Source organism: Tyto alba, unplaced genomic scaffold, assembly GCF_018691265.1.
Source record: "Tyto alba isolate M040663 unplaced genomic scaffold, T.alba_DEE_v4.0 Super-Scaffold_46, whole genome shotgun sequence".
NCBI classification, from domain to species: Eukaryota; Metazoa; Chordata; class Aves; order Strigiformes; family Tytonidae; genus Tyto; species Tyto alba.
This window is the reverse complement of record NW_024881322.1, coordinates 7,567,839-7,709,328: the sequence shown is the minus strand read 5'-3', so window position 1 is coordinate 7,709,328 and position 141,490 is coordinate 7,567,839. Positions and strand designations below refer to the sequence as shown.

At 44.7% G+C, this 141,490-nt stretch overlaps 5 protein-coding genes across 14 annotated transcripts; 2 read left to right on the top strand and 3 right to left on the bottom strand.

Moving 5' to 3' along the window:
• Positions 1-1,148: 1,148 nt before the first annotated feature.
• Positions 1,149-28,101, top strand: CDCP1 (CUB domain containing protein 1). The gene is made up of 9 exons (XM_042806547.1): positions 1,149-1,265; positions 14,600-14,803; positions 16,151-16,507; positions 17,835-18,203; positions 21,135-21,362; positions 22,105-22,485; positions 22,943-23,308; positions 24,028-24,109; positions 25,319-28,101. Exons 1-9 carry the CDS (start codon positions 1,190-1,192, stop codon positions 25,764-25,766), a joined length of 2,511 nt encoding a protein of 836 aa, XP_042662481.1. The 5' UTR covers positions 1,149-1,189; the 3' UTR covers positions 25,767-28,101.
• Positions 28,102-40,559: 12,458 nt separating this feature from the next.
• Positions 40,560-48,997, bottom strand: CLEC3B (C-type lectin domain family 3 member B). Of its 2 annotated transcripts, none has more exons than XM_032988190.2 (3): positions 48,703-48,997; positions 43,810-43,908; positions 40,560-42,556 (listed from the first exon to the last, which is right to left on the bottom strand). In XM_032988190.2, the coding sequence occupies exons 1-3, from the start codon at positions 48,806-48,808 to the stop codon at positions 42,156-42,158; spliced, it is 606 nt and encodes a 201-aa protein (XP_032844081.1). In that variant the 5' UTR covers positions 48,809-48,997; the 3' UTR covers positions 40,560-42,155. The 2 variants fall into 2 exon arrangements, with proteins under 2 accessions (XP_032844081.1, XP_032844072.1); XM_032988181.2 differs by having other exon boundaries at positions 43,810-43,911; positions 48,703-48,991.
• Positions 48,998-58,891: 9,894 nt separating this feature from the next.
• On the bottom strand, positions 58,892-80,199 carry EXOSC7 (exosome component 7). Its single transcript, XM_042806529.1, has 8 exons — positions 80,113-80,199; positions 79,045-79,146; positions 78,258-78,352; positions 72,228-72,393; positions 67,973-68,043; positions 63,266-63,389; positions 62,131-62,286; positions 58,892-59,027 (listed from the first exon to the last, which is right to left on the bottom strand). Exons 1-8 carry the CDS (start codon positions 80,167-80,169, stop codon positions 58,923-58,925), a joined length of 876 nt encoding a protein of 291 aa, XP_042662463.1. The 5' UTR covers positions 80,170-80,199; the 3' UTR covers positions 58,892-58,922.
• Positions 80,200-80,321: 122 nt separating this feature from the next.
• Positions 80,322-116,985, top strand: ZDHHC3 (zinc finger DHHC-type palmitoyltransferase 3). Of its 9 annotated transcripts, none has more exons than XM_032988078.2 (7): positions 80,322-80,508; positions 94,371-94,700; positions 97,373-97,497; positions 100,732-100,828; positions 102,692-102,773; positions 104,481-104,611; positions 113,475-116,985. In XM_032988078.2, the coding sequence occupies exons 2-7, from the start codon at positions 94,395-94,397 to the stop codon at positions 113,715-113,717; spliced, it is 984 nt and encodes a 327-aa protein (XP_032843969.1). In that variant the 5' UTR covers positions 80,322-80,508; positions 94,371-94,394; the 3' UTR covers positions 113,718-116,985. The 9 variants fall into 9 exon arrangements, with proteins under 9 accessions (XP_032843969.1, XP_032843978.1, XP_032843986.1 ...); XM_032988087.2 differs by lacking the exon at positions 80,322-80,508 and adding an exon at positions 81,965-81,985; XM_032988095.2 differs by lacking the exon at positions 80,322-80,508 and adding an exon at positions 82,045-82,065.
• A 1,384-nt stretch (positions 116,986-118,369) lies between these two features.
• TGM4 (transglutaminase 4) lies at positions 118,370-135,546 on the bottom strand. The gene is made up of 15 exons (XM_042806435.1): positions 135,420-135,546; positions 134,494-134,658; positions 128,381-128,560; positions 128,128-128,234; positions 127,664-127,793; positions 126,875-126,993; positions 125,315-125,422; positions 124,621-124,795; positions 123,970-124,108; positions 123,610-123,713; positions 122,493-122,744; positions 121,432-121,779; positions 119,858-120,027; positions 119,218-119,354; positions 118,370-118,704 (listed from the first exon to the last, which is right to left on the bottom strand). Exons 2-15 carry the CDS (start codon positions 134,507-134,509, stop codon positions 118,563-118,565), a joined length of 2,127 nt encoding a protein of 708 aa, XP_042662369.1. The 5' UTR covers positions 134,510-134,658; positions 135,420-135,546; the 3' UTR covers positions 118,370-118,562.
• Positions 135,547-141,490: the final 5,944 nt, after the last annotated feature.

The following is a 141,490-nucleotide window of genomic DNA, read 5'->3' as shown; positions in this document are numbered from 1 at the left end:
TTTTTGCTATACACATTTTCTTTTAATTGCATATTCTTCATTATGATGAGCAAAAAGCCATAATATGCAGAAGACCACTGAACAATAGATTTATTTATAAAAGAGGTGTAAAGATCTCCCAGGAGAGCTGAGCATCCTCGCTGCCAGCTGAAATCAGCAAGAGCAAAGGTTCTTCAGTCTTCTCTAAAGCTTGGTCTTGAATCTGTATAAGGTCTTGAACTTCTGACATATTTTTGGCTTTTCTCCTTCTTTGAATATGAATATTCCTGTGTCCATTTCTTTAATAGCCAGGTGCTGTTGTGGGCTAGCATAAATGTACTGGTTTTTTTGTAACGATACTGCCAAGGAAACAAATTCTCCAAAGCAACTGCATGGAATTACTAGAAGATGAGCTGTCAGACATTAGTCAAGTATTTACTCACTGGGCAAATATCTACTCCTGACTATGTCATGATGGTTTCTGCTCAGACTTTTTCATTGCAACGTCCCCAAACGTTTAACAAGCAGAATACAAGGAGAGAAGAGGAACCCACGTCTGTGTGAAACGTGGCACTTCCAAACATAGCACTGTAGAACGGTTTGGAGGTTGGAAGGGACCTTTAAAGGTCCCCTAATCCAACCCCCTTGCAATGAGGGGCTGCATCTTCCACTAGATCGGGTTGCTCAGAGCCCCAAGCAACCTGCCCTTGGATGTTTCCAGGGATGGGGCATCTACCACCGCTCCGGGCAACCTGTTCCGCTGTTTCACCACCCTTGGCTTAAAAAAATCTTCTTCCTTATATCTAGTCTGAGTCTACCGAATTTTTAGTTTAAAAGCATTCCCCCTTGCCCTGCCGCTACAGGCCCTGCTAAAAAGCCCGTCCCCCTCTTTCTTACAAGCCCCCTCCAAGGGCCGAAAGGCGGCAACGAAGCCTCCCCACCAGCTCTGCGCCGCGGGGGTGAGGCAGCACGGCTGCTCACAGGTGCTTCGGTGGGCACGGGGCGCGCGGCCCAGCGCGGGTAACGGGGCGGGCACCCAACGGGGGTGCGAGGGGGCCCCGCCGGGGCACCGGGGGCGGGAGGGGGCGGGGTTTCGCCGGCCCCGCCCCGCCCCGCCCCGCCCCTCCAGGTGCGCGGCGGAGCCGGAAGCGGCGTCGCCGGCGGGACCCGCGGCCGCCCCGGCGCCGGTGCCGCGCGGGGGGGGGATGAGATGGCGGCGGGCTGGGCGCTGGCCGCGCTGCTGGCCGCGCTGCTGGCCGCCTCGGCGCAGCTCCTCCAGCGGGAAGGTGAGGACGAGGGATGGGGCGAACCCCAGCCCCGCCGCCGGCTCGCCTGCCTGGCTGTGGAGTGCGGGGGGGAGCCCCGGGTTTGGGGGGGGGGGGAAGGGGGGGGCGGCCGCTCCTTCCCGCGGTGGAAGGCGGCGGCGGCGGCGGCGGCTGGGCCGGGCCCCTCGGCCCGGGGAGAGGGGCTGCAGTGCCGGGGGGCTCGGGCACGGCTTCCAGCGTCGCGCTGTAACGGGGGTATCCAGGTTCAGCACCCGCCGTCTGAGCCTTTCCTTCGCTTTCTTTGTGGCACAGATACGGGCGGGGTTAATGGTTTAAGCTTTAGGTCCTCGCTTGCTACTGTATTGATGATGCAAGTAACTTCACAAAGTCCTTTTCCCTGGGCGCCAGAGAGGCACCTGAATTATCCCTAAGGAGCAGGAGCTTGCAGGATCTGTGTCGGCCCATGCAGTCACATAAACTTTTAACCAAAGAGAATTACCTTATTTATATAAGGCAGTGGATGAACTGTGTTTGCAGGGAAGTGGGATGGCTTGTATGCCAGCCCGGGTCGGATAGTTTAATGGGAGGTTGCTGCTCATTGCCAACTCTGTGTCTCTTGAAATTCCAGGGTGCTTGATGCAATCCCACATATATAACCTGTGAATAATTTTCTTAAATCCTGTCTGCGACCCCAAAAGAATTCCAGTTATGAACACAGAGACAATGTGTGGGGTTTTCCTCAGTTTCCAGAGATGCTTGATTGCAAAAAATGCCCGTCCTTAAATCTAAACAGTCTGGTTTATAGCTATTAGTCCTGTTAAAGACTCTTGAAATATGAGTCCTTCTATACAGAATAAGTGATGAGTTATTTGCAGTGACTATGAATACCCTAAAAAAGTCTGATGTGAAATTCGTGCCTTTTTAATGTTTCCATAACTGCTGAAGTGTGGTTGTGCTACTGTTACTGTAAATAATATAATCTAAATGTTGACTGTGAAATTGGCCAGCACTGAGGTTTAAATTTTGAGCTGTGTCGTCTTTTCAATAAAATATTTGCATTTAATGTATTGCCTCTGAGTTGAGTGAATGACAGCTATTAGCTTCTCTAAGCCTCTTCAAGGAAAAAAGGAAGACTATTATGCTGTGGTTAATTATGTGTTGTTTTCAAAGGAAACTAACTTTTAAAATCTTAGATGGGTCAGTGCTAGAAGGAGAGGAACTAGACTTCCCAAAGATCTTATATTAGTGAAGTATCAAATGAAAAAATTCCAGTGGCATATTTTTTCATCCATAGGTCTAGACCTTCAATGGGAGATGCAGCAGCTTATTAATCATACATTCACACATTGCTCCTCTCCCTCTGGTCAAACTGCGTTATCAAAATCTTTTGTTCCTTTTATTCCCCCCCATAAATCTTCTCGAGGCCTCACATTAAACTTCACGGGCTTGCTTTTGAGGCACAGTACAGCTCTTTTTGAGCCAGAGTCTTTGATTTTTGCTTATTGTCATCATCTACTCCAGCTTTTCCCTTTCTCTCTTGTTTAAAACATCCAAACATTATGCGTTCGTGTTGACATTAAAAAAGGAAAACAGTTTTACACCTACTTTATGCAAGGTTGAGCCCACATCATTGGTTTGGTTGGGTGTAGAGCCCGGTGGTGGCAGCGGGTGCAGGCTGTGTCCCTGGAGAGCCGAGCAAGTCTCCTTTGCGCGTAACAGCTCTTGTTGGGGAGCTGGCAAAACCAAATGAGATGTGAAGGTGCAGGAAATGGAAGGAAGATGGGGAGTCTGACAAAGAATGTTTAGTCTGTCCTTATTGTGCAAACCTTTCTTACAAACAGGATTTCTGCGTGGGCTTTCTTAGCTTAATCTAGAGGAACCGGGGAGAGAGAGCTCCCCAACTGCTGACCTTGCCCTTGGGCTAACAGTGAAGTTGCCCTGCAAAGCAAAGTTAGCAACAGTGAAGTTGCACTGAACACCACTGGTAGACCCTGTGGTTTGCTGCAGCTGCTGGTGGTCCCTCTTCCGACCTTCTTCAGTCCCTTCCTTTCCAAACCGCGTGCTTCAGCCTGCTCGTCCCTCTCCTGCACAAGCCCCTGTGCCAGCTCCTCTGCCATCCTGTCAGACTTTAACTCGGTGCCTCCCTCTTCTCTGTGGACCCCCAGGCCCCCTCCACCTCCCGAAAGAGGTGTCTCAGTCTCGGCTGCATTAGTAGCAGGCTGAAGGTTGTGATGGTGAGAGGGGAACGGTGCCTTTGGTTGGGAGATCCCGTGTACCTGGTGTGTCCTTCATCCCAGTGGGAGTTGCTTTTGTTATTGCACAACCAAAACTGCAGTTGGAACATTTCCCTGAGCAAAGGTTTGTCCTGTGAGCCCAAGATAGTTCAGGTTAAGATTTTTCCCTCGCACCCCTATGTAGTTTGTAATTTTTAAGGAGTTGCCTGTGCCCTGGTGCTGACGTTGGTACTGGCTCCGCTGTTGCTGCGTTTTGGCTGCAAGTTGCAGCAATTTCCCTTTCAGTGAGGGCAGGCTTAGGCTGGGTGTGAGGCACGTGTGCCTCTTCAGGGGCCGGTGATGCTCTGGTGGGACGGCTGCAAATCGTGATGTGCCTATCTCTAAAGCCATCTCTTGTCATCCCTGGTGAAGTCCACCCTCTCGCCCTCCCTCCACCCTTTCCCAGCACGCACACTGTTATGGTGGTGTCCTTAGTGTCCCGTAGGAACATGTAGGTCAGGCATGGCTGGTCACATATTCTTCAGAAGAGCTTGTGGGTTTTCTTCAGGAGCAACTTTATGCATAATGTAAATTATCAAATGAAACATTTGTTAACTTACAGGTGGAAAACTACAGAAAGAAGTATTTGGTGTGATAGACGTGGGAGTGTGAATGAAATATTGTGTATCTGACCTTTGAAAATCTGTTTTCCAACGAAAAACGTGTTTCTTTGAAGCACTAATAATGAAGTTAATCAGACTTTTACGATGCCTATGAAACATAAACAAATATTTTAGATTTAAAGTGTCCTTATGTGATACAATCTGCATATGTATTTTGGGGTTTGTCTTTAAAATGTCATTGTTATAAGTGAATTTACAGATAATGCCATGTTGTTTCTTGCTCTACCCTCCAGTTAACTTTTTCTTGGCAACGGACTGGCTTGAGTCACACATCAGTTTTAACATTTAAAGCTGCTGCTTTTAATAAAATAAAACCCCAGGCTCTTAGCAGGGTCTTTCTGCTGTTCTGACAGAATCTAAATAATTAGCCTGTTTGCACTTCTCTGAAGACTGGTGGAAGCAGGATTATTTCCATACTGAATTGCCGTTTGCTCACTCAATCAAGACCTTTCCTTTTAAGACCAACTAATGTGCATGAGAATTTGGTTGTACCTTTTTTTTTTTGTTATTTTTTTGCTTGCCTCATGCCATAAACAGTCTAGAGTGCTTAGTTTTTACTATCTAGAAAATAAAGTGTGTATAGTAAATTACTTATTTATTGTGTATCTCAGTTCTAGTGCTACTACCTTACATTGTCCACCGGAAAATACACTTTATTTTTTTTTCTCAATTTCAAATTTTTTCACAGATTTGAAATGCTTGCTTTTCACAGGTGAGCCTTGTCTGTGTGTGATTTTCAATTGTTTGTCTTTACCTCTACATCCTTTCAGACTTAACGTGAAGGACCAAGTGGGAATGTGAGGTTGTGGGAACATGAAAATATTTGAAGATTAATACACTGAATTGAACGTGTTGCCCACAGCAGCACAAATGACCAACTGAGTACCCCCACCAGAGATCCTCAGTTAGGTTGTGGTCTCCGGAGTCATGTGTGAATGAAGTTTCTCCAACAGCCATACTCTTGGTCGTGGTCTTAGTTGTATGGAAAACTGAAACCACCAACTGATGGCAGCCAGTTGGCTAAGTGGCCCAGGAGAGAAGAACGGTGATGCAGTGGGCCAGCTTCTGAGCCTGGCTCCTTAGGTGGCTGGCAAGTCTTTTGTGCCTGGGGTTGTCATTTGATGAGCTGCGGTAGATCATCAGCCAAAACATGATTAAGGGGGAACAGGCTGAAAAGGATTCTTTTTTGGCACTGGCTCAAAGGACTGGCCAGGGGAGAAATGGGGTGGAAGGGTTGGAGACTGCTGAAGCTCATATCCAGAGTACCACCATCGACCTGTGGCATAGAGGAAATTACTTTTTAGCTAGAAGATTGCCCTCCTCATTTTTTTTATGGCTTGTGTGTGTTGCCTTGCTACACCATAGCAGGAGTTTCTAGGCAGCAATCATGGCTTGCTTTATGAAATAAGGGAAGAATTTTTCCCCTACCTAATAACAAGTATCCTTTGGGTCAGTTGTGTCCAGGCTTGTTAATCTTATCTATAAATAATATTGGAACAAAAAAGAAAGTAGGAGGAAGGTTACTGAAAAAATTAAGTTTTGACTTCTTGAAGTATGTAGCACCAGTATTTTCATAAATAAATATTGCTGGGGCTCAATTTATTGGTATACCTCCTATCACCCAGCTTAACTGATATTTATACATGTATAAAAGTTAGATAAAAAGCTTTAGAATCCACATGTGCCAAAACCTCAGTCTTAGGTGGAGGCTGAACAACTTTGCACTTGGTTCATTCTGGAAGTATTTCATATGAAGAGCCACCCTTTGCTGAGAATAAAGTCAGGACACTTTTGGCTTTACCTGCTTTTGCCGCTACAGCTGTGCGTGACAGGGATATGGTGTGTTTGCAAATTAGCGCAGATAACGCATGCACCAGTTTCTCTGTATTGATTTTCATTTGCTTTTTGTAGTTGCTGGTGGCAAAGCATGGCCTTTTTCAGGTTCCGGGCAGCGATAGACGAACACAACCCGAGAGCAGCGTGTGTGCGTGGAGTCCCACTCCTCCATGCTGTCGCCTGTATGGGGCTGCTGGTGGAGCTGGGCGATTACTGGGGCAGTGTGGGGGGAAGCTGGGTGCTACTCACCATTCTCATGAGTGGGCTGATCCACTCAACTGAGCTGACTGGTGATTTTCTTCTGCAGCAAGCCGCACCTGCTGCCTTCTGGGTGCTCCTTTGAGCTCTCCCTTTGGGTGCTTTCTGGCTTTGGTCTCCATGGAATTGTTCCTAGAAAGGCTCCGCTGCAGCAAAGTGTGTGCTAGGCTGGAGAATATGGGAAAAACAGGGCTTGGATGCCAATTTTGATTTTTTTGGGTAACCCTGTACCTTCTCCCCTTGCTTTTCTTAAGTCTCAGTTAAAATATTTTTACACTTTTACATCTTTAATATTTTTTATAATTTATAACCCTTTGCCCAACTGGGAGAAAGACTAGATATGTTACCTTAAGGAAGCACTTCCAGCAGTTTCTGGGACATTAGCCATCTCACTGATGCTGCTCAGGTATCCCTGTCAAACCTCAGCTCTGGAGCAGACAGCACACCTGCTGCAGCATGGGCTGATTTGTTGGATCCAAACCATTAACCAGTTCCTGTAGAGCACCTGGTCACTTTTGGTGGCTCTTAGCTGATAGAGCCTGGTCAGCATCCCTCAACTCAAACTTCTCTAACCTGATGGAGATGTGCCCATACAGATTCTTCTTGCTCAATATCTGCTTGTGCACCAAGGAGTGAAAGAAAGGACGTGGGTTGTGCTGTGGTGTGGTTAACTGCTGGCTGTTATGTCAGAGCAAAATCTTGTGTTTCTGTATTAGTTGGTGACAGAGGTGAGGATTTGCTGCCTCTAGCTCAACCTGCACAGTGTAGACATTATTGATGGGACCTCTTGGAAGACCTTCAGGAAGAGCCGGCTGAAGGATCATGCCATAACACCTGGTAGATGCGCATTTCATGTATGTTAGTAAGGTCTAGCCTGCTTCTGAGTGCCAAGGCTGCCAGTACTATGGGAAAGGAGATTTTTTTTTTTTTTTTGACCTACCTCCTATAATGGGGGGAAGAGTCTCACCTTCGCCTGTTTCACTGGACACCTTTTAACAAGCATCCTCAGGGGTGCCATGGGACAGCCCGCTCAAGGGAGTGTGGTTACTCGCTGTCAGAGCAAACTCTTGCTTTGAGAGGTACGATCATGCTGGCATCTTGAAGTTGGCTCTGGCTTTGCTGGGTCCACGGGTGGAGCTGAGAGATTAGCCTACGGAGACAGCAAACTGCGAGGGGTGAAAAGGTATGATCTGAAGTTCCTCAGAAGTGAGACAAAGAGCTGTCAGCAGGATGTTTGGCATGGGAGGGACCCCTGATTGTGAAACGTGCTTTTCCACCTTCCTTAACCAGAGCCAAGACTGAAGAGCTGCTCAGACATGCTCCAAGATGCTGTCTTCTCACTGACCTACATCAAGGTAGGCTTAAGCTGCAAGCAAACACCACTTTGATCAAGGGAGGCTCCTGCAGTGACTTGTGTGATGGCTTAGCGTTCCTCGTGCCAGTGCGACATTTCCTTGTCAAGTTGTGCAGACCCATGTCGTGCATTTTGTATGTTGTGTGCGAGTTCGCAGCCAGCTTACAGACAGCATTTATTGAGTTCTGCCTCTTCTACAGAAGCAACAAAACTTTGCATCTGTAAAATAATAATTAAGAAAAGGCAGCTCAGAGTCAACACTCTCCTTCCCATAATTACAGCTAAGCTTGCCAAATCCCAAAGTGTCTATTTTTGCCACTTTTGGTGAAAAGAACTCCTTTTAAAAATGTCTTTTACACAAATTATATGAGTGTTTTAATTATCTTCCAAAGGGATTCTAGAGAAAGTAGTAGAAGCACTGAAATTTATATATTTTTTAAAGTTATTTTAAATCAGAAGGTACTTTATTCCTGCTAGGCATTACAGATTAATGAATTAACAACTTTTGAGTGATCAATCTTGTTGACCTGAGGTACTGACAGACCTTCTCTGCTGAATTGTTCTTGGAGGTGACTTGTAACATCACTACCGTAGAAGTGTTGACCCTTCCTCCCTGATGAGGAGGAGAACAGGATATGTGACATCCTGCCAGCTTCCCATCCCCAGCCTGGCTCTCAGCTTAAACCATCAGTCAAGGTTAGGAGGCCGTACTGTGGTGCCCGAGGAATGGATATTCTTGCTGAGGTGCCTTGTCCTGAGGTGTGGGTGGTTACCCTGGCAGCATAGTCATTGGCAGCATCTATCTGTAAGGATTTACAAGCTTTGCGGTTTTTAAGCTTTCATTTTCTGTGTGAGTCCCTGAAAGCATTCCTTTGACGAAATATGGATCTCACATCCCAAGCAAGTGTGGTATTGGGAGATGGGTCCAAGCATAAGGAGATCATTGAGCAATATAAAGAGTAGTTAGTTTATGTTTCAAATGTAAACAGAAAATCTGTTTGCTTTATAAAGTCCAACAGGATTTCAGCAGCTTGCAGCAAGCAGGGTAAGCTATAATTTGTGATAGTGCTCGTGACCTCAGTTTGCTGCTCACAGCACTATTTAGTAGGTGAGAAGAGTATAAATGGTGTATGGGTCCCTGACTAATTTTGCTAAGGGCTTGAAAAATACGAAGGTGATTACCTGGATGGGCACTGTAAGTGGAATTGGAGGAGTGGGTGATGCTTGAGCAATCAGGTGCTGTAGTTAAACTGGAAAGTTGGTCTCAAATTGCTGAAGTAAAATGAGTACAAAACATTAGAGTCTGCACAGCAGGGAGACATTTGTTCTTTTAAATATTCTTTGACCTGTTGGCAAATTTGAGTCAACTGTACAGTGAATTATGTTGGAGGTGAAGGCGAAATGGGTGATCAGGTGCAGCTGTTGGCGTGTCTCTTAGCTGAGCCATTGGGGCGTTTTTTTGGGATGCGGGAGCTGGAGCCTGCAATGCCCATCACACAGGAGACAGCCTTGAGGTCCCCTGGCTAGGCGCGGGGTGTTCTGGATGGATTGCTCTGAACGTGTCCTGCTGATGCTGCTGTCTCCTGCACCGAGGCTGTCTGTTAGATCAGGGAGAGGAGTTTGAAACCAACATAATTCAGCATGTGGCCGGGTTACTGTGTTACTGCATTACTGCATGGTACCCCTTACTTCTCACCATCTTACCAGGACCCTTGCACTAGTCTGTGTAGTGGAACACCCTCAGCAGGCTATGAGCATGCCCATGGGCCAGCATCCCTGCAAGGGCTTAGAGAGGCAAGGAGCTTTTCGGGAGAGTGTAACTGAGCTGTAGAGGCAAGCAGTGCCGTGGTGCTGTCCCTGTCCCGGGGCAGTGGCACCAAGCGCTGCGGTGGACGAGCCCGTTCTCTGGAGAGGTGTGTTGGTTGTGTGGGTTCAGATCTCCCTCAGGCAGAACAGGGGTTTGGATCCAGGTATTTCATATCCGGAGCGAGTGTTGCCACTACTCGTCTGCTGCAGCAGCCCGTCTCCTCCAGCTGCTGCCAGCTCGTGAATGGTGTCTGAGTCAGCCCCATCTGACTGGTTTTTATTAAAAATGGCTGTAGTGGAACAAGCCCATGATTTAACCAGAATGAGCAAACCAAGAGTTTTTGTACATTATTTTGGGACAAATTAACGTCTGATTTTTTTTTTTTTTTTTTGGTGGTGAGTCTTGTGGGTTTCGGTTTCTTGGTCTGTCTGGGGTTTTTTCGGTTGTTTTAATACATCCAGTGAAGTCATGTGAAACAATCAATAGATTCTTATGGATAAATTGCTGCAATAAAGTGCAGCCCTCTAGCCAAAACTATTTGGACTCTGTTCTCACTCCTGCTTTGTTTAGCAAGGCACTGTACACAGCCATAAAAACTGCTGTCCTACCAAGTCCTTTCCTTGTACGTACATATGCACGCTCTCTGTGAGTGCCACTGGCTCTGCTACTCTCCAGCTGTTTTCTATGTTGCAACCCCCCTTGTACAGAAAAAAATGTCCTTTTGACATTTATATATACATATTAAAAAATACTAGGAGATTAGTGTCACATGCAACCACAGCAGATAAATTTAGGCTAAACTGTGTGGAGTAATCTGACTTGTTTTACACTATGCAATTTGTTTCTAAATCAAGTCGGAGAGCTCTGAGCAATAAAATTGATGAAAGTTTTGGAAAAGTCATACTGTTGAGAAAAAGCTGGCCAAGGTGCATTTGCACAGAGACGAGCATTACTTTAGTGATAAAGGGATACTGGTGGAGTCTTAAATGAGGACGAGCAGCAGTGAAATCCAGTTGTGCCAGGGAAGGTGCAGATAGAGATTAGGGCAGTTCAAGAAATAGCCAAGGGAGGCTGCAAAACTGTAATTGCTTAGAGGGAAAAAATTTTGGGTGAGATCAGATGTGTGTCTCAGCCTGTGAAGCAGCTCAAGGCTGGAAGCTTTACCTCTGACATCTTCTAGCCCAGCAATTTCATTGTTGTGTAGACAGAAACTAGATCCAGCTTGGAGATGCTTTTTCTTGTTGGTTTAGATATCCTGTGTGTCATCCCTGTGCAGCATTAACAAGGCATGGAAATTCCTTCTTTACAAGAAACGTGTACAGTTACTGGTAATCCTAATAAAAAGGCATGCAGTGGGAATCATAGACAAAGACAGATTAGTGTGAGTCACGAAGAGACTCACTCATGTTTACTGCAGAGCTTTTGTAAAGGTGCTTTTTGAGTAGTGTCTCTATTTTGCTGCCTGTGTGTGGCTATAGTTTGGGGGGTTTAGCCATTTAGTCATTTATTTTTAGTGATTTTGAGATCACTGGATATACTTCCTGCATGATTCTTTTCTTCTATTTTTCATATGAAAATTAGATTTGATAGTCTAATGTAGCTTAGCACATCATTAGCAGCTGGCTGCTGTTGACATTACAGCACAGTGCTCTCCTTTTTTGGCCAAAATTATTACCAGTGGAGTTTCATTTTAGCAGGTTGTTTGTTTATGCAATAATCTAGGTGTCTGTCCTTGTGCGGGCTTCTAGCAGACAGGTTTGCTGAGCCTAACTGAGTACAGATCTGCATCCTCATTGCCTCCTGGGATGCTGCTATATTGATTATTACAGCATTTCTCTGATTTTGGGCAAGTCCTGTTTTGGAAAGCTGAGGCATGGGCCATGTTCATGCTGGGAAGTGATACTGAGATGACAGGGATTTGATCATCTTGCAGGAAGACCAGATGAATTTCTACATGTTCATGAAGTCTGGAAAAGGGGTGAGGGACAAAAAAAAACAGAAAGCAGCTTTCAAGGGCTGGGAAAGATGATGCTTTGTTTTGACCTTTGTAGGAAGTCTTTGCTTATTTCAAAACACCATTCAAAATGTTGACAACTTCTGTTCATTGGTTTCAGCTCAGGGCATGTATTTTGTTTTATTTTAAAGCTAGTCACGTGCTTAAGGTTATGCTTAAACTTAATCCTCGTGACTAAAAATGGTCTTGGAACCATGTGTGAGCATTTGGTGCAGAAGTGCTGGCTGTTAGTGGCCCTCGTGCTTCTCTGTCCTGCCAGGTTGGCTGTGTGGCTGTGCTGTCCCAGGGATGGGAAAAGGAGGAGTGATAACTATTTGTCGAAAAAGTGAGGAACAGACTTTTCAGTAATACTTATAAACTGTAGACGAGTGTGACAATTACCGTATGCAAGAAAGAAGTCTCTTTTGTCCCTATTAACTGTTGGTATTATGCTATTAACACTTCATATCTGGATGACATAAACATCGGAAAAATGATGACCATCATGGTCAAAGCCTATTTTGTGCACTAAACATGATAAATAAAAAAACCCAAAAAGTGTCCAGAAGTATGAAAGACAAAACTCAGGACTAGACTGGAAGTAATTGTTTCAGTTTCTCTTCTGAAAACTGCTTCCTCCCAAAGAACGAGGAGGAGCAGCCCTAGTTTGGCTTTGCATTACTCTTATTTTCCACACCCTGTGGACATTGCCCCCGCAATTGTCCCTTGTGTGCTTGGAGGGTCATTGCACAAAGCAGTTCCTAGTCAGTCTGGTGGTTTCTTTTTTTTTTTTTTTTTCTTCTTGGGAAAACCCACATTGAAAACCTCTGTGAAAGCATTTCTAAGGCAGAAACACAGACATTGAGTAGTCAGCCATTGGAAGAAGCAAGGGATTTCAGTGTGGGCCCTCAGGTGAGAGGACTGTCCTGTCACTTAAGTTGTAGGAAAGTTACTCAGTGACCAGGTTCTCAATAATGGTAGTAGAGGGTCAGTAAACTCGTCATTATGAGTATATGCAGAAATTTTTCTAGCCTCGTGGTGTTTGAGGCTTTTATTTAAAGCCTTTGATCTTGGAGGCAAATAGGTAAGGCAGTTTCAAGGGCTTGCCAATTCTTTTGACTCCAAGATTGTGTAGAAAAGCTGGAAAGCCTGGAAAAAGGCTCAAGACCAACAAAAGCATGATGGGGTATCTCTGAATACTCTTTTCTGCCCTAGTCCCCCTAGCAGTGAGATTTTTGATGCCTGGTGTTTTCAAACCTGAAGCTGTGATGTTCCCGGTGGCAGGGAAGGACAGTAGCCCATGCTGACTGCTCAATCCCTTGGGCTTTTGCAAAACATGGCAATGAAAGTCAGGCGCTGCAAAACCATGAGACTGCTGTAAAAATCAGGAGATTTTTAAAAGGGAGGTTTAAAAATAGGACAAGTGGGTTTTGTGGGAAGCTGAGTCACTAATGCAATACGCTTCTGCCTGCAGCTGTGATGGCTAAAGTTTTGAGTTGGGTGGGGAGGTTGGTTGAGGGTCTGCGGTGTGCTCATCTGCGGTGCGAGGGCTCTGCTGAGCCAGGGTTCCCCTGGTTTGCTCAGCCCTGCTCCCCACAACCCTCACCAGGTGAGTCTCTGGGCTTTGGCCAGTGTTCCTACTGCCTCGGTGGGAAGAGCTGCTGGCAGGGGCCAGGCTGGATGCCCGGTGAGCAGTCGGGCAGAACCCTGGGGTGCCCTGCAGATGTGCATTTCCGAGCCAGCTGTTTTCCCGCGCCTTGCTGGCACCTGGCGATGGGAATGGCTGCAGGGGCTCTCCTGGGGTGGCTGCACTGCTGGGCTTACTAGGGTAAATCTCTCTTTATTGGGGTTAATGAGCAAGAGGATTCCCAACCTGACACATGAGCAGAGCTCTGTCATGCAGCCCTGCGTGATGTCCCACTCAAGGAACAGACCTTTTTGAACAGAACTTGCAGTACCCTTATTTCTAAATCTCCTTTTTTAATATATATATATACTTTTTTTTTCGTAAACACTAAAAGCACAAGTGCTGTAGATGCCGTGACTGCATGTTCTATACACTGAAATAAGAAAGGGAGAGCAGTGAAAACAAATAGCAGAAAACTTACCAAGTGACTTATCCTCAGATTTTCACCTGAGGTTGGGATGTGGTTGATCAATGCAAACTTTACTCACTTAAGCCAGGGCTGAGCCCAATCTTTGCTAAGCATCAAACTGATGTTAATAACCTTTCTAGTAATCTTGAAGGTCCAGTCAGTGCTTCTTGTTGTCTTATATTGCATGTATATTTTTAGAAGATGGTCAGGTTTGGTCCACTTGTTGGATAAACCGCTACCCATAAAGTAGAAGATTATTCAACAAGCAGTTTATTCTGTGGCTCCAGTATTTCCTGAGAGAGCTGCTCCTGCATTCAGTAGTGCTTGAGCATGGATTGAAATCTGTGAAGATTGCTGAGGCTTTTATGTATTCCCCAAAAGCCGTAAGTCTATGATGGCCACATCAGGGATGGAGAGGAGGTATCCAAGCACACATGGTCAGCCCTGGGCCACAGATGCCCCCTGTGCTGCTGAGGGGCATTGCATGGATGTCCTGTACCTTCAGGGAATGAGTTATAAAAGGTGGGGAGGGTGGGAGTGGGCCATGACCACATGTGTACATGTCTGTTGGTACGTGCTTTTGGTATTGCCGGAATACCTCATCTGATCTGCAGTAATTGTTGTGGGATACCCAGAGATTCAGCTGTTACCATCATTTGCAATTAAAGCTGAGGCTTGCTTTGTTGCTTGGTGATGAATAAACTTTCCAAATTGAGTTACAACTTCATGGGTGCCTTCAGAAATGAAGCAGGCTGTATGATGGGCATAACAGAACAAAACCCAAAATTGAGACAACAGGTATTTGAAAGGAATGGTTAAGCTACTTTTTAAACATGAAATAAATAAATAACACTGGTGAAGGTAACCTGGAGCAGAACTGGTCCTACACAGATTTCATGTATACTTCTCTGGGCACATGCAGCAAGCAGATTTCTGTGTTGTCTGCACTGGGCTGGAAGAGCAGAGGCATTTTCTGTTGGTCCAACACCAGAAACTTCTGAGAATGTGGATGCAAATATTCATTCTGACAATGTGACATCTCTGGGGATGTGTAGAGAGGCTGGTGGTACTCGTATGTGGTAGTAACAAAAAGTCTCTTTTTTTCTTTTTCTTAGGTTCCTTTACGATCTCACTTCGTGCAGTGGACAACGTCACGGTTATGATTAAACTGAGACCAGGTATTTTACCCAGATGTCAAATTCGTGTTAAAAATGTCATTAGGTCTGAACTCAAGATAAAGCCTGGGGACAACGTGACTTTTACCTTCACTTGTAGTACTCCAGAGAAGTATTTCTTCATGGAAATTCAGAAAAATATTGGTAAGATATGGGTTTTATAATTTTTCCCCCAATAGTAATCTCCCTCCAGTAAAACTACATATGTTTTTCTCCAGTTACTGTATTAAGGTATCCCCAGTAATTTGGGGTTGGAAGAAATCTTTGAACACTGATAAATAACTGTGAATTACTGAAACTATGCAAGTTACAAATCATCTGTATTATGGCTGGCAGAATTAATGTTAACTTGGCTGTTTTGGAAACAGTTAAATGATAGTTTGTTCCGTCAATTCCTTGCTGCCTTCCCTTTTCCCACAGTTTATAAACCCATCAAAGAATCTTTTTTTTCTTGTCAAAAGCCTCTGAGCAGTGGTAGTGATATATTACCCACATTATTTGTTTCAACAGCTTAATTGTGTCTATAAGGGCAGCAGAAACATTGAAGACATGTATGTGTTTCCTTATATTTAATGAACAATACTGAAATCAAGAAACTGGAAATTTGGAAGTGGTGTGATTAAAGCTTCATTTGGTTTGAGTGTTATCCCTGGTATATGTATGTTAATGTACTCTTGAATGGCATGAACACATGCAACTTCTCAATAAGATCCCAAATTTTATTGGGCATTCAGTCTTCAGTAAAGTCTTTTATTCTTGGGGTGGTGTTCAAGGATAGTTCTCTTCACATTTTGGAGTTTTATTCATATGATTCATGCAAATAGTAGTATTCACAATATTTCATTATATATTTGTAAGATGCACTTCTGATATTTCTTCTTTTAAGTGTGATCCTAAAGATAGATTAAATTATGCTTATTTTTAGTGTCCAGCTTGAAATACCAATAATATGGATTTTTCAGAGAAAAGTTTTCCAAGTTCTCCTCAGAATCCTGCAGTGGCAGTTGTTACTCATCTCTTCTGCAAAATCTGAGGCCCAGGTTGTTCATCAGGGCACCAAGGAAACAAAGATGCAGTTCATGGGAAGCAGTGGAAAACTGAAGGATGAATGATTTGCTAGGAATTCTCTGAGCAAGATGGAACAAAACTGGTTCTCTAGATCCATGATTTCCAGCTCTCCTCTCCCTTTTGCCCATTCAGTGCTCTACCCTATTCACTAAATACCTTCTAAATTCTTCAGCAAACAAGAAGGAATACCAGAGACAATGAATCCCTTCTGTTAGTCAGCCTGACTAAAGCAGGTTTATCCTGTCTGCTCCGTGAGCTAGGAGTCCAGCATGTCACCATGTTGTAGGAGTGTCTTTTAATGTATGTAGAAGGGAAGCGCAACCTAAATATTGTGAAAATAGCACTGAAGGGGAAAATGTCAAATTCCTTGTTTACTTGAATGCTTTCTAGAGTGTATCATGGCTGTTCTCTCTCTACATTTAGACTGTGTGTCAGGTCCGTGTCCCTTTGGAGATGTTCATCTTTACCCGCCGGGGCTACCTCGCCTTAACAGGACTTTCATCTGGGACGTGAAGGCGAGTACAAAGGCTGGACTTGAACTGAAATTTTCAACCCCATGGCTAAGACAGGTCGAACCAGGAGAGACATGCCCAGATTTCGTTAGCTACGACATCAACAGCTGTATCGATACGGCCACAGTCAACATTGGCACCTTCTGCAGGAATGGCTCGGTGTCTCGCATCAAGCTGCTGGGAGGAGTTGTCATGTCTCTGCACCTCCCGTGGGGCTCGCCTCTCACCACCTCGGGCTTCAGCATAGCTAACAGGGCTTCCATAAAACGTAAGTACAATCTATTGTTTCGTCACCTGTAATCGCCTCGTGCACATTGCAGCAGAATTATTTAAACCTCTCTTCTCAGGTAACCTAGTTTTGGTGCTACTATCCCTGACTCCCACTTCATCTTTTCTGAAAGTTATCGTTGTATGGTTTTTAGTTTGGTAGCTGGTGCTCTTCTGGGGTCAAAATACCTTAGTTTGATTATGAAAACTATTGTGTTGCTGCTTTTGGTGCACATTACTCACTTTCAGTCTCTTCAAACTTCCTAAAACTTAAACATACCTGCTCTGTTGTTTTTTGTGTTTTCAGCTAGGTGAGACTAGATAGCATAATTAGAATGAGCCAGAGTTATTTGCTGGTTGCAGTGTATAGTTGGGTTTGTTTATTTTCAAATACGGCTTCCTTACCTTCTGGAGCCTCAAACCAATGCCTGTGTTCGTGAGAGGAATGTGGGAAAAGGGGAACAGTGCCTGGAAGGCACATGAGCCTGCTCAAATACACCTATCTGTTTCAACCTGCTCAGGAACATAAAACATTGTGTAAGAATCTTAAAATACCTGGAATATTACACTGCAATCCGTGGCTTACTTTATGATCTCATGACAAACGCTCTTTGGGAGGTGTTCCTGCTCTGTACTTGAACTCTACAGTTGTTGCCATTAGTTGTAAAAGGAACCCGGTCCAGGTTTGAGCTTCTAGAGCACGAGTTTTTGTAACTCCTGGCACTCCTCACAGTTGCACATGGTCGATGGAGTCCTAGAGCAGGACCGTAATCTCTGTGTACCCAACTTCACTCTGCCAGGAGTCATCGAAGCATGAAGCGTCTTGCACCTCTGTGGTTCACATTTGTGTTTTATCATGTGTATTTGAGGCTCTTTGCTGGAGTGCTCTTCTTAGATCTGGGAGGTTTTTGGACAGATCACTCTGTGCTGGCATAAAAGCTCACATCCTTTTTTTCCCGAAACCCAGTGAAGCAGAAGCAGTTGTCAGGCTGCATGTTTTCTCTTGTAAAGCCAGGATCAGAAGTAGGAACTCTGATATTTCCTGTCCAAAAAAGAAATGCCTCTGCCCACATGCTTGAAAGGTGAGCCCACTAAACTGAAAATGCAGCATTAATATATCCCTTACCTTTTCTCTAATTGAAGACAAAAGCGTCAACCTGAGTATATGTTTTAGTCTGAGGGTTTTGTAATAACCTAACCTGTAGCTGAAGTGGATGATCTTGCTGTCAAAATAAAAATACTCTGTCGCTGGGGTGCTGGATGTGCCAGTGTGCCTTCATTAATTGCAACTTGTTTCATGTGGTTTCCCCCCCCTCTTCTTGTTTTAGGGTTATGCATTATTGAATCCATTCTGAATGGGGAGTCTTCAATCACCTTGATGTCCCCAAACTACCCGCTGGGCTTTCCAGAAGACGAACTCATGACGTGGCAGTTTGTGATCCCCTCCAACATGAGAGCAAGCGTGTTTTTCCACAACTACAGCCTCTCCAACTGCGAAAGGAAAGAGGAGAGGGTGGAGTACTACATCCCTGGCTCCCTCAGCAACCCAGAGGTGTTCAAGCTGAGTGACAGCCAGCCTGCCAATATAGCTGGCAGTTTCAACCTGTCCTTGCAGGGCTGCGATCAGGATGCCCAGAACCCGGGCATCCTCCGCTTGCTCTTCCAGGTTGTCGTTCAGCACCCTCAGGTTGATGAGAGTAAGTACCTACCTGCCCTTTCCATTGCTTTGGCTTACAGATAACTGGGCTGAGCACCACGAGGAATACTGGGAGTTTTGTGTTTTGTTTTTTTTTTTTTGTTTTTTCTTGGACCCTCCTTGTATTTAAAGAGGTGGGTTGCCAAGCAATGCCAAGGCCTGTTTTACCACCCTGGGTACCTCCAGCTGTTGTTACGGCAAGGCGGATGGCAGTGCTAAAATTTGTAATTTCCAATGGAGTGTAAAGCTCTATCGTAGATTTTAGCTTGTAGCTTGTAAATGGAGATTCCTTTCCTTTTCCAGAATCTGCATCATGCAATTGAAAAATGCCTTTAACGCCTGCAGTATCAAGTCTTCCACATTGTATAAACAAAGCTAAGCACAAGAGAGCCTTTCCTTGTGACCGTGTTCCCTCTGGGGCCCAATCCAGCAAGACAAGCCCAATCTGGCAAGGGCAGCAACTGCTTGATTGGAATTGTCTGGGCTCACATGTTGCCGCCTGTTTTCCAGTACAGAAATCAAGTTCAGGCTTATTCGGACAGTTCTGTTTTCATCTGTAGGATTCAACAATTTAAAGATAATTCTTAAATTGTGAGCCCAGGTTTCTGCTCTGAACGTAAGCAGTCGTGCTTATCCAGGTGAAACCTGCTGTCACGGCTGGTCAGGATCCCCAGAATGAACTGATGAAATTGGAGATGTAAAATTGTCTTCAAACTACTAACGGCATCAATATGCGCTTCTTTTCTTCCGTCCTTTCTTCCTTTCTCTGAGTTTTATTTTACTTTCTGGGGAAGCCTGAACATCTTCTAGTGTGAAGTTGTCACACTAGGCATGGAAGGTGTCAATGAGATACTCCAGTGATAATATCCCCTACACATTTGGACGTTCTTTAGGTTTCTTGCAGCTTGTTGCTACACTAAGAAAATTATTTTTTTTTTCTGTTTACTTGCCCTAAATTCAGACTGGCTTAACACAATGATTTGTAATACCAGAGCATTTATCTAAAAACAGAAATAAAAGGCCTGGCTAGGTAATAAGCTATGAAGTTAGTGAATTATCCTCTGGCTTCTTAGCTCTGACATCAGTTCATGGTGGAGGTTAATAATCAAGGTGCCCTCTCTGCAGAGGAGCAGGTGGAGGAAAGCTCATGTTCTGGAGGAAAGTTCACTGCAGGAGGGACTACTTAAAGACTTTCTAAGTAATTTTAGAGAGCATAAAGTTTGAATGGCCTGTACCTTGAAGTCATGTAACCAGAAAGGGTGTGTAGCATCTCACCACTGTAATTCTGAGTTCCTTGTCTGTCTAGCCTGGCTCCATTCATGAACAGCAAATTCTCCTGAAGTCATTGTTAACCAAATCCATGTTTACTTACATTTATTGTGTGTTGCATCTTGGAAGCTAGACTGAGTGAAAACATTGTATTCAGTTAATCAGCTTTATCTGCCTTCTACTTTGGAAAGCAAAGAAGAATTTTAATATATTTATGGCCCGTAGACAAGATGGTAATCACCTAAAAAATAAAAAACAGGTTGTCATTTATTGAATTAAATGTAAGTAATAAACCACTTGGATTTAAGAGACAACAGTGGTTTCTCTAGGGATTTTGTAGGATTTAATGAGTGATTTTGTACTTATATAAGTTCCATCAAAGATTCAAATTCAGCCCTCAGGACAGTATTGAAACTTTTTATTTAAAAAACCAAACGAACAAAACCCAAAACCAAAAAATGCTATCTGCAGTGTGCAAGTTAAACACGACTCTTATTAAAAATACATTGGTATCTGCATATGCTCAAAGCTTCCCAAACATTTGGGTATTTCACAGCTGTCTGAGGTGCTTGTCATTACATAAGAGGGAAATATAGCTCTTTCCAATTGAAATAACTTCTTGATCTAACCCTCTCTGTTTAGCTGCTGCTGCTGCAAAAAAAAAACATTCTGAAGAATGAGTAACCTTGCAGTAGAAACCCTCAGTTCTGTGCTTGGCTGTGCCAAGGACTTGGAGAATTCTGTCTGACAGGGACCTCTGGAGATCATCTAGTCCAACACCCCTGCTCCAGCAGGGTCAGCTAGAACAGGTTGCCTAGGACTGTGTCCAGTTGGGCTTTGAGTATCTGCAAAGACTTCACAACTTCTCTGGGTAGCCTGTTCCACTGTTTGAACAACCTTGCTTCATTTTGTTTTTTTGTTTTTTGTTTGTTTTTTTTTTTTTTAAGCATAATTTCCAGTATTTTGGTTGTGCCTCTTGCCTTGTCACTGGGCATCATTAAGAAGAGTCTGGCACTATGTCACATACACACACATGCACACATTCCCCCGAGCCACCTTCTTCAGGCTAAACAGTCCCAGCTCTCTCATTCTCCTATTAGAGATGCTTATATCCCTTAAACATCTTTGTGGCTCTTTGCTGGCCTTACTCCAATACATCCATGTCTCTCTTGTACTGGGGAGCACAGATTTTGACCCAGCACTTGCGGATGTTTCAACAGTGCTTTAGCAGAGGGGGAGAGAAACTTGACTTGCTCAGCCTGCTGTCAGTGCTTTTTCTGATCGACTGTTGTGTGATTGGTAGAACTGACTTTAAGAGAAATACAAGAAACCTCTGAAGGAAAACAAATCCAACATCTTTGAGCCCTTTACATTATAGCCTAACCCGTTTGAAAGGGTCTAGCATATGTGTTACCCTGTTATAGCTGGAAAGTGGTAGGGAAAATGGGGTTTGTGTGTGGAAAGGCTCAAACCTCTAATTTAGAGTGATATGATACTGCCTGAGTTTGTATTGCACTGATGGAAAGAAGTAAATATGTGTTCTTAGTTAACGCAGAAGTAGCTATGACAGCTGTTTGTCTAGTGGGGTGAGAAGAGATGGAGGAAGTTCTGCTTCACGCCACGCTTCTTGCCAGTAATTGCTCTGGGATGTTTTTCATTGCAGACGTCACCCATTTGGTCGACCTGAGCAAGGAGTGGAATATGACAGTAACGATACACTTTGAAGGGTGGCCCAGCCGCATCCCGCTCATGTCTGAACCCATGTGCCTGATCTGCAAGGATCCTCGCACCTGCGACCGCATCCTGACTTTAGTGTCTGGAGCTGTCTACAAGATCTCCTTTCTCTGCAAGGACTTGTCCCGTCTGAGGATCACAGCTGAAAAAGGCATAAGTATGACAAAAGTGGCTTAACGTTGTTTCCCAGGGGACGTTTTTGCATGCTTTTCCCCAGGGTCACCCAAACCTTTTCTCTCACTTGGGCTTTAAATTGAGTGTGGTTGGAAACCAGGTGTTGGCCAGTTGGGAGATGGGTACAATGAATCTGGAGGTGACCTTGTTGTTCACTACCTCATTCTACCTTTAAAAATAGAAACCGTGTAGCTATTCCTAGAAGGGAAAGAACAGAAGGCACCTAAGAATCTTTTTGCTGAAAAATGCAAAATATGGAAAGAGAGCAGGAGAGCCATAAATCTGCCCATGAAAATGCAGGACCAAGGTGGCCGTCTGGAATGCACCTCGTGCTGTTTGCATGTCCACTTAGCGTAGGATTTTCCTAAATGCTTTCAGCTACCGCTAGAGAAGGAGTTTTAAAGTATGTATCTGGGCCTTGACTAGTCTGCAACAGTCTCCCAGTCAGCAAGTGATATAGAAGTAGTATTTTGATTTGAGGGATTTTGAGTATATTTGTATCTGTTGGTTTCTTTGGTGTTTTCCACCTGTTTAAGGAAAGCTCTTAAAATACAACTGGTACATGTTTGAGTAAATTTTCTCAGGCAGATACTTCTCTGGGTCTGTAACACAAAACCGACAGTACTCTGTGTGTGCATGCTCTGGTACGCAGGAAAACTTGATTTTTCTAGATACTTCCTCTGCAAGAAAAATAAAACCCTTGGGACTTGTTTTTGTGATTGCAGGCTGTGTCGATCTTCGGTGGTGTCAGAGGAAGATCTATTCCCTTTCAGTGCCCAAGGCTATTACCCAATTGCCAATTCGACTGCATAAGTTTATTTGGAAGCTCTTGGCTCCCGACCTGATCAACATAGAAATTACGTCTCCATCCTTGAAGCTTCAGCAACACATCCCAGAGCAGAGGTGCAACACGAGCTACAGTTACAGCATTGTTAGTGCCACCCCTGAGACAGAGTTGAATGTTGGTGTATTCTGTCCTGGTGGATCCATTGAAAAGGTTCAGATGAGGAATAATATCACCATATCCTTAAAAACATTTGGTAAAGGATTCCTCAATGAGTCTAATTATCAGGATCTGAAAATGTCTTTTGTACCACATATTAAAGGTAAGTTAATGTTTTGTACTACTTTGTTGTACCATGTTGGAGCTCTGAATACGCCTATTAGAGAATATATAAATAGAAATAAGAGTTCAATTCTTTAGAGTCTAGTCCTGGATCCATTGCTAGGATCAGTTTTTATCTGTAGCAGTGAGGTAGCTTATTCCTGGAAGAAGGAAGGAACTTTGTACCCCACGTGGTGCATAGTTGGTTGTGGGAAATTCTGCAGGTATATCTGTGCTTATCGTGATAATTACTGATGTGGGAGGGGATGACAGGTGAGTTTTTTTGCTGGTACTGAGATGCAATTGATTATAAATTTGCGGGTCACAGGTATAAGTGATGCTTTTTTGTTATGGAGAAGAAAGACCAGACAATTTTACATGCTGAAAGAGAAAGCTTTAAAAAAAAGAAAGTATCAAAACTAAGTTTTCATTCCTTTTATTCTTTTCCTTTACTACAGATGAGTGCACTTTCACTGTGAGTCCAGATCCAAAAGCTAAAGTTTACTTGCAGACTCCCAACTGGCCTTATGGTCTACCTCCTTACGTCTCCATATCCTGGTACATTGTCGTGCCCAGCAAGCAAGTTGCCCACCTTGGGTTCTCCAAGGACCGCATGGGCATTGCTTGCGAGACGGGCCGTGCCTATGTCAACATAAAGGAAGAGACGTTGGGAGCAGAGGAAACCGTGCGCCGTGAGGATGAACCTCTGCCCGAGCCCCGGAATATGTATCACAACTTCTGGGTAAATGTCTCCAACTGTAAACCCGTGGATAAGATGCAGCTGACCTTGCAGTTCCGGGTGACTTTTGCTGACAAGCAGATAGGTGAGTCCTGTAAGGTTGTGGTGGTTTGCTTTCCATTTGTTTCCTTGCTTTTTAGGGTAGGTATTACTTAGGTAAATTTACTTCACATTTGCACTTCACCCGTGGGAGACTGCAGTCTGTGTAAGTATTGGCCACACAGGCTAGAACTGAGACAGTATCAAATTAATTTCTAACTTCTCCTCTTTTTTGTAATACATACTACTTTTAATACACATGTCATTTTTCTTTGCTTACGCATGGACTTTCCTCATCAATTTTAAGACTTCTAGAAAACCCCAGGTCAACACAACTTGTGTATTTCAGAGGAAAGGATGGTATTGAGGGGAGTTGGTGAAACGTCACTATTTCCTCTGTTATATCCTTCTCTGTCTCTCTCTGCATTCTTTTCTTCCCTGCCTGTTCAGCCAGAGGCATGTGAGAGGCAGCGGGTTAAGTTCAGCAGCATGTGAGCTGTATTGAACTCTTGGAAGTGGCGTGGGTTGGTTGGGTGTTTTGGCTGTGCTCCACTGCTAGCAGCAGGAGTTTGTCGTTGCTTGGCCTCCAGCCTCTTGGAAGTGGCTTGCATTGCCCCATGGTGAGCACAGCTCGGAAACTCCTGCTCTGCAGGCAGCTGGTATGCTTAGAAACTCTTGAGGAGGTTCAAACCCAGACAGCTTTTAGGAGAAAGCTGGATGTTGTCTCTCTCTTGCTCAGTGTCCTTGTACCTTGTCTGTTTGCAGACCTAGGAGTGATACTTGCTGTGGTGGCCGGGGCCGGAGTTCTTGCAGCGCTTGGACTGACTGTGTTCTGTGTTAAGAAGAAGTAAGTTAATAATTTGGCATGTGTAACTTAGCAGTTCAAGAAGGCATTTTTGGAGAGCTGCTGGGCCCTCTGTTTCACACATTGATATAGATCCCTTAAGCAAGGGTCTGAAGCATGAGGTAGGCAATGGTAGTGGAAGTAGTGTGACTCCAGGAATGCAGCTTTATTCTAAATTGCCTGACTTGAAGAGTAGAGCAGCATTCCTGGAGTCGCATTACTTCAACCCCCAGTGCCTTGCCTACCTTGGCCTTAGCGCAGGCTTCTGGCTGTACTGTAGGTAAGGTATTGGTTTGACCTCATCAGCAATTCCTGTGAAATGAAATTGCAATGAGTGTGGTGGCTGCACGTGTGACTCTAGATGAGACTTTGTTCAAACAAGCTGTAAGCTCACCCAGATACACTAGGAGCTATCATTCATCTACACAACCTCCAGCAGCAGCTTACCGTGTTTGCACATCAAGTGGGAGCAGTTTTCTGCGAGATGAGGCCTTGGGAAGAGAACTAGGTTGTACAAAGCAAACATGCACAGCATTACTCATGCAGGCAGAGTCTGAAGTCATCGATAGCTTGGGGTTCCTGATATGTGTATGCTTGGTGCTGGTGGGGTGACTGGGTTTTGAAGCTGTAGAGCTGGAATGAGTTTGTGCAATGTGATGACTAGAGCAGTCATGAGCTTACTTCTCTGCTACACGTGAAAGACTTGACAAATACAGGCTTGAAAACATTCAGTTCAGCCTTTGGTCTTTCCACTTTGGGGACAGTTGCTCCAGTAAGTGTAACTCAGAAAAGGTCATTCAACTTTCATAGAGGACCCGCTATCTTAATTGTCTTCAGTAATGCTTAGCCTTGTTTTGTGAGGATCTGATGGCCTCTAGGCCCTATTAATGTCTGTGGATGTTGAGAGACATGGTACATCGCACAGCTGGAACCCCCATGCTTCGGAGGCCATTGGAATTAATCTCACAAACTTCAGGATCAGCAGAGCAGCAGTAGGTAGCCAAATGGCATGCAGTTATTTTCTGCTCTGCTAAAAAAGCATGTCTAGACTCAAGAGTTATTTTTCCTAAGATTGCAAGTAGAGCCTTCAATCCAGGTGGACTGCCTGGTGCTGGGTGGCTGGGATGGGTAAACAGGAGCTGTTGATACTGAGTTCAAACGCATCTGCCATGTGTTGTTCCTGACCTGTTAACAATTTCAACTCTGGAACAGGAAGAAGAAAAGTCAGAATCCCATGGTGGGAGTGTACAATGATAACGTGAATACCCAAGTGCCTGGAAAACAAGGCTTATTCACGAAAGGGAGGAAAAACAATGAGTCTCATGTCTATGCAGTTATTGATGATGCTATGGTCTACGGGCACTTGCTGAAGGAATCAAATGGCTCAGTTGCTCCAGAAGTTGATGTGTACCGGCCTTTTGATGGACCCATTGGTAGCTTGCCACCTTCTCCACCTCCATTCTCCTTCAGAAAAGACATTAAATGCTCTTCTAACACCGAGGAACCTCTACCTCTGACAGACACAGACCATGACACTTACACATTTGCTCACCAGAAATCAGAGCAATCAGAGGACAATGGAGATAAAAATGAGAAGAATAATGGAGATACAAGCATGTCCTTGCTGGAAAATAAGGAACAGGATGGTTTAGTGGAGTAATTTTACACCAGCTATAGCAGTTTCCTGTGGAAATAGTTTTTTTTTCCTAGACCCCTGTCCTTACACCTGCAGAGGAGTGTTATTTTTAAATGTGTTTTGATGTTGTGGTGTGTGTGGTCTTGGTTGTTTTGTTTTTTTAAAAAAACTTCAACTGTTGGTAGCTTTCAGTTTTAGAGTGAACATCTAGCAAACTCAGTGCCATCGAGACACTCCAGGACTGCATGCACTTCTGGTTGTGAAACAGGTGACAAAGGTATGCTCCTGCTTTTTATTATAAAGCCCTCAGGAAAGTGAATTCCTAACTGCCAGTTTAAACTGTGGCAATTAAGAGTGGGGAGAGCGTTTTGTCCAGTATTTCCTCCTTTCACAATTCATTTGCTCCTGAGTGTTGGTTGGTGACTCTTGGAAGATGTAGGCTACATCACCATCTCAAGGCAGCTCTAGGTTGCACAGATGTCTAAGCAATATGCTTTCTGAGCAAAGGAGGGGATGCTGTTATTTCCACCACTTGCTGCTTGAAAATTCATCATATTCAGCATGCTGGTGGTTATGTAAATGTAGTGAAAGACCATGTATGCTGCCTGGAAGAGCTCCATGGATGTAAATTGGGGTGAATGCTTGAGCTTGGGCTCTTCTAGTTCAGAAGTGAAGTTATGGGTTTTCTCTGTTTTCCAACTGATGTTGTTATACTCAGATAGCACTGTGTGAGCTTGCACCAAAGACACTATTTTCTTTGCTTTTTTACAAAAAAGTTTCAAAAGTCTAAACCAGTTTGTGCTCTGTTCTGATGCCTGTAGCTTTCACATTTTATTAATATCTTGCGCTTTTAGTTCAAGTAAGAGTAAGGTTTCAATGGACAAGTAATGCTGTTGTCATCCATTTGCTAATGCTTTTCACTTAATCTATTAAAGATGCTTAGTTATTAAATAAAGGTTAAAAAAAAAAAAGGGTAAAGAAAATGGATTGTTTCCAGCAGGGAGTTTCCCTGAAATGCAAAGAATGAGAGTGAATCCATAAGGAAAGCCTAGATTTTTAAATTTTTTTTTTTAATCGGTCTAAATTCAACAACTATGTTGAAATGATGGTGGGGACAGCTCTTGATTCCTAGAGGGACTTATACTTCATTTGTCCAGCTGCCTTTGAAAGCACCTCTTGAAATCGGGTAAATAATAGGTCTTATTTTTAAGTGCCATCATTAGCATACCTCTCAGTTGCTGTGCCTTTTAAAACTTGAGGGTCAGATCTTTGTGCAGAAGACTACGGGTATCTGAATAAAGTTGTCTTTTATATACAAACATCTGGCTTGTCCAGGTGTGCAGTTACTGAGGATGTTTGCCATTTTGCATGCAGCACTAGACTTGATGACTTGAGAATTTCTCTCCAAATGTCTTATCATGACTGTTTCTTGCCTAGTGATACACAGAGGTGCTATAAAACTTTTATAGTGTTGCATGCAGTAACATTAAACATATAATAATACCTAAAATTAAAATATCTTTACTAGAAACCTTACTGTTTACATTTTTTAAAAAAATTTCTTCCTGTGTTAACTATGCTGGCATTGCAAATTGACTATTTATATGGTCAAGTATGTGTATTTAACAGTGTATACTATTATACTGCTTGGACCACTGTAAGATTCAGTATAATTTAATATCTGACTTGTCTTCTGTAGCATGTAGCAAAACATGTGTCAGCTAAGAGTGCCTTTTAATTGTTTCAGGTGTTTTTCTGCTTATGTTTATCACTTTTAATATAGAAATGTGTATTCCTAGATCTCTGGCTGGTTACTGGGATTTCAAGGTGTACCGAGTTATTTTAATGTCATTTGAGAACTTAAAAAAATTTCTGCAATACTGAAAACTATTTTCTCAGGTAACTGAATTGACACAATACATTTTTATCGAAGTAGTACATTTGTGCAGACACCTGGTTAACGTTTCTCACTTTTATTGAAAAGAAATGAGAAGTCTGTAAGAGAAATCCAAGGCTGTCTCATCCTTCTAGCTTGTTTCTGCAGTTGCTTAGATGAATTTTTTTAGTTCATCTTCTTTCTAACCAACTGAATAAAACATAATGGAGGTTGGGTTTTGTTCACAACCTCTTGATCTTTGAAGGAAGAATATGATGCTTCTTGACTGGTATTTTTATTTGTTCTATTTTAACTCAGCTTTTGGTATATAAACCTTAGTTTACAGTTGTTTCCAGTCTAAGGTTGACTTTCACTGTGCTTATGTTTAGAGTAAGAGTTCAGACACAAATTCCATCTTGCCCTTCATTAAGAGAAAGTTGTGACTTAATTTTTTTTAAAAAATAAAATATAATGATATTACCAGTTGGAGTAATTAGTGTATGTCTGTCTTGTGTGTGTGTGTGTAAGCTCAACCTTGAGTATTTTGATGTCTAACTGTGAATAGCTACGCCATTACCCTATATGATAGCAAATGGGTTTCTAGAGAATCTAGTTTGCTGGGATAATACACTGCTGACTCTGTGTGTCCTTTTTCCTGCATAGCCAGTGATGTGGTATTAACTGCTGTTTTTAAAGGCATGTGTTTAGACCACTGGAGAGAAGGGTTGTAAAATATTTGAAGCTTTCATATAAAAGTAAATGGTTCAGTGGCTTCTCGGTAGGGTCGTGATGTTTGTAATTTATTCATGTCCAACTGACACATACAATTGAATTCCAAATTAATTTATTTTCAGGGATAACAGCATAAAAGTACACTTTATGACTAGTCCTTCAGCCCAGAAGAGACCTTTATGAAAATGTGTGGAGCCCTTTTTTGTTCTAAATTAAAGTGCGTGGAATCAGTACATACTGACTGCTTTCGTGATTTACGCTTTTATTTATTTTGAGGCAAGTTTAATGCACATAAAAAATATTGTTTGAAATCCTCACTACTGAGGATCCTAGTAATTGATGGGAATGGATCCTAGGCTGAATTAGTCAGATCTACTCTTGGAAGGCGTAGGAAACTTGGACAGTCCCTAGGCCCTCTGCAAAATTGCCACTTAATATGAATGTAGATTAAAGTACTTGTTGTTTGGATTTTCACTGAGATTGTGCCATTCTGGATTAGTTCCCATGCAGTGGTCTTTATCTAAAAAGAAAAATTTCTAAGTCTGGTTAACCTTTAACTGAAAGGTGGGCATCCACAGGAGGACAGCAGTTCAGAAACTCCAGGCCCAAATGTAGTCTGCTTTTCGGAAGAGCAAACAGAAGTGGCCGGTTTTGTTGTCCAAAGCATCAAAGCTGAAAGGATACTTCTTGGGTTCGAATCTGTGAGGTTTGGGCAATCTCAGTCTATCAAAACATTCAGCAATTGTTTTATTTTTAAGCACATATGTGAATAGTCTAGTGCAATTTCCAGATAAATTAAGAGCTGAGTTACTGGTCTTTGGATTAGAGCAAAATTTGTAGTGTACCACTAAGAAATTAAAAAGTTGTTTTTATTGTTATTGACACCAGACTGATACTGAGACTTCAACTGCTTGACCCCAGGGGAAAAAAAAAATTGTTACTCTGAAGATACTAACCGGGGATACTTGTGAGTGTGACAGAGAATACATTTAAGTATGTGAATGGTGTTGGGAGGCAAGGAGGAAGCAAAATGCTGGATAACCCTCATCTGTGTCACCAGCCAGCATCTTAATTGTGGGGTGCAGTGTACACAAAGATGGGACCAAATCGGTTTCCCCCAAAACTTTGAAGCTAGTTGAATTACAGGATTAATTTCTTTAGTGTAGGTGTCTTTTTACATCCAACTTAGTGATTGGTTTATCTTTCATAACGTATAGCTTCCCAGCGATTAAGTAAGCATGGGTTACCTAATTTTCTTTGAAACCGAGGAATTCTGCTGTGGGAAACTGATCCCAGCCTGGAGGAAGGCACAGTCTTTTTACAGGGACTTAGAAATTTCTGGCATGTTGTTCCATCAACATAAATGAAGCATAGCAAATTGATTCAATTAGCAACATTCCTAACTCTAAAAAGGTTTCTTGTAGTGGTTTGGGCTGCGTCCATCTCTTGCATTAAAGAATTGCTACACTGGTGCACACAAGTCAGGCTTTATGCTTCTGGGCAAGATGAATCTTCAAAAACTGAAGGAACTGTTTTGTTTCATGCTAAATTTGTGTGTTGTGTGTATTTTGATGTATAGATTATGTGTATTTATCCTGGTACAACTGCTACAGTCACTCTTAGCTGTAGAAAGAGTGCTGTGATGCATCCTGTCAAAGATGCTGTAACAGAGCAACGCTCCGTCAGCTTACAACACCTTTTTAGAAATGAGGCTAGGAAAATGGCCTCACTTTCTGAAAGGTCTTTTCTCAGAAGCATATGAGAAGTTTTGGCAATGTCCTGTCATCTTTGCAGCAAAACTATTTTATTTTCTCCTAACTGGAAATTATTGGATTTCAGAAGGCATTATTTAGAAGAAAATAAATGTTTCATGTAAAGTAGGTACTACCCTTTTTACTTCTTTTTGATTTTTTTTATTTCGTTGTCAGCATAAAGCTGAACTTTGATAGTGCTCACCAAGGAGAATTTCTGTCCTACACACGTGGGTGTAAATCCTTGCTGAAGGGAATGGTGGTCTGCTGGAGGGATGGAGGGGAGTGCCATGTGCCTCTTCTCCTGTCAGGGGAGAGACACAGTGAAAAGGAGTGTGGGAGGGATCAAGTCTGCTATATGTGACTGATTTCAAGGGATTTGAGCCCTACTGAGCAAAAGGCATTTACAGGCATCCTCGATGTGTTTCTTCTGGAGGTTTTTTGTTCTGAGGCTTTTTTTTTTTCCTTTCTCCTTTTTTTTTTTTTAACTTTTGTCAAATGTGGGAGATGAGAGAAAGCTTGTGAAAGGTGTAGAAAGAGTTTCAGGGTACGTTGGTGTCCCTGCAACAACTTTGACCTACCTGCTGTTTTTCCCAGCAAGGGTTAAATACTCATTTTTTTACTGCACTACTTGCACAGTCACAGCCCCTCCATGAAAAAGAAGCAAGCTGTGCTTGGCTGAATTACACCTAGCTGCTTGACTTTGAAACCAGTTTCCCCCTGAGCCATGCTGGGCCTGGCATGTCTCCACCACCCAGCTAGGACATCGCCTCCCCTCTTGCGTTCAGAAATGTAGAAGTAACATTGCTTGAGGCCATCACTGGTCCCTGTTGAGGCCAGAAAGGCTGCATCCTCAATTGGGGTGGTTTGGGTAGATACTGGGAGAGGTGAGGGGATGCTTCCATTTCAGGGGCCACCTCCTCAGATGAAACAGGGACGGGTTTGGGTGTTCTTCTTTCTCGGGAGCCCTGGGCATGGTTCTGCTTGAAGGTGCTATTAGGATGCCCTGAACATTTGCCACTTGCCACTGTGGGGAAAACTATTCCTGCCTCTGATCTTTATTTTAAGGGCTAAACAATGACAGACAGAGCCCATACAGACAGCTTCCTCCCTGCATGAAATTAATCACAGCAACATGTCTATTATGTACATGTGTATAAGCATAGTTCTCTGCACAGAGGAACCTGGCCTTAAATGAGTTCTACCACTTGGTCTCGGGAGTATGAACTGCAGGCTCCTGAGCATAGTTGTTTCAGCATCTGCTTCAAATTCATCACCATCTCAAATGCTTTATATTTAAAAAGGTGTTGGTTTTTGGTTTTGTTTTTAATTAAAAGAGAGGCAAGTTAATGATGAGTTTTTCCTCTCAAAATGCTCCATTTATTTAGTTGCTGGATTCTGGAAAAAGTAACCTGAAAACAAATATGCACAGATACTGTTCTGTAACATACAGTTAACTACAAAGGCAAAAAATGACTGCTCTACAGTTTAAGCTGTTAAGTAGAGTTTTGTTTATGCTAAGGTCTACATTTGCACTTCGGGCATGATTGCATGAAGCTTTCAACTTTTAAGACCTGCACATCCACTGGTGCCTTCTCATGTGGTAGAAACTATCAGTAGAAAAGTAACGTGACTTCTGATGCCCTCATCTTAGATGCAAACCCAAAATCTTGAATCTGTATAGATTTCATATTTCCACAGTAAAACTGTTCTAGTTTCTGTCAAATCAAACTGTTTAGCTACTTGGTAATTACTTTCACAGCTTAATGCTTTACCCCTTCAAAGCTTGAAAAGGTTCATATGTTTTCTATTCATTTGTTTCCTTAGGTTAATGAGAGTTTATTAAGTGGTAAACCCTAAAAAATAAGCAAAGGCATAATGAAATCTTCTAGTATGATTGTTTGGCAAATGTTTTATGGCCTACTCTTTCAGAGCAATTACAAAAAAAAAGGCAGCAAGACATTAAATCTTCCTCTCCACTTTCTTTGGGTTAACATTTAGAAACTTGTTCTCTATTTTAAGCCAGACTAGCAAAGCATAGAGATTCATGTATATACATAATATCCCAGAAATAATTTAGTATTTTTCCTTGCTCGTCAAACATCTGAGGAAAACGGGCAATTTACTATATACTTGGGTATTCTGACATTTGATTTTTGGCTGATCAGTTCTGCAGATCAAACTCCTACAGGTTCTACTTATGTTGTTGTGACCACCCGTCTGGGTTAAAGGACAAGATACAGCTTCAGCTGAAAGGAGATGCTGAATTTTTATGACAACGCTTCCTGATACTACTTGTTGGGACATGAGTCTTAAGGAATCTGTGCCTGGGTTATAGTTGAGAAGGTAGCACTGCTGGTAGTGAGGCAACTCAACCTGGAGTGGTGGAACCGTGTGTCAGCGAAGTTTCTCCAAGCACCACCGAAAGGTGGATTTTTGTCATAACCCCCCTTTCTTTTCCTACTGCAGTATTTTTCTGTCTTGTCCTCCTTTCTCCCCACACTTGCAGCCAGCCAAATTCAAGACAGAAGTCTCCAGAAACCACTTTTTTAGAGAATGTTCACCATGAGATTTACACCCAGCAGCCAATGCTGGGGTGAAATACTTTTAACTTGTGTCTACAATTTTTTTTCTTGCTCCAGCCACACCTGATCCTGCTTGGATTACAGCAAAGCTGCTGGTTGAGGATTGCTACAGCACGATTCCCAGCTTTTGCTGCCACAAAGCTGCTTCAGCATTGAATGAAGTGGCAGTACTTGAAGTAGTGGTTTACATCTCAAATAGCTGGAGAAGTACTTGGGAAAATGTTAATATATGTAGGAAAGGATCAAATTATTCTGAAAGCTATTGCTCCTCTTGACATGAATGACCTCTTGTATGAGTAATACCTAATTAGATACCAAATTAGGTGGAAGTGTGTAGAACAATAAGCCAGGTCCACGAACAGTGCAACAAATCATGTTGCTAGCAGTAACCTCTTTCCAAGATATGCTTTACAAAGTCTGTAATTGTTTCACTAACATTTACCATAGTAAAAACGTCTCCACCATTTCACACTTTGCTTTAGGTGTCACAGTGGTGTTGACTCCATGGCTTTCTGTCACCAAGAAACAAAACAGAGGAGCTGTTCCCCTTCCTGATACTTTGAAGTAGAAAAATATTAAGAGAATAATGCATTCCTTTGCTCTTGAAGGCTCATATACCAATTTTAACTTTAATGTGAAACTTCTCATTTATTCTGAGGGTAGATATTTTTCTGTATGTTTCCTTTTGGGGTAATTTCACCTCGTTCTGGTATTTCTTATTAACAATAATGCATGCCAAACTGTGTTGTCTCACGTCACTGTGAGGATGTAGATGTAAATGGAGGATCCCATTTGCTGGGGCAGGAGCTGTGAATGAAGCTTTCTCCATTCCTGGAAAAATCACAACCCCCCTCTCTTTCCTGCCAAGGTCCCAGGTATGCAGTAGGTAGGCAGGCTGGGCTGGGCTTTTGGGGATGATGAGGACCGAGTGTGTAACCCTTGCACGTTCCCAGGCCAGTAGTTGCTTTTGGTGGTGGTAGCTGAAGTTAGCACACCTCTGACTATCAGGTCTCCACTCCTAGCCGTGATATTTAGTTAAATTGCTACTCTGCGCTAACTCTCACCAGCAGAATCTATTTAGATAACGTTATACAACAATAGAAACATGGGCTATTACCTTTGTCAACACTGATAGTGGGCCCTACCCCACCCTTTGGGTTTGACCAAGAAACTGCTCACATCTAGGTCACAGCCAGGGAGAGGGAGGGAAGGAGGGAGGAGGAGCTCTCCTGCACAGCGGGAGGGCACACTTCTGCCTGGGTGCTCAAGTTTCATCCTTTTCTGCAAAACTACTGCTGTAATAGCATTTGCTGTGGTTAGTGCTGCTGTTAGGCTTGCAGTAAATGTACTAACCTTGCTATGAAATTACTGGTACAGGTAACACATGATATAATGGAAAAAGGGTATCGAATCAAGGTTTCCAAGCAACCTTAATTTTCACATTTTCCTGATTTTTTTTTTTTTTTAAGGTCCAGAGCTTTGCAGCCTTAATATCTCTTAATTTGTGTGTGCGTGTTGTCTTTCATAATGCAGAATTGAAACCTGAAGTCTCGTAACTGCATTGTCTGTGATATGCAGACACCTCTGGGTGCCCAGGAGCCCTGCCTCGACCCAGCCTGTGCCCCAAACCAGTTCCCCACAGTAATGCTCCCACAGCCTCAGTCCCTTCCCCAGAGAATAAAACAGGATCATGTCTCTGGGATGTGACCATGGCAAAGGGCTGGAACGTAGATGGTGTGACCTGGTAGCCTTGTAAATTTTCTCTCTCCTTCGACAAAGCTGGATTTTCCCTGCAGCTAGCTGCTGCGGTCCCTGCCTGGTTTTAGCTGCCTGGAAAGGCTTGAATTTAACTGAGATCTGGGTTCCTGGACCTAGTATGGTTTAAGACTCCAAGCATTTGTAATTCCTCATGGCTCCTGTCAGCTGAAATCCCACTGCTGCGCTTGTGCACCTCAACACTACACTAAATATGCCAGCTTGCTCCATGCTGTGGGGATGCAGCTGAGGAAGGAATGGAATTACTGCAAAATACGTGTCCAGAGAAGCTCTGACGTGCTGTGGTTCCCGTGGATGGATAACTGATATGCAGACTGTCAGATTATGTGGTGGGTTTGTTTTAATAAGACAATTTTTATGCAACTTCGAGTCCCTGTGTCTGGAACAACCAATTTTACTGCTCCCGGAGTGTGAATTCGGGGCATTGGGAAAGGGGATCAGGAATGGAGTGGTGTCCTCGGTCCCACAGCTGTCAGACACTGCTTCTCGACAGGAGAAGGTGAGAGCACGTGTGATCACAAGGCAATATCTCGGCACCGTGAGCTCTGCCTCCCCTGATGCAGCCAGTTCCTGAGGCTCAAGACTGTGATTTTCTGTGGACCTCCAGGGTCATCTGGGTTCCCTGATAAGCATGTGAATCAAAGGCTGAATCTTTGCTTTTGGATGCATGCACTGCTCACTGCAGTTTGGCCTCTAAGGCTGTCTGCTCTCTTTTTAATGCACGCTTATCACCTGATAAAAGTCATAAGGTTGTTTTTATATCTGGCTGTGGACACCTCCTACATCTGCAGTTCCAGCAGGCTTAAAAATAGGCTACTTGTATAAGCCAGCATAATAATTCCTGTGAATGTTTAAAAGAAGGAAAAATTCTCTGTAAAAATTATTTTTGTTTTCAAGCTTTCCACCTTTTACGTGTAAGATGTTTTGTTTTGTTTTGTTTTTTTTCCCTAGTACCATGCTTTCAGGATTGCTTATCTTTCTCCAGCAATACGCTACAATTACCGCCACTGTTTGCATCCCTTTTTGGTGCATACATTTTAATTTAGGAATAAAAAATGCTGATTGTTGTTCTGCTTCATTTTTCAAAGCAAGTTCAGTTTCTAGGCTGTGTAGAAAACTGTCAGTCACTCACTGTAGGTACGAAGCACCCCACCCACACAGCTCCTTCCAAATCCTTGCTCTTCAATGGAGCCAATTGTTTAACGGTGTTTATAAACAGTACTATTTCTGGAGCGTTTCCTAAAAGTTGACTGGTTTAAGGTCTACCCACTTGAGGGTTTGGCTTTTTGCTCTGACATATTAAAGAACAAAGTGCAAGAGCCAACCTCGACGGGTGTGTGTCGCAGCAGCTCTGCGCTGGTGCACGGACAGAGGGGACCTGTGGCACTGCCCATCTCCCAGGGTTTGGATCCCCCATGTCAGTGTGGCTTGGTGCTCAGGGGGGTTGGGTTTGGATCCAAGCTTTCCCAGAAATGGAGCAATGTCCACATCGTACATGAGTCTAGATGAAATTCAAGCTGCCCATGGACCATCCTGCTCTAACGGTAAAGCAAATCTGTCACTGTGGTTCACAACTGCATCTACCCACTCATGAATTGTGTGTTTTGGCTGATCGTTTAATATAAAAATACATTTAATTTGCTTTTTGATGCTTTGGTGGAATTTTTTCAGTTTCCTTTCTGTTGAATAGCTATATGAAGTTTCAGCTCTTGTTTTCTGATCACATTTGGAAGAGCAGCAAGATCTAGTATCTAGAGGTCTGGCAACATTACAGTGTAGAAATCACATTCCAGGAGAGATTATTTTATGAGCTTTCTTGACAAACTTTCTCTGTAGGAAGGCTTTACATGACAGCTCTTCCATCAGGTGTCCCAGGTCATCATTCTCCCCCTGAAATGCCTGTTTTTCTCCTGTGAGTGTAGAATAGGAACCAGCTGTGTAGGTAGGATCCCTTGCTCAGGGCCTGTGTCTGCACAGACTAGCTGAGGTTGGCTGGGAAGTCTAGAGATCGTGTGGTTCCACCTCCTGCTCAGAGCAGGGTTGGCCAGGGCAGCCTCTTGTCAGGTTTTGAGTATCTCCAAGGGTGGAGACTCCATAGCCTCTCTGGGCAACCTGTGCCAGGGTCTGATGACCCTCACAGAGAAAAAGGGTTCTCTGCTGTTTAAGCAGAATTTCCTGTATTTCAGTTTGTGCCCATGGCTCTGTCTTCTCTACCCACTCCCATCAGGCATTTAAACACGTGGATAAGAGCCCCTGAGCCTTCTCTTCTCTAGGCTGAGCAGCCCTGGCTCTCACTCTCTCCTTACACAATATCTGCCCCAATCCCTTCATCATCTTTGTGTCCCTTCACTGCTCTTACTCCAGCAGGTCCGTGTTCCCACTGTTCTGGTGAGCCCAAAACTGGACCTGGAACTCCAGATGTGGCCCCACCAGTCCTGGGAAACACAGAAATGGGGTGCAATATTGAACGCCAGAGACCTTGCCTTTGGGATCCCTGTTGATGTGTGTGGCAGAAATAAGAAAGCATTCCTGTTACTGCAGTGGGAAACTAAACTGGCCCCGGGGCATTTCTGCAAAGCAGTAGGTGGTGTAGGTTTTATTTTCCTTCTTACATTTTCTTTTATAAGATGTAGTGCTTCCCAAACAGTGTTTTCTAAACATAGCTCCTTGAGACATGTTCTTCATTGCAGGCCTGCGAGGTTGGCAAGCGATTTGTGTGTTTTGTTCTTTTCAACTGGCTCGGGGTTAGCTTTCTAACAGGGTTGAAGCAAAAGCAAATATTTTCTGCGATTAGCATCTGGCCTCACCTCTTGGCAGCGCAGCCATCTGTGGGTTTTTGTTTCCTTCCTGGTGTGAGGCTGGACGTTGAGGGCAGGGGGCTGGCTAGCGAGCGCCCGGGCTGCAGGCACGGGGCACCGCACGGTCGCTGCCAGCACCGATGGCCCGAGCCTCCAGCACAAGCACGCGCGCGGGAGGTGGCAGGGAGGTGATGCACCACCGACCTGGTTGCACGGGGCAGGACAGAGCGGCGAGGCTGCTGGGTGTGAGTCACAGCGAAGGTGTTTGTGATTTTCACTGTATTTGCAACAGTTCCCAGCTGTTACCTTTGGATTCCCTCAGGGTACTTCTATACTGGAGATGAAGGGGATAAAGCACTATTTTTTCACTTTGTACACCATAATCTGATTTCATTTCATCCTTGCTTTATCTTCTACCCCCAAGGAGATCATTTTTTATACTCTCTATCAGTGTAGTGACCCCCAACTGTTTTATACTTATGTTCCCAGTGGTCGCTTGGCTTACCTTTGTTTGCTGATCCTCACATATCTGTGTTTCTTCCCTGCCTATGGTGGCTTATGATCTGGAGAAATGTAACTTTAATTTATTTTTTAAATTTTATTTGCAACAGGAGAGACTGAGAGGTCAGGTACTGAAGTGGGATTCAATGCTTACACGGGAGCATGACCAAACAGTAGAGCCTATAGGCATAACAAGGCTCAGTGGTGCAGGGGTGGAGGTGCTCCTTCCCTTTTGAGGTGCATCCTGCTGATGGAGTTATCCCACAGCCAGAGGTGGGAAGTGCCTTCCCCTTGTGGCAGAAAGGAGCAGAGGTATTTGGGGGTTGTTCCTTGCAAAAGATGATAAGGAGAGGGTACACCTGATGTGCTGAGACACTCAGGTCTGAGTAACCCTCAGGCGGAGCGGACAGGCTCAAGGAGCAGAGATGTGGGGTTGGGTTGCTTGCTCTGAGCATGAATCTTCTCCCTCTGTCTGCTTGGGGCCCTTTTCCCATGTCATCAAACTCTCTTGGTCTGAATCCACCCAGGACTGCTAAGGACTGAGGCCTGCAAAAGTGTTCAAGGCTCAGAGCAAGCTTTTGGCTTGTGACTCCCAAATTCTTACCCACCTTTGCCTACCTGGCCCTTTTACTGACCAAAGCCAAAAGCAACCTGGCTGCTGGCCAGGGCGCTGACATGTGTTAATAGTGTGTTGTCCTGGCTCTTGCTTGAAGGGATACTTCAGAAAGTTATTACCCGTTTTATGGTTAACCATGTCACTTTTAACCATTTGGCCCTTTGCCTGTGCTTCAGGACCTTGGTAAATTGGGGTCAGGACAGATTAGTGCAGCTCTATTGAAGTCAGCTGTGGATGGCGTAGTGCTGGGATAACGCTTTCTGTGGGCTCACCCGGTAATTTTCTTCTTTTGTTTATGTAAATATATACAGATTTCATATTTCCTCTTTCCTCTGCTGTGCTACAGAGCCACAGGCAGCTGAGCGGCGCTGTCAGCAGCATGAGACCTTACACAACAGCTGCTATTTTAATAACACGAGGTTCCTTTGAGATTGCAGGCGTTGCAATACATTGGTGCAGACATGATCATTCTCCACATTTCTTTTTGTTGGGGAAGAGCTGAGGTTTCTTTCCACTAATCTGCATGCCTTCGGTTGCGGCCGCACTTTGTGGACAGCAGCTGTTCCTCTCCGGCTTGAGTGCCAACAAGATTTAATGGAAGATCAAAAAAGTGATGCTTGTCCCTGCCCCCAGCAGATGGACCACATCTGCTCTGGGCAGTTCCCATTGGGTCCCTCTGGGGTGGAGGCAGCCGGTGTCCCCCGTTCAGCCCCTCCATCCTGGCATTCACTGTGAGCACAAAACGTGGGGTTGGCCACAAACAAAACAAACAAAAGAATGTGCTGATGTAAGCAAGGATGAGGAATCTTCTAGAGTTTCTTTTTCTTTGGCTTTTAAAAGAAAATTTGTACTTCATAACGTACAGTGAGAAGAAGCTTGTAGAATAGTATTAAACTCACAAAGACAACGCTGAAACTGCAAGGTCAGTTTTCGTCTCATGGGCCCAACAACTACAGGAGCAAAGCCACCCTTCCCTGTGCTCCTCCCAGCTTCAGAAGAGCAAAACATCTATGAAGGATAGTGCTGGCATGAGTGTAGCTATGTGAAAATAGAGCGCAAGAGAGATATGAGCAAGAAATCTGCTGAGAGCAACTTGTTATTCTTCAGATTTTGACAGATTGACTCTTTAGTGTCCTCTCTGGGAATATCCTTTGGCATCCACCTCCATGGCTGTTTCTCAGATTCACACTCCACACAGAGATGGGTCCAGCTACAGCACCCACATCTTCCCTGAAGCTCAGCATCGCCAGGGCCCATGGCTTTCACATCGCCCCTCTTTTGTTTCTGGGCTCCCATAAAAGCCCTCTGTTTATTTCTCTGACCACACATTTGTGTTTTAAGACCGTGTGGTTTATGACCAGTCAGGATCAAAGCCAGCAACGCTTCCAGCTTTGCTGCTTTGCGTTCATGTGTAGCTAAAAACATGGAGGGATCATCTGCCAAGGGATCTGCAGGGTTTATATTGAGACAGGCTGGCTTGTAGGGTGTAACCATGACCTACAGCAAAGAGCCTTGGAAACCTTCAGGATCAGGGGCCAGAATAGAGCTCAGTGAAGGTCTGGCCTCTTGTGCAAGAGACCTAATTTCACATGCAGCTATGCAGCAGTTGAAACATCCCAGACTGGTGTGGAGCACTGTCTTCTCATGTATGATCTTCTCTCCTTCTCAGGATGTTGAGGAGGAGGAGGAGGAGGAGGAGGGAGAAGTCGTCACCACCTCAGTGAGGGGAAGGAGAAGGATGCTCAGTGCCGCTGCAGCTCTGCTCATTGCGGAGGAGGTGGGAGGCAGCCTGGGAAGAGCTGGCTCCACGCTGGGACCCGAGGTGCCACCTCCCCCAGCACCGCTACCGCTGCCAAAGGAGGGTGAGGGAAGGACCTTTCCTCTGGGTTGGTTCGTATTTTGGAGTGAAATTTCCCAGCACCAAGGGGAGGGGAGGAAGGAAATGTTATTTTCCTATAAAAGGATCCCCTGTCTGTATCCTGCGTATGGCATGTGACTGGGATGATAATGGGGTGGGAGGGGGGAATCCGATAAACCACATCACAGGGCAAGAGGCTCTCGCTTTCTGCTTTTCCCCTCTGCCTTTGATATCTCCAACCTTCTGACAGATGTCTGGAGCTGCTTTTAAAGAGAAATGCAAGGAGAAGAAAGCCCTCCAATCACATTGACGCAACTCCGTTTCTTCAGCAAGCTATATATATATATTTTATTTTATAGTCATTTGAACAGCGGAGAGTTTGGCAATAGTGACAGCCTCGGAAGTGTGCACCCTGCGTTTGTGTGTGTGTGTGTGTGTGTGTGTGTGTGTGTTTCAATCCCTCCAGCTTGGCTCCCACTCGAAGTCTTGGAATACCCACCATCGTGCTGTTTTTGAACAAAGCGGCAAATTAATGTACCTCTCCCATGGGCTCCCCAAGCACATCATGTCTTGACACCTCCAACCTGGCAGCATGGGGGACGTGACCCAAACTGGAGGGGTTATTACCAAGCACCAGACTGCAAAGAACTGCTAATACCACTCAGCCAACAGCCAGCAAAGCTTCGTTAAGTTGTTGGGGTGGCCTGCACTTCTTTCCCATCATTGCTCTTTATTTCAAGTTATTTTTTTTCTTTAACCTTTTTCTCAGCAAAGTATTACTGAGGCCAGACCTTCAGCTGGGCATGACTTTATAGGCACAAACAGTACTCAGCAGATTTATGTTTGCTGAGGACTGTGCCTGGATCAACAAAGACTGGACTATTTCAACTGGGTTTCCATCAGATGATTCCTAAAGCTGCTGAAGTGAGTTGTCCTCGGGTTCATTTTCAATACACAGTTGTTTTTCATAAGGCAGCATATTCCCTCATAGCATTACTTCCTGTTATTTACGTCATACTTTAATCTTGTATTTCCAAGAATATATTTGACTGACTGCTGCAAGTCATCCTTGCTTCCCCTGTGATGCTGGAGCATAAATAAAGCTTCTGATGGGATTTTTGTAAAAAATCCGGCAGTGGGTCTTGCTGTCTCACTGAAATCAGTGAAACTGGCTTCTGGCTGATGAGAAAAGGACCAACGAAGTGGGGAATGCTTCTGGAAAGGACACCCGCCTTCTGAGTAAGTCAACCCATGCCTGTTAACTTGCTAATTCATTCATGCACATAACCGGACTAGTCGGACAACCCACTGAGCAGCTGGTACTCAGCCAATAATCCCAATTGTATCTCTCAATGCAAAACAGGAGTAACTCCCTCTGCTCGTCAAGACAGGACCTTGATCCCCAAGAGCCTGAATTGGGGCACTGTGAGGAACAAGGAGCTCCTACGGATCACTGCCAGGGCTTGTGGGGGAGAAAAACAGGAGAAGAAAGCAGAAACTGGCTGTGCTGGTTTCCCAACAAAGCTCAGCAAGATGGGAAATGACATTGCAGAGCGATAGCCCCAGGCAGCCGAGGTGGCTGTTTGCCAGGCTGGACTGCTGCACTGGTTCTTTGCCAAAACAACCAAGCCATCCCAATAAATTCCCTGTGTAAAAAAATATATCTATAAATCGTGCCTTAGTAAGAACGATGCAGCTGCTAACGGGGCTGGATATGGCCAAATGAAATGCTCTAACACTCTCTAATCCGACACCGAGCCGTGACGGCTCTCTTTGCAAAGAGTGACTCTACTTGAACACGTGCGCGCGTGCGTGCATACGTACATGTACACGTACACATACCTATAGCTTTATAATCCTGCTGCCAAGGGGGAAGACCCGGGTTGCGGGCGGGCGGGGGGGGGGGGGGAGCCCTCGCCGCTACACGATCATGAACTGGCAGACGTAAGGCAGCTGGTCTTTGCACCTCTTGTCGAACCACTTGCCGACGGCGGCCCCCGACAAAGCTGCACAGTTTTCCAGCTTGCCGCCGTCGGGCTGGGTGGTGATTTCAGTCTCCCAGTTCTTGTAGCGGACGGGGCCGCCCGTCATGTCGACCCACTTGCCCTCCGCTGCCATGTCGTTGAGGCCCAGCCAGATCTCCGCCTCGGAGCCGATGCTCTTGCGCATGTAGTCATAGAGAGCATCGTTCTCCTCCCCACTCTGGGGGGTGCTGAGCGTGCCGCCCTGCGAGATGCAGTTTTCGCTTGCCTCGTGGTACGTCTTGGTCTCCGAGAACGCCAGGAAGCATTTTAGGTGAATTTTGGTGCCTTTCAGGCAAACTGAAAGATTACCACACGGACAGAACAAAAAGACAGAAAGGGAATCGGGTTTAAAAACAGCACCCCGGAGGAGGCGGCAGCCGCAGCCGCGGCGGCCGAACTCCAGGTTTCATTTCTTCGGCTGCGCAGCAACCCCCAGCAGCATGGGGAGCCCTCTCCCTCCCACGCAGGGCACGGCTGCGGGGAAATGCCCTCCCCACCTGCAAACTGTCGGGGAAAACGGACCTCGGGGTGCCCCTGTCACCCTCCTGGGCTCTGCTGCGGCCGGAGCAGAGATCACAGCGTGGTCCTCCCGCCCCTTCCCCGGGCCTTGCTCTTCCCCAGCTGCTGCTACAGTTTCTCCGATGGGTTTTTTAAAGGCAAGGTTGGTTGTGGGCGCTGCTGTGGTGTTGGAGTGTTTTGGAAAAAAGTCTGCAATTTCAGTTCAGTCATCTTAATTATGCAAGCATGAGAAAAATGTCTTTTTTAATAGGCTTTGATCAGAAGTGTTGTGCTTGCACAGCTTGAGGTCTTTGGAGGAAATTTCTACTTGCCTTTAATTTTATTGTTAAGAATAGCAATTTATTTTATTTTTTTTAAGCTCTAAACCCTGAGACTGCAGGGTACGCTAGCCAAACAATAACTAATCAGCACCACACATTAATATTCAAACCAATGAATGTAAGCTTGGATCTAAAGCCTTGATTTTGCTTGTGTTCCATTTCTTCTAAGGAGAAAATTTTCCTTAACTTGCATTTTCATCTCATTTCTGTTTCGTGTTCTGCAAATCCTTCTCCTACCAATGTTGGTGAGGTTTGCATAGAATAACCGTGGAATAGTGCTGGAAGATGGACATTCTGGGACTGTCCTCTGTATGTGTTCAATGAAGCACGGTGGGACTGACCTCCATGAGGTTCCCTGGGCAATATCATGGTATGTATAAGAGACCAGGTCACCATTTCACTGGTTCAGACAAAACTGTAAGCTTCATTTGACTTTACCCATTTTTTATCCATTACCCATCCCTCTAACTCATAAAGGAAAATTAACATCTGGCTTAGTGTCATAGAAATATCCATAGCTTTACAAATGGGAAGCTCTAGCACGTAAAGCCACATTTTGCTTTGACCTTCCCAACCTCCCTCCTTGTGACAGACTCCCTGTCACGGGGTGCTCAGACATCTCTTGTCAAAATGTGTGGAGCAATTGTAGCTGCCCTATAACCAGCTCCTCTCTCAAAGCAAAAGCCATGCCTTCTTCAGTGAGTTCTTTACCTGTCTGGAGCGCTTGCTTTTCCTTCAGTAGAGCAACCTCCTGAGAGATGTTGTCAATCATGGCCTTCAGGTCTTCAATCATTTTGAGGCTCACCCCATCTGCTGGAAAAAACAGGGGAGGAGCATAAACATCAGCCATGTCCTCCAGGGAGGCAGATGAAGCTGTTCCTATCATCAAAACTCCCTGTTTCTCTACCCTCAAAGACAAACAAACGGGATCTGCAAAGTCAATGCCTGTCTCCTTCCACATCCATCAGAGCGAGTGTTTGCTTGCTAGACTGCTTCCACCATCAACATAGTTTTCCCATTTTGAGTTTTGGGGTTTTACACCCTATGGGGCTTTGTGGGGTGGGGGTCTCCCCTTGGGCTGCCACTGCAGTGCTGGGGTGGGGGTCGCACCCATGAGCACTGCAAGGTGCAGGCTGTTCTCTGGAGCCCCCGTGTAAGGCACTTGCCTGGGGTAGTGCTGCACTGGGGTCAAGTTCTCAAAATACAGGGGGGCACCATCTGATGCTGCCCCTCTTGAGCAGTTCTGCCACATATGATCACTTGTGGGGACCTTAAGGCTGCTGCTGAATAGGATTTTTTTTTTTTTTTAATGCCTCAAGGTCATGCCCTCCCTCTCTATTCACAGCACACCCTCCTGACTGCCCTTGAACACCCTAACACATGATTTTCTCTGTATGCACTCCTTGCTGTGCCCACACATTAGTCTGCTCTTACGGGTGCATTGGCAAGAAAGCACTTTGCTCACCAGGCTGATGCTCAACAGGAAGGGCTGCAGTACTTCCACTGGATCTGCTCCTGCACCACCAGCCACCCCATTCCTCAGGCCATCACAGCTGCCTCTGCCCTGCTTCTGCCTTCAGCATTCTTAGTGCAGGTGCCCAAAAATTGGCCAGAGCTGCTCTCTTGCCGCGAGAAGACACCTCCTTGGCCAGGGAGTTGGTTGCAACTTGCTACTAAAGCCTATGGCCTGCTAGGTGTGTTGGTTCCACAATGGCTTCAACCAGCTATTACTTGGTACTTGGATTTCTCCTGTCTAGGAGCAAAAGGACCGTTACGCCTTGGAGGTGGTGGGAGATTGAACATTGAGGCATTTGTATTCATTACGCGGTCTCTGCTGCTCCTCTTGCGTTACCTCGCCTGGTGTAAGCATCTATTAGTCCTCACTGAGTGAAAGGAAAGGGGACAATTTGCCCAGGAATGCAGTAGGACGGGCTTCCTCGAGGGTTGAGGAGATGGGGAGCCGAGGCACCAAGCCAGGTGAGTGGGGAAGCAGCTTGGATGAGGACCAAAACCACCAGCCCAAAGATTACATGGTGTCATGAATATGAAAAGCCAGATACGTCAGGAGGAGGGGATTAAGCTGATTTACTCATTGCTCAATTAACTTTAATGGGTTCACTTAATGCTGAGGCACTAGTTATTATTTTGTTGCCTTTGATAAAAACACTTTGTGGGAAACAGCTAATTAATGCCATTTTTTTTTTTCCATGCTAGCCCGTCTTGCAGCAGGACAAATGTTACTTAGATTTAAGTAACATCCAAGGGCCGTGGCAGGACACTACCAATGAGTCCTGCTGGGGCAGATCCTTACATTGTTCCGGCTGGGTTTACTGGTGGGTTCCCATCTAGAGGGTCCCTGCCACGCAAGGTCACACGTCTCCTTGATAACTACCTACATGCCCTGTCCCTTTTCACCACCTTCTTTCCAAATCCTGGCCCACAAGATGTTATGGCAGCAGCAGATTCACCAGGATGTCACGGTGAGAACCGGGAGTGGTTAATTTGCACTTCAGCTACAAAGCGAGTACGGCGGCTACATCAACATCAACATCAAGTTTTCTGTTATTACCAAAGGTTTTTGTCTCTGCACTGTCGTTTCCTCGAGGCTCACCTCCCGAAGCCCGTGGTCAAGGCTTTTACAGCTTGGGTTTGCTGTGACTGAAGCCAGCGTGGGGGCTGCCAGAGCTGCCCGTGGGAGCTGGAGTGGGTCCTTGTGCAGCTAACCATGAGCAGCAGGATTAAGCGCGGGCAGAGGCGAGATGAAAAGGAGACTCACAGGAGGATGTGTGTCACAATAGTCCATTGGTTTGAAAGCCTGGGCAGTAATGTATTTGATGCTGCAAAGGGGAGCTCTTGCCCAGTTTCCCTTGTTCTAATTATATGCTGAATAACAAACAAATCCCTCTGTACTTAATTTTCATTACTTAATTATCCCTATATGAAATTTGGATCTATGTCTTGGTTGCTTAGCTTTGCCTGGGCAGGCATCATCTGCTCTGTTCCTATCCAAACAGGTTTCTGTCCCCCAGAGGGGCGAGCACTGTTCTGGTTCTCAGTGTCTGTTGTTATCAAACCTGCCTGGCCATCAGTATTTCTTCTGACACCAAGCACTTCCATGAATGTCCCACCTGGAAAAATCATGTTCCGTATTGCAGTCTGTTCCCCGGATCAGAGGAGGGGACTGAACACACCTGTACTGGGTTTGTATCAGTGTAAATGTTCACAGGCATGACAGGGAAGAGCACCCAGACTATAAGACTACACTGAAATTTTGGGCAGCATGAGGGGTGAAGCCCAAATCAGTCCTTATCCACTGATTTAAGCACCTGGGCTCCAATTTCCTTAAAATTACATGACAGCTACGCAAAGATGCTTCTTCCTCCTATGCCCCCAGCACTCTGCTGTAGCTGTGACCAAGGGGAGCCCCCCAACCACGGCCAGTGGTTCCCCAGATTGCACCCCCAAGCCGGGGGGTGTCATCTCCCCACGGGCAGGGGTGCCATCGCCTGCTTCCCCTCGGCACCCTTCTCGGCCAGACACCCGGGGCCGCTGGAGGAGGGCAAATCCTGCCTGCCCCGCAAGACATCGAGGTTCACGGAGAGTTTGCTGAACCGCTGTGGAGAAATTTGAGGGGGAAAAAAACCCCGACAGTAGGCAAAGTGAATGTGCTGTCTCAGCATTTTCTAAATGCTATGGTTTGGCTTTTTCATGTTGAAACAGTACCGGTTTTGCTCTGAAGCAGATCCAAATGTAAGCAATAATTACAAAAAAAAAAAAAAAAAAAAGAAAAAAGAAAACAAAAGGAAAGACAAAATAAAAGTAAAAAAAGAGAAAAAGCTTGGCTCAAATCATCATTTTCTTTTCAAACATTTGTGGTTTGGCTGCACAGACTTAAAAAAACATAAATGCAGACCAACACTCCAACCATCCAGCGGCTTCACCCTGCCCGACCCTCTCAGGCGAAGGGCAGGGGGTGAGGTGGGGCAGGGGTGCTGGGGGCCTGGGATGGGGATGGGGATGGAATGGGGCCATCCTGCCCTCGCTCAGGACAGGGGTGGCTGAGCCCCAGCCCCGGCAGTGGGTGGGCAGGCAGGCTTGGACGTGACAAGGGTCTGGGGACAAAGAGGAGCCTCACGGGGGATTTTTAGCACTTTCCTCCCTCTTTCCCCACCCCCTGTCATTGGTGAAAATCAGAAAAAGTTTAACCAAGAAATGCTGGAAGTTTCCAGTAAAGGCAGGGCAGTTGACCCACCATGGGGTTGGAAGTGGCTGGCCAAAAAATGCCAAGTTGTTGGGTTTTTTCCTTTTCCCCACATAAAACTTGACCTCTCCTTTGAAAAGAAACTCCCCAGCTCTCAGTAAAAATTGCCACCAGCTGTTCCAGATGGCTTGATTTTCAGGACACCTCCCTCAAATTCTTTTAAATGAGAGGCCAATTTTTCTGCCAAAAAGGTGATTTTTCTCCCACCTTCTTGTCACCAGTTGGTTACAAACAGCAGTTGCAGTGATATATAGAGAAAAATATTCCCCTAAGAAACATATCTCTCTCTCCTCATACCTCCAGTGAGTGAAATGCACGTATGTACCCTGTATGAGCCCAAGCGGGTATTTTTTGCTCTAGAGAACAGCCACAGACTAGGGATGTGGAATAAGCAGCTATGCCGTGATTTCATAGAAGGATCTAATGGGAGAAAAAGGAAAAATTTCTCAAGGGTGGGATCTGATGAAAACAGCCACCGGGTGAGCATAGAGAGCAGCCTGGCCAAGTGAATTCCTGGGATGCTTCTTCTTCGCTCCCCGCTTCGTTCCAAGCAGGCAAGCGCCCGCCAGAAGCGATCCAAGCCCACACGGCTGCAGCCGGACACATCAGGCAGCCTCACACACCGCCGGGCTGCAGGGCGAGCTGCTTCCTTACCTGCCTTCTCCTGTAATTAATGTGCATTGAGGTGGAGGGAGAAAGGATGGGACAGTAGCAAAAAAAAAGGAAAAAAAAAAAACCAAAAACAAACCAAAAAACAAACACTAGGGAAAAGAAACCTTAGGCATCTTTTTATATGCATTGCCCTCTGGTATGCCTGAGTAGTCAGAGCTCATGCACCGCTTGATATACACCCAGGGCAAGTTTCTTAAAATGAAGATCTATGTTAATATTGAATGGATTATATATTATCTGCCTACACATGTCTCCAAATCTACAACAGCATTCTGTCATCTGCCGCTTACTTTCTTCTGGAAAATGAACGAGGAGGGGTAGGGGTCATAGAAATGGAGATTTTAGTAGAGGAAAAGTTTGGAGAGAACCTTAGAGATAACATAGAAAATGCATTGCCCTCTGAAATTCAGACCAAGCTGTCCCATCAAATTTATACAAGGTAGGAGCCCACCAAAAACATTTCAGTATCCTCACTATTTTACAAAAGGGCTACACAATCATTCCCACAGGGGGAAAAAAAAAAAAAAAAAAAAAAGACACTTTATCAGGTTTTTAGATGCTTTTCAAAAAGTTTCATTAAAGCACTGTTAAATGCCCAAACGACACGGCTAATTTCATGCCTCCCAAGCCCCGCAAGGCTCCCTTGCAGGGAAGGTGCCACCACTCCTTACCTTTCTTGGAGGCCACCGGTTTTTGCCGGGCTTTGGCGTTTGGCTGGCCGGAGACCTGGGCGAGGGAGAGGAGGCAGAGGAGGAGGCAGGCTCCCCGGAGCGCCATGCCGCTGCCGTCCGGTGCCGAGCGGAGGTGGAGTGGCTCTGCTCTGCCCTCAGACAGCCGGCTGAACACCGGCTGGAATCAGAAATGACTGTCCCAGAAAGCCGCCCGCTGAGCCCCGGCCAGAGGCAGCCTCCCGGCCCCGGGGGGGGCTCAGGCAGCTCTGGCCAAGGCTGAAAACATCCCAGCGGGTTTGCGTTTCTTAGCAGGCTGCTTGTTTTTGTTTTTTAAAAAAAAAAAAAAAAAGGGAATGAATGTACTGAAAATCTGCTAAGCTAAACACAAGGAAAGGCTGTGAGTGTTGCTGGAGCGATTTCCTACGGCTTTTAGCGAAATGCCACGAGTTTGATCTCGTGTTTCAGTGATGGCAACGGGCAGCGTGAGGTGTGAAATGGCGTTGGGGTGGCGGAGGGAATAGAGAGGGGCCAGGCAGCCCCTCGGCAGGGCTGCGGGCACCAACAGAGGCGGAGGGACCCCGTGGGGACACCGAGCACCCCAGGCCCTGCCATGGCATGATGCAAGGCCCTGCGTGGAGGTTTCTGATTTATCCCCATTTCAAGGGGCTGCTGTGATCCCCCCCCAGCCTGAGCGCAGCCGCGGAGGGGGGCAAAGGAGGAGAATAGGTGTGGATTTTTTTTTTTTTTTTTTCTAGAGTAGTCCTTGCTCAAAGTGTAGGACAGCTCTTACACCTCAAAAAACCAGTTCCACTGTGGCCTTGGCGGGGTTGTCCTGCCATTGCTGCTTCTCCATGAGAGGTGAGACGGGTGCCTAGTGCCCACCTCTTCCCAGCTCCGCCCAGGGTCCCCTCTGGAGGGTGACCCTTGCTGCAGGGATGCCCCTTTCCCTGCTCCCTGCAGGGATGAGGGGCAGGTGCTGTGGGCAGAGCCATCCCACACAAGCTGGACGCTTCCTCCCCTCTGCCCGAGCAGTGACATCTTGTTTGCCCTTAGACAGCTAAAGTTTGAGGGCAGTTTCCAAATGCGTTGACTTGGACCTCTATTTTTGGGACTCCCCCTCTTCAAAAGGAGGGTGCTGTGCACAGCAGCTCTGCAGTGCATGTGGCTGTGCCTTTGCTCTTGTCCAGCTCCCAAATTTACACTGCAGGGTAAGACTTTGGTCTGTGCCAGTGCAGGGTGGCTTGGTGGCACCCCCCTTAGCTGTAGGACCTGCCTGGGATTGAGGGGCAGCAGGGGCCGAGAGCGGGGGATGGAGGGTGACTCTCAAGCCCTGGGCTCAAATTATTGGTTCTGGGGCATTTCCAGCATAAATCACTCTCCTCATGGCGGTTCCCATCCTCAGGGGTGAGGACAGCTGCGTTGGTCATACTGTCCCTTACGCCTCTGGTGATTTTGGAAGGACAGGAATGGTCAGTGCCGTGGGGCTGCCCGGCAGGTCACACCGAGACCTCGGAGGCTCCTGGGTGGCACCACCCCAGGGTGCAAAACTCCGTTGGTGGCAAACGCGTCCCCCACCACCAGGCTACCCGGTGGCGTCATGTGCTTTTCATTTTCCAAAACAACTTTCAGGTCTATAGGATAGGACACCCAACAACAGCTCCAGAGGTTTTAACCAAACCAGAGTGCTGTTTGTTGTGTTGTTCTTTAACCCTTTCCATTGCCCTGTCTGGGAACTGGAGAGGTTTCGGCTCTGCCTCACCCCACTGGGCAGCGGGGAGATCTCAGCCTCTACACCTTTGTCCTGAAAGTGATCTGAAAAGGGACTGTGTTTCGGCAGGCCTGGGCAAAAGCATGGATGAAGAAAGCTGGGGAGATGTTTGACATGCTACTGCAGATGTCCTATTAAGAGGAAGGCTGCTCCATCTCCATACCAAGGGCATTGCATCTGCCCGGAGCTGGACTGCTTCCCTTCCTCCTCTGGCAGTACTCACACATTTGAGACTCAAAATCTACAGGTGCACCTTGCACTTAGGAAACCTGGCACATGCCAGGGCAAATAATCCAAAGTATCTCGTGGCCAGGTCTGTCAAAGCACTGAGCCACTTCACAAGGCACGGTGGCTCTGAAAAGCTGGTTGATGCCTCACACCCACAACCCTGGATTCAGGCTGAGTATATGGGGGGGGTCTTCCCTGGGGCCACCCGAGGGGTTAGGTGACCAAAAATACTTAGAAACTTGTGTCTTCACTCAGTTTTTGGGAACACTCAGGCTTCTAAATACAACAGACTGTGCTGTAACAGATGACCCGGATGAGTTGGATGTGGAATGGGGGGGAAAACATATTTCACAAAAAGCTGTTCTTCCTGAGACCCCCCTGCAGGGTCCCAGCCTGGCTTCTTGGAGCAGTTGGACTGTGCTGAGCAGCCCTGCAGCCTAAACCAAGACCACTGCCTGATTTTTTGGGTGCTGAGGTCATCCAGCAGCTGCAGCACAAGCGGAGGACGGCACAAGCAACGTTCTGAGCAAGTGGAGAAAATTCATGTAGAGAGAGGAGGGATGGGCATTTTGGAGAACAAATTGCTCTGGACATTGGCCATTAAGCTTAAATCTTTTCTGAGAAATGAAGGCAAGGTGCCACCCAGCACAATGTGAACCACTGGCGTCGCAGGAGCATGAAAGGTCCGAGATAAACAGGGGTGTGGCTGGAAAAAGAGTTGCCCTTGATTTAGTTTGGCCACAACTGTGTTACCCTGCCTCACACTTCTGCTGAATAAGGAAAACCCTGCCCTTATAACCTACCTGATCAGAGCTCCCTTGTAGTCCAAGCTTTTGAAGTAAAGGAGGAACGGGTTTGATTTTCAGTCTCCTTTAGCACACACACCCAATCCCACTCAAATTTAAGCCAGAGAATATGTATTTTGGGGATTTACCGTTCTCCTGCCTGGGCTATCCCAAAATGGCATGGAGCCCAAGAGATTCCAGACACCTGCACACACATACATGTTCCCTTCTCTTGACACTTGAGTAGCATTTACCTATCCAAAGTGCTTTTGGTAACTCAGTACTTCCCAGTTTTCCTTGGCCCCAGATTTGCTCGCCTGGCTTTGCTCTGATTCATGTCCCGGCACACTGGGGAAAAAACCCAAATGCTCTTTGCTGTGCGTGAAACAGATGGCTCTGGTGTGAGTCTGACAGTGATCCCTAACCACGGGTCGGGTTTCTGGGTGGCTGGGACCCGCTGGAGCGTTGCATCTCTCCGATTCCCCAGCTGAAAAAAGGAGAAGGGCAGGGTGGCTTTCCACTGGTCCCTGAAGAGCAGGTCTGCAACCAAGGGGGCCCCTCCCTGCGCCGGTCAGCAGGTTCTGTGCTGGATGCCACCATCATTTTTCTTGAAAAACAGAAAAATGAGAAGAAGTGGACCCAAAACACTTGTCTCTGGCTGTAACACATATTCACAGGGGGCTTTGCCCCAGTTCTGGCCTGTGTAGACTGAAAAAAATAAATCTTTGACATTATAAGAGCTCATAAATCCCCATGAACCCACCTGACAGGAACAAGTGTTGCTGCAACGGGTCCAGAACAGGGCTGCTGTGTGGAACGGCCACCTAAAAGCTGGAGAGCCCTTGCCCATCCCCAGCCCATCCCCTGTCCGGGCTCCGTCTGAAGCCGGCGGCTGGGGTTCCAGTTAAATAATGGGGCTATCAATGCTCCTTTATAAGTTGGCTCTTTGGGCAGGCATCATGCTTTTGAGATCCCGATGATTCACGCTTCTTATGTAAGGGCAGCGTGGGAGGTGGGTAGAGGTAATCCTTTTTATTAGATGAACTAATAGAACTGGAAGACGACAGCGAGGCTTTGGCCACATGAGCCCTTTCCCTTCGGGACTGAAAGAGAAGCAGCAAACTTCAGAGCTGAGGAGAAACAGCTGGGAGGCTCGTTAGGCACACACAGCCCATCTGAGAGAAAGGGAGCAGGCACCGGGGGAAAGAGCACAACAGGTATTTCATGAAAGGGTTAATGAGAAATAGAAAGACTATAATTATGCCGAGAAACCAGGTTTCTGTCCATGATTTTTTAAAATCTGTGCAATTACGGGTTTTACTTCCCAGTAAAAGCATTTTACTCCCTGGCTTCAAGCCTGGTCTCCTGGTCAAAGAGGGAATAGCTCCTGTTAGCTGTAAGGAAACTGGTTTGAGATGAAAAAATAAAAGAGTGCAGAAGAACCTATGCTTATGGAAACTGTCCCAGGGCCGCAGGGAAGCAGTCAGAAAAGTTTACGTGGCTTTGGGAAACCCAGTTAAGTAGGTTGCAATGATGAATTTGGAAGGCTTTCAGTTAGCAAAACAGTGGCTGGGATAAGCCCACGAAAGGAAGCTGGATGCTCCTGGCAGTGGTGCAGACCTGTGATTTTGTGCCCAGCTAGGCAAGGAAATGGGCAGCGAGATCAGAGGCTATTTTGATTCAGCTCCTAGGAAATGAGCAGGTATCGCCAAGCCAAGAAGTGAGGCAGCACCGCCGCACAATGGCTGGAAAGTGGAAGGGTGCACTAGATAACAGTATTCACACGGTTATTATCAAGATCAGCAATTACCAGACTTGGCTTTTAAAGGCTAAGTTACCGGTTCAAAGGCAGGCCACCGCAATGCCGAACGATGCTCGCCCCTTGCCTGCAGCCCCCCACCTCTGGGAGGCTCCTGCCCCCCCCGCCGGTGCAGACAGCGGGAGAGCAAAGGGGAGACCCCAAAGCATCTTCACGCGTGGGGCCGTGCAGCTCGGTGGCTTGGGCAGCACACTGGGCTTCGTACCTCTGCTGCCTTGGCCAAATCCGCTCTGCATGGGGAGGGTCCGTGCCTCAGTGACACCACAGTAACCGCTGAGAGGAATAGGAGAGAAACAGTGGTGGAAAGCAAGAAAAAAAAATGCTGCAAGGAAGCGAGGCTAACAGAAAAAAAATCTCTGATATTAATTAGCCACTGCCCAAACTCTTGCTGGCATCGTTCCCGATTTCCACCAGCATAAACAACATCAGAACAGGTTAAAGAGCCGAATCTATGGATCATTGTTTTTGAGACCAACCGAGAAGAAATGCGATAATAGTTCAGGAAAGGGTGGTTTTTATAAGGACAATGATGGGGAAAGCCAAGAAGTCAGCGCTTTGCCAAAATGTTATCCCCAGCACCAACTTTAGGAAATTGGCTCTGAGCCTCAGAAGTGAACCTTCCCATCACATCCCATGGCAAGAATGGCTCACGTCCCTACTCTGCGTTCACCCAGGGTCACAGGACAGAAGGACCTGGGCTAAAGGAGATCCTCAGGCCTTAAACTGGACCCAAATGTGGAAAGCTTGACTTCAAGCGCTATCAGCTGCTCAAAATCCTCCTGCCCTAAAGTAGCTGCACTGAAGGACTTGCCCTCCCTTCCGTTTGCAGCGTACATCTCCTGTGGGCTAGGGGTAAATCTGGATGTCTTCACTGCTTTACTTTTCTGCCCATCATGTCCCCAAGTCCAATGAGCCACAGGAAAAAATGTAGTCAATTGTCTAAATCTAACACCAAAGCTCTGGAGAAGTTCCTAATTGTATAGGTTTGCTGAGAAGGCTGCACAAAACTGCATGTCTCAGCAACAGCTCAAGTGAAGTCACAGTTGAAATTAAAGTCAGTATTTTAGGACTGGCAAGCAGACGGTGGTTCTGCCAGCTTATGATCTTGTTGCATGCCATTCTCACCTCTGAGCGATTGGTTTGCTTTCATATGGCTGTGGATGCTGAATTAGGGATTGTAAGAGAATTTCAACGTCAGCCTCATTAATTCCTTAACTTTTTGAATTTAGAGAAAAGTTTGCGTGATCAGGCAGCAGGAAGAAAGCAATCTGTGCCCTTGAAATGCCTCATGAGATTAAAGTTGGTCTCTCTCTGGGGGGAAAGAAGAGAGGTAGGACTTAAATCACAACTTTTCAACCCATACATTTCCAACCCTGGAAATAATAAGACTTACCCTTTGCCAAAACACAGTGAGAACACGTGGTGAGAGCGCTCCTCTGGAAGGGAGGGTCTGCACGCTCGTGGCTCCGAGTACCTCCAGTGCCCGAGCACAACTGGCTTGGCTGCGGTCCCCGCCCTGCCAAGGGGGTGGAGGAGGGCCGCTGTACATTACAAAGCAGCTGAGATTTCATTTCCTTTTTCCCCTCTGAAGGTATTAGCTAAAGGGCTGGAGTAACTATGACCTTCTCAGTCTGAATCAGGGACATCAAATCTGATCTACAAATGGCGTGATGTGAGAACTCAGGCGTGCCTGTGCTGCTGATCTTACCCTATTCTTGAAAACAGAATAGCAACAGAGATGTTCATAGAGCCTGCAAGATAACCACAGCCTTATTAAAAAGTGTTCCAGTTGATGAAATCGAGGCTGAAACTATCACCAGGCAGTGATTAACAGGAGCACAGTTGAGATCCTAACGTCGTTTTGCAGGAACAGCAAGAAGGTCTTTGTTACTGGATAGCTAGAAATGCAGCTGATCCAAGGAAAAAACAAGGCACCACAGTCTCTCTGTGGGGAGAGAGGTACCGAAGTGCCCTGCTGTGGCCGAGCACTGTCCCTGGCAGTCTGGGACTTCACCAAAGCCAAAGCAGCGAGGGACCAGGCATTTAAAGCACCAGCCCCTGGCAGCTGCCTCCCTGACAGCAGACACCTGCCTCTGTGGGGCACAGCTAACAGCAGCATCCACGTTTTGCCCAAGAAGGAATAGCTGCCTCACGCCGGCGGGGAGTGGACTGAGAGACAAGGGGTTGGGGAGCAGGAACAGCACGGGGACTGACGGCTGAAGCTCTGGCTCGCAATAACTCGTCCTTACAACGGGCTGTGCTTGAAGCAAGTTTTCACAACGCCTGGCTGCGGGTGCCAGAGCCCCTCTCCTCCCCCCTGCCTCCACCCCCAGGGCAGAACAAGCTCCCCTCTCCTCCCCAAACTACACGGTTGCCAGGTTGAACCGCGATCGTAGTTGCGATACGTTGGCTGATGGGATTCCTGGGCTTGGTGAATCTGCTGCGCATCGCCCCAAAGAGTAAACACAGAACTTGAGGAACATGAGAAGCAAAGGAGCCAGGTCCACTGACCTACAGCCTCATCCCCTCCTGCTTCAAGGGGGCTGTCCCTGTCAAACAGAACTTTAAGATGGGATATTTGGGGGGGGAGGAAGCAAGGGGAAAAAAAAAAGAAAAAAAAAAAAAGGGTAAATTGCAGCTGGGTGCTTTTTAGGTTTAGACAACACAAGTAGAAGCCTAGCAGGAGTTGCTAGACTCCTCATCTCTCGCACACAGCTTTCAGCCTCTCGACACTCCCAGAAGAAGCAATTAATTTCTGGGACAAACAGAGAGCTATCCCGCTCCACAGATGTTTCCTCTTAGTTCTACTGGACTCAAGTCAATGAAAACGTGGCAATATCTGCACAGCAACACATGGAACTTTCCACCAGCCCAGATGGGAACAGAAGCAGTCTCAGTTGAAGTCTCTATTAGAAAAAAATCTAAACTGCTATTTTAGAAAAAAATCTAAACTTCTGTTTTTGTTTGAGATGGAAGGGAGGGGTTAAAGAACGCTAAGAAAATAGAAATGGGCAGCATAGAGCTTAGTATGCCTGAGAACCACAATCTCAAAGATTTCTTGGCAGATGCTGTATCAGCTGGGAGAGCTGTCGGCCCTTTACCCCTGTCAGAGCTTTGTTTATCCATCTGGGACATGAACTGGTAGCAGCAAACCTCCAGAGCCAGCGGACACCAACTAGCAGCCGTGTAGTACTTTTGGCTGGGCCCGTTATTTGTATCTCAGGGGTAGAAGCAGCCCCAGTCTGAACTGGGGTCACACTCTACCCCACTGCTTTTCCATGCCAGCAGATGTGAGGTAGCAAGTGTGGAAGGAATGGGACCCCCCTTGAAGACCCCGAATTCATTCTGTGCCTGCTTACACAGCTACAGCAGATCTGGGGGGAAGACACGCATGGTTAGAGGTGGCACTGCAGATACTTGCACCATGTTAATTCACAGTGACGCTCTCAGGAAGTGCTTGGTACCAAGTATTTTGGGAGTCAGGTAGCCATTTTTGTATACACAGCTGCTCCACAGGTTCCCCTGTGCTGGCAGCAGACACAGATGCCCAGGTACCGAGAATTTGCTTTTTAGGCATCTTGAGCACATAGCCTAGATCTCAGATGGGCTAAATATTTGCCATCCTTAGTAAGAAGTGGAAAAGGAAAGCACGTATATTCACCTTCACAGAGGTGTCAGTTGACACACTTGAAAACACAGTGAGGTTTCTCAACCCTTCCAACAATCAATTAAAAATTAAGAGCATCTGGAGAGGGGACAAGAAGCATTTTAAATGATGTAACTTGCAAAATGCTTGGAAATCCTTCAGTTGGAAGGCTATGCAGACATACACTATTATTACCATGTTACAAAATTCACCCTGGAAGTAACTCTGGGCAGCCTTTTGGTATCCAACCACAAATCTGTAATAAAACAGGCAACAGATATTCAGAGAATGGCTGTGGTTTAAGACTTGCAATCCTCATTTAGATTAACCATTTTCTGAAACCTTAAACAATACATGACCAAACAAAAACTGCCAGTGGCAAGTATAAGGTACTGTAAATGTTTTTTTCTCCCTTCAGTTTTCTTTCTTTCTACATTCCTACAAGTAGCTTCGTGTGGCAAGGAATGGATCACAGCTACTGTAAACCCGATGTCAAGTTAGTCTTTGCCTCACTGGAACTCTACTGGAGTGATTAAAGATGATATGTATAATCACTGTCACTTCTTGGCTGTGTTACTATGTAGCACTATCCCAATCTACTTAACTCACTAAAGGTAATGAAAAAAATACCACCTCTTCAAAATAGATATCTTAGTCAAATTTTGTTGGACAATTTATTTTTTTATTTTCTTTTTTTTTAAACCAGCTTGCTCATTATAGTAGTGGCTACACATACCTGAAATACACAGTGGTATGTGGTCACCTTGAATGATTATGTGAGTGAGCTCTAGGAAAAAGGCTGAAGAGATTTGGGGACCTTAAGTACACCATATATTTTAATATGATCATGATTATTAATTTGAGCCGCAATATGTTTTGTCCTACAACTACAGGTCTCCTTCGGCAAAAGCCTTCCCCTTTTCCCCACCAGACATGTTCCAATCAAGAGAACATTCTTAATCTGATATTAGGAAATTAAAACAGGAAATTCAGAAAACGCTACTTGAGTAAGAGCTAAATTATTCCTGGATTATTGTAGTAACTTTTGCCATAATGTTTGATCAAAACAATCCTTCTAACACTTGCAGCTGAAATACCAACTTCTTGAAAATCAGCTTTTTCCTTTGACTTCTTTCAGCCGCTGTCTCTTCCTATCCTGCCAAGTAAACAGCTCTTACTCTTTGCAGGGTCAGCCAATTGATGCAGGGAGGGAATCGACTGCTTTGAAGACCTGGTGATACAACCTGATTGCAGACCTTACCTGCCATCTTCTGTCTTTCCCCGTAAAGAATCATTACTGACAGCCACCATGCTTTTCCACCAGCTGAATTATCAAAATCTTAAAAATTAACTTATTTTCCCTTCTACCTTAGTCACCGTGAGAGGTTTTAGCTGGGTTACTATTGTACCTGTTGGCAAAATGGATAGGCAGAGCTCTAGTGAGCAAAGAAATCTTGGCTTAAAATAAGAATTGGAAACTTGGGACCATGTTGTATTTATAGTAAATCTAACCACATTTTATTCAAGTAAGATAATTTGAAGTACTACTACCACCAAGTGTTATTCTCATCTGGCTGGTGAACAAAAAAAAAAAATAATTTTCAAGAGGCCCAAACCCTGGCTTGTACTGTACCAAGGACAGCCCCATATAAATTCTAGAACATAGCAGCTGCTCTGTAGAAATGGAACACATGCAAACAGAATTAAGTGGAACCTACACTTAAGACTTCCCAAGCAATTGCATCAATTGGTGCTGGTGTACTTCCTAGGTGCAGTCAGTTACTGATACGGAAAGCATCTCAAATCTGCTTATTTGCATTTAACTGTAGCTTTCTTTATGCTTAGTAACATTTTACAAGCCTCTTAGACAAAAGGATAATGGGGCTGGAACAAAAAAATATCTTCTTTTCTCCATATACAAACTCACAAGATCGCACAATCAGTTAAAAACAGTTTTGAACATTTAATAAAAACTTATCCTAGAAATCCAACTTTCTGCCGTGAGGTCCCCAAACTCTCTTCTTCATCCAAAATCTTCTGAAGGGCTATGTGCAATGACTTGCCTATTCTTTTTCCCGTCTGTAATACAAAGAAAGCAAAACAAATCTGAGACATATGCTTATTAACAGGAAGACAGCTCTCACGGAACACTTTCTTTTGACAAATTTTTTCCCTTTAATGATTCATATATACCAGCTGGTATAACAAAAATATGCTTTTAATTAAGAAAAATAATGGTGGTAGAAGTTTCATTTCAATTTGATTAAGTTTTGGAAAAATGTACACATAAAGACAATGCTCCCATTCATCAGAGAAGCATTCCGTGATCATTAATACCAGACCTGTGCACCACTGGATCACCCAGGAATACAAATTAAATACACATCAGGCATAAGCACACATTCAAATTACCCAGCACACGCAATATGAAGCAATATGCTAGCTGCCAGAGGACAAGAGATACCTGACCATCAAAGCAGTCTACTAATGCAAAGTTCAGTAAACTATTCTGAATGTGTTCAAAATCAGCAAAGTGATTTTAGACCAGCTCAATACCCTGTCCCGTGGTCAGAGAAGCCCAAAATGCACACTGGCTGCACCACCAAGTCAGTCTGTGGGCAGATCCTTCATTATGATTTGCAATTCTGTACTTAAAGGAGTTAGCAGAAGGTTTTCTCTCTTTATAGAAATAAATTCCAGCAGTGGAAAACCACCAGGATTAGCTCTGATACCAGCCTCTACGCTTCCCACACGTACAATTGTACTGTGGAAGCTACAGGACAGGGAAACATTAGGCAATGCTGAAATAAACATTTCAAGGCAGTGGTGCTTATTAGTGCTTTCCCAGAGTTTCTCTAAATGACCTGAAATACTGATTCCATACAGAGGTGAAGAGAGCCCACCTGTCCCTAAAGAGCCAAAGACAGATTATATTAAACTGAGTTCATTAGCTCCTCATCTCTGCAACCAAGTCTATGCCTGCCATACAGCTGACCACAAAGCGTGCTCTCACCTGTTGGTGACAACTGCTGAGATCATGGGTGCATAAACCTTAAAATAAGGTACATTTCTAATCGAAGAACCAGGTGACAGAATATGGCCCATAGTACCAAAGGAAATTTGGGAAGAGCTTTGATGCAGCGGAGTAGCTGTCAATTCTAGACACTGAGTCATGGTAAATAAAGAGGGGCACACACAAGAATTGTTACAGCTCTGCACTGGGACAAAGACCACAGCAGCAGTCTGGAGTCCTGAGTCCTGATATACTTTGCACATTCTTCTCCTCAAACGTAGGTCAACACCACTCACACCAGGCCAAAGTGATCAGGAACTGTGCAGAACTTTGGTATTGATACAACACTGTTGCCATCTTATTCCTGCTTGCCCCTCATATGGATCGGATCATAAACTCTGTTAAAAAAAGCCTGATGCTGGCAGCTTCCCAGAACTTTCCCATGAAGCTGCCTTCCTAAGAGATATGTGCTAGAACATCTGTTCTCTACCAGGCAAGGAAAGCTGAACACCCCCTGACCTGCAGGCAAATCATTAGTGGATGGAGGTGTCAAGCAAGGGTTACACAGCTCCTCCACTGGACGTTCCCAGGCCTTTGTTTTTCTTGGTATCCTAACCAGGCTGCTGAGTTTGAGGCAGGGCCAAACAGATAATCTCTAACTAACGTCCCAGAAAACATCTTGGTTTCTTCTGATCAGCTTTATCCCTCATACTTCCAAACTGCTCACCACCCAGGAGGGGAGACTTCTTCCAAAGCAAGTGTGACACAGTACAACTCACTGGGTGATCAGTTTAAGCTTTTAACTCCTTGCATCAACAAGTAGGGACAAGTTCACTAAAGGTCTTAAGAAGAGTAGGACAGTTTGAAGATTACCCATGGTTACTTTCCATACGCATCTCTGATTAGCATTCAGATGAGCACTACATAATCCTGAGCACAGCCCTCGGGGGTAGGCTATACAATGGAACTACAGAAGTTCATTTTCCGTTTAGGGCTCAATGTAGAACAAAACTGATGATCAAAATAGAGGCTCCTATCAAAGCTTTGAGCAGATAATTTGCATGGAGGCCAGCTTCTACTATGAACCCCTACCTGACTTAAGCACCCCTCTCTTTGTAACAGCCCAAGACCCAAACCCTCAAGTCTTCTATGACATTTTGTTAGAATTGGACTAAAAATCCATCAAGGAAGACACATCGGATGTCCACAGGAAGTTCAGTTTCTTTAGGATGCCAGATTAGCAAACACCCCTCTGCCCAGATAAGGGAGGTAAGTGACATCTCTGAATGCAAACAAAAAGCCCACTGTACCACCAAGATTAGCACTCTGGACTGACATCAAGAAACAGTGAAGTGCCACATATACTCAGCACGTAATTTCCACTTGAGACCAACTGTTTTCAAACTTGGCTCTAACTTCTGCATTCCGCACTACAGCCATGCTGAAATTAGTTCTGGATCTCTAAGGAAACAGAGCCAGTTTAAAGTATTTAATTTTCATTCTGACTCCAAGTTCAAAACCCATTTCTGTCTCATGCTCAAGGCCAAGCTCAGTCATGAGAATTTATACTGGAGGACAGATTTAAGAAGAGCCTGAAGGAAGGCTTAAAGTGGAATTCTTATGTGGATGTGAACAGTATCCAGACACTAGTATTTTAATGGAGTAGTGGCAGATCAGAAACCCAATAAAGGAGCAAATAAAAACAACAGTAAAATGAGAACAGTAAGCTTAGCACAAAACAGAAGAGTTGTGCTAGAAGAGAACACCATGCACTATCAATTCAAAGTATCATTTCTACTTCTGTAGGGACTTTACCATGTTAAAAGTTTTGCTCTTTCAGTCTTTAAAGGAAACAATGAGAGAAGGAACACATTCTTTAAAAATACTCTGAAAGTTTATCAACTTAAGCTTTACAGTCTTACAGCTATGAAGTACCTGACTGGACAAATGTGAGTAGCATACATTTCGGGCATCTAAAAGTTTCAGGTAACATCCGTTCATACTAGTTTGTATTTCAAAGGAATTGTCTGTGACCTTCAGCAAGTCCCTTTTGCACCTAATAAGAGCACCAAGATCTCCATTCTTGAAGTCCTTACTGCAGCTTTTCATATACTGAAGTTCCAATTCATCCAGTATCATCTAAGACAGTAGCTGCTCAACATTCCTTACCTCCATCATTTCAAAAATACTCTCAGGATCCAGGCTACCTTTCCCCACTTTCTTCATAGAAGTGAGGGCACCTTTACTGGTCACAGAAATAAGCAGGCTGGCCAAAGAACAGGCTTCTTCCTGAAGGGTAGCATCTACCACGTGCCTATATCCAATCTGTAAATTAGTGACAAAACAACATATTAGTTTGTGGTTGTCTAAGCTCTTTATTAAGAAGTTAAACTGTGAGTGGTAGCTCTGTTAATTATCTACAGCCTCCCATCCTAATATCACATGGTCTTTGGTAGTGGTCAGAGACTGACTTGACAGCACAGTATTTAAACAGCCTCCATCCCCAAATTGTGTGCACATACATAAGACAGATGAGAAAAGCAGGTCACTGTTTCATACTGTTTACCTCTCTGACCAACCTTTCATCTATATGAAAGTCCATATTCCCCTTTCCCCCCAACACCAAGCATGGACTTTCCTCCCCGCTAAGTGAAAATTACACATCCTAAAACTCAAGCGAACCCCCACTTCAGTGATGGCCTTTCTACTATTTATGCAACTTGCTTAAAAGAAACATCAGACAAACTTTCAGGTAACTAAGCAAATCACTAACTCTTGCAATGGAAAATGCAGTCCAGTGAATCAACTGGGTTAGCTATGAGCTATATGTAGAAATGGAAAACAAAAACCTGTTTGAAAGGAAAGGACAGTATTGCACCCATGAAAACAGAGTTCTGTCTCCAACAACAAATATTTGTTGTGTAAATCCAGGCAGACCACATAACCTCTGTGCCTCATAACAACGACCATTTGTTTTAACATACTGAAGTATCTGCTGCTGTGGATGTTGAGCAAGGACTAGATGAAAAATAAACAACTCTTCTGCATGCAAGGAGATGCATTTTAAGAATGCATCAAGTAGAAACCTGCAAGTCAGAAGTGGGGGAAAAAAAAAAACAACCCAAAACCTTATTTAGTAGAAGTTCTTCTTAATTAGGAAGCCAAAGATAAACAAATACATATACACAGTGGACACTCACCATTTCTGTAACAAGTTTTATATCAAGAGAAAAAAATAAATGACAGGTGATGTTAACAGAAACTGAAGTCTCTAGGTAAAAAGTCAGAAATTTGTCAGGCTTACTTTGCTAAGAGTGACGATGCAGGGCACATCCTCCACATTAAGTCGAATACAGTCGTAAGGGTCATCAGACAGCTCAATCTCTTTAGAGCCTTCTTCATCCTCCAGAACACGCACTTTGGGTATTCTGTAGAAACAAAATGTGCAAAATCATTGCCAGAACAGGTAATGAATACAGTTGTCATACAGTCTCAACTGCAGGAAGTACTCTTTCCTCTACATGAGGCTAAATGTTTGGAGAAAAAAATCCAGAATGTTATCAAAGTATTAACAACTCACTCAATGAGACTAGGAAGAAAACATTGTAAGTGGGAATATATTTAGGCTAAGATCATCATATTTACATCATTCAAAATTGTTAGAATTTGAACTGTTTTTTACACTAATACATGGGGAGAGATTCTTTTGGAATTTGTACAAATCAATTTTGCACAACTCTCTGTACGTCTGCCTGGGTGTACAGGAGAGAAATTACCAAGACTGAATTCTTTTGTACTGTGGTTCCCAACCTTGCAGACAACAGTAAAATTGTCAGAATTACAGCAACTGCATTGCTTGATAAAGCTGTGACATCAGCAGCAAATACAAGTAGTAAAGCTGTTCAGGAAAGAATGACACTAAGGAGACTTGGGGTAAAGGTAAAAGATTACATTAGTAAAATCCTTTTTCTTTAGCAAGATAGGGAGATTGGCAAGATATTCTAATTTCTTTAAGATGACAGCAGACTCTACTGTCCTAAAGAGAGATATACAAATGCAACAACCAGGGATAAAAACCCAGGCAGAAATCCAAGAAATGCTTTCTTCTCAATTGTGACTGACAAGCTCTCTCACAAATGAGCTAGACAGGCTCCTTTATCAGTGGTACATATATTGTATTTGTGATAGACATTTAATGGGAGTTTTGCAGGATGATTTAATGCAGTTTTCTTAGCATAATGAATAAAGTAATTTAAAACAATTTAGTAGAAGATGGTATCTCAAGCCGCCAAGAACATCAGCATCTGATATATCCTCATTTATTCAGGTGCCTACTTGGATGCAGTACTGACTGAGAGACTTTGCTTTACCAGCCAGTAAAACCCCCCACACAGCAAAACCATGCTACTCTCACTTTTACACATTTGCACTTAAAAACATAAAATATTTCAAGATGTCCCTAGAAAGCTAAGTTCAGTAACCACATGGAATGTAACCTCAATCTGTTTTTATATTAGTACTTTTACAGTAGCGTTGTGTTTTATAACTAGACTCTGGAGGTTACATTCTTTTATGCATTCTGTACTAAATCTCTTTTGAAAGAGGAGATAGGGACTGATTTACTGAATGTTTCCCCCACCAATGCAAAGTGATTTTTGTTGTTCCCTGGAAGAGTATTTCAGTTATTTGTGGCTAAGAGTCCTGGAGGCGAGTACTTCACAACAGCTAACTAACCCTGCTTCAGTGAGAACAAATTCCCTACAAGAGCATTGGCCTGAGCCAAGCTAAAACGGAAACTTTCAGTAAGCAGAACAACTGCTATGTGTACTGTTTCCTGAAATGAAACTCAAAATGCTTCGCAACTCATTGGAAATGCATCAAAGTCTATTTTCAAGTTAAAAACAACCCGTTAAAAACTGATAGAATAAAGTCACAAGGTGACTAACCCTCAAGCTACATAGGACAATGGACAACATTGGACAACAGGCTAGACTAGAAGTGTATGTGCCAGAGCAATGTTTAAAAAAGAAAATTTGTGAAATTAAGCAATTTTTAACACCATCCTAAAATAGCTATGAAACCAGACCAATGTTTGGTCTGCAAGAAAAAGTTGCCAGAATTAATACCTGAAAAATGCCTGCAAGGAGCTGTTTTGGCCAAGAAGAGATGAGAGAGGTACAGATTAGAACTACTACAGAAGTAAAAAGATAGTTCATCAGACACAAGCATCACAGTTGCATAAAAAGGGGGTATATACACACAAAAACTAGGCAAAGAGAGTACAGCAGAAAGCACTTCCAGAAACCTGGAGATTTCCTCTCACAGTTTGTGAAGATTTACCTTATGAACTAGCTGTACATGTTTACTTTGCACCTTTTTAGTTTTCTATTTTGCTTCCTGCAACTAACCAGAGCAGAAGTCTGTCCAGCGGGACCTAATTACATCATGAACAATGCTCTCTTCTGTGTGCTGCAGACCCAGGTTTCCCAACTGCAAAACCAGCTCTCCCCTTGCAAGCAGGCATCAGTCCTGCCTCTACCATGCTGCTCAGCTAAAAACCACAACATCTGCAAGGCTATTGCGTTATAAACTCTGCAGCTTTTGTAACTTCCCTAGTTTCTGTTGCCTCAGTTGCAGGTAGGCACATTCCACAGGATCAAGTTTAATGTTAAGTCCTGACACAGTAGCTACCTGCACATTTTGCAATACCTACTTCCATCGTGGATAAAACCAGCCTTAAGCACCCTGTAGACTCAGTTAATAAGGAAGTTTGATATCTGCTATCGTTCACACATGATGTTGGATACAGTTTTTAGAACACAGTGAACAATACAAACCCCTGAGGAATAAATGTTCCCCCTAAAACAGTCATATTGTCATTGTTCCATGCCTGAAGGGGATACGATGAGTCAGGTCAAACATACAAAGGATTTAAATCCCGTAATTCTTGTGCAAAATTTCTTAAATTAGGATTTTGGATTTACTTAGCCCTAGAGAAAAATGTGTCCATAGCTATTATAAAAATAGTTAGACCAAGATTTTAGGGATGAAGCTGAAGTTTTCAAATGCCTATCCAAATTTCTAAACATTTGTAGCTTCAAAAAAAACAAACCAGCAGCTTGAAGTCCCTGCTCTTTGTTCCAAGGCTGCAGTCAAGGCTGACAAAGATCTGAAAACACTTATAACAAAAACCTGATTGTAAACAGATTATGAAAGGCAAGTAAGACTCAAAGAGGACACACATGTCAAGCGAAGTTCAGAACACTTAATCTGAAGTGATCTTCAAACTGACATCTTGCTTGGACAATAATATTTTATGGAAAGCAGGCAGCTACGTTAAGCAACCTTGTGTCAGGCCAGAGAAAACTTAATAGGTACCAAGGGAAAGGGAGAGGAACAGTGAATGAGGACAATAAGTTTTCAGTCAGAATTTCACCTCTTGAATTTGAGCTCATATGAGATTAGATGTACTAGCATTCCCTGCTCAAATCAATAGACAGGGTTTTCACAGGTAAAAAAAAAAATCAGACTGCATTATGTCACATTGTACCACATTTTGATTTGATAACAGACTTCCACAAAACTGTGGATGCTTGCCCACAGATTAAAGACTACATGAACGATACAGTTGTCAGAAGAATAAAGCAAAATCATTAAAACAATTACACCCTCCATGTTGCCCAAGATCACAAAGCAAAAGATTTTCTTTTATTTATTTCTTTAAATTACTTTTAATAAGATCTTCTCTCGTTATTCAGAACTGGGATTCTGGCTGAAATACGAAAAAAGACATAGTTATCTTGTAAATAAAGTATGTGCCTTGGATCTGCAAAACAACTCGTGGTAACAACTGTTTTAACTACATAACTTTTGCATCCTGGCAGCTCACACACCGAGACATGGGCATTTCTTCCCTTTAGTGTACTGTCAACTCTTTTGCGAGCCATTATGTTTGTGAGAGTATTTCTTAATGCTACAAAAACAATCTACTATTAAAAGTTACTGCTGCGAACTTGATTAACATGGGAAATTTCTCAGCAATATATACAAGCTGTAGTCTCAGATGGATTCTCTCCTTAACTCCTTTTAAAGTGTTTATAACTTGATATACTGCCTGTCTTCAGAAGCATACTTTCCTCTTTTCCTTGCACGTACTTTCCCAGCTCTAGTACTGTGCACTGAATCCCTGATAAGCCAGAATTATACCAGTGACTTTAGTAGATCTCTTAGATCCATTTTTAAACTCCACTTTTAAAACATTTACGCCTGTAAGAATCTAATTTTTGCACCTCCTTCAGCTACTTTTGCTACGTAAGTTTTTTAGCAAAGCCGTTCACTTAGTTTCTTTCTCAAAGGTGCAACAAAACTCTGTATTCCCTTTCACCTATAGATAAAGATGATAAAAACACTAGAAAAAATATTATCGAATGTTATCATTAAAACACATACAGAGCACTTGCATCATTCATTCTACTAGATTTTGTTGAATTAAAATGCATGGGGCAAAGTTCTTTTAAGGACACATCATTTCCCCCTCCCAAAATCTCTCACCACTATTTTTTCCTTAGTTTAAAAAAACCCTACCCTCTAGACTAACAGTTAATGAGAAAGAACATCAGAAGTGGGAAATCAGGGCTAGTTACAAATTAGGAGTCACACTGACAGAGGGCTTCTTATTCAGGAGCATCACGTATTTTAAACCCACAAAGCATCAACACAAAGGCCTCCAGCTACTTGCAATAAAACCACACGGTCAAGACAATTTTATTCTGGATCTGGCTACAGAACAGAAGTTATATTTTGAGCCTAACTGTGCATACAATACAATATGACACTTGATTACTAATATGGCATTAAAATCATTAGTTCATGTTACTTGTATGCAAATGGACTGCCTTGTATCTGAATGCAAGTTACTGTGGGTATTTATTTAAATAATTAAGCATTAAAAACGTTTAGCTCCCAGAGAATACTTCTCTTCCACTCACATGAAACGAGATCTGTGCTTTACCTTGTGTTAAAGAGAGCTGCCTTCACTGCGATAGAGATTGCATCAAAGAGGTTCCCATCACATTCCAATAACTGGAGAGGAAAAAAAAGAATCTCTTTAAAAGAAAATCAGGCCAGTGACTTTACACCAAGCCTTTATTTTGCTTAAAACTACTTGAAAAGGCACAAAATTAAGAATCAGCACAGGTTTTTAAAAAACAAAGTTGCCTTTAAGCCTGTGTATGAAAAGAAAGAACAGATAGGAAATTAAGCTTTCAGGATAATAAATGCAAAATGGAAGTTAACTCACTTCATAATAAAATTAATGATAAAATTTAACAATATAAGCTGAAATGAAACAATGGCTGTTCTTATTCTTCTTACGCTAAGGCTCTGAAATAGACTATGACCAGAATACTTTTTATAAACTCACCACATTCATTCTTTAATGTTAAATCAAACCAATCCATTTACTTTATTTTATTTCAAAGGAGTCTTTTTTAAATATCAACTGGACAAACCCAATTAGTAGAACTGTTTTCAAAGAAGCAATGCAAATTGTCACCAGGAACATGGTATGAAAAGCTAGTTATAGAAGGTATAGTTATGAAGGCACATCGTGATTTATTCTCTATTCTTTATGGAAAAGGAGTCATCAGCAGGTTTGTCTTGTAGCTGAAAAAGATCTAAGGAAATCCAGATGTCAAAATCTATTTGTTGATAACACTATCATTTGAATTAAAGTGCGTGGAAGGAGCCTAGCTTAGCTTTTTCCCATGAAGATCAGCACAATGGTCAAAGAGAAGAGCAGCACTGCACACTAGCTAAAAAGGCAGGGCTCCCACAACCACTAATGCCTTCTGGAGGCTGACAGACAACTCAGAGGTATTTGGCCATGCTAGCTCTCCAAAAAGCTTCGCTCTCAGCTGCCAGTACTATTCTACAAACACACACATCCCCTGCAAGCATGTGAAACTACTTCAGCGAGAACATATGGAGGCTTCTCCATTACGTTAATCTATACTGTACGACGAGAGCAAAACCAGTTTTGCAACACTGATTGCATCGATTGTTCTTCAAAATCTATTTAAGAACGAGACAAACTCCTGCAATGGGAACAAATCATAAATCAGGTATTCTGGAAAGACAGTTTATTCTTATGAAGACAGACTGAATTGTGTAAAAAGAATGACAAAAAGTTGGAATAGAAAGCTAGATACAAAGCTGATCAGATTATTTCTTTGCAAACAGCTGCTGGATACAGAGAGGTTAACTTGCCACTTTCAGTCATTATTGGATTTTACTGGATAACACAGTAAGCCCCACAATATCTTCATTACTAAAACACAATGATGGGATGTGCCTGTACTGTTGCTAGGCTTATGTTCAGGCTACTGTTCTAAAGCCTTATCTGTGTTACAGTGGCGCCTACAGGCTAGGAACTGCCTGTTAGCAAACATGGTACAACAAAGAAATGAACAGTCTTTTCTCAGCTGAAGCACTTTGTGCTGAGATCCCCCCCACCTTTTTTTTTTTTTTTTCTATTATTAAGGACTAAGAAAGACTGCACAACTGTGAGTTGTGGGAAGTAAAGGAATCTTTAGAAAGGACTGCTTTTAATTTACTGATAGACAAATGAAAAAGTTATTGGGGGTAGGAAATAAGAGAAAATATTGTATACCTTGCCTTATTCAAAGATGTTTTTCCTCAGAAAGGACAGATTTCTGACTTTTTTTTTTTCCAAACGGGGGGGGGGGGGGGGCGGAATAGAAAAGATGAGGAAATCCTCAGAGGGATGCTCAGTAGCAAATTGCTAAAATTTCAACAGAACTGAATGCACCCCCCCAACACACAAGGTACTGTGATTAGGTAGGGAAAAGAGATTGCACACTTTGATTCTCCTTGCTCAGCACAGCAGACTTCTGGGGCCAATTATGTGAAGAAGGCTGTACATTTATCAAAACCACCCTCAAAAATGCCTGAAAACTTATTTCTGACATGACTTAAGGGGAAGGAAATTCAGGGAAAGAGAGAGAGGGTGAGAATAGGCTTATAATTTTGCAGTACTGTGTATCACCACACTCATGAGCTACTCTTTGGAAGTGGAAGCCTTCTATACATTCTTGACCTTTGACACCTATCTGCCTGTATGTCTGAATCTTTGTCGTGTGTATAGTTGAAGATTTTCATTCCAGTCAGACTGTACACAATTATAGCACCTCCCAAGTACACTGACCACTAGAGAATATTTAAGAGATATTTTTAATGCAAAATGTATTATCTTCTCTTTTGAGGTGGCATATCTCCAATTTTGTTTACAGGTAGGAGCAGAACATAGATGCTTCAACCAAAGTGAGCACAGCTAAATTACATAGCAATGGAGTATCTCCAGATTTGTAACACTCTTTCTGGGTTTTTGTCTTTCGGAATGAGAGGCTTGAGAACAAGTACCTTCTCACTTGACCACAAGGTACCAGTATTTTCAGGCTTATGACGGATTTAAGGCTTATTTCCCCTCCAACTTAACTATGCAGTACAAACACCACTGTGAACAATTTCCAGGAATTCTGAAGGAAAACATCATCCAAAGGACTCTCGGTAAGCATTGTTATTATATTTAGAATCTGCCTCACCGAAATGATGAATAATATGACTTGTATCTTATATTAGCACAAGTGTGTGTCTTCTACCATGTACTATTAAAACAGAATTCTATAGGAACAATTCAGCAAGAACAGCTTCAGGAAAATCTGTAGGTGTCAAGCACCTACATCAAGTATAGCCTATCACACGTGATATACATGTCTTCTATTTAGAAAAGGAAATAGTATGAATAGCTCAAAAATGTGAAAATACAGAGGTCTAGGGTGGAAAAAAAGAGGCAGGGGAATACAGTAAGAGACAAATGTTAACAATATCTTGTTCTAACTGTACCAGCAGCTCTTCAGTGGCTGGCACACACAATCCCTGCAGAACATGACATTAAAAAGCATAAAAATACCAAGGCTGTTTTCCTCTGTAGCTGTGGACAATCAAAAAATTTGTCCAGGAAGAATCAAATAACGACCAGTTATACCTCATACAAAAGATATACAGAACTACTTCTGCAGCAGTCAGCTTTATGAAAAGTCTTTGCTTATGCAGTGTTTATGCAATGCTAAGCAGTACATTGCTTAAATAACCACAGCATTTAATACTCTGTACCTCTGCTTGTAATTACCTAGTAACTAAAGGCCCCAGTGTGATTTCTCAGAACTGACACTTCATTCTCTATCAAACTATGCCAAGCTCCAATAAGCCAGTGAGTAGGACTGTTAAAGCACTCAGCAGAGGTAAATACTTGATCATTCTGTATGCAGACTACGTAACAGTATGTACCATATCTACTATAATTAGTCTAATGCTACTGCTTTTAAAATACCTAACGGACTACTTTTCACATTTATTTAGGTCTTAGTCTAAATGTTCCTGTTTTATTTAACAAACCCCTTTATTTTTTTGGCAATACAACTTAACATTTTGCAAATTATTTCATAGACATTAATGGATTCCTGTGAATAAGATCTCAAAATATTTTCAGTTACAAATTTGACAAGTAGAAGCTCAACTCTGCACCAATAAGAATTGGAAATAATGCTCAAGAGAGTCTGACTTGAAGACTTCTATTAAATTCCCATGACAGAGTGCATTAAATAACACACAATTCAGAAATTGAGCTGCTGCATGCATAAGATTTATATGCATAATATTCAGTTACCATTTTTTAATAGGAACAAATATTCAGTTTCTCTTCTACATTCAATCTATGTATACAACTTTCATCAAAAAGTGCCTATGCCAAACATTTCCTTACTGAATCAATACCGGTAACAGTGCAAAGAGGTAGACAGGGTGAACAGTTATGTTAGGGCTAACGTACACCCATGCTAACTTATATTCACTAAAACAACACATTTGCCATTATATCTAGCTTGGAAAAAAGTTTAGCCTTCTTTAGTGGCAATTTCCTTGATCACTGATTTTTATCTGAGCCAGATTTGGAGTCTTCAGTTTTATTAGCTCTGCAGTGGAGCAGTGACGTCAAGAAGAGTAGGAAAAAAAGCAAGCTGGAACAAATGATTATTATAGATAGATTCACAAGAAAACGGCCATCCATGCTGTGAAGCACTATATCACATTATGAGAAGCTTTTTTAACATGAAAATACACATGGTTATGCTAAGTTAGTCAGCACCTGGAAAAACCTCCTTGGATCTTAGTTTCATTTCCTTACTTACCAATACATCAACATAGAGAACCCAGCAGTGCTCTCTGGGATTAATACAAAGAGATTTCAAGTCTACACAGCTCTCGCTGCTAAATACTCTGTAGAGTGTACTTGCTATATCCGTGCCAAACTCTTCTCCTCCCCGGCCTTCAAATTCAGGAGTAGCACTTGCAGAACTAGATAAAGAAAAAAAACAAACAAACAAACAACTTTCACTTCTGAAGCAGTCAATACCCAAAGAACATTTCTTAAATATTAAGCATTAGAATTACCTATGGACTTATTTGTATAAGCATCCTATTTGTAAAGAAATTACTTCAGTTTTGCATAAGAAAATGTCTTGATGCAGATAATATATACCTACATTTTGCTACAAACTCAGGTACTAATTAAATTCCACTCCTATCTTCAGTTCCTAAGTTACAGTATTAAAGTTGGTGAATTTCTCATGGATTATTTCTTAAGCACTCTCATCTTCTATCACCACAACCCTTTCAAAAATAAAAAAAGAGGGAGAAATCTGTACCAAATTCAGAACAGCTAACAAGACAGCCTGTTAGAGTTGAATGTTAAATTAAGAGAGTTTAAGATGAGAAAGATGTGACAATATGACAAGTACAATATGCCATATGCCTTTTTTTTTTTTAAAGTGACATGTGTCTCTGACCTTAATTGGTAATTTCTTTACTGAGTGTACTCCCTGCTATCTAGTCACTTACAGACAGCAGCTCATTATTTTCAGCAGCTGCAACTTACAGAGAGCAGCAACTAAAGAACATTTTTTTTCAGAAGGGATCTGACAAAAATGTGTGGTCTTCACTTCCCTGATTCCAACATAACAGACTTTGTTTATGAGCAGTCATGCAAGAAAGACCTTGGGTGCTTGGGCCTTGTACACAGCTAAGAACAAAATTCTAACAAAGAAAAGAGGCCTACCAAAAAAAAAAAAAAAAAAAAAACAAAAAAACCCACCACCACCCCCCACAAAAACCCCAAACACAAAACCCCCCAACCATATAAACCCCCACCTCCAAGTCACAATGAAATAGAGCAGAAGTGTCCAGAGATGCATATACAGCAAAACAACGAACAAATATTCTGAACCCAACCTCTGGTGTCTAAAGAGGGCAAGAGCATTCTCAAGCAGTGGGCTTGCAGCACACATGGCAGATCTTGATTTTAAATAGTCAGACCTCCCTCAAATTAATTTTTCATTACAGAACATAGGAACAGAGGTGATTCCACAGAAGTGATTTTGATATGTTCAAAAATCTTTAATAGCAAAGCCTTGTATTCTCCTGGCTGGGCACCTTCCAGTGCCAATTTCTCATGTATGTTTTGTGTTTATACGGTGACACAAACTCAGCTCTTCCAACAGGCACACCTCAGGAATACAGACATAGAGCAGAAAACAAAGTCTTGGAATATAATCCCTTCAACTTTAAAACAAAACGATCCACAGTATCTAGGTATGACCTAAACCATCAAGTGAGCTGTATCAACAAGACTGCAGAGCCTGTAAGTGTACATATAATTACCTATTATTATCCTTGCCTATAAAAAAATACCTCACAGTGATTCTCCCAACTTGCTCTTTTGCAGAATTGATGAAAACTCAGAATGCCAGAAAGAGCTACTGGATTTTACAGAAGTTATTTGCTGCTTCTATAAACAGATACCACTATACATGCTTTAAAAAAAAAAAAAGAAATATTACTGCCAATCAAGCACTGACCTATGCTTCCTGACTACATTTGCCAGACGAATAAGCACTGCAAGTGTGACACGGAATATTCACAGTTGTGTTAAAATCAGACACCAATTTTATAAGACAGGACTATATGAAAGTATAACTTAATTATGGAAATATGCTGAGTCAAATCTTCAGGTTGATATTAAACAAGCCCTTATCCATGGAAGCAGCTTTTATGCAAATTAACTAGATCATTCTGTTTAAAGTATGGTTATGCAAGCATTATGATTCGTATGATAAACTGAAAAGAATTATACAAACCTCAATCTATACCTCATTATTATTTCTAAACATAAAGTTTTAACAAATATTATAATTTTTAATTATAACTGGCTGCTTTCTTTGACAGCAAGTAGGAAGCACATAAGACTCAATTGGAATATTATTGCAAGTTCCACTACATCTTAATTTCATTACTATTTTAACACTTCAGTTACTTGCAGTCAAAGTGCAATAAAGAAGTTAGCAGGGTACTATTATAGTGACTATATGGTAAATACTGCCACCTAACGCTTACCGACTATTGCAGTAATTTACACTGGGTAAAATTGTAAAAGGGGTTCTCTAGCACACTAGTAAGAGAAAATGCCAAAAAAACTTCTTTTATGGAGCACAGAAAGAACTTAGCCAGGTGGAGCACAGAATTTCTACTCCCAAACAGAATGTCATTTTAAAGACTTTCAAAACCATTTCAGTGTCACACTGCATGACAATCGAGACTCCTCCTAAAGCCTAATGATGCTTCTACCACAGATCTCTACTGAATTTCAAAACCCTTGCTGTTATTAGACAAAACCTTTCTCTCACAGTAGTTAAGTACTTCCCATCTGTTGCTCAGGCCATTAATATACTATAATCTACGATGTAAGTAACTATGACAGAGATAAAACAGTTAATTAAAGCTTATAGCTATTTTCCTGGTATACATGGGCTTCATTACACAGAGGATATTCTTCGCTCAAAGTCGTATTTACTTCAAGCAACCAACACCGGATTTCTGTTCTTGCACCAAAAGAAACATACAATCATTTAAAACAAGAAGGCAGACTCACTGTTTTAGAATCAGCAGTAAGTTAACCACTTCACTAATATTCCACCCTTCCAGAAGGCAGCCATAAGACATGATGTTTATGACACACCTGGACTGCCAAGGCAGTCCCAGAAACAGATAAACCCGAATTCAGGTCCAGATGCTGGCTAACGGTGTTAATATGATTACAATGATATTCAGGCTCATGACACTACAAAGAACTGGGCTAACAAGGGTTTGGATTTAGTCGAGTCAAACTGGTAACACTACCGACACGGATTTTACTGATTCAGGTTGTTGCCTGGTCAGGCACTGTCACCACACTTTCCATCCAAAAGCACACCTGCTTATAGAGTTTGAAACAGTTTTACTCAAGCATCAAATGGTGCTACTCTCTGAAAACTGAGCTCAATCCCATGCAGTACAGACAATGTATCTTTAATGGAGGAAGTGCCCTAAAAAAACCCATAAAGACATTTCATTCTTTCAAAACTCATTAGTTTGCCTCTTGCCTCTACAAAGAACAGTTGCCATGATAAAAGGTTTATGGTTGGGGAGAGAGGGGAAGAAGAGGCTCCTTTCCTGCAGCCACAATTCAAGTGATACCTTCAGTGACTGCACTGAAATTTGTTTTAAGTTAAGATTTCCCCACAAAACTCAAAGGAACAATATCTAAGGATCATCTAAGAGCATGCTGATGTGGCTGCTCTGCAGTACTGTCACCTCTTATGATTTGGAGAACTATTTTCCATCTATAATATTTAGGATCCTAGCTGATCCAGACTCCCATGCAAGCATAACAAATTGGCTCACCCTTCCAGCTGGAACAAAAGCATGTCTGGCCTTTAAAGTGGAGAAACAGATGGCCAGACTTGGACGAATATACTCCTTGCTTCCCTAATTCCACAAACAAAAATCTAATGCATTCAGGAATTCAGATGTCTGAATTTTATTTTTTTTATTTCTTGCACTTTGAAAATGATAAATCTTTGCTTCAGTCAAAAAAACAAAACCAACAAAATCCTTAACAAGTCAGTATTAGAACAGCCCCAAAACTCAAATATGAGAAAAGCCAAGACAGCAGTCTTTCAACATCAATGGCCAGGATGACTGTCTTTTCCAGTGCTGATGGGTAGTAGGGACATCACATAGAACACAGATTTGTTCTACGATAATTAATTTCTAGTATCACATATCAGTGCCCCAAAAATTATCTCTTCCAGTGACTCACATTAAAGTCCATCTCAAAATGGGACTACAGGTGCTTCTCAGATTTTAGGTTAAGGACTCAGAATAGATTGAACATAGAAGAAATTTTGGGGCAAAGAATTATATACGTGATCCAGCAAGTTATTATTTTCAGCAGTATAAGAAACCATGAAAGTTTTGTGAAATAAGCATTTTAAGGTATCAAACACTGCTGAGTTTTTCTTTTTAGTTTCAACAATATAAAGGTCAAGTAGAACATACAGGAACTTCACCAGGAGGTGCAATGTATCAGTGCTGTTAGTACCACCAAGTGGCAGCCTAGAAAAGCACCAGAGTACAGACAGCATCTCACTCCCCTTTACAAAGAACAAGCTGCCTTCACTTCACATTTTGTCTTATCGATATTTCTGGAGGCTAGAGGTCAATTTTCCATGGTGGCACAAGCATGCAAGAAGTGACTACCTTTCTCCAAAATTTAGGCTTTCGGTCCATGTTGTCACAAAAAGTAAGGATTAGCTATTTCTAGAACTGACAAGATCCAGCTTGCACAATATTGCTGCACATCTCCCATCCTCTGACGAAGCAGATATTAACAGTTAGAAAATACAACCTAATATTAATCTAATGAGCTAAAGTTTTTCTAACATTTATTTACATATGAAGAAGTGTCACAGACTGGCAAGACCCCCACAGACTACTTGTTTTATAGTAAGGAAATGTTCCTGCTGTCAGTGAACTTTCTTCATATAGAAACTACCAGAACAGAGTGGGTACTATTTAGGATATTTCATACATGAGTGTTATAAAGCAGTCAAGCTGAGATGCCCTCTAATGGCAGGACCGCGTCTGAGAAGATCATCTTCCTGTCTGGTATTTTTTGAACAGTAATCATAGACAAACCATTATTTGATAGGTGACTCCTTCCCTCTACAAACCGTAAGTTTCCACAGTTAACTAGTACATCGTGACATCTAGAGGCAGTCTTAGATCAGGCTGCATAATCTGAGAGATACACAAACGTTAAGGCAGATATATCCAGTTAGGTCAGAAAGATTATGAGATTTATACACTTAGCTCTCATATCTCACCTTTACTAATGGTATACTGGGTTAACATCAGAGTAGCAACATTTTTTGGTTTTAGTAAAAATAAAAAGAAATGTCACATGCAAAACATCTAACTTGAGAGTGCCAAGGCTTTTATGAGAAGTTCCCAAAGCCCATTATTTCATAAAGAAGCTTTAAGAAGTCTGCAAGACATGGATACTGTAGTTTCAGACAGCAGACAGTCTGTAATAACATTGAGATGTCACTATGCTATCTCAGAGTAACTTGAAAACAAGAGCTCTCAGTTTTCTTCTAGCTTCATATAATTCAAGCACTATGAAGACTGTAAGGCTAAACAATAGTCCATTTGTAGCACACAGCCAGGAATATGATATAAAACAAGTACTATTTTAGTTAATGAAATACTGATTCACCGATAAATATAACTCAATTTTCTAATTAAATTTTCCATCTGAAGTTTACAGCAAGAATTTTTCTTTTTTTAAAACAAATGGATTTGTAGAAAACACACTTTCCACTGCTTTCACAGACAAAATAAGCTAACCTTTAAGTTCAGCTAATGTACAGTCTGTATCAGTCAATTCTTTTCTTCCTGAATGCTTAATTTTTTAAAGAGAATTTCTCTATTCTATCATTGTAAAAAGACAACTGTCACTGTAATCATGAAGTCATGTTAACTGCATGTGTAACCAAGCCATTGCTCTCTTCCAGCTGCAGTGCTGCTATGCAATTTGGGATTGTTTTATTTAACCTGTTTTCACTCTTTAACTCCTATTGCTTTACTTATTTTGGGTCTGTAGAACCAGCAGAAAGTTTCTGAACATTCACCACTACTGAAACAGTAAAATAGCTTATTTCTATTACTTGGACCCTTTCCCAAGGTTAGTGGAATGAAGGTACGAGTTTCAGAAGAATGGTAAAATCTGATTAGTCATTTATTCCAACTATTAGATCTATTTTATTCTCTTCTAGTATACTAACCAGTCAACACAGAATTCCAGGTAACCTTCATCTGGTTTCTCTAACTTTGGTGTCCCCATTTCAGCTTTTACACCCACCAAGATATCAGTGTGTCCCTGTTAAAAGAAAAACATATCACACAACTGGAATTAGTCACAGAACTACTCATTTAATTTAAATGCCTATGGTAAGCTGACATTTCTACCTTTCAGTTACCTGCGCTGATCATTCTATCAGAGTGAACTTAACATAACATTAGGGTTTTTTTAAAAAAGAAAGGCTTTAGAAGGACAACGTTAAGCCTAAGAAGATTCTTCAAATAATTACCATACATATTAGCTTTCTCTACATTAGAACGACACTCTTCATATCCATGACTACATTTATAATTTTGGTTCTGGAAATAGCTATTTCTGCAGAACCTTTATAATATTGCACAGTATATTTATCTTTTTCCAGTCAACACGTCAGAAGTAGTTTTGCTTCACACTAAATGAATAGAATTATTTTTTCCAGTGATTAGGCACAACAGTAATTTACATTTTTAAGATTAAATGTTAGATTAGTTCAGACTGAAGAACATCCAAGTATTTCACGGTGTATCTAGCTCAAGCAGGTTAAGCCAGCCTGAATGAATTACGTATTCTGTCATTATTTCCTTATCCCATAGTTTCAGTTATACACATACAGAGTTACTACACGCACACACACAAACCCATCTACAAATATCCCCAGCTTCTCTCAAAACTAGTTACATAAACCAGACGTTTCATCAGCAAGGTACACAATCCCTAAGAAGTTTACCTACCAGCTTTACTCTTGCAGATCCACTTGTGTTTGATACAACATCTGTTTCTACTTCTGCACACCTGTAGTCCTCACAACCACGACCATCTACACGAAGGTCCTCCTAAGTATGACAATCAATATACTGTGCTTAAGGGAATCAGTAATAAAAAGTAAAAAAAAACAAAAACAAAAAAACCTGTGATTTTAAAGTTTCCTTTTCCTATACCAAACACAGCAATAAAAAGAATGTAGAAGCAACAGCTCATAGTTAAGAGTACAACAGAACCAGCTGTAGTTTTCCATTTACCTCTCATTCATCTAGAACTTGCAACAAGCTCTCTACAGATAGATGTGGACTCCAGCACTAAGTCTTCCAACTCCAAAAGAAAGCTTCAGACTACAAAATTGTAAAGGTCTTGACTTTAAAAGGTATTTTACTTAACATGTTTTTTTCTTGGGACACACAAGTTCTGTACTTTTATGTATGTAATTAGGACTCAGCAGACAAAAATAACCCATCAGTCTTCCAAATGCTTTCATCTGTATTTCAAAACAGACGTTACGCACCCTCAGGCATTACACTGCTCATCCCCACAAAAGTAGTTTTCTCTGCAGTAAAACACAGTTTCTGTACTTGGCAAGAAGTACAGAAGTACAGTCCTCTCATCTTTAGCACTTCTCCCCACATCTCCTTCACTCTTACTCCTTGGTCCACTCACTGTTCCTCAGCTTAGCAACAAGCTAAAACTCTACACAACGGCAGAAACTCGATAAAGATGAAAGGAAGAGGGGGGAGAGAGGACAAGAAATGAAAAAAAAAAAAAAAAAAACCAACAAACAAATCCACGCCCTATTCCTAGCCCGCTTTCTGTTCCGATACCCCGGACGACCACTAACTGCCCCAGAGACTTCCCGCCTGGACACCAGCTCACGGAAAGCTCGCTCCCTCCTCCCCCGCCCACCCTGAAACTTATCCCCGCCCCACGCCCACTCACAGGGAGCGAGCCCGGGGCGGGGGCCCTGCCCCACGCCCCACAGGGCAGCCCCACGGCCGGGCCGCTCCCAGCGACTCGCCGCCGCCCGTTACCTGGACGCCGTGCACGATGTAAAGCTTCTCCGCCTCACTCAGCACCACGTACGCCATGCTGACCACCGACACCGGGCTTCCGCTTCCGGCGCCCGCGCGCCGCCTCACTCGGTGGGGAGGGCGGGCGCGGGAAGGCGCGCGCCGCTCCCGCGCCGGCGCGCCGCCCCGCTCCCGAGGCGGGAAAGCGGCGGGGCCGCCATCGCTGTCGTGCTGCCGGAGTTGGGGGGGCCGGCTCGGGTCTCCACCTCTCTGTGTGGGTAGGAGCGGGGGTGTGCGGCCCTTAAGCTCCCCCCAGAAGGGCTTTCACGGGGAGGGGGCGCAGCGCTCTGGACGTGGTGCCCGCTGAGCGCCCCGCGTCCCGGGAAATGCCCCCTTCCCGAGAAGCTGACGGCCATGGTAAGCCGAAAGGGCAGCGACACCGCTCTCAGTCGGCGCGGTGCCAAGGTAAAAAGCTTCTGGAGGGGGCTGTGGAAATACCCCAGGGCTCGCGTAGTGATAAACCCCGCAAGAAAAACGAGGAAACGCAGAGGTTTTTACCTCAGGGAAAGGTCCGAGTGCGCTGTGGAGTACGGGCCAGGTTGGTGCGGAGGCAGGGAAGAGATGAAATGCTCTCATTAGGAGAGTGCTGTTGGTCCTGTGCCAGTTATCCGTGGGAAAGTAGTATGGGAAATGTAATTAAAACCGCATACTATATAATAAAACAATAATTAAGGGTGTTGTGTTTTTTTTTTTTTTCCACAGCCTTAATTGAAAGTTTCATGAGTGGTTAATGTAAGTTTCACACTTCTTTGCACAGCTCTTTCGTGTAATTTTCAAGCTATTTTAAAAGCTGCTGTCTGACTTCAGGCTGACAGTTGAGTGAGAAGGACCCATGTGTTATAAGGATTACACAGCATGCTGCTGGAGTTTATCCAGGTGCTTCTAGTTCTGTAAGGCTCCTTACCTCATTAAATGTACAGAGCATTCCTGGCTGTGCCTACTTCAGCAGGCGGCACAAGGTGGTGGGAGCAAACCTGATGAGTGAGTGATGTTTTGGAGGTTTTGCTTTGGGCTAGCACCGGTCTGGTCCCGTTAGCAGGTTGCACATCCATTAGGAGTCGAAGCAGAAAGCAGGTGTGTTTCTGGGATGCACCCCAGGGCTTCCTGGCATCCAAAAGGAGTTAAGTTTCCGCACGCCAGGATTGTTATGTGAGGATCGTGTACTGCTTCTTGGTGGGGAGAGCCAGTGGTGGAGCCTGACTGAGCTGGGAGATGGAGCTCAGGCACCGTGGGGTGAGCAGGGCCAAGGGAACACCTGGCAAAGGCAGTGCCCATGCAAAAGGCAGCCCGGTTTCTCTGTTCTCCCTAAATAGCATCAGCCCGTGCTGCCATCCCACACAGACGGACCCTTCATCTGGCCCTGCAGTGCCTATTGTGTCCCCACGTTCCGCAGTGTGATCCAATTACAGTAAAGAGAAATTAGAAACTCTCGTAAAAATTAGTTCCTGATCTGAGACAAAGCGTTAATGCAGGTGCACCTTGTGATTCCCCCCGAAGAGCACGGGGAGGTGATACTCTGGCTCCCAGTCCTGCTGGTCTCATGGCTTAGCCCAGAGCAGGTAACAGTTCCGGTTGCAAGGAAGGAGTGATTTTATTTTTCTTTCCTCCCTCTGCCATCCGAGCCTGGAGTCTACCTAATGCGAGTCAAATTCTTGCATAATCCGGCAGCCCAGCCAGCAAATCCTGTTTACGTGCAGACAGCGGTTTTCCAAAGGCTGAGGAAGCCCAGGTCTGGCTCGTTTTTCCTCGGGGATGGCAGAAGGCATCCCCTCGCTCTGAAGAGTGCATCCTCATGCGTTCACATTCCCTTCTCCAACGCAAGGCAACAGTGAAGGTTACCAGACAAAAAAGATGCCGCTTGTTTGTTATTTTTAACGAGGGCAAAGCGATGTCTTTTCTTCTGACCTCAATATGGTAAATGGATGGCATGCTCTGGCTGAAGTAAAGCCAGCCTGAGGGAGACACCCGGGGTGTGAAAACTCGCGTGACGAGCGCCCGGCGAGGCTGCGAGGGCCGGTCGCGATGCCTCGGGGTGTGTGTGTGGGGGGGGGGGGGGGGCGGGGTGTTGGTGCTGTGGAACGAGCGTCGCGACAACTTCGCCGCGTCTCGGTCTGCGGGCGCCGCACCTGCAGCGCAGCGCTGCCCGATCCGAAACACGGCGGCTCCGAGGGGCGCCCTGGAGCCCACCCGTGCCCTACGTGAGGAAACGACTTAAAAAAACGCGTTATTTTTTCCTCACAAAACCCGCGATTTCCATCCCCCCCCCCCCCCCCCTCCCCCGGCCCTTCCCCGCACGCCCAGGACGTAAACGCGCAGCAGGCGCGGCCGCGCGGGGCCCCGCAGCACCCAGGGCGGCTGAGGCCAGCGCCCACCCGTGAGCCGGGGAGCCCCCCACGCCGCGCTGCGGCGGGACGGGAAAGGGACGGGACGGGCAAAGGGGAGGGGGGGTGTGTGTGTGTGCGCTGCCTCCCGCCGCCGCCGCCGCTCACTTCCTGGTTCCTCCCGGCGGCCGCCCCACCTCCTCGCCGAGCCAGCGTAAGGGGCGGCGGGGCTGAGGTGGGCGGGAGGTGTGTGTGTGTGTGGGGGGGGGGTGCGTGTGGAAGCAGCGCCGCGCCGCCGCCGCCGCTGCTGCGCGGGCTCCGTGGGGCGGATGGGGCACGGCGCTGCGTGGCGGCGTGGGCGGCGTGTGCGCTCGCGCGCGCGGCGTGGGGGCGGCGGGGCGCGCGCCGGACCGGCGGCGGCCTGTGGGGTAGGTGGTGCGACTGACGGGGGCGGCGGGAGGTTGGGGGGGGGGGGGGGGGGGGAGCGGCCGGTTCGCTGTGGGCAGCGGGAGCGGCGCGGCCATCCCGCCGCCGGGGCTGGCTGAGGCGGGGGCCGCGCCCAACAGCCTCCCCTCCACCACCACCACCCCCACCCCCCCCCGGCTTCTCCGTCCCCGGTGCGGCCGGCGCCCACTCCCCGCGCAGCCCCTCGCCCGTGTGGGAGCTCTGAGGGCGGGGGGTGGGTGTCGCGGCCGAGGGCCGCTCGGCGCCCCGCTGCTCCTGGCCGTGCTGCGCGGCGGGTCGCGTCCCGCAGCGGCGTCTCCCGGGTCTGTTGGTGTCGGTGGGGAGGCGGGAGGTGGGGTCCCGCTCGCCCCTCGCCGGCTTCCAGCGCCGCGCTCCCAATGCCGTGAGGCTAAACGCGTTAAATAATACCGGGCTACAATACGCGATTTAGGTCTGCGCCGGGGGGGGGGGGGGGGGGGTGCGTTCAGAGTAGCGTAACGGCCCCTCGGCAGGAAATTTAAAACTCGGAGCCTCCAGCGATTCCGTCGGGGTCCTGTGATCTGTTACGGGGATGCGTTGGTGAGCTCTGTGCCTGCAGCGGTGGAATGCGCCCGCCGGCGGGCGGAGCAGACCCTCCGGCTTCGGCCGCGGGTCTCCGGTGGGACCGTGGGGCCGCTGCGGCTTCGGCATCGGGAGTAAATCAGTGTTCAAACCACGGCGCTGTACGGCGGCGGGCTTGGTTGAAATGGATGGCGGGTTGTATGTTAATAGGAAGTAATCCGGAGTGATTTTAAACGGCAACTTCAAAGCATTGCTGGAGGACTTCTGAAAAGTAATTTTTTAGGAAGAAGCAAGATCTCATGATGTCTCGTTAGAAAACAGTCTTCAAGAAACATACGCTCGGGGTAGGAGGCGGCAGCAGTTTGGTCTCCGGCGTGCCAGTGAGGAGTGCCGGGTGGACACCAGAGCTCCTTTAGTTTTATTTCCCTTGATCTCGATTCAGAAAAGATAAGCTACATTTTTCAGCATGAAAGAGAGAGATTGCGTGCCAGACTCCTGACACAGCAAAGGTGCACAGCATCAGATCTGTAGGAAGGGAGCCCACGTTCGGATGGTTGTTCTGATACAGTGGAATCGCAGAGGAAGGGGCTGACGAGGTGCAGTGGGTTGGCTGCCTCTGATGCCTGGTGGTGTAGATAGCAAGGCTTTAATGAGTACCATGTTTTTCTTCACTTAGTGAAAGCAACAAATAAGTCTTTTGTATAGCGTTACAGGTGTTTTGGTGATAAGAGCCATTATAAGGGGAGCCACATGTTGATTCATATTTCTTTAAAAATGCTGCCCCACGTGTGATAAAGATCCGGTCCTTCAAATACTACAACTCTGTCAGCGTAGCTCTTAGTGCTGTCTCACTCATGCAATAGTTTTTGACATACCAGTGGGAGCTGCTTGTGGTAGTAAGTTATGTCTGTCTGGATACTCATGGAGATTTAGAAGGCGTGACCCAGAAGCTCTGTGCGGTCATAGGTTTATAAAAGGATAAATGTAGAGTCTGCCAAAAAGCTAAAATATTTGTTGCGACATTTAACACTTATTGGGTATTTTTGTGTATGTTTCTGCTTCCTTTTTAGTTTTCATTTTAGGTGGTGTAGTTAAAGACAGAGTGTCCATTTCGATTTGAAATTGCTTCCTAGGCAGTAGAGGAAAATATAAAAATATAATTTAATCCAACTATTGGGAGCAGGCTGCAAGAAGATGAATGCTTAATTCCTCAGCAGATGCAGGTCTGCTGTGCTCAAGCAGTTGTGTGTCTTTTCTGGCGACTTTCCTTTGCATCAGCAAAGGGGAGCAACTCCTAGTCTTCAGGAGTACATGTGTAGCCTGGGCAATGGTAACTCACCTTTTGGTGAATCTCTCTTTCTTACTTAATATGAATTTACTTTTCTTGATGGGTGGGTTGCTGTGCATCTCCAACAGAACATGAGCTAGTAGTGTCACATAGTTGATGCAGTTTAAACCCGGGTGTTGCATTATTTCAGGGAAACTTGCTTGTGCAGACAATTCCCATGCATCTATAATTGGATATCTCTCCTATAGAAGAGACTTCAGGGTAAGGTGATGGGCACCCACAGTGGTGGTAGTCTGAAAATAGCTTGGCTGTAGCTCAGCCAGGCTCTGCAGTTGGTAACTGACTGAGCTGATGGCTTTCTCTGGTCCCTCTGTGGTGTATACATAACCTTTTTCTTAAGATGATATTCTGGAATAGTTTTTCTGCTTTCCTGAGAGAAGACAGCAGGTAATGTAAAATGTGGCAAGATAGAAAAGCTTGTTGTCAGTTTTTATTTTCCCTGTCCCGTGCTTACCTGGTTGAAGCAAACAATATGTGAACGATGATACCTGGAACATCATAATTGACTTGTGCATGTAACTAATCTGAAATTTACAGTTACATTAGAGAAAATGAGAAGGTAAAGCTTTCCTACTTAGAGCTGTGTATTTCCTGGGTTGTGCAGACAATAAGAAAAAAGATAGCCTGTAACTTGACTGGAACTGCAGTGCAGCAAGTCTGCCAGTAACACTTTACACATTGTCCTTTTGAAAGGGAGTCCAAAAGAGTGAGCCAGCTTGCCTCTGCAGGCTCTGGGTGCCAGAGACCTCCTCACATAGCAGTGGTTCCCAGCTGGTGACGTGCAAGGTGTTACAGGTAAGGTGCAGCTAGCTACCAGCTCCTACTCTACAGGAGCACTGGCACGTTAGCTCCTTTTGCCTGCTTCTGGCTGTGCCCACAGCATGGGGGGTGCTTGGGAGTGCTTTTGGAGACCGGAGAGAGATTTATCTAGGCTTATAGCCCCATATCTCTTCACCCCACCAGCTTACAAGGTGACTATACAGAACTGGTGCTCTTATGGGAGAAGGAGTAGGAGTGCAAGGATTTAAAAAAAAAAAAAAAAAAAACAAACAGAGGATGGACATGGGAAAGTAAGGAAATGAGAAGGAAGGCTACGGCAGCAGAGTTCAGCAAGATAAATGTTGGGAATTGGTGTTCCAGGAGCTGTAATAGCAAGTAAAATAAGAACATGGAAGACTTGGTGTTAATACCCTTGGACAAGAGAGGAATGTTGAATGGGAGGAAATGCAAGGCCCTTGTTGATGTTTTTGCTGCTAGACTGGTGGTGGATGGTGTGTTTGTGTTCAGCTGTGAGTTTTGCAATAATGCAGAACTGATAGGGGTGACCAATCTTGACCATGGCGCAGCATGCAGAGTTAAAACAAACGGGCTGAAGTTGAACCAGAGAGAGTGAAGTACTATGCTATTTAAAAAAGGAAAGAAAAGGACAATGAAACATACACAGTCCTAGTGGCAGGCAGTAGTACCATACCATAGATACAGAGAGGGCTATAGCAGGTGATAAAGGGAGGTAGTAATGTGATATACATCTTTGTCCTTTGCAACGACTACTTGAATTACTGATGTCCAATATAGCATAGCACAGATAAGCAGTATACTATGTATTGCAGTTAGTCTGGTCTCCAACTCTCAGTATTCTGAAGGATAACAAAACTAATGTTTACACATAGAAATTGTATATTTTATGGACACAGGGATCCCTTGTGCTTGCTAATGCAACAGTGAGCAAGGCAAGAAATACTTAGTTTGCCAGCTCAGGAGTTCTTCACTACATTTCAAAAGCTTTAACATACAGCAGATTCGAACCTGCAGGTTTTTCCAGTTCTCTGAAGTAGCAACATAGGTTTCTTCTAGGCTTACTCTTAATATCACAAAGGTGGATCATGACAGCCGTGAGTTTAACTTCAGGCCTTTTCAGAATAGAGGTGATAATTTTTCAGTCCTTATTTTGTTAATGCACTATTTTAATGTATGCCATGTGTATTTTCTGTGTTTGGTTTCGGTACATGGTTAGGTATAGTATTTAGATCTGAAATCTGAATGCCTTACAGCCTTCATACCTGTATCTTCCCTACCCCTGTATGGTAGGAAAGAAGCGTGGACTACAAATGGGGGAATAAAATACAGAGAGACTGAGTGACTTGTTCATGCTTGTGAAGGGGGGGGGGAGGCATAGAAGAAACAGGTGAGAGCCAAATCATGGGTTAGACTGTCTGAGTGAAAAGGTATGTCTGAAAGTTAAAGTGCTCTTTCTGCCTTGAAAGATAATCTGAGTATTTTTTTGAGACTGGGATGGTTCTGCCAGCTTCTTACTATGATTAAAACTTTAAAGTTGCAACACTTCCCAGCTTCTCTGGAAAATACACTCCTTATGCTATGAAATCAGTGTGGTTTTTAACATAGATGCTAAAAATAATGCCTGTTGTATAGACAAACCTTTCCCCTTTAATTTTTGTCTTTCCTTTTTTTAACAAAAAAGAGTTGATACAGGGCAAATTGAGAATTTAAATTCCCTTAATCCACTGGCTTGCTGTTTTAAGTCCTGAGTCAGCATCAAAATTGCAAAGCTGTCTGGAAGACCAGGACAGCTTCTCCTGTTTTGTCTCCCATAAGGCTGTCTATTCAGGATAACTGCAATGCTATGGGAAAGCATGACACCCCCATTTGTTGTTTTCTGTTTCCCAGCGCAGTCCCTTCTGCAAGATTGCTCTTTCTTTCCAATACTTACTCCAGATAGGTGGCAATGCCACAAAGATGGGTTGTATTCATGTGTTCAGGATTAATATTTCTCTTTTTACATAGGTTAAGTAGCTCGTGTGTGTTTAGTCTATTGGGAAACTGTAAAATTGAAGTGACAGAATTTCTCTGTTGCCCTTGCAGCTCTGATAGCTAAAAAATTAGCCTAAATTATTTTGTAATGGTTCATACTTAATGACAGTTCTATAAAGTACCTTCCATTTCTGGTCAAAAGCTTATTAAGATCACTGACTTTGTGATCAGACCAAGTCAGATCCAAGTCCAACCTTAGTCTCTGTTGCCCTTGTGCCTCGTGTCCTGTTCCTAGATGTTGCCCTGATTCTGTCACTCATCCCTAGTGCTCCAGTGTTTCTGTCCCGTGGACAGAAACTACACCGTCTTTGTCTCCTCTCCTGTGCTCAGGCAAGCAGCTGACAGGCCTTGTAGGTGGGGGTGCAATCACTTGCCAGATAACTCAGACTCTTAGGTCAGTCTTCATTGCACTGTAATTTATTTATACAATATGTAAACAGAAATGATATAGACATTAACTAGGAAGCTGTTACCATCTGTCCTGAGAGACTGAGTACCACAAACCTTAGGATAGGAAAACTCCATGGTTTTAATTGAGAAAACATGGCCTTATTTTATTTACAGTTCTACTAATGGAATTCCTCTGGCAGTGTTGTTGCTTCTTGTTTACACTGATGTAAACGAGAGGAGAACTGTGTGAGGTTTGTGCCTTATGTGGCTGTGTCTCTTTTGAGCCTGTCACTCTCATCCCGATCCAGGCCCTCAGGATGGAGTTTCTAGATCTGACAGATGCCTTTGAAGTAATCTCCACCTCCTCTTGTTGTCCTTAGGGAGAAGTTCCCTCTACGTATTCATATTCCTGTTCAGATGTATTCTTCAGAAATGCATGACTTCAATTAAATCTTCCTCTCTAATAAAATGCTTCTAATAAAAATAATAAAAGTATGATTTTAACCTGATCCATTTTTACTAAGGTCTTGTTCATGCATGGCCTCTTCAAAATAACAATTAAAAAAAAAATTAATTTATTATAATTAATCAAAATAGTTAATGAGGTAAGCAGTTTTCTAAACTGTGACTATAAAGCAGCATTGTAATATAGCCATTTATTCCCTTCATGTATAGAAAAATGTTGTAACTGGGTAACCATCCAGTTTTGTGTGTTCTCCTTTCCCCTTTCCAAGGCAGGTAATCCAAGCCTGTGCATTTAGCCTGAGAAAGCACAAATTTGTTTTCAGCTTTTACATTTTTAAATACTGTTTTTAATGGATTTAATATAATTCATATTTGTATTTCTCTATGCCATTTTTCTTCAGTCTGGGAACTGAAACTGTTGAAATTGCATGACTTCAGTAGCCAAAGGTTGCAGTGGAATCTGAGTTGTTTGTGAGCCTCTTGCTAAAAGCAAATGCGTAGCCGGTAATGTAGTACTTAAGCTGAAACTGTTCTCTGCAATGTGGCCTGAATTTTCATAAGAAAAAATGAAAAATTACCTGCACTAGGCATAATTCTGTTACCTGCTCCCGGAGTGGCTAGAGTAGGGCTAGCAGTACTGACTTTGTCCTGTGACATTTTGATCTGAGTCATCGGGTCTCCCGTGAGTGCAGTGTTAAGCTCCATGCCTGATCCTTCCCTATTGCTTTTGCCATTTTAACCCAAGAAGAGTAGTTTTTGACCTATTTGGGATTCTGGATTGGGGTTGGATTTGGTTTTTTTAACCGTGTGTGGAGTCCTGAAAATATTCCAATGGAAGTACAGCTCTCTATAGAAAATTTAAACCTGCTAATAATAGGCTTGCTTTTTTTAGCTGCCTTTCACAGACTTGTTAGAAATGTCCCGTTGACCCTTCAGGGTTTTATAAACTAAGGGTTGGAAACTGCCCTGCTGATGGATGAATCTGCAGGAGACTGCCAAAAATTCTCAGCATAGCTGGGCTGTTTTGTTCCACTCCTGCTGATCAGATAAAGCTTTTTAGGCCTTGCAGGAGTCATTAGGAAAAAAAAAATATATGAATACTGATATTTCCTTATTATTCCTGCTAAAACTTGCTTTGTCAAATTTTGACAGGCTTGTTGTTAGATTTGGGCTGTGTGGAAGCATGGCAGGAGAAGCATAGGTAAATATCCTGTAAGTTAGAAAACACACTTTTTTCTGTTTCAAAGGAAGATTAAATATGCAGTGCTTTAATCAATGCAGTTTTATGTACAGAAAAATGAAAAAAACTTTAAACTGACCTCTCGCAGTTTCTATCTGTCTGGAGTTTGTTGGTTTTCTTTAAAGGGATAGCCTGTCCTGTGGATCTAGATTGCCTACTTTAGCTATCATGAGCATAACATGACTGGTTTATGTATGTTTGCTTCCTTTTGATGATGATAAAAAGTTAACTTGAGTGTTGTTTGTCAGCTCTCAAAATACTGTCAGTGAACTAACTCTCACACACACTCTGTGTGTGTCATAAAAGCTGTTCTGAAGTATCTGTTTGAAGAATGTAAAAACTGACAGCCTCCAAAAATGCCCATGATCTGCCCTGGTCTCATTCACTTCCCTCCCCTCCCTCCAAATTGTTTTCATGTAGTTGGCAGAACTTGAAATTCACTTAGTTCGTATGACAAAATGTAACCTCTTCCCAAAGTTTAATATTAATGGACTTCTAATAGAGGAAATGCAATATATGTAGTAATATGTAGTTATGCGAGCACCCATGCGCCTGACTTCACTGGCATGAGTAATTACATGAAAATCAGCAGGGTGGTGATGATGATGGCATTAAGCTTGGTGTAAGTTCTGTAACATCAAAACCTCAGGTAGCTTTCAGGTCCCCACAGGGTGAAGGCCCACATCGTTCGTTAGTTCATTCTTAACGTGTTCTGTGGCAGTCACAGGCCATTAAAAATACAATTTTGACGTGGCTTATGGCAGGTCAAAAGACAGTTACTTAATTTATATAGGGTGTAATAGCATATTTTGAGTGTTTATTATAGCAGGAAGTATGTATTAATTTATTTACATTTCTAATGTGTATATTACATGGGTTTTTGATTACTCCTGTGATGCCAAATGCCTTCCAGATAAAAAAGAAGTAAAGGTCTTTGCTGTGACATGTTGTTAAGCTAAATTGATGTGTGTGTTGTCATTGTATGTCACACTTACCTAGTGTCCTCTCTGGTAGCCTGACATTGTGATTAAGTCCTTAAGCCCTTTGCCTTCATTGTTTATGTATTGTTTGCTCCAGAGTGGGAGGGATTGACATGTTCCTTCTGTGTGTTATAAATTAAGTTCATATGCAGCATGATTGAAAGGCAAACCAGTTAGTGCAAGTTACTGCTTTACCCCTTACATTTTTTTTTTTTCTGTATTGTTTATGTGAAAATACCGGGTTGGACAACATAAACAAAACCAGTTTTTTGTCTATGTTTAGAACAAGGAATTAAAAAACCCCAACTAACCAGGTTGTGTAGAAGAGAAGCTGAGACTCTTAAGCTTCTGTAACTTGACCCTTAAGGTAATGTGTGCTAAAACACACATGTATTTCTCGAATAATTAATGATGTTTATGTACTGATTAATGATTTTTCATTTTGTTGCCTGATGATGCCTCTACAGCAAGCATTAAATAACAATTCTGTCCTCCGGCCAGAAGTCAGAATTGGAGTCCTGTGCTCTCTTAACCACTTCCTTACTGCAGTGTAGAAGAGTCCCCAGACTTTCAGACTGAGATGCCTCAAGGCTCCTTCCAGTTTCTTTCTCCTTAAACAGATACACAGCAATAGCTTGCTTTTTTTTTTTTTTTTTTTCTTTTCAATTTATCTCAATCATTTTTTTCTGAGAGAGAACTGTAGAACTCTTACTGGAGTGAAACTACTTCCTGAATTTGCAAGAGAGATCACTTTTTATTTGACTGCTGAAATGTGCTTTTCAGGACTAAACCCACAGTTTTAATCACAGGTATTTGTCTAGCTTTCAGTCAGTCTCTACTAATAGTGACCTTAAGGTGACTTGTCAAACTAATTCCTATGTTAAATAGGAGTTTGCTTTTCCTGTGACAGTTTCATTCCTTTGCTTTGGGAAACAAAAACTTGAGGGGGGGAGGGGAGGAGAAGGCTATGCAAGGTCTATGCAAAAAATCCTGAAAGTCTGTGTTCAGGACTATCCCAGTTTGTTACTGCACGTGATGTGTCAAGTCTGAGATTTTCATTTGAAAATCAACACGTAAATTACTGTTTTCTTTCTTATTTTTTAATGCAATACGATGTTACTGTCACTTAAACATTGTTGTCAGGCGTGAGTCTTTAATTCTGTCAGCTTTATTTTGAGCTGGCAAACCAGCATAACAATTTTAATAAGATTATTAAATAATGCAGTGGTGGTTAACTTGTTTCCTTGGAGGAGGGGAGGTCTTGAGTCTTTAAAATACTTGTGTGAATGTATGAATACATAAGCATCCTTACAGAAATTGTGAAAAACTGGGGAAAAGGTATGGATTTACTAGTAGGTATAGATACATCTGAACTTAGACCACCAGATTGTTTGGGTAATCACTGTTTCTGAAAATTATATAGCTTGTCTCTCTAAGTATCAGGAGTCATGAGGCTAAATTATAGCTGTGGTTAAAATACAAAGTAATTACAATGTGGTACTGTGAATGAGGAGGAGAGGGTTTTTGTGGTTTGGTTTCGTTTTTTTTTTTCTTGCCAAAGTAAATGAGATCTACACATGCAAGTTTTTATCTTGTTTTTTTCTGTTCTGTGTGATGTATGTATAAATACAAGACTGATATGCTTTACCATTAACCCATACAACTTTCTTCAGATTCATAAAACATTAAACTCTCTCACTTGGCAACATCCTAAATGCTAGAAGCAGAAATATAAGAAAATACCAAAATCTCCTAGTTTGTTTATACCAGTTATGTTAGAAAACAAATACTGCAAATGGTCTGCTTCATCCACTGCTGTGCAGCTGGGAACTTTGTGTTCCCGGCTTTTGCCTCTCACTGTGGCAATAGCAGTTCCTGTCAGCTCTCTTCCATGTCACCCGCACTAACGTGCACAAGCTCATCACTTCTGTGCTTGGATTTAATTAATCATCCCGCTCATTAATAACCTTCATCTTTGGCTTTGAGAGACTAATTGTCCTCTTACGAATTTGGTCCTCTTGAAATAACTGGAAAGCAAACTATCATCTTCCCTGTCTAGGTAGGGGCAATAGCATTGCAATTTAGGTTGGCATTATGCAGAATAGAGCTTTCTCCTTGTACCTGACAGGACTTAGCTGTAAAAGTTTGGACAGAAGTTTAAGGTCCTAGGTACTTTTGTGATCTTCTCACTGTTTTCTGTAAAATTTACCCATTTCCTATAGGCAACAGTGGGACTTTTTAAACAATTAAATGCAAAAATAACTTCAGTATAAACTCTTTTGGCAGAAAACATAATTAATGGTGAACGTTGTCTCCCTTTCTCTGAATTAAAATGGAAAAATGCACTTTTTCTTGGCAAAGAAATAGGAATAATCTTTGCATGTTGAAGTAGGAGGCTGAACCCTTCTGTTCAGGTATATGCAATTCCGTGTATTTGGTAGCAAAATTATTGTATCCGTTTTTGTAGAAGGTCTTTATGTAGAGATTGTATTGGTTTTGAGAGTTAAGAGCATTGTGCAAGTACCCTGTTAAGAAGTGTCTTTGGGAGAAGTTGCTGGGTGTATAAAGAGCCGCTTTCAAGGTGTAGCATTGCGGGTGTGCTCTAATGTTGAGTGCCCTACGTTCACAGTGCAGATTGATTGATCCCCTGCCAAAGTCTTCTGGGCACCTTTTTTGTTTTCTCAAATGCCTATGTTTGGTGGGAGTGACACTGAAACTGCAGTAAGGGCTGTGCATACCTGGAGTAAAGTTTCTGGCTCCAGGTCGGACCTTACTCTCTTGGTAGACAAGTTGCCTGCAGAGACAGGGAGGACAGGGCGGTGGCAGCAGATGTCATGTTAGTACCCTTATTAGAGTGGAGTGGAGTTAGATGGAAGTGCTAAAGGGGAAGTAAAACAAATACCATTGAGGGATGGAGCAGAGGTGGTGGGAGAAGCGTGGCAAAACAGAAAACTTACAAGGGATGTAAGGCCAAAGAAGAACACGAGAATGGGTGACAGCTGTTTTTTGGGAAGAGCATCCTCCAGCCAAGACTATAAATTCTTGTCAAGATCTTTGCCTGGGTTGCTTTTTCAGCAGTTCCTGCCACTATAACTCTGCCATGGTTTGTTTTTGCACTTTTCCTCCAAAGCTGTGAGTCAATGGTTAAGGAGAAGGGAAACCTCTTCCACTTACTAAGCTTCCCACTACCTGTAGGAGAGACCCTTCCTTTCCTCAGTCTGAGGGAGCAAAAAGGGACCCTGCCAGCTGTGCCAGGTCTTATGTTTTTTCCTCTCCTGACAACGTCCAGTTCTTGATTCAGTTCCTGCTGTGGTGGCTACTGTTGGTGACCTACCTGATCGCTTTCTCTTAATTACAGTGCTTGTTGCTTTTCCTCGGGGTGGGGAGTGGAAGTGGTACACCTGTGGATTTAATGTGTATTTAAGCAGGTCTTAAAAGCACTTAGAGAGTCTTCAGAGTAAGAAGTGTTCTGATAAGTGCAAGAGTCTGGTTTCCAAATCCATTGTTTTGTGTTTATTTATTTTGCTTTTTCAACTCACTCTCTGCAGTTTGGAGGTTCCCGCATGATCCCCATGCCTTTATAGGAACGGAGGCCTATGTGTCTTGCAAGGCAGTGAACACTGTTTCTGACTCTCTTTCAGATGCAAGTATGGACATAATAGCCTATGATGATTACTCCAGTCCACCGCTTCAGAGATATTGAAAGGAAACCTGAATACCTCCAGCCAGAAAAGTGTGTTCCACCTCCTAGCCGTGCTTCCCTGGGAACAATGTGGTTTATTCGAGATGGCTGTGGTATTGCATGTGCTGTCGTTACCTGGATGCTGGTGTTCTATGCCGACTTTGTAGTCCTTCTTGTCATGCTAGTTCCATCAAGAGATTATGTTTATAGTGTCATCAATGGCACACTGTTCAACACCTTGGCTTTCCTCGCTTTGGCTTCACATTTTCGTGCTATGCTGACAGATCCAGTAAGTATATCTCTCTCTGTATGTCTCGGAAAGAAACAGGCGGTGTTTTCTTGTCTGCTAGATGTTGGGTAACTCAGTTGCAGAGTGAGTGGCAGATTTAAATAACTTTTGTGTGTCAGCCTGCTGAGTGAGGCTGCTGATGTGTTATGCTAATTTCTCATCCCACTCAAGTCAGATGCAAAGTCAGGGACCCAGCTTTAGATTCCCATTGTGTGAGCAGCTCCTCTTCTTGCGCTGGGAAGGAGAGTGTTTCTCTCTGATGCTGTTTTCTCCCCAGTGGCAGATCTCATGTTTGTGGCTTGTCCTGTCTTGACAAACAGGAAAGCTGGAAAAGCTGGTTTTGGTTGTCTGCCTTGGCAAGTATTGCTTCAGCAGAACAGAGCAGAACATGTGGTGTTTTGAAAAGCCATGTTACCATCTCTCATAGTAGTGATTTAGTTGAGTGTATTGGACCATGCTGAAATAAATGTTATGTGAGCACGCTAAGAGGTGACAGTTCTTAGGCAAGTGGGAAGCATCAGAGTTGTAAGACCCCCTTGCATGTCTCTGTAGGACATTGCTTTGCAAGAGATCTGGTTTGCTGCTTTCTCGTCTTTCAGCTGGTGAGACAGTACAGTTTAGTACCATGATGCTTATTCTGAGCGGCCTGTGGTGGTTTATTTTGCTTAATTACCTCCGGACAGTAGATTCAGTTCAAAACTCCATCTCCACTAGTCAGTGGAAGGAAAAACAAACTTAGATTCCTCCTGGTCCCTTCCTCCTGAGTGTTCTTGTTGCTGTTGAGAGTGACAGTGTGCTTCTGATACTCTAATTATTCCTGCCAAATGTCATTTCCTACTTGAAACCTTTTTGGGTGCCATTAAAACTTCAATGTAATCTTTGTTTCTTAGTTTCCAGTTCTACTAGAAGCCACAGCGCTGCAGAAATGGCTTGATTTGGGGTAATTTCACAGTTTATGGTAAAGACTGATGAATTGCATGCTGCTGCTGCTGCTGGGCAGAACTGTAAGCAGTAGGTGAGGATATGAAACTTCTGATCATTAGACTGGGGAATAGAGGTTGCAGCAATTTGTTACATAGTTTGTATCCTAGGGGTTTGTGGTAGTGATGTTGTTAATTATTGTGTGTTGTGTGGCTTTAATGCCTAGGGACCTTCAGGTCACAGGAATTATTTTGCAGAGTTAGCAGGAACTCTTCTGAAACAAAAGCTGTATTCTGAAGCAGGCTGGGCAAGCAATGTTGGAGAAGCAGATACAATCTCTGTGCAGAGCAATTGGGAAAAGATATGTTAATTCCTAGTGTGAGGTGGGATTTATGTGTGTGGATGGTAAGAGCCAGTGGGATTTTGTTTTCTTTTTTTATGAGGAAACCAGCTAAACAAAATGGAGAAGGGAAGATAAAATGAGGGGATGCAGCAATATCTGACAGTGTGAGTCAGGGATGAAGGAAGTTGCTGGGATGTGGGAAACCAGGGGCACGTCTAGGATCAGAATGAAACGGAAGGCACTGCTGAGGCAAACAAATAGAGTATTTATTATAAATAAACGAACATCTGAATTCTTCAGAATTGGTAGCATGTATCATGCTTTTCAGGAACTGCGTCCTGTGGGTTCTTGCTAAAAACATGCCTAAGGTTTTGAGCTTTGCTGTGTACTAAAGAGAAAGAATATTGGTCTTGGTAATTTTTAAATTGGTCAGACTTGGTGAGTTTTGTAGAAAAACTCAAAGATTGCTCAAGAAAGCATTACAGTATTGGCTTAATGTGCAGTTCTCTCACTGATGTGTATTATTCCTGTTTATTGCTGTTAGGAGGTTGTATAGATGTGTTAAAAAGAGACTGTTCCATCGGCAATCTGTTAAAATATTACATCCATGTTTTTATTTCAGTATAAAAACCTCACCTCCACAGAGGTGCATTTCTACCAGTGTACCAGCACTGATTTCATACAGCACATTGTATGACTCTTTTTGGTTTTGCTGTTTTGGGGGGTTTTTTGAGCAAATTTATGGCCCTAGAAGGGCTGAAAACTCCTGAACGCAGGTTCCTGCAGCAGCAATACATTACCTGTTTAAAGACACATATTTTAGGCTGAAATTACACAGCTAAGAATGTTCTACCTAGTCTTATTCAGGTGGGAGGATTCTTAGTGGTCACTGTTTGAATGTTAAACCCTAATTTAAGTAACAAATACACAATGGAAGCATAGCTATAAATACGTGAGGCATTTACCAGCAACTCTTAGTATACTTCAGAAGTAGCTGCTTCTACTGGAATACATCATCTGCAGTTTCCAGTTTGTGATATGAAACACTGGCTTGATAAATTTGTTGATAGATGTGAAGGAAGGGATGAGGATTCTCAAATATTTTAAGGTTAGTATAGAATTACAAAAGACTAATTGCTTAAGTGAGGATTTACTTGTTTAAAGAAAAAACAAACAAACAAACCAACCACCAAAATGATATTTAAGTATGTGGTTCCATACATTATGACCTCATTTTAATTTCTTTCCTGAATCTTCTTGCTCTTCCTGAAACTCTCTTGGTCTTAGGGAAGATTTTATTTCTTTCCCTCCCCTCCCATAGTTTTAAGTAATCCTATTGTTCTTAGCACTTTTAGTATCCACAGGTTAATCTTCTGGTTGGTTTTTTTTTTTTTTTTTCTTCCTGCAGGGTGCTGTACCCAAAGGTAATGCCACAAAAGAGTTCATCGAGAGTTTACAGCTAAAGCCAGGGCAGGTGGTTTACAAGTGCCCAAAGTGTTGTAGCATCAAACCTGACAGAGCACATCACTGCAGGTAAAGTTTTTTTCTGAGGATTGCTCTTTTATCAAAACCTCAACAACAGTGCACCTTGATCTAAATTGTTACTGTAGTCTGAGACTGGAGTGGTTAAACTGAGAGTCTGGCATCTGAATTCTGTTGCCAATAGTGCCAGACATGTTTGAGCTTCTCTGAAAAAAATCTGAGGCCTTTTCTGACAAGTTTTCATCTACAGCAGTCTGGGGCGAATTCTTGCAAACGGAGAAATACTTAAAATGAATGCTACCTTGACTCCAGACCTGTAATTGACATTCCATAAATTTTCATGTAAATGTGACTTAAAAAGAGACATTATATACCAGAATGCATAGAAATCCATATAATGTAATAGCTCTCAAAAGGTCAGTGTCCTTTCTATTTTTGTTTTTATTCACAAACCCATTTGTCTAACTGTAGATTCTATTTAGAAGTGGTATTTAAGTTAAAACTAAAGTTCAGGTAACTATGTATTTTTTTAAGAGTTTAGACATCCACATTTTCACTTAGTACTGTGGCTTTGCTTTGTGTTTTGTGATAGATCAGTATGCCTACTGATCTGTCATGTCCTTTCTTTCTCTGGTAGGATCCCTGAAGAGAGTAACTGGTAGTGAGCTTTTTAGTACTAAAGGCAGTGAGCAAAAAAAAATAAACTACTTCCTAAAATTCTCTTCCACTTTTAAAGCAAGCGAACCTGCTTTCCAGTAAGTAGTTAATGAGTTTGCACTGGTGTCCCTTCCTTACCTAGTCAAAAACCAACATATAACTGAGAGAGCTTGTGTCAGGGTTATGGCTAATTCATGCAGGGGTCTTGTGGGAAGGGGAATAGTTAGCACTGAGCTGAGCAAACTTGTTCTGCTGTTTGCATTTCTCATATTTATTTGCAGAGCTTCAATTTGCAAATGTTTTTCTTTTTTCGTTGTTTGTTTTTTTATTTTAATCAAAATCAAGAGCTGGTTATTCAGCAGGAGCAATGTGATCGTGCCTATCACTTATTAATGCTACTGTAAAATCCCCTCTGACACTTCTTCAATTATGAATGAAACTTCGCATCTAAAATGCTGTCTTTCTGATGACTCAGAGCATAGGTAAATGAAAAAGGCTCTGGCTAAACTCAAAACCTCATCTCCATGGTCCTTTTTCTATTCTTTAAGATTACTTTTTAGACATTAAGATTTGGGAAACTGATCCACTGAGCACTGATGCTGTTGATAATCTTCAAACATTTTTTTTTTTGGTGGGGTCAGGGTATTTACTGGACTTTCACGCATCAAGGTTGTGCATATGCATCAGCAGGCAGTACTGCTAGCTGGGTGCCTGAGGGACCAGAGTGCTTTTTGATTCGTATGCTATTTTGTGAGTCCCCCATGCCCAACAAAGTATGCATGCCAGCATTTGGAAGCTGGGTGGTTGAGCGGTGGGAGAGTGTCTGAGGATGGGTAATCCCTGCTGTCTATCGTTTCCAGTCTTAGTTTCTGTGTCTCCTTTTCCACCAGCTAGTTTCATGTTCTGCCTGTCATCCAACTGGTTTTGGTATGTATGCATGGAATAAAACCTCTCTTCTCAGCCTTAGCTACCTCTTTCACAGAGGTCTTCTTTGCCTTGGCTGCTTCAGGTTGTTGCCCTGGGGAGCTGGGCCCCAGGAGCAAACGAAGGGGTTGCTTGGGTATTGCCTGTTTCAGAGCCCAAGGGATGTGTGTGCGCGTCTGCACGCAATAAATTAGACCACAGGGAGGCATCCTCCTGCTTTACACCACCTGCCCTGCCTTCCCCCTTCCCCCTCCCTCTTTTTTTTTTTTTTTAAACCAGTATGAGGTATGACATTTTCTGGCAGATAAATTGTTTTTACTGTGCCAGCTGATTTTAGTCCCCATGTAGCTCAAAAATCATTTCTAGCTGCTTATTCTAGCAAAACGAGGCTTTTCCTGTTGCCCACTGCACCTGGGGCGGGCAGGGAACGGGGTACCCGGGCCTGCCTGAGGAGAAGCTGCTCCTGGTCTGGCCCTGTGCTGGGAGGCTGGGGCCTGCCTGACCAACCTTTCATTTTTAGGATCAGGGCTATAGCAGCTCATTTGTTTTTCAGGCATGGCACGTATCCTTGGGGATTACACCCTCCCACCACGTAGAGTGAGCGCAAGGCTGTTCTGAAGGAGGGGTTTTCTATTATTTATTCATATGTGCTCATAGGAATGTGTTTATGGTTTTGTTTGAGTTTCCCTTAAGCATTTGGGTGTTGAAGTTTGTTTATGTTAAGGTCAACATATTTTTTGTTATAAGAAAAATAAAATTAGCAGAGCCCTCGATCCTTTCTGTTTCAGTGTTGCCAGAATTGTTCTGGAATGGCTGTTTCCTTTCTTGGGCTATTGTTCGTCTGTTTTGGGGTTTTGTGTTTTTTTCATATTTGATTTCTGTGCTTGTTTGTGCAATGTGGTATCAGGAGACTGCCTTTTGTCTCCTATCATGAGAAAGCAGCAGAGAAAAAGACTTCCTTTATTATGTGAGTTGAAGCAGTTACTGACTAAGCAAGAGACTGATGTTCAGACAAAGTAATAATCTTTTAATTATTTGACTTCGAGCCACAGTGTGCGTGCTGGCAAGAATTTGAATTTTGATTTTATTAGTCTGTTTTTGTGAAGTGCTCTAATTTTACCTTGAATGTATATTGTGATACTGTCTTCCTGACTGACTGCCACAGCTCTTTTATGCTAGTATGTGGCTTACCTTGATGTCAAGAGCCTTTTGTAATGCATTATTTAATTTTGTTTTTTGCAAGTTCCTGCAACCAGTTAATGTCTGTAAATAAACCTTAGTCTGTTATTAGCAACGCTGAAAAAATCTTCATTCATTGCTGTTTTTCATATCTTTCTGATTTTCGTTTGGTTTTAATCTGTGGATATTTTCACAGACCAACTAAGTTAAAACTAAAATAAATCACAGATTTTTTTCCATTTGAGTGAACGTATTGTTCAGATAGTATTTTGGCAAAACCACTGATGTGAATATTATGCTAAGGTGTCTTACTTGGCATTAATTTTTTACAGTGGTGATCTGGTATTGTATGGTCCGTGTTGAACAGACATACTTAAGTGACCAAACCACAAATACAAATGTGGTGACAAGTAAATTTGTTTCGGTTCAAATTTCACCTCTGATTCTTTCCTTTAATTTCTGTGTCCCCCAAGCCCCTGTGAAATCTTGTGTTCCCGGAATGAAATGTGACCTGTATTCTTTCAGTGTTTGCAAGAGGTGTATTCGGAAAATGGACCATCACTGCCCGTGGGTCAATAACTGTGTAGGAGAGAATAACCAGAAGTACTTTGTACTGTTTACAGTAAGTATTTTGGAGGTGATGTTTGAGGGTGTGCGGTGGGCAGCGCTGAAATGCTGCGTGTGTAGTCTGTGAAGCAGCTCGGGAGGCTGGCTTTCTCTTGTTTCCTCTTTTAGAACTTTACAAGGAACTGTAGCAGACTTCTGTTTCACTAATTAGGGAACACACACACACACGACACAACAACGGGAAAAAGGCATCGCAGGAAGTGTTTGCCAGGGTTTTGTGAGGTGGTTGTGTTGTGGTGACAGCACCTATTTCATAATGTGAGGCGTTTATTGTGGCGTTGAGCTCTGTGAGGCGTGGGCCATCCTTTTACATCGTACTGTGGCTGGTAGGATCCCAGGCCATATGTAGGGTTTCTAAATGTTGTAGTTGTATGAGTACCTGTGTGGGATCATATAATAAGAGCTGTTGCCACATCTTAAGCGAGGAGTGGGAAGTCTGCATCCCCTTTGGCAAGAATTATCCACCTTTTACTTGCAAGTGGTTTATTTTTGTACTTGAAAACCAAGGAGGTGTTTGACTTTTTGTACTATATCTGTGGCATCGTGAGTAAGAAAACGGGAGTGCAAACTTGAATACTACGTATTTCTGAAAGGGTTGAAATCTGTTTCATCAAAGTGATCTGCAAATATTCCGTGGGAGTAGCGTGAACATTACAAGGCTGAGTTTCAGTGATGCTCTGTTTTATTAATAAATCTTTTGAGACATCTGTAGGTTCAAGGAAGAACGTTCTCATATTACCAAGTAACAAGGGGGAGATTTTCAGTTAAATGGAAAGGCTTACTGTTCTTTGGTGTGGTTTGTTAGGATGTGGATTACAGAACAAAATGAATCCTGTTGTTTTGTTTTTTTTTTTTTCCCTCGAGCAAGGTTTTTTTTTCACCATAAGTTGAGAGCTAGACGTTTTAAACCTAAGGAAAGGATTTCTTTTTCTGTTAAAACTGACATCTACTTTGAAGCAGGCATTATTAAACACTTAATGTGGTTGAGATAAACAAAATAAGGGTTGCTGGTTTTCTTCATTATTCTTTTTGAGACCTGAGGAGGTGAAAAAATGGCAGCATGCTCAACTTGCAAGGAAAAACAAAATAGTCTCCTATCATCTTTTACTGCTTCCGCAGAGGTTTCTTGTAACAAAATCTCTCTCACATCTAATATCTGCCGGTCTTTATCAGAGTCTGTAGGTTCAGGAGAATCATCTTTTTAGCCCTGTCTTGGTAAATTGTAGTGTATGTGTAGCATTTTGTTACAAATCTAAGACCTAATTTAAAACAAAAAGGATTAAGTACAAAGTATTAAAGCTTGAGAGGAACTTTCCATGCCACTGTCTGCCTCAGGAAAAAATAGTTATTAAAAAAAAAAAAAAAAATTACCATTTTTCTGAAACTCATGCTGGAAAATAAAGAGCATTTTGCAGTTAAAACGAATTAGCTGTTGTTTCGCTGGGAATCCATAGTGCTCTCAAGAGCAAGTGTGTGAGCTTTGACACGATGGTACCTCGATGCCAGAGTGCCGCTGTGCTCGGCGCAGCTGAGGACAGGCCGCCGTGTGAGGGCCGCGCCGGGGGCTGGCGTTTATGTCCAGCTGGCTTGGAATTGAGGAGTCTCCTGCCAGTTCACTCAGAGCTGTTGGTAGGGCCGGAATGAGTCCATGTAGTCTTGGCGTTTGCCAGCTTCGGGGTGCTTGTTTAGGAGGGATGGGAGGGCTTGACTTTTAGGGTGGTTTGTGTTTTGCAGGTTGGTTTGTTTTTGTTTTTTTTTTTTAAGTCTTAACGCTTTGCTTTATTTAAAGCACTTGGAAGATGTAGCATTTTGGTCTTTAAACTCACCCGATACTTATATTACATCCTTTATTTTTCAGATGTATATAGCACTGATTTCCCTGCATGCTCTAATCATGGTGGGATTTCACTTCTTGTATTGCTTTGAAGAAGACTGGACAAGTGAGTACTAACAAAATACCTCATTAAAATACTGGGTTAGCCTATGAATAAGACCTTATAATGTAGTTTGGTTGTAAGGCAACCCTTTTTCATGCTGCTATCAGGGCTCTGCTGTGCTATCTATTTTTTTTAATGATCAATCCTGCAACTTCATAATTCTTTCTCACCTGCTGGGATCTCTGTCCTGAAAAGTCCTGTTTCAACTTAAGCCTGGTACTACCTAGGAAGAAGCAGAGGTGTAAAGACACCTAGATAGTATGTGTGAAATAATTTGCTGTTGACATGAACACAGCACTGATTTCCTGAATGACAATACAAGATAACAAGAATGTGCATGTTTTTCTTTTAAAGGGTAATGTGAATCATTCTTGCAAGACAGCCAGGAAAACATGCTAACTCAGATCCAAAATCCACCCTCACAAGAACAAACAATTCCTTTCCACTAAAAAAACCCCAAAACAACCCCTAACAAACAAACAAAAGAAAAACCAGCCCTCACTCTGGAGCAGCCAGTGAGTAAATTTTCACAAAGGCAGTTGAGATGTGTTTTTTAGAAACACAAATGGAAATAGGAAATCCTCTAGGCAATACTGAGTCAAACAGCAAGCTGTCAAAGAGTATGTGTGCAGATGTATATGCTGCTTGTGGATTTTTTGGAAGCACATTAGCTTAGTTTTCCTTCTTCCTTAGTTTATAATACTGCAGAGGATGGGTACGTTTACACATGTAAACTGAATTTGACAACAGGATTTTGTAAAACAGCTGTCACTGAGAACGTCTGGATTTGACTACAGTGGCCAGGGCCATACGGGAAGGATACATCAGAAGATAGAGTTTCCTTTGCCCCCTTTCTCAGAACTTGTGTCGGTGGGGGAAGCACTTTCCCGCCTGTCACAGGTTTAGGTGGCAGAACAGAGCTGTTATGAGATGGATCTGTTGTTCCAGCTGCCTTGGATTTGTGCTGATTGTCTTAGCCCTTGATTACGGTGCACCTGTTAAAGCTTAACTTCTCATGAGAAAAATAGTTTTGTTGGTGATACTCATTCCTGAATTTCAGAAAAATCTGAATGTTCTGACATATACAACATTCAACTCAACACTATGATTTTTGTCCTAGAATATTTTCCTTCCTCTTCCTTTCTTCCGTTCCTCTTTTATAGTTACCTTCTCAGATTTTTTTCAGCGCTTGCTTGAGTTTGCACTATAGAGTATGAGGAAAAGTAAGAGTTTGGCTTAATCTGCTCTTCTTTAGGTTGTGATTTAGAACAGTTACGAAAGGAAGCATACTCAGGTTTTATGTTGGTGCTACAGAAATAATTACCATTGTGTCCTGACCACCAGCTAGAGATTTCTGATGCGCTTTATCACTGTGGAAAATCTGTTAAGATTAAGGTTGAAGAGAGAAGCTACAGGTGGAGTGGAGTCCTAGCCAGTGTGCTGGGGAAACACCAAAGTGGAAAGTTGCATTCTTGAAGTGCTGCAGGGGTTTTTTTATTTTTGCATTTTTTATAAGCCTGCAGGAGTGATAATTTCATTGTTGAATATCCTTGAGAATGCCAGAGTTTCCCGGTGCACCTTTATGAGAATGTTGATAATATGATTTATTTTGACAGTTTGAGTGTGGAAAACTTGTGGCTTAGCAGGTGTTTTTCAGCTGCTGCACTACCTGATCTCTCCCCTTCCAACTCCATTGTTTTGTCTTCACAGAATGCAGTTCCTTCTCTCCACCAACTACAGTGATTCTTCTCATCCTCTTGTGTTTTGAGGCTCTCCTGTTTCTCATCTTCACCTCGGTTATGTTTGGGACCCAAGTACACTCCATCTGCACTGATGAAACGGTGGGTGTCTCACGCACTCTCTCCTTTACCCCGTCTCCCACCATTTGTAGAAACAGTGGAAGGCTACAGGGTTTTACCTCATTGCCCGGGGAGTTCATGTGTGTGTGCCCTTTGAGGAAAGATCCAATGTAATAAAGCGAGCTAGCGCAGGGCTGGATTGTGCTCTTTGAAGGTTACTGTGAGAAGCAGGGTACGCCTGTATGTAGTGGCTGGAATGCTGTGTTGACAGTACCACTGGCAAGGTAGGCATTGGTAATGGGGATTACTCTGTAGAGAGTATTTGTCCCTGTGGATTTGAGAATCTTTTTCCTTTAATGAAGTGCTTTTACATTGGTATTGTCTGAAATTCAGCTGTGTGTCCCCTGGTGTCACTATTTACAGCTTTATGTGCTGGAAAGCCAAGATGAGTAGGTGAGGGAGGGATACACACACACACACACACACGCACGCATATTGTTTAGTTTAGAAGATTTCCAGTTTTAACTGCTTGTTAAACAGTTCAAAAACTCTTGCCAAAGGGAAAAAAGGAAAGGGAGTAGAGTAGGCTCATGGAAACCTGCTGGGTGCAATCTGCTGCAAAGTCACCATGTCGTTCCCAATTTAAAGATGGTGTAGTAGAGGTTACACAGTAGTGTTGCAGACCGTCGTATATCCCTCCCTGCATTTGCCCACTTCTGTAAAGATGGAGCTGGTGACTCCTGGGGATGGATGTTCCCACACTTGTGAGTACTGCCGGCCTTCACCAAGCATGCTCAGATATCTGAATTTAACTGGAGTGGTTGAAGAGAAGTGATAGTCTTAAAAGAGTGCCAACTCTTATTTCCTCCCCTGCCTCCTTTAGTTTTATTTCCCCTTCCCTTGGTTGCCCATGGCCAACTGAAACTAAAATAGGTATTTTTGCTGCCACTGGAGAGCTGTGACTGGCATTATAGGCTGTAAGAGCCCATTGCTCCTGAGTCTTTTTTGCAGTACTTTTTTAATGCTTCGCTTCTGCAAGAAGCTGATGTTCATGCTGTGGCTCTTCTGTGTTCAGAAGAAGCTGTTCTTTCTGCTGGGGAGAGCCCCAGGGGGAAGTACAGCAACACAGAACAACCCTGCGGAGCTTGAGTTTATCAGTAAATAAATTAACAATGCTGCCTGTGAATTCATCATCTGAATTGCTCAGCCTTTGAAACCTATCAACAGTTTTTAGAAGCTGCTTCCTTACAGCTGGGCACCCAGATAAGTCCCCTGATTTTTCCCTTCCCCTCAAGTTCTGGGAACTCATAGATGTTAAAGGAACAATGCCACAATTTAAAAAAAAAAAAAAAAAGAAATATGGTCTCCCCTGTTGGATTGTGGGTTTTCATTTTTTTTTTTTCTTTTTCAATATGTACCAATAAGGGTTTTGCTCTGTGGAAGGCCTCATTGATTTGCTAGCATTGAGGTAGCTGTGTCTGGCAAGCAATCTGTTTTGAGCAGAGAAGTATTTCCAGGTGAAATTCTTCCTGGTGTAGTCTCTTGCAGTGTTTTACTCCACATTTTAGAGACAGGGCTGTGTCTTGCCCTTTTTCACCTTCCTCTTCCAGTCACTGGGAGACCTCATTTCCCATCTTGTGTACGCTGTCCCACCGGGATGGTTCCTTTCTGCCCGAAGGGACCCGGGACCCTCATATTTTGCTGTTGGCTCTAGAGATGACATTTGCCAGGGATCAGCACGGCTCTTGCAGTTGACGCATGTTGTGTTCTGCAGAGCTCCCAGAATCAGTAATTTGAGACACAGAGATGTATTACAGTGCATTAATCTGTAGCATGGGAGAGACGCGTAGGTCAAGAGAAACTTACCTTGCAAAAGATCCAAAGTTAAAGAACAGAGTGATCTGCCTGCTGCTGCTACCTGTGGAAGAGTAATGCTCTCCAGTGACTGCACTTGGCTGCCACAGAAGCAAAACGACCAGGCATAGCTTTCCTGAAAGACCAAATTCACTTTGTGGGCTTTAGAAACAATACAGATAATTTTTTTTTATTATTTTTAATGATTGAATAGTGAATGTTTCAGCTGATTGCTTGATGGCTTTGTTTTGTTCTCCCTCTAACCTTTACTAAACAATGCCGATGATTTCTCTCAAATCGGTATCTTATTTAACCCTTTCTCCCTGCTGTCAGCCCATGCATGTTTTAGCAGTGATTCTAATGAAACATGAAGAGGCACCAGGTAGAATCAGCTACACTGAGCCACGGGCACTTCCTGAACTTGCTTGGTGAATCTGGAAGCATTATAGAGATTATCTTTGGGTTTGTGTTTGGTTTTCAGTTGTTTGGGTTTTTTTTTTTTTTTTTTTTTTTTTTTTTTTCTTCAAGCTTATAAATGGCTTCCTCTAAAACTTTTCCATCTGGTTAGCACGTAATGCCTTCAGCCATTAAAGTACGTACTTTTTTTGTTTGGTTCTAGGTGGTGGGGTTTTTTTAATTGACATCAGAGGCAATTGGATGGCAGGTCTTAAAAGGTTTATGAAATATCTAGGCCTGAACAAAATGAAAATAATTACGTTTCCAAGGAATACTCCTATGCTTAACATTTTTTTAGTATAAAACGGTGAGAAGAAAAGGAAAGGCAGTCTAGATGCATTTTTATTTTCTTACTCCATCCTTTGGATAAGGGGTAACTGAGAGTAGGCCTTTCCCCAAATCCAGAACTACAAAATCTGAGTGTTTTTACTGAAAATGTGATATTTCTGTTTTCAGGGAATAGAACAGTTGAAAAAGGAAGAGAGAAGATGGGCTAAAAAAACAAAATGGATGAACATGAAAGCAGTATTTGGCCATCCGTTCTCTATAGCATGGCTTAGCCCATTCGCAACACCAGACCAAGGAAAAGCAGACCCGTACCAGTATGTGGTCTGAGGAATTCTTGACCAGCATTTCCACTAAAATAGAAACATAATACAGCACTACTGTTACAAATTTTCCATGAATGTTTAAAAAACAAAAAGCAAAACAAACTTTTTTATGTCTATTAAATGGCTGATAATTGCAGAGAAAAAAAAGCCCTGTATTCCACAGGTTTAGATAATTCTATATCTCTGGCTGAAACTGCTGCTGCTTTTTTTTTTTTTCCCCTTGGTTTTCTTTTTTTTTTTTTTTTTTTTAATCTTGTTAACTTTACTGGCCTTTGTTTCCCTCTGCTTTCTGTATGGCGTAACTAATGTGAAGGGGATCCTCTTTCTCTGTTGTGACCCGCCTCTTCTGAGTAGATTCTCATGCTGTCTCCTGACTGTGATGAGCTCTGTGGAAGACATATGAGTGCCAACAGCCCTACACAGACACCTTTGGACTTCCTGAAGGAGCACATTGCTCTTTCATAAGTGAACTTGAACGGGGAAGCAGACACGTCACTTACCAAAAGGTGCAAGATGAGAACGCAGCACAGCAAAAGAGCCAGTTGACCTGGTGATCGCGTACAGTTAAAGTATTTAAAGCAAACGTTGCCAACACCAATTCCCACCCCACCCGCCTTTTTCCTTCCAGCCACAGAACTGATTCCATCTTTCTGGCATTATTTTGTCTGTTCCCTCCCTTGCGCACAGGAAATTGTTGCCCTCTTAGGATAACTGTGACAGATTTAGAAGAGTCTGGATTATTAAATGCCTTACACTTGCAGGAAAGAAAGAAATCGAATTTTCAAGTGTTTAGGATAGCAGAATCATCTTGTTTGTGTGTGTTTGTCTTGGTAAATGACTTGTTAGGGAAATGCCTGCTAAACAGTGTTAATGTGAAAAACTGACATGAATGCCCAGATCGCTGTAAAGACTAATATTGATGGGATGTGTAGGTGTACCGAGGTGGTTGATTCTATATTCTTAGCATTGCCCTGATTTAGAGCTTTGTAAATCTTGTATTTATACATACATGTGTATGTGTGTAAGCACACGCACATATATGTGTAAGTGTTTGAAATTGGGAAATACTTGTGGTAAGGAGCATGCATACTGTTATGAACTGTGTGGTGATGAAAGTGGGAGGGACAGAAGGCATTCCAAAAAACGGGTAGAGCTAAACCATTCATAACTGCAACTGATATCTTGTTTTCAGGCAGGAATTTTATTTTATTTTTGGATCATGACTCCCATGGGCTCATCAAATGAATTGCAAACAAAGGAAACATACAAATCAGTCGTGTCCATGACTTCCAAGGAATCTTTTCGTTCCTTGGTTTAAAATAAAATGGTATTTTTTTTGGAAAATGACCTGTTTAGACTGCTTGAAAGCCATGGGGGAAGGGAGGGAAATCAGGGAAGGAGAAATTTAATGGATGTTTCATTTTGGAAGTAATGTGAATGCTGCATCTTTTCAATCTGTCAATGCTTCCATATGGAAAACAAATGCAATAAAACTTTTCCAAAAACTTGTTTGCTGTTCTTATTTTCTTTCTTCACTTCAAACGCTGGAAAGAATCTCTAATGGTTTTCTGAACTTTCACTTCTGTACGCGAGCAGGCAGAAGCATATAAAGGTTAATTAACTGAGTGTTTGACTTCTAAGTTTAAACGTCAGTTAATCGCTAATATACGGATCTGTTAATCGGTGGTTTTATTTCGCCGCTTGGAAGAGACTGTAACTGCTCTGCTGCCTAAGTGGGCTGCTTCTGCAATCCTGCTTGCTCAGGGCTAGATCCTCCGGAGCACGCTGTGATCCCTGTGGTGGATCTGCAGATCCAGGGCTGCACTTGTGCCCGAGTGGGATGGGAGCATTGCGTGGAGGAGACGTGGCCTTTGCATACACATTTCCTTAACGAAGACAAATTCAGGAGAAGTTTAGGTTTTGGTTTTATAATGCTGATAGCAGAAAGCTATTGAAAATAAATATGTAACTCTCATTTTAGTATGCAACGGTGTTTTTCAGAGAATGCTCCCAGCTTAAGAGTTAAGGGCTGGATCTTTGGCCGGGGTCAGTTCAGCAGGTGAGACAAGTGCAGGTGGTAACTTGAGCTGGTAGAGAATCCAGCCCTAAAGCTGTCTTGATGCAAAATCAGATGTATTGAGAGGAAGGAGGGGCTTTAGTCACCTGGGCAATTAATAAATGAATGCATCTCTCTGTACAGTTCATTGCTTTAAAAATTGTTTTGATAATAAACTCCCCTGGTGCACACTCCAGTTTTTGTCTCTTACAATTACCCTTATTCACTGTGCATTTTGGAAGAAGATCAGTTACATTGTTCTGGCATTTTGACCATTGTGAAGAAATGTGTAATTACTCAGTTTTTCTTGTTTCGAACAAATGAGAATTGTTAAACAGCGTTGCACAATATTGATATTTTCAGTCAAACTGTTTTCATTTTAAATGAGGCCTCATCACCGCTTGCAGAAATGTCCACTGGTACCTGTCGTGTGTGTGTCTCTAACCAGTTTCACGTGCACTGTGCAGCTTGGTGGTGCAATTTGAATGATACTAAATGTGGGTCAGTATTAATATGAGAAAGGCAGACTTGCCGACTTGCTCGTGGAAAGTGTTTTCTCAGGCAGGACTACCTGCTTTCAGGTGCTAGTTCTGTTTCAGCATGGCCAAGAGAAATGAGGAGAAGCTCGATCAGAGGCGGGGTGGTTCTTTTTTTGAAAAGCTGAGTGGTGCTCCGAGCCGGTGTGAGTGCAGGGAACTCGTTTGCCCAGAGCAGCTGTGGGTGCCCCCTCCCTGGAAGGGTTCAAGGCCAGGTTGGACGGGGCTGGGAGCCCCCTGGGCTGGGGGAAGGGGGCCCTGCCCGGGGCAGGGGGGTTGGAACTAGATGGTCTTCAAGGTCCCTTCCAACCCAAACCATTCTGTGATTCCGCCGTAGGGCGAGTCTGCCTTAACCGTGATTTCTGATAGCAGTGCTTCCCGCGTCTTCCCCTTAACAGGCAGGTTGTTACAACACTTGCCTCTTCTGTTTGCTCCTTCCTTTTGGACTTTAAAAGCGTATTAAATGCATGCCTGCCTTCTAACATGCAAGGTCTGTCCTGCAGATCGCTTCTGGGCCAGGCCACGCAGCCCAGCCTCCTCCTTTGGCGCTGCGGGCAATGGTGGGGGGAGCAGAGTATATCCTGCAGCATCACAGTGGTAACGGGCCAGACTTGTCTTACTGTCCCCGCCTTTGCAGCGCTGTACCTCTTACTGGAGTGGGAGCTTCCAGTATTTTATATTTCTTTGGTATGGAGGGGTCCCCTCGACACATCATGCGACTGATGCTACGTGGAGTAAGTGAATCGCACTCATCTCACAGGGGGCCGCCCCGATAGCCCCCTCCCCTGCCACCAAAAAAACTCCACCACTCACTCAGCCCGGGACATCTGTGCATGTCGTCTTTTTTCAGTATGTGTTCAAAATTATGTAATTTGGAATAGTGACAAATGATGGTTTCCGAGCACTTTTTTGTCAAAGTGAAACAGGGGCATGATGGGGGAAAAAAAAAAAAAAATGTTGGTTTAATATGAAACACAAAATTCTCACTGTCAAAAAAACTAGTGAGAAATTTTGAGTTTATATATTTTAAAAGAAGTTTTCTTTATACAGTAATGAAATGTCTTCAACAGTTGTGCATTCCTTCCGTCCCCCTTAAATTTTTCTTTTTTTTAAGGCGAAATGTCATGCCTTACTGACTGTGTGGCGGGCAGCCAAAATCAGAGCAGGATACACTTTTTAAAACTTCTCCTCATTTCCAATACCTGCCCTGAAGCGATGAGCGAGGTCAGGCTGGGAGAGAGGAAGTACTGCCCTGGCCTGCTCTGATTAACTGCTCCCTAATCTGGTATTAGGACGACCTCAGCCTGACCTTGCTGGGCCGGCTCAGAGGAGGCGAACGATGTATTTCTGGGGAGGGCAGAGAGGGGTTGCTGCCCAGAGACGTTCAAGATCTTTATTCCCGATCTAGATGCCAGCGTGGACCAAAATGGATTCCGCGCGTGGCTGGGGGCAGGGTTGAGGCTTGTGCTGCCAGGGAAGGGTTTAAATGCTTGGTGTCTCTTTCTCCCCCTGCCCCGTGCTACTTGTTTTCCTTCTCTCCAGATACTCACGCAATAAACGCCGCGGCCACGGTGCCGGTTGGTTACTAACGCGTTAGGAACCTCTGCAGTTTGCCAAGGAGCGGCCGACCACCAAAGGAGGTCTCCTGCTCGAAGCGGCAAAAGCGTCTGCCTCCTGGTTGCGCAGCTGGAACCGGAGTGTCCCGGAGGAGAAGCGCAGGCTAGTGCTAGGGAATGCTTTGCCGAGGCTCCGCTCCGCTGCCCGCGAGCGCTGCTCCTCTCCCGGCTTGCCCGGCGGGGAGGTAAGGACGGGCCCTGCCAGCGCCGGCACCCAGGGCCGCGTCCCAGGGCAAGGGATTTTCCCTCTCCAAAGCAGTCGAGCCCGCGCGCCTGCAAGCTGGGGAGCGGAGCGGAGGGACGCGTGCCTGCGCTTCGCCTTGCAAGGGGCGCGTCTGTCCGTCAGGGCTTGAGTTCTTCCCCGAATTGCATCCCCGAAGACCTCGATTCTGGCATTGCGTCATTTCTCTCTGCAAACTCCCTGGGTTTCTCCGAAGTCAGCAGAAGAAACGGGGCATGAATGAAGCTCACAGAAGCTTTGCACGTAATTCTTCAGTTTATGGTGTGTTTTCTCCCTGGGCCTGCTCGTGCTGACTCAACGTTATTGCACGACTGAGCTGCCTCTCCTTTGAAATGTTGTGTTATTTATAAGGCTTGCTCCGAGTGCAGCTGCGGTGCTGCTGAGCCGTTGCGTTTATTCATTTCCCCTCCTGCAAAACTTTGAAATGTTTTGTGGGTTGTTAGGGAAAATCGGCAGAATTAGGAGGTGACAAGTGTATTTTTCATCTAGCTCTTCTAAAACTGCTCTTTTAAATGGTTTTAACTGAATTTGCTCATTTTTTTTTTTTCTTTCCTTGAGCGTCTTAAAACTTGGATCCAGTATCCTTGTTTCTCTAAGACCAGAGTTTCTCCGTGGTCACTTGTATATCGCTGTGAGCGTATCATATGCAGCTGTAGATCTGGATTCTCTCTTACATGATACAGAAGATGGGCCTAAAAAATTGCGCCCTATTTCATGTAGGGGAAGCCTTAAAAAAATATTCTTAGTTCCTTATTTCTACATGGAGAAGACTACCAGAAAAAAAAAAGTGTCACTACCCAAATTTGATGCATCTGTTATTTAAATACAGTCAAAATATTTGCTTTACTAAAAGTGATATTCTCGGAGAATAAATCAGAACATTGTCTGGCCAAGGCTCCAGTCCCATTTTGAAGCCTCCACTTCCACCCATACAGATTTCCTCACCTCCCAGCGGGTATCTGGCTTCCATTGTGATTTGTCTTTGACAGTTTGTTAAATTGGAAATTGTGTTCTTCGATATTTGCTCTTAATTGGCACAGAGTCAGCTTGTTCTTATGTCACTTTCTGCTGACAAGCCTAGATATGGCGGTGGTAAATGCCTGATCACTGGAAAAAGTTGCACGATTTCGTCTGTATCTGAACTATTGTAAAAATGCCCAAATAAGGTGAAATTTTAAGTTCTAATTGTATTTTATTACTCTTTGGAGGGATGCAAAAAGCAGTGGGAGAAGATGTCCATTTCCAAAAAGGAAGGCTTTTAAGAAGCCATCTCTTTACCGTAAAGATCAATAGCAACTGATACTGAAATAAGTCACCGAGATTCAGAGTGTCTACTAATTTGGTCTTTTTTTTAGGGTTTCGTTGTTAAATTTGGGGGTGAAACTCGCAGTAACGCAGGATGTCTGTCTTCATTGTTAACTAAAATGTGAAAAACACGTTGGCTGTAGACAGGCAGCTTTGCACGTGCTACAGCGGTTGGTGCCCAAATACCTGCTCGAAAAGTGAGACGACCCAAAACTCTTCTCTTCTTGCAGGGTATTGAGCGTCTTAAAAATCAGAAGCCAACCTGGGAGAAGATCAGCGGCTGGGAAGGAATGAAGCTGGCATTCGGTGGTGCCTTCTCTTTGGGTTGGTTCAACCCTTTTTCGAACCTGAACTGCAAGAGCCCAGCGCCGGCCGAAGCGGCGGCAGCCGCTCCTGCGTCTGCAATAATGTCCCAAGAAGAAATCGAGCAGTTTCTCGCTCGAGATGTTGCCGTCCAAATGTTACAGGAATAAGCAAAGCATCCTCCACAATGTCAGGAGCAGCTTTCAGGTGTTTGGTTTTTTTGTTTTTTTTTTTAAGTAATTACTTGCGCTGGAGATTTGAGGGGTTGTTTTTTAACATACTTTTGGTGCATTGAGAAAATCAGGAGTATTTATCTGGAAGCCAGGAACAGCACTAGCAGAAGCAATGCAAATCTCCAGAGAAAGCTTTGTAAGTGATGAGATCCGTAAGCTCCTTTCTGGACTTGCGTCAACTGCTTTACTGAGCTTTTCTTATTTGTCCTTTAAGGAAAGTTTATAACTGTCGGATAGGTTGGTCCCAGCTCCCAGAAACGTGCAGTCCTAAGGAGTCTGGTTCATCTTTTGTTTTTAGCCTTTTGGAGGGCTAAATGATAAATCCTGTGCAATGGCCAGATTAGCCCAGCTCTAAAGGTTTCCTTGAAAAACACATCCTTCTTGGCTCATCCCATGGATGCTGCCTCTGGATTATGAAAGCTGCTGGTGCTCAGGTGTTAGCAGAGGGGGGGCACGGGGCTATGGCCGTAGCAGATGGGCGAGCTCACCCTGTCTGTAATTCCTTTGAGCTCTGACTTATCTCCAGGGGTAGATTTTAACCCTCTGTGCTTGTGGGGCTGCCCAAGGCTGGCGCTGCTTGTCGGAGCCGGCGGGCTGTGGCCAGCACAGCCGGGAGCGGGCAAGTATTGGCCGGGCTGTCGAGCTGCTGGTGGGGGGAGTCTTTGGCCCCGGGGCCGCGGTTCGCTGGCACGTAGGAGGTGTGGGGAGGGAGCTGCCTGGCCGAACTCTGCAGCCCAGAAAGCAGGCAGCTGGTCCAGGCCAGGCACCGGGGCTATTTCTGCGGTCGAAGAAGAAGAGGGAGACGTGAGCAGCCTGCTGGTGGAGGTACTGGCTCTCTCCATTTAACTTGTCTAATTTAGATGTCGCTCTTTTTTTTTTTTTTTTCTTGATAATTAGAATTAGTTGAGAATGAATATTGCCTCTTAATCTCACTGGTGTTTAACGTTGTACTATTAGTACTTGCCATTAGGCAGAGTTTCCTAACACTAATTTTGCAGCTAGCTCCTGGTAAACGTTGGTGAACCCACAGAGGGAAGATGCATCGCTCAAGGAAGGTGTCACTGCGGGTGGCAATAGTTGCAGCAAAGTCTTGCAGAGGTGATGCTAGCCGCTGCATTCAGATACGCTACAAACATCTGGCATGCTCTAGATGTCAGTGTAGTTTTAATTTAGGTTGGTTTTAATTTTTTTTTTTTTTTCCTTCCTGTTGTCTCCCTTAGCTTAATGGTCAGTAAATTTTGCAGGATATTAGACACGTGCTCCTGGTTTTCCCCCACAGGACATGCCTGATTTTATCTCCCCCTCCCCTGTAATGCAGACCAAAGATAATTGCTTCCTCTCGAAAGTAAGAGAAAGGAGTTTTGAGGATGAAAGCATGGTATTGTGAAAGACCTATATGAAGTTTTTACTATTTATAGAAGCAATACCAAATTAAATTTGTACATTTTTTTTTCTTTTTTCCCCCTAGAAAAGTATCTTAATAAGAATTAATTGTGTGACATTCAGGGCTACTGGGGAAGGATGGGATTATCTCTCGGACTTGTCCTCTGCCACAGCAGTCCCTTTTCCTGGCAAAGTGTCTGGGAACAAGTGGAATGCCGTGACTGTTAGGAGCACAGCTTGGCTAAAACCCCAGGGGTATTTCCAAACAGTCATCCCATCCCCTAACCCCTCTGGATGTCTCCTCTTTTGTCAATGAAAAATAGATTTAGAAAAAATCATTAGGAACTGTGTATTTATACAAACCTTTTTAGTAAAGGGAAACACCCTGCATCTGGGGGGAATTGAGGTGTCCTCTCGTGTCATTTAGACATGAGGTCTTGAATGTCTTTCCCAGTGCAGCAGTGTGATAGTGAGGGAAGGAGCTCTCCTCCTTCTGCACCAGCCTATGTTCCTCTCTGTCAGCGTCCCACAGCAAAGGGACATCAGGGGCAGACACAGATCTGTAAAGGATTTCCCTATAGGGAGCAGTAGGGATGTTGAAGTAGGAAAAGCAAGAGTACCCTTTTTAGCTCATGTTTTCTAATTTTGGCTTGCTGCTCGGCCTCTGCACCCAGTTCACATCCCTGCCGCAGGTGCCGTGTCTGCAGTGGGAATGGTGCTACAGCGTCCCACGGGGAGAAACCAGTTAACGGCTGAAAATCACCTTGAGGCAGGCACATGGGGGTCTCAGATTGGGAGGGACCCCCTCGCACTGCGTTTTGGTGATGCTCCTCAGGACGTGGACCCCTCTTACGTGGCTTCAGGTAGGCATGGACGGAGGCAGCGCCTTTCCTCCTTCGCTCTCAAAGCTGGTTCACCTCGTCACGAGAAGAGGCATCCTTCGCTTCTGTTTCCCACCTCCCGTGTTGTTCCTCAGGTGCTGGCAGTTCTAGGTTTGGTTTTTTGTTTTTTTTTTTTTTTTTTTTTTTTTAATAGCTGAGAAGGAAAAGCAGTGTGAAGAGGAAGGTGAGAGTCGGAATGGCCACCTCCCTCCCTCCCATAGCGCGGTTACGGTCCGAGTGAGAGACGGGGACATGTCCCTGTGCCTTACCCAGAGCCGTGGGCAGCCAGCCCAGCCCCGGCTCTGGTGCCCACCAAAGCCTGGTGGGATGACTTCCTACATCCAGCAAATCAGTTCTGGTGTCTCTGGGCTGTCGGTCTCCCTCATCCTCCTCTTCTCCCTCGCCCCCAACCAAGTCCCAGTACCCCTTGGTGCTCCTCTCTGTCTCGGTACAGTGTGGCAACTGCCAGAAATTGCAAGAGTCTTCACAAGTTGGAAAACGGTTTTAGCCACAGCTCTAACATAAACTTCCTTCTTTCATGACTACCTGGTAGCTTGAGACCAAATGTGATTTTCATGAAATTGAAACCAAACCCACCGTTTTCCTTCCCTCCACGCACTCCTTGCCCCTTGTTAAATTGTGCCTTTTGTCTTCAGGCCATGCTGCTATGGTCCCGGCTGGCTCGCCGGGCCCCAGGGAAGGTGCTCTTTGAGAGCACGCTTGTGGTGCCACAAACACGGGGGGGGGGCCAGGGAGGGTGCTCCCCCTACACTGCTCAGTGTGACATGGTCTGCTAGAGATCCCAGCCCTGCTCCGGCATGGGGTGTCAATACGTGATGGACAGGGTCACGGCGGACGTGGAAAGCGTACTTATACTTCGTATCTGGTGTCTTCTACAGCAGATTTTCTATGCAAGTAAAGAATACAGTTTTGTAAATATATATATTTTGCTGTTTGTAATTCCTTTTTATGCCTCTGGCCATTATTGTACTTATTAAAGAACTAATACTTCATCTGCCAAGGACCACCTGCTCCTCCCTTCCCCGCGGGCACCCTGCACCCGCTCTGCCTGCAGAGAGGGGCTCCTGCTCCCCGCCGTGCCACCACAGGAGATGGCCTTGTGGGGACCCAGCCCTGCCACAGGGTGCTGGGACCCCATGGGCAGGGGGGCGGCTGGGGCTGGGGCAGCCAGACCACCTTTTGTGGCCCAGCAGTTGCCTGGGCACTCCTCCAGGGTTTGAAACACAAGGGAGGGGTCAAAATGTTGTTTTGTTTTGTTTTGTTTTGTTTTCATGCTCCCTTTTCCCCTCTTCCCTTTTCCCCTCTTCCCTTTTCCCCCCTTCCCTTTTTTCCTCTTCCCTTTTTTCCTCTTCCCTTTTTTCCTCTTCCCTTTCTTCCTCTTCTCTTTCTTCCTCCTCCCCTTCCTCTTCCCCTTCTTCCCCCTCCCCTTCTGTGAGCTGGCACATAACCAAGTGTAGTCACCACTTCTTTTTTCCACTCCACAGCCCTAAAGCTTGAGGATTTGCCTTTTAAATAAATAACCCCCTATACTACCACATGGCTCAGTTTCCTCTTTCCTCACAGAAATGCTGGAAACCCCAGTGCCTGACAGCTGCTGGCCACGTCATGGTGATGCCATGGGGCAGAGCAATCCCTTGCTGCCAGCCGGCTCAGGAGGTGCTGGGGTGTGCAGCACAGCAGCGGGCTCCAGCTGTGCACAGTTGTTGTCTCCTTCGACATGACCATGGCTGGAAATGCTCCAGATGCACACGCCACCATCAAGGTCCTACCTGTAAATCCTGCAGCGTTCGGGGTGAAGGGGTGGAAGTTACACATTACTAGGGAAGCACGGTTAGTGCTGCTGGAGATGGTACTCCTTCCACAAATGCCTGAAAACCCCCCAAAAGAAATTGGGTGGGGTAGGAAGAAAAGGTATGAAAAACGGTGTTTGGGGAGACTGTGCTAGGTTTGCTCTTTTTGTTGTCTAAAGACAAAAAAAGGTGCAAGCCGGTACATTCCCCAGCTGGCTAGCTGGGAGGGAGAGGGAATCACCCGGGAGGGATTTGCTTAAAACTTCCCTTTTGCCGCGCAGCAGCCTGTGGTGTGGTGAGGTCCCTGGGGGCCTCCCAGCCACAGCACTGCTGGCCCTGGTATCCGAGGGGCTGCACAACACCCCCGGGCTCACCCCCACCGCCGGCTGACGCTGGCGCCTTCGTGAGCTCCGGTCCCTGGCCTGAGGTGGGAACGTCCCCTCGCAGGTTCGGAGCCATCCCAACCCGGCCATACCATCCAACCCAAGCACACAGTCGATTTTAACCATCTTTATTGAATCACAATTAACTGCAATCAATGCAACCGTGCCCTTTTAAGTCAGTTTCATTCCCTTAGCTTAATGGGATTTTTGCGCTTTACTTCTAGAGTACTATTTAGCAAATAAGGAGGCAAGAAGTGCCTGAGACACACAGCGGTGCTGCGCATTCGGCGAGGCCGCCGTTTACAGCCCGCCAAGGCGCAGGTCCTACTCGGTGATGGTGATGGCCTTCACTGCAGAGATCGCTTTGATCTGGGTCGAGGTCAGCTTGGCTACTATTTTCTTCTCTCCTAGTCTTGTCGGAGTGCATATTATTTCAGACTTAATGATCTTACCAGGCTTTACATCCCTAAGGAGAACGAAAAAATAAATAGTCCCAGCATGAGTTATGGTTCTTATTTGCTGCTTTCAGATCGTTTTCCTTACAGAAATAGCTGCTATGTGCATTTAGGGCGAGTGTTTCCCTTCTCCCATGACCAACATGCAGCAAGGGGGGCTCGGAACGGTGGCACTGGCTGGTGGTCCCGGTGATCCTGGGGACCTTCCCCAGGCATCCCCGTACCCCTGAAAACTAAATTTGGCTCTGAAGGAAGCAGCTGTGTTCACACCATCTGGGCAGCACCCAGCATCACAGCAGGAATGTGGGAAGAGCTCCTGTTGTGCCCAAATGCCCTGAGCCTGCCAACCTCTATGTGGGTCTTTCTGCTGCGTGGACTGCACCCAAAGATGTCGTGGTTTCGAACATGGCTTGAGGAGGGCTGTTAGTCCAAATCTCCTAACTGCTTCTTCAAGGGAAATTAAAAAAAGAAGAAACAATGCAGAGTCCTGCCATGCTCCTTTCATACTGGGTTCATCCCCTTACCCCTCATCAAATGTTGACATCTTAAATATGCCCAAGCCTTCCACCAGCAGCTTGCAGTTGTCCATGGGCACATTCAGCTTGTTCTTGAAGATGAAGGCACAGGCGAATTCCTTGTTCAGTTTGGCTGTTTCTGGCATCTGGCAGAGGAAGAAAGAGGGGAACAAACCCAAATACCGGGGATCAGGCGGGTAATAAAGATCCTGGAGCTGCTGCAGGTTTGCTTCTCACCACCAGCATGGTACGGGGACTAGCCCCTCATATCCTTTCTGCCATCCTGCAGCACTGTGTGCTCTGCCCTGCTGGCTGTTTTCCCAGCTCTTCTCTGGTTTCCTAGCATGTTTCTCCTTTAGGAGGTAGAGCTGTGGGGTCGGAGGTGGACCCTGCACAAACTGCACTCTTCCATCCCTTTCCCTCCAGCAGCCCCTGCCTGCCCGTTTTAGATGGGGCAATAAATCTTAATTTCCTCTCTGCTTTCAACCTTCAAATAAAGGCTGAATAGCCAAACAAAATGCTAAGGACCGAGCGTCCCAGGTGGCGGCTGTATGGTAGATGCCCCTGGGAGTGCTAACACCAACATGGTGCTACAGTAAGCAGGGCTTTAACCCTCGTCCCCAAGGAGCCGGGCTGGCGGCTGCCTCACCTGGATGGTGATGGGAGGGTACTCGAATCTCATCGTCATGTCCTTGGTGAGTTTTTCACCCACCCCCTGGACGTCGGCAATGGCGGTGATGCGGATAAGCACCTCGTCTTCCACTGAGGCCAGAGTCTTCATGTACGCGTCAGCAGCGATTTTCAGAGGGACCTGCATCTCTGCAGGAAAGAAAACACCGCTTGGTGCTTCATCACATGCCTGGGAACTGGGTGGCAAAGTCAGCTCTGGCGGCTGGTGTCGCAGGGTGCAGGATGAGTTGTATTTGCTGAGACCTGGGGGCCCTTCAGGGCCGTGTCCCCAGGGGTCAAAGCGCTGGCTGGGCGGGTGGTACCTGGCACACGCAGCTCAGGGGAAGGGTGGCTGAGCCCACGGGAAGGGTGGCTGAGCCCAGGGGAAGGGTGGCTGAGCCCACGGGAAGGGTGGCTGAGCCCACGCCATCTCCCCACCAAGCCAAATGCTGGCTCAGGCTCAACTCCAGCGTCTCGACAGCCCTCATCCCTGGCTGCCCCAGCACTCAGGAGGAGGCAGAGGAGCGTGAGGTTGGGTACACTTAAGCCTGTGTTCCCTGGGATTTCTCTGAGGCACTGCTTGCTATAAAATCAGCAGCTTTCCTTTCGCTTCAGACATTATCTTTAATTGCCTGGACAAACTTCCAGTGGCTTGGAAAAGCCCCAGAGTCAACAGCGCTGGAGCCCGAACATTGCTTTAGCCGCAAGGCCTCCTGGCTTTAGGAAATAAAAAAAAAAAAAAAGCCCATCCTTATATCCAAATGTATGTAGCTACCTTTGTGCCTTACTCTGCTGCATTTTGACAGCCGTGGTATATGCATGAAAACACTCAGCAATCACCAGGAGCAAAGATTTTTTTTTTTTTTTTTTTTTTTTGCGAGAGTGACTCACACTTGGAATGAGCAAGTGCTGTTAATTATTCATCACTCGTTAGTCTGTTGTTTAGCAAATTTCAGGCACATTGCTGGTGCTCAGAAATGCAACCCATTTGAAGATACGCAACGAACAGCAAACAGCTCTTGGGATAAGCCAGGCAGGCAGCCATGAGGTTAAAATTTGCTTGGGCGAAGAATTCAGAAAATAACACTCGCCACCCACTCATCAACATCAGAGCGTCAAGCACAAGAACAAAAAAAAGGCTGAAATTTCCAGCCATCTGAAACCTGTGAGGGATCTGGCTCATACAGACGCACCCGAAGCCTGTGGTGGCATCTCTGGTGCTTACACGGCGAGGACGGGAGGGAGATGCTCCAGCACACCTCACTCGCCCCGTGGAAATGTCTGTCTGCCCACACTGATGCAATTTCTAACCATTTCTCGTTGAAGCTGTGGCACGGACAGAACCTTCACGTTTTAGTCCCTGCTATGGTGGGATGCCAGCCTACAACTGAGAGTCCCAAATGCAGCAATAAGAGAGGTAAGCAGCAGGCAGGCCATTTCTGCTCTTGGTGCCCTACAGAGCCATGCACCGGAGCTGTTATGAGCTAGCTCGAGTGAAACCCCAGACTGCCGCAGTAAATAGTCCAAAGAACACAGCAAGCTTTCCGTGCCTACCAGATTTGCCTTCAAGCTTGACGGTCTCGTTGATATATCCGAGGTTGGCCTCAATTTTCCCGGTATAGGACTGCAGCTGGCAGGAGCCGGCAAGATTGATGGTCCAGCTCCCAGAACTAGAGGTCTTCACTGTGATGGCCAGTTCAAGAGGATTGCCAGGGTACAAAGGTTCTTTATTGGTTATCTCAAGCTGGACCCCAGTCTTGGAGACTGCCTCAGGCAGGTCTGCAGGCTGGGCGGCCGTGTTACGCATGGGCACCGTCGAGGCGGCGCGTAGATGAACTGTCGGTTCTGAAGGGTGTATGAAGGAAGTAGCTCTCTCCATGGACTTCCTTTCCTCTTTGGAGCCTGGATGAAAAAAAAAAAAAAAAAAAAAAAGATGGGTGATAGCTGTATCTCAGTCTCCTCACCCAGAATCACCTTCCCTTTACTTACGCTTCTGCTGCTGAGCAGAGAGGATTTCAGGGCACCTTCTGCCTCTGCTCGGGAGACCCTCTTGCTTTACATTACCACCAGATCTAACAAGCATTTTGGTCTGGAAAAATTGCCTGAAGGCGACACTTTTAGAGGATGTATGCTCTTACATTTTTCAGCCCAAGATTTTCCCACTCCTCACTGGGAAGATCTAGCATGACATGGCTGGATCTGAGAACCATGGGGAGGGAATGTGATTTTTTTGGTTTGGTTTGGTTTTTTGTTTGTTTGTTTCCAAAAAAAAAAAAAAAAAAATAGTCTGGGGGAATGGATGGACAAAAAGGAGAAGAATGAAGAAATGAAGCAACGGGAAGTCTGAGCATGAGGCTGGTCACTCAGCCCATTTCTTCCCCTGCCTGCAAGCTTGCTCGCACCTGCCCCTGAAGAGCAGCGTGCAGATGTCACTGTGGGCATGAAGATGCCCAGGACCAGCGTCACCTCCCCTGGGTCTCCAGGCCTCCTCATGTGGCATTTGCCACTGCAGCTACCCCCACGGTTTTCTCCTGGAGAAAACACGCTTTATGGGGTGACCTGTGTGGCCAGGGGTCTCCTCTTTGGCACTACTTTAGAGGACGGGGGGCAGTCACCTTCGGGAAATTTGTACTGGGCGGTGATGTCTTCCCGCTTGTCCTGCCCAACGGCTTTTGTGCTAATGTTTATGCCGATGTCTTGGGTGTCTGCAGTCAGCTTGATGTACTTATCCTTGCCGTTCACGTTCTTGACCATCCAGTAGACTTTGTCAGCATTCACTTCTGCATACACAAACTTGCCATCAAAGGGCAAATACACCTCCCCTTCTCGAACAGCCTTCAGTGGGCATGGACCACACTGGAAAGCACCTAGAAAGCACATTCAACACCATTTGCTTTTCAAGATATGAGCAGAGTAATTAAATTTTTGTTCCACTCTCAGACCCACCCAAGCAGGAATCTGTGGCCATGGCAGCTGACACTTAGAAAATATTTCTCCAACTCAGTGATGAACTCCAAAAGCCCCCATTTATCCCATAGCTGTTTGTTTGGTTTTTTGTTTTTTTTTTTTTTTTTTTTTTTTATAGATGACCAAGGTCTGGTAAGAGCTTTTATGTGTTTCCCCTCACTTAAATAATTTTAAGGTTTAAAAGTCATGGCTTGGTGATGGAGTCAATTGAATTCAGCCACCTGTGTTTGATCTCCTGGCAATACACCACTTTCTGCACAGCCTTGAGGATTAATGTTTTCTTTCCTGCTTCTATATTCCCTGCACCTGTGCAGGGAGGGTAGTCACCAATTTTGGCAGTCACTCTTCTCATTTACCAAAGAACAGACTCCTGGCTTCCTCAGGAAAGCTCTACAGAAAGCATCTTTACTGGGGAAAGCTGTGGGACCTCTTATTACAGACTGTTTTGAGTCCTCAACTTCACCAAAGAAATAGAGGATGGTGGAAAGAGAAATTAGCTCTGATTTCCAGCTGTGCACTGTAAATGACTTTCATGTTCCCACAGCGTCCTGCAAGGTTTGTTTTCTGCCTGCTGAGAAACGCCGTTCCTCCCATCCCGGGCTGAGACAGCAGGAGTGAGACCTCCAGCTTTGGGATGTCACTGCCCAAGGGCATGAAGGTGTGCATGGAGAGTACGTGCTTTACTGACTGGGCACCATGGTTTTCATATGAAGAGTCCCTACCTCCCTTGGGAGTTGCAGAAGAGTTTTTCTAGGCAAATCCTACCTTGACTTCGCTCCTGGGGGGTTGAATCGATTGCCTGCCAGCCATCAAACCCTGCCGGCAGGTCTGTCCGCTTCATCCAGACATCATTCCACACATGGAAGTTCCTGCGTGCATTTGGGTTGGAAAGAAAAGGAGCGAGCTGTTAGAGCCCGAAGAGTTGAGATGTCCCTTAATCTTTAAGTTAGGGCAGGTTTGATGGGGATTTGCATGTAACCCTGTGAAACCCCAGGCTTTTTCTCTCTCTCCTGGGCAACAAACCCCAAGCAGTAGGGAAATTCTCAAAGGAATTGCTGGGGCTGGGAAACATGGCACTGCGGGGCAGTGCAGGGGGTAGGACACATTAGCCCCCTTTGGCAGTACCAGACAGAGTCGAAGGACAACCCTTCCTTTATTCTTCCGAATTCGTCCAGGTAAGTGTCAACTGTCAGGTTCCCCTCTGTATCGTGTGCCGAGTTGAAGTTACTCACGCAGCGGGATGGGATCCCCAAGCAGCGCATGACTGCAGCATAGACAGACAAAACACAGGGTCACAAAACCACTCAGGTTGGTGGTTGACTCAGGGGATTGTCTCATCCGACCCCCCTGCCCACCCAGGGTCCTCTAGAGCAGGTGACCAAGACTGTGTCCAGATGGCTTCTGAATATCTCCCAAGGATGGGGGCTCCTCAACCTCTCTGGGCAACCTGTGCCCATGCTCAGTCACTCTCACAGGGAAAAAAAGTTTTTTTCTCATGTTTAGACAGAACCTCCCATGTTTTGAGATGTGCCCATCACCTCTGGTCCTGTCACTGGGCATCACTGAGAAGAGCCTGGCTCTGTTTGCCCCGTTCCCTCCCATTTATACACAAGTAAGACCCCCTGAGCCTTCTCTTCTCCAGGCTGAGCAGTCTTGACTCCCTCAGCCTCTCCTTACATGTCAGATCCTGTCACCTCCAACACTCAGAGACACAGTAATTCGGCTTACTAGCACAGTAATCAGGATATCAGAGAAGGGGGACAGTTCATTGTTTACCTGTAGTGAGGACTCCTGCAAAGACCCAACATTGACCATAACAGACCGGCTTCTTCGTTTTGTAATACTGCTGCAAAATTGAGACGCTCCCGATCCAATCCAAAGGGGAGGTCCCGTTGTTGTAAATCCCTGACCAGTTCCCCATCACGACACCACTGTCATCATTAGCATTAACCTGTGGACAAACACACATGCAAAGGAGAAAAATATGGGGATGAGGCTGAATAGGGCTTAAACCCCTGGGTTTCTCCCCACCCTGTGGCACCCAGCAAGGCTGCTGGTGCTGGCTGGGGGGCTCCCCTACTTGGAAATCCTCCACCTGGATATCTTAGAGGGAGGTGGCACCCCTGCTCGGGGCAGCCAAAATGCACTCTGCACTTTGTATCTTAAACCCCAGGGCTCCAAGAAGGGTCCCACCACAGAGAGCAGTTGCCCCCCGAAACACAACCCTCATGTTGGCCCTGCCAACACAGCTGCTGAAGAAGGACAGTCACGGGGGCAGCTGCAAGCTTTGGAGATGGGGGGATGCTGTATTTTGCTCGCCTCTTCCCTCCACCCAAAATGCCTCTGGCTCTTTCCTTGTGGTTTCCCAAAGGAACCCGTTTTAGATGCATCCTGAAATGCTGTTCAAGGACCAAGTAAGAAGGAGGAGGGAAAGCTGGAGGGCCAAAGCACTTCTCTGAGAGAGGCATACCAAAGCAGACATGGCTCGGGACACAGACACAGGATCGCTTCTGGTGCTCAGCTTGAGTTTGCTTTTGTCCAGCAGATACATGCAGGCGTCCAAGACGAATTCCTCAAACTGTTTTGGAGAGAAAGTGGAGACATTTTTATACACCACTCTAAACCAGAATTTGCTCAATCACCACAAAGTCTCTATAAGTACTTGGAGGAAACTGTCAGACTAGTCCTAACTTCTAAACTTCCTTTATGATATTGAATTTTCAAGCCTACAGGGCTTCCCAAAGCTGTTCTCTCCAATGAAGGGCTTAAATGAAATCCCACCTTGGAAGACAAAAGCCCATCTCACGTATCTTGCAAACACAGTTGGAACCTGACCCAGCAATCTTTACTCCTGTGAATAGTCCTAAGTCACCTACGTCATCTCCCTTCAGCCCTGCAAATTACTCACAAGAGTAATGAAAATTTAAGAGAGCTACAGATATTCGGTCTATTGACATAGGTACAAAATGAACCCTGGGGAAGAAAGAAAGGTACATAAATGCAGATTATTACAGCATTCCTAATTAGCAATTGCTGATAAAGTTCCCTGAGGTCCAATTCACAGAGATGTCAAACATCCAACAAAGCTTGGCAGAATATCAATATAAATTCTCATTGCTTAACAGCAGAATAAATATTAGGATAGGAACAGCCCTGTGGACAATGCCCTTTGTCCCCTTTGTGGAAAAGGCATCAGTGGGAGCACTTTTTGCTGGGTATCTGTACCCTGCAGCTTGAAATTGCAGACTTACAAAACTAAACAAAAACAAAAACACGCACACAAAAAAACCCAACCCAAACCAAACCAAAACAACCAAAACTCAGATTCCAACAGGTTTTGGTGGGGAAGTCTGTCTGGATAGGGTGCAGGATGCTCCATTCGGGTGCCTGTGTGCTTCCTACAGGGTACAAATAAACCTGCTCTGGCATCCACTCGTGATATCCAGCCCGAGCGGGTTTGTCGTTCCACTCATCTCAGCGGCAGCGCGGAGGAAAACCCTTCCTGAGTGGGCAGGCTGGCTGTGTCCTGCACCCAACACTTCACCTCACAGCCGGTGAAGGCACAGCTTGACCAATGACAACCTCTGCCAGTGCTTTTCCCCTGTTTTTTCCCAATCATGATGCAACAGGTAAATAATCAGACTTTTTCCCCCCCATCAGCCCTCTCCATGGCTCACGAGCTGGTTACCGGCAGCTAATGTGTTGCACAAGAGCGGGGAAGACTCCTTACAGGATTTTTTTTCAACCAGAAATGCCCTGTCCCCAGTTACCGTGTCCTTTGCCAGGGGTCTTGTGATCTGGCTATAAACGTGCCATTAAATCCTGTTCCCCAGCTGTGGCTGGGGAAAACACTTAAGCACGCAGATTATTCTAAGCAGGTGAGCCCTCCCGGTGAAGCTGGCAGGATTATTCAAGCACTTGGAGCTACTCACAGGCTTAACCTGTTTATAGGCCTGATTCATTTAAAGGAATGCCTAAGGGAGAAAGAGCAAATAAGGGTAATAACGCTGACAAGACAGCTGTGTTTTACCTGCCCGAAATTCCAGGGTTTTTCATATATGCGGTATGCGGACCCAACGTAGATGTAGCCTGTATCATTGAGCACATACTCCTTTCTCTCCGCCTCGCTGGCCAGGAAGACGATGTCATCTGGAGCAAAAAAAAAGCCCTTCAGGTGTTAGGTGCTTTGCACACATGCTATACGAATTTTTCCTTGGAAAGCTAAACTGGGGGAGCTGGTGGTCTGTAACATTCACACCAAATGATGACCGCGCAGCACTCACATTTCTTTTTCCTATCATGGAAGAATTTCCTATAAGACTAACCTTTATTTTACTCCTGTAGGTCTATTGCTTTATGACCACTATCATTATTATATGACCACTATTGTGATATGACCATTATTTTAGCAGAACGTTTGTTTCTGACCAAACACTTTAGTGAACTAGGTAGACAGCAGAGAGAACTGGGGGACTGATGCCAACCAACACCACACATTTTTCTGACTGGTTATTTTTTTGTCTGGATTTTAAGCCGACCCAGTCCACCCTTGTGCTGGCCTAGGGAAACAGAGAAGGGTGACACAGAGGTGCAAACAGAAGTGACAGAGAGATGCCCCTTAACCCGTCACTGGGGGGTGAGGAGTGGGTCATTGCTGTTGCCCAGTTTCCCGCTGGCTCCGTGAGGATGCTGCTTGCAGTGTTTTCTGGGGGAAAAGCAATGTATGTGGGAAAGAGAGGAGAAAAAATGTGAGGAAAAGCTCCACCAGGGACAATCCCTGGCAGCAGTGATTATCACCCCCGGCTGCCGGACCACTCACCTTTGCACCAAGGATTGAACAGAAGGTACATGGAACCGTTTGGGGGTTTGTAAATGTTAGCCCCAGTCTTCACGTTCAGGATGTATTTTCCCACCGGGGCCCTGGGCGAGCTGGTGACAGACAGCAGGCACTGGGGAGGCAACGAGGAGAGGCGGCGTGACGGACCCTCCACCCCGGCCACAGGCGCGGGCACGGGCACGGCGCGCCAGGCCTGGCGCTGGCACCGGTGCCGAAACTGGCGGCTGTGGTCATCCGTGCTGGGGGGGGGGGGGGGGGGGAAGGCGGTGGGGAAGGGGCACGTCCTGCACGCTCAGAGGGGGAGCGACGAAAAAAACGGGGCAAGGCTGCTGCTCACCTAAAATTACAGGGCTAAGGGAAAGCCAGGCAGGGGTATGAGGGTCTGTAGCTCCTGCCGGGCTTGGCAGCGCTGCCCCTCGTGCAGGAGCACTGCCCACGGGCCCTACCTCTTTGCCGCTCTTCTTGACGATGGAGATTTGCCACCCGTTGAGATCCTGCTCCCGCTTCACGCTCAGCGACATCAGGGTGCCCCTGGTTTTCATTGGCTTTTCTCCTGGAAACGGACCCAGCACAACGTGGGGAAGGGCGGCGGGGGGCTGCAACGACCGGGCGATGCCCGGCAGCAGGAACGGGCGGCCGGAGGCTGGGGGGGCTCTGTCCCGCTTTGCCTGACGGCCGCGGGGAGGGGAACCCACTTACCGAAGCCGAAACGCAGCGAGAGCTTGTCGTCAGCCTTCAGCTCCCTGCTGAAGCTGAGCTGCAGCTGAAAGGCCTGCCCGCGCCGCAGCACCGGGCTCCCGATGCTGTACTCGTCCGTGTGGTGCAGGACGGAGTTCTGCTTCTTGAGAAAGTCGATCCCAGTGACCTTCAGATCGCTCCCTGGAAAGCCGTCACCGGAAAGGGGGAAAGAAGCAAAAAAAAATAAAAATTGATGGTAAATTCCTCAGTAAAGACAGTTTTCTTGTTCTTAGTGGAGCCCCGTGAGTCACCAAAACATCTAAGTGCCCAGTGATACAGCATGAGGAATCATGTGGAGGATCACCACAAGTAATGGATTGTACAACACTTTATATATATATATATATATAAAATAAAGTATAGAGTAGTATAATATAATATAATGTAGTGTAGTGTAATATAATATAATGTAGTGTAGTGTAATATAATATAATATAGTGTAGTATAATATAATATAATGTAGTATAATATAATGTAATATAATATAATGTAATGTAATATAATATAATATAATATAATATAATATAATATAATATAATATAATATAATATAATATAATATAATATAATATAATATAATATAATATAATATAATATAATATAATTAATATAATATAATATAATATAATATGATATAATATGATACAACATAATATGATATGATATAATATAATAGGATATAATATAATAGGATATGATATAATATAATGTAATATATACTAGGATATGATATGATATAATATAATATGATATAGAAACCATATAAATTTATTATATTATAATGTATAATATACAATATAAGCACTATAATAATTGTATATAATGATTTATATATTTTATTATATGATAGATATGTGATATTATAGTACAGTATAGTATGTTATAATATATATAATAATATATTAAATAATAGATCAACATAATAATATATTAAAACGTATAGAATACAATAATATATATGACATAACGTAACATATAACATAACAGACATAACACAATAAATACTTAGTATATGTGTATAGAGATACAGAGGGCCTTGCTGCTGGGATGGGTTACGGATGCTGGCAGGGGTGAGCGTGCTGCAGCAACCCGCCCCGAGCAGGGACCAGCGCCCGCCTCGCCCTCCGACCGTTCTCCCCCCGGCCGGGGCAGCGTGCCTCTGCCTGCCCCCGCGCCGCCCGGCGAGCCCGAGGGGCGTCCGGCCTCGGAGGTGGCCCTGGGCGAGTGGGGCATGAGCGGCTCGAGGGAGGTGGCAGCAGCATGAAGGTTTCTGCCCGTGCCCGCCGCCAGGCATCCCACCGGCATCCCCGCGCCCTCGGGGCTGGCTCCTCAGCAGCCAAAAAGCCGCAGGGGGGCTCCCACTGGTTTGGCAGTCCACGTCCACTGGCCCACCGCCTACCCTGTCATGCTGCCAGCCGGCCGGAGGGGCCAGCAGCCACGAGCCGGCTCCGCGGCGCGCCGTGGGCCGGGAAGCTGGCATGACTGCAAGTTTTGTCGCAATACTGGGAGTCTTACTTCTGCAAAAGTCTTGCTTCCCCCTCTCAAAAGCGGAGCAGGGGCAAAGCACCTGCATCCCATCGCTGCGGCTGCTGCGAGGCGGCTCCACTCCCCCGAGCATCTCGCGTGGGAGCCCACCAAAGGTCCTGGCCGCCGCAGCACCCCCGTGGGCAGTGCCCGTGGTCCTGCCACGACCTTGAGCCCTCTCCTCCTTGTCCCCACCTGCTCAGCTGTTTTGCTGGTGGCACCTTGTCAAAGCCGAGGCTGTGACAGCAGCTCCTGCTTGCTGCACGGCTGTGCCGTGCCGAAGGCATGGAGCATCAGCTCCTTGAGTATCACAGATGGTTTTTTGTTCTTGCAGGTATTAAAACAAGTAGTAATAGCAGTAGTAGCAGCACGGACAGGCGAAGGAAGCGCTGCTTGCCAAGGCACGTTCGTAGGTGCGGCCCCCACCTAGCACAGGGCAGCTTAAAAATTAAACCTCACTATTGGGACTTATATCTCAGCGTATTCCTCTCTAGTCAAAGACTAGCCTTATATTAGCATTGAACACATCCTCCGTGATTATCAAATAATAATTAATTGTTCCTAACAATTAATAATAATTAATTGTTCCTTACAAAACGTAGCACACATGGTCAAGCTGGGAGTAAACCGAATGTGCCGAAATTCGGCTCCCCTCAGTTGCTGAGATCCCCAGTGTCACTGAGATGCCAAGGGCCTGGGAAATAGGGCTCTTCAGGGCACTGAAGCTGATTCCTTGCATTTCCCCCTCGAAAATTAGTCCCAAATAATACCACAGCAGTCATTAATCAACCTCTTATGGAAATCTGCATATGTGAATCTTTGCAAGTGCTGCAGAGGTGCTGCCTGCCTCAGAGGGATGCTAAACGTGGGGGGCAGAGCACTATAAAGTAGAGTATAGAATAATATCGTATCATAGAACAGAATAGAATAGAATAACAATATATAAAACATATATCACATGTCACATATATAATGAAATATAATATAATGTAATGCAATACAATGTAACACAATGTAATGTAACACAATGTAATGTAATGTAATGTAATGTAATGTAATGTAATGTAATGTAATGTAATGTAATGGAATAGAATAGAATAGAATAGAATAGAATAGAATAGAATAGAATAGAATAGAATAGAATAGAATAGAATAGAATAGAACAGAAATACTCAGAGGTCACCTGAGAAGTCCCATGTCCCTCGGGCTCGCTGGGCGGTGCGGGGGGAGGCAGAGGCACATCGCAGTGGCCCCGGAGGACGAGGCAGGTGCTGGTCCCTGCTCGGGGCGGGTTGCTGCAGCACAGTCACCCCCGAGCACTGCCCCCCCTCAGGCCAACCCCTTCACTTCAGCAGAGTTTCGGTGTCCAGCAAGAGCCCCTGCCAGGTTCCCAATTCTGTGCTGATTTTGTAAGAAGACATGGCATTTAAAGATCACCTGGGCTGCTCTCTACTCCTGCAGATCGGGATGGGAGTGGGGCTGGGAAAAGCCTCAGCACCTCCGTGCCCAGCAGCTCGTCCTCTGGGCTGTGGCATAGGAGTGGGGCTCCAAGAGGCACAGCCCGGTGATGCACTTGAGCAAAGAGAAAGCCCTCAGCTTTCAGTGAAGATGGGGGTTTGGGCTCACTGCTTCAGGCTTTGGCAGGCTCCCCAGGTGTGACAGGGAAAGCTGGAGTGTGCCAGAATGTGGCTGAGCTATAGGTGGAAGTGTTTAACCTGTCTTGTACTTGCCCATTAAATATCCTTAGGATAGAGGATAAATTCTATGAAAACAGTAGGGAGTAACAATACTTCAAAAGCACTTGGCTCATGACTGATTCAGATGAAGATATGGGACAGTCAGGAAATGTTTATGGTAGCTTAGAAACTACCAAGTCAAAGGCATAATGGTTGAAGGGATTAATTCACCAAATGTCTTGACAGATTTGTATGGTACCAGGCAACTGTGCTAACCTGAGTATCAACAAGAGCCATCCCTAACACCGAAGAGGCTGAAATCTGCTGGTAGCTGCTGTGGCATGAGAGGTGCCACAGGCAGGGTTGGATCCAGGGCAGGCTGAAATCCCAGGCACGCTTCCCACTGCCACCTGCACCGGGCAGCGACCGCAGCCTTGAGTAAACTGAACTGACTGCCCATGGATCCCCACCAGATTACTACCTCCGTGTATTTCTGCTTAGTAACTATATAAACCATATTTATCTTAATTACATAACAGTAATCAGTGGTACAGCGAATCAACTTAAAATTGGCTATTACCTTTTGTTAACTCGTTTCATTTTTGAGTGCTTTTTGCTTGCTTCCTGCCTGTCAGATGCCAACCTCGGGCTGATGTTTTGTTCAACAGGGGGTGTGTATGTGTCAAAAAATTTCAGCTAAAATTGCTCAGCCCTCTTGAGAAGGATGAAGGGGAAATGCGTCTTCCTCAGCATTAATAAATCTCCAGCCATCAAAGCTGCTCAACCTTGTTCCTTATGGAAACCCTGGTGCCGGGCTGAGAAGCTACCAGAAAAGAGCCCTGGTGATGGGAGAGGGCTATGGAGGGGTGTGAGAGCTGAATGCATAGGATGGGTCTGGGAAAGGGCCCTGGGGAATCCATCCTTCCAGCATTTCCTAACTTGGGGACCGCCTTTGCACCCCCTGTTTCTGGACATCACCGACGCTGAGGATGCACAGGGGAAAAACACAGACTTGGGACGTGCCCTGACAGTGCGGAGCGCGGTGCCAAAGACCTGCCCCCACGCAGCACTGCCCGTCACTCACGCTGCGCTTGTACCTGCGCCAACACCCCCGTGATAACCTGTGATCCGGCCGGAGCGGTGTCCCGTGCCAAGGAACGCCGTGGAGCGAGCTGGCGGCATGCCCACCGCCGCATCCGAGGCGGCTCCCTCCCCGGGGACAGCCCCTACCCGCCGCTTTCGGCTGCCTGCTCTGCCTCCTGCCCGGTGCCCGCCTGCCTGCGGGCACCCCGCTTTGCCAACACGGGAATTATCGATTGATAGCAGAGCCAAGCGCGCCGAGAACGCACCCGCCCGCAGGACAGAGGCTCGAGCTGCAAGAGGCAGCCCCTGGCTGTGCTCGCCCCTCCTGGGGCAGGACAGAAGCAAACCCAAAGCCCGAAGTCTGTCAGATTTTTTTTTTTATCTGCCTTTTTTTTTAGAAGAAATTTCAAGGCATTATTTTTATTTTTACCTCCTAGTTCTATGATTTATCACTTACAGACCTCCTTCCCATGCTAACCCGCTGGCCCCATCGTATTGCGACCTGCCTGGGGAGAAGTTCAGAAATTCAGCCCTGGCTGTGCTCGCCCCTCCTGGGGCAGGACAGAAGCAAACCCAAAGCCTGAAGTCTGTCAGATTTTTTTTTTATCTGCCTTTTTTTTTAGAAGAAATTTCAAGGCATTATTTTTATTTTTACCTCCTAGTTCTATGATTTATCACTTATAGACCTCCTTCCCATGCTAACCCGCTGGCCCCATCGTATTGCGACCTGCCTGGGGAGAAGTTCAGAAATTCAAGAGCACAGTGATTGCCCAGAACAGAACCAGGGACATGAGGACTTTGCACTGGTAAGGATCTGGGGCCTTTTTTCCGTGAGGATAAAGTGATGGGGTTTAAAAAAAAATATTAACACGGAGCAGAGTGTTTATAGCATGCCTGGCTTTAGTGGGAACAAAGGCTGCTCAGAAGGACAGGAGGGAAGTGGGGTGAGAACTGCAGTTTTACAAGAAAGTGCAAAACCTGGACACCTGCATTTATTCCCCATCCTTGCCCAAACTCCAGGCAAACACCCTCACATCCCAGAGACATGAGAATACATCCCAAAGATGCTGCTGCCCAAGACTTCCTGGAAAATTTCAGATCATCCACACCCAGAGTAGGGAGGTGTGAAATGGAGGGGCTCGGAGCGGTGTCAGGACACCCCTCCCCTCCTGATGGCTGTGGAGAGCTGCTCCCGGCCCCGCTCCAGTCACCACCGAGCACCACAGCTCCTCAGCTGCACCCCAAACCCCAGGGGTGGTGGTTCAGCAGCTGCTACAGGAGTGACTCAGGCACCTTCCTAGGTAGGTGCAGGATCTTCTGACAATAGGGCAGGCAGGACGGCTGCGGGATGGAGCTCAAGTCCAAATAAATCCCCTTTTCAGTTACTTTGAACCTTCTGTCAGATGGTATCAGCCATCACTAAAGAGCAATAATCTATGCGGTTAAGTAACCTGAAAGAAAGGAATTCCTTTCACCTTGACACAGAACAAGTTTAGAAAAGCTGCATTTCTTTGACATTATCACCAATAGAGCCAGATGTCTACAGGTTGATGAAAAGCGATTTGCATTTTTCAGTTGGTTTACCGATATGTCAAAAGCAGAATTTGCGTAGCCAGAGCAAACCTATCCCCCGGGAGCAGTGGTGGCACTAAAACACCTTTCCCCAAGGTGTCATCCACAGCAGTCAGGGGTGTGAGAAACCCCCCACCTCCACGGGAGCTGCCGTCCTCCCTGAAGATGTGCCAAACAGCACATCTAATATAGGCGATCATATCAAGTGCTAAAAACTCACCAGTGTTATTGCTCATGGTTCTTGTCGATGTTTCGCTCTGAGGTGCCTGTGATGCCAGCAGCTTCCAAGCTCCTGAGTAGCCTCTGCCACTGGCTTCTGAGTGTGGAGAAGGAAGGCAGGCTGCCCTTTTTATCAGTGCCTCGCTCTGAGGTGTCAGCAGGTCCACTGCCAAGGGGTGGTGTTTAGAGAAAGGAAGTTCCCATGGAAAAAAAAAAAAAAATGACTACAACTCCCTCTGCACATAGTCAGACCCTGAAAAACAGCGAAACTTAAATCCCAACTCACGTGGAAGGTGGATTTGCACAATCCGATGACAGGTGGACAGACCCTTCACTGACAAACAGCAAAATCATGGGCTAGATGAGTAACAAGAATACACCTATGCCCTAACATCCAGGTTACTGGGACTGCAACTCGAGGGCTAAATTTACAAGGCAGCCCACGAACAATTCATCCTTAGGAAAACAGAGTTCCTCACTAGGACCAGTCTAACTTTCTTTGAAGTTAATGAGGTTTTTGCCACTGCATTTGGGACATAAGCATTTGAAGCTGTGGGCTAAATTCCAGCGTTTACGGATGTGGGTTGGAAAGGCCAAGGACCCTGGTGCTGGCCCCCTCCCCGTGCGGTCAGGTGGATGCCAGGGGAGAGAGCCCAGCGGGAGCGCCGGGTGGGGAAGAGGAGAAACAGGCCATGCCCAGGAGGAGCAAGAAATGTGGTGGATCAGGGGCCATTTGCTGACAGCTCTACCAAAGGTCTCTGCCCAGGAGGTGGCTGGACCCTACATGCCCCACTGCCACCCTGGTCTGCAGCGCGACCAAAGCTGGAGAGACGAGTCTGCCCCATGGAGGGCAGAGCAGGTGGCATACAGGCCAACAGTGCCATGGGGCCGGTGGCCAGAAAGCGATACAAACATGCCCTCAAATACCTCAAAGCGAAGAGCAGCTCAGCAGTGGGAGCAGCCTCAGTGTCCTGACGCCTCCCTTCACGGCTGCAGCCCAGGGTAAGATCCAGACTGCAGGGCTGGCGCATCCAAATGTAGGATCTCCCTAAACAAGATCTCCCCGTGGAAGCCTTCAAAGGCACTGACTTTTCTCCATCACTTCAGGTAGCTAGGTATTTACCTTAGGAGGACTGTTTCATTTGGTGCTGAAGTGTTGGTGCAAGCTAGGTGCTGAGTTAGCAGATCCCTCCCTTCGAGCATGTCACTGCTTGCTGGCAGGTGTATGTTGGGTGTCCTTACTGGAGAGCATGACTAGCGCATCACAGGGCACCAAGGGTTCAGTACACAGCTATAATCTCGCAGGACATCTGCATGAACATCTGAAACACCAGCATTCTTAGTGGATGGAGCATCACTCACCATTCAGCAACAGACAATGTGCTGGCAATTACATATTTCACTGTTGAAAAAACCACTACAACCTCAATTTACCTTTCAGTGTTGCTTTTACTCTGCATTTCTTTCTTCCTGAAGGGTGAAAGACATTTTTGTTTAGAAACAGCATGGGATCAAGTAAAGTATACATGGAATGTCAGTACAATAACAAATAATACATGTAATCTGAACATTGATGATGTCTGTTACTGGTTTCCACTTAAGTGCAGCAACAGAATAATCCACTTCATCTGAAGTAATTGACAGTAGCTTTCTAATCCAGTCTCAACTTGTTTATATATACATACATAAATATATATATATATACATACATATATATATATAATTCCATGCTTGGTTGGAGGCAGCTTAAAATGTGTTGACACAGTAGTCCTACAGAAAAAACTACAGATTTTTGCAATCAGGTATGGGTTGATGTCACTAACGCTTTGCTCCTGAAGAAATTTTGTTAGGTATGTGCTGGAGAGTCCGTAGCGGCGGCACGGCATGGATGTATTCACCAGGGACAGTCACATTTCCAGTCCTATAGGGTTTCGCAAAAGGCTGATTTCAACAGTGTGCCTGTTCTGACCCTCACTGTGAACCTCAGAGTTCAAGGAAAAATTGTAGAAGTTAGATGGGTGTAGGTTCTTCCCTGACATGAACCTACTCCTACTCTGTCCTGGAAAGTGGTTGACCTTTTCACTGCCTACAGGACTTTTTGGTTTATGTCAGCAGACAGCATCTAGCTTTCAGTTCTCCTTTCACTTTGTGCAGTTGCTGGTCTTGCTTCCTCCCATTATCTTTTCCTATGCACTGGTACTTTCTCAATTCAATGGCACCAAACTTGGCATATGGTAAAACGCTCCTACATGAGCTCCTCTCCTGGCTCCTACGAGTTTGCCTTACCAGGAAAGGCCATTAAACTGTAATATTCTCCGAGGCAGTTGTTGGCAAGGTCCAAGAAAGGGGATTTCAACTTACACTGCAGCAACAATTTTCAAAGACAGGGTTTCAGCTTGTTTCGAGTTGTCAACAGGCAATCTCTGTCCTTCCTATGGGCAAATCGCCTTTTGTCTTTGCTGGTCAGGGTGGCTAGAGTGGCTCACTGTGGTTCAGAGCGTGGCTCCTCCTCAGTGAAGCTATGAAGAATACTAGCCCCTTCACATTTTTTTTTTTTTCCCAAACAGTTAACAACAGTTAATCACTTCAATCTGCCTCATAAAAGTATACTCTTCTAATTAACAGAAACAGGAGATGGTATCTTTTTCACAGGCTATCTCCAGCTTACTACCAATAACTTCAGCGACTCACTTCCCTGCTTGCAAAATCAGACACCAGAGGCTATCAGCCTTATCTGCATCTATCTGCTGCAAGGTAACTCACCTTATTAGCTGGCATAAGAAGGTAATAAAATGCAAACAAATAAAATCAGAACTCTCCAGAGGCTGCTCCTCTATTTACAAGTTTGTCCTTTGTCTCATGTTTTGTTTATTTTGTGTATCAAAAATGACAAGAACAAGTCAAAGTTCCAGAGCATGACCACAGGTATCGGTGCCAAGTAGGAAGGACATGAAGTGCAACCCAAACCTTAGCTTTACAGTTTTATTCACTTGCGACCCCATGTCTAGTTATGGAGAAGTTGCCTTTTATAATAGCAATGTACCGACCTACATTTTTTATAACCACTTAAATCTTCAAGTTGCTTTTGTTTTGTCTTTTTTTCCCTATGCCCAGTCAGAGTAACACTCAGCATAAATACAGACCAAAAGCACCGCAGGTTTCGTTTTCAGCACGCTGGAAAGGCGAGCTCATCCTCCCAGCCGCCCCGCGGAGCACACTGCCCGTGTCTGGGTCCTGAGGGCCACCACGGCGAGATGGTGCCTCCCACTGACCACAGCTGGGCTGCTCCCACCTGTACCATCTAGAACGTGGGGAGTCCTTCCTGAATCACAGCCTAGGGAACGGTAAGTAATGAGAAGTCTTGGGTGGATAAAAAGAAAAAAAAAAAAAAAAAAAACCAACAGCGGAAGATCTGTTCCATCTCTTTTGAGCTGGACCTTATTTGAGGTGCTACGTTGGTCCTCCCCTCACTATTTCGTTATGCTTGTCTCTCAGTCATTAGGAATTTCCTAGTAGCAAGATGCATCTTGTCAACGTAATGATCCCAACATGTTAGTGCTGCTGTTACTCTGAAAGGAGAGTTGATCCGATCACTTCTCACTCGTGTACACCAACCATGGGCCATGACAGTGGCCTGTCAGCTATGCCCCGAGGGCACCCTGTGTTCCCAGCAGGCAGATTCTCTTTTAATCTTACATGAGCCAACTTGTGGCAGGCAATTGGATGTCAGGGCTTGATGCAAGATGGCCAAGCCCAGATCTTAACTGATTCCAAGTCATCTGGCTCTGGCTACTTGGTAATGAGTTTCTCACAGGCAAATAGCAGAGAAATGACTGATGCCAATAAAATTATTACAGAAATTCCATTGTTTCCTTCTCATTGAACCTTGAAAGGGTTTTTTGACCTGAAGTTAAGGATATAGGTGACTAGCTTCAGGCATTTTACCTCCAGAAGGAATGGAAACCATATCACTCTGTGACCAACCCAACGCCACCCAGGGAGTCTGCTCCTGAAGAAGGCAAAGACTGAGATGAACCAGAGACCATAACTATACATATAACAAATGTAGGCTTATGGCTACTCAGACAAAACACTCTTGTGTAGCATCTTCCCTGCCCTGAAAGAGAAGTCCTGTGGTCAATCACAGGAAAATGAGGTTTTAGTCCAGGCCACCTTGGAAAAATATAAAGCTGTTTTAACAGCAAGACAAAATGTTATAACGTTAAAATATCTTTTTTTGGTTATTTTTAAGATCCCCTTCCCTGGCTGAGATGCAGGAGGCAAAATTACAAAATCAGTCTAGATATAGGGAGCAACTATGTGTGAAGATTGCACTTGGGATTTCAGTACTATGACTGTTTGACCCTCAATTCTGGTACAACTGTTGCACTGGAAAAAACAAAATAAGCGTGCTCCAGTACTGAGATGACTACATTCTGTATTGGACTAAAATGACTCAGGATGAGGTACTTCTGCATCTCAGCAAAACATGCCTTTACAATTTTGTGCAATAAATTACAAAAAAAAAAAAAAGATCTCCATCACGTCACCTTTTCCAGACAGCACTTTTCTTTTTAATAAAATTGCTCCCCTTTTGAACTCAAGGAACCCGCCAGCCTCTGCTGCATCCTGCAGTGTGTCGGCTGAGTGACACACTGGAGGAGGAGGAAGCTCCTCTGGCTTTGAAGCTGCTGCTTGCTAGCTTCCCCCGTGGCCCCCGTCCTCGTGGTAGAGGACAGTCAACAGCTATCGCAGCTTACTTTCTCCATGCAGCTCATGGTCTTAGCCCCCCCTGTTATAAACCACCACCATCTCTTTTCCGCACTAAATGGTTCTAGCCTGCTAACTCGCGCCTCACACCTTCGTCCTACCCCATCAAAAGACCCAAGATGAGGGAGGAGAAGGACCCCCATGCCGTGCGATCCCGCAGCCTGCAGTGTGCGCTTGGAAAGGGTCCAACGGGGTGGGGGCAGTTACTCCGGGGCCGTATCCACCCTACTGCCACTGACCCATGAACTAGCTTCGAGTGGGCATGTATGACCACACTGACTGATTGCAGTGTGGACACGTGTCCACGGACTACACCTAAAGCAAACAATATGAAAAGGTACGAGGAAAAATAAAGCAAAAGAGGGCTGCAAAAAAGGTAAGGGCAGGGAAATCGGTAGTGCAAATATTGAATCGGGGATAAAATAGTTTATCTGTATATTAAAAACAGCTTCAGAGAACAAGGAAAATACTGACAGAATACTTTCCCACCTACAGGATATGTGTTTGGTTGCGCGTGTCTAAGTGAGAAAACAGAAACTTGCATGCCAGTGTCTTCAAGTAACATTTCTTTCTGCAGGGGTGGTGTAAGAGCTTCTCCCATCTGTCTGTGTGGGTGTGTGTGTCTATATACCTATCGATGCACAGAGTCTACAGACTATAGGTCAGATTATGCCATGCCGTATCCCCACCAGCCAGCAGTGTGACCGAAATCACTACGTGGTGGGAAGGGAGAACCCGGCGAGACCAGGAGGATTTGCAGGAAGGAGCTGGCCCCGCGCGGCGCTGGGGATCCGGCTCGCGCGCTATATGGGAGCAGACCCAAAGCACGGTGAGTGCAAAGGCTTTGGCTCACCCCTGGACATGTGGATGCCACGTCTGGCAGTCTCCTTGGGAAGGTGGGACTGACTGAGGGCCGGGATCTCTGGCTCTTTGTCCTGAAGAGCAACCGAGCCAGCATACACCCCTCACCCCTCTTTGCAGCATCCAGGCCGTTGTCCTTCCCAGCAGCACAAGGTGCTCTCACCTCGGTGGGCCACTGGAGTAGCTCCGTGCTCACCAACGTTTTTTAGGAAGCATTTTCATACAGCACTGGTTTCTGGCAGAGCCATGCCCGTGAGTTGCCTAATTCAGGAGTGTCCTGAAGGGAACGAGTCATTCAAAATACCTCCTCTCTAGATGAGGAAGGTCACTTGGCAGCTGGAGATGTGGCATTTGTAATGCCTCATCCTTCCCTGGGGCGCTGCTCACTCCTGCCTAGGTGTTGCCTGAACTTACTGAAAGCAATGAGGTTCAAAGCCCTGGCTGATGTTCAGACCCTGCACACGGATGGAGAGCAGGTCCCGGTGCCAAGCAGAGTTGTTCGACCCTTACCTCTTGCTGCAAAAACAGAGAGGCTCTGCTTGTGCCCGGGGACGAGGCGAGCTGCTCACATAGCCAAGCCCCAGCCCCGATTCCCACAGGCAGGATGAAACCGCAGCTTGTGGTGACCTCTGAGCCAAGCGAGATTGAGCAACGCGTTCAAAACGTACATGCCTCTTCCAAAAAGTGGTGGTACCATCCGCCACGCCCCACCTACTACCACTCCTTCCAACCCTTCCACTTATTTCCATTGCTGCGGCTTCATCCCCGCGGGGTGCAGTGGAGCCCCCGTGTAAGACCCGTGCAGGGTAGAGCAGTGTGTCCATCGTCTCCCCCTTAGCAAAACGGGAGTGGGAGGCCCAACCCAGGAGCTCCCCAGGCATTAACCCAGCACCAGCAATCCCTTGGCACTTCAAGGGCGTGCAGCAGCCCCAGGAACTGCTTAGGAAGTCTTGGCAATTAGTACAGCCGTGCCTGTTATGGTTTCTGCCGTTAGCCAAGCAGCCCCTGATGGCCTAGGTCTGTATGGTGCCACGGGGAGGAACCTCCTTTCTGTGGCACAGCAACGTGTAATGGGAACTGCCAAACTGGGAGGTAAAAGGGAAACCCAGTTTCAGTTATAGATGGTGTTGCCAGTGAAATCCATCCATAGGTCACAGGAAGTCCAGCCTCCTGCTCAGATGGGATTGTCATCGACACTAGATCGGGTCAGTTGATGTTTTGTCTAGCTGAGCCTCGAAAACCTTCATGGGTGGAGACTCTGATGTCTCACTGGGCAGCTAACCTCCTGGTGACTTTTTTTTCCCTGATGGCCAGCTTGAAAGTTCCAAGACAAAACCTGTGCCTGTTGCCTCTTCTTGTTCTGGTCA

Bases quoted from the DNA above. Each gene is read 5' to 3' on its own strand.
- CDCP1 (XM_042806547.1), top strand. From the start codon at position 1,190: ATGGCGGCGGGCTGGGCGCTGGCCGCGCTGCTGGCCGCGCTGCTGGCC. The intron at 1,266-14,599 runs GTGAGGACGAGG...TCTTTTTCTTAG, and splicing joins GCAGCTCCTCCAGCGGGAAG to GTTCCTTTACGATCTCACTT. The intron at 22,486-22,942 runs GTAAGTTAATGT...CCTTTACTACAG, and splicing joins TTTTGTACCACATATTAAAG to ATGAGTGCACTTTCACTGTG.
- ZDHHC3 (XM_032988078.2), top strand. From the start codon at position 94,395: ATGATGATTACTCCAGTCCACCGCTTCAGAGATATTGAAAGGAAACCT. The intron at 94,701-97,372 runs GTAAGTATATCT...TTCTTCCTGCAG, and splicing joins GTGCTATGCTGACAGATCCA to GGTGCTGTACCCAAAGGTAA. The intron at 97,498-100,731 runs GTAAAGTTTTTT...GTATTCTTTCAG, and splicing joins GACAGAGCACATCACTGCAG to TGTTTGCAAGAGGTGTATTC.
- EXOSC7 (XM_042806529.1), bottom strand. From the start codon at position 80,169: ATGGCGTACGTGGTGCTGAGTGAGGCGGAGAAGCTTTACATCGTGCAC. The intron at 72,394-78,257 runs GTTAGTATACTA...TTCTTTATCTAG, and splicing joins CTGGAATTCTGTGTTGACTG to TTCTGCAAGTGCTACTCCTG. The intron at 63,390-67,972 runs GTAAAGCACAGA...TTGTTTCTACAG, and splicing joins GCAGCTCTCTTTAACACAAG to AATACCCAAAGTGCGTGTTC.
- CLEC3B (XM_032988181.2), bottom strand. From the start codon at position 48,808: ATGGCGCTCCGGGGAGCCTGCCTCCTCCTCTGCCTCCTCTCCCTCGCC. The intron at 43,912-48,702 runs GTAAGGAGTGGT...TGTTTTTTCCAG, and splicing joins ACCGGTGGCCTCCAAGAAAG to CAGATGGGGTGAGCCTCAAA. The intron at 42,557-43,809 runs GTAAAGAACTCA...GTAATCTTTCAG, and splicing joins AAAGCAAGCGCTCCAGACAG to TTTGCCTGAAAGGCACCAAA.
- TGM4 (XM_042806435.1), bottom strand. The intron at 128,235-128,380 runs GTAAGTGGGTTC...GTCCGTTTCCAG, and splicing joins CTCGCTGCGTTTCGGCTTCG to GAGAAAAGCCAATGAAAACC. The intron at 120,028-121,431 runs GTAGGCACGGAA...TCTTTCCTGCAG, and splicing joins CAAGCTTGAAGGCAAATCTG to AGATGCAGGTCCCTCTGAAA.